This window comes from Pipistrellus hanaki (assembly GCF_964339955.1).
Source record: "Pipistrellus hanaki genome assembly, chromosome: 3".
Taxonomy (NCBI): domain Eukaryota; kingdom Metazoa; phylum Chordata; class Mammalia; order Chiroptera; family Vespertilionidae; genus Pipistrellus; species Pipistrellus hanaki.
This window is the reverse complement of record NC_140505.1, coordinates 80,233,477-80,377,655: the sequence shown is the minus strand read 5'-3', so window position 1 is coordinate 80,377,655 and position 144,179 is coordinate 80,233,477. Positions and strand designations below refer to the sequence as shown.

The 144,179-nt window shown below is 41.9% G+C and overlaps 2 protein-coding genes across 5 annotated transcripts in view; one reads left to right on the top strand and one right to left on the bottom strand.

The window, feature by feature from the left end:
• Positions 1 to 54,451, top strand: part of LOC311620680 (guanylate cyclase soluble subunit beta-2-like) — a 56,963-nt gene extending 2,512 nt beyond the window's left edge. Inside the window, exons 2-15 of the mRNA XM_084880222.1 lie at positions 5,133 to 5,227; positions 15,190 to 15,350; positions 17,665 to 17,764; positions 18,685 to 18,881; positions 19,829 to 19,940; positions 21,130 to 21,233; positions 22,684 to 22,900; positions 27,600 to 27,920; positions 30,798 to 30,946; positions 31,504 to 31,650; positions 38,100 to 38,254; positions 41,314 to 41,465; positions 44,058 to 44,162; positions 53,537 to 54,451. Coding sequence (XP_084736348.1) covers positions 5,161 to 5,227; positions 15,190 to 15,350; positions 17,665 to 17,764; positions 18,685 to 18,881; positions 19,829 to 19,940; positions 21,130 to 21,233; positions 22,684 to 22,900; positions 27,600 to 27,920; positions 30,798 to 30,946; positions 31,504 to 31,650; positions 38,100 to 38,254; positions 41,314 to 41,465; positions 44,058 to 44,162; positions 53,537 to 53,682 — 2,133 coding nt within the window. The 5' untranslated portion in view covers positions 5,133 to 5,160 and the 3' untranslated portion in view covers positions 53,683 to 54,451. The remainder of the gene's footprint in view (positions 1 to 5,132; positions 5,228 to 15,189; positions 15,351 to 17,664; positions 17,765 to 18,684; positions 18,882 to 19,828; positions 19,941 to 21,129; positions 21,234 to 22,683; positions 22,901 to 27,599; positions 27,921 to 30,797; positions 30,947 to 31,503; positions 31,651 to 38,099; positions 38,255 to 41,313; positions 41,466 to 44,057; positions 44,163 to 53,536) is intronic.
• Positions 54,452 to 75,600: 21,149 nt separating this feature from the next.
• On the bottom strand, positions 75,601 to 141,790 carry RNASEH2B (ribonuclease H2 subunit B). Of its 4 annotated transcripts, none has more exons than XM_084879476.1 (11): positions 141,512 to 141,751; positions 131,445 to 131,516; positions 126,995 to 127,102; positions 120,763 to 120,839; positions 115,062 to 115,176; positions 106,463 to 106,527; positions 104,509 to 104,614; positions 96,668 to 96,749; positions 94,936 to 94,978; positions 77,593 to 77,657; positions 75,601 to 75,655 (listed from the first exon to the last, which is right to left on the bottom strand). In XM_084879476.1, exons 1-11 carry the CDS (start codon positions 141,573 to 141,575, stop codon positions 75,625 to 75,627), a joined length of 828 nt encoding a protein of 275 aa, XP_084735602.1. In that variant the 5' UTR covers positions 141,576 to 141,751; the 3' UTR covers positions 75,601 to 75,624. The 4 variants fall into 4 exon arrangements, with proteins under 4 accessions (XP_084735602.1, XP_084735599.1, XP_084735601.1 ...); XM_084879473.1 differs by lacking the exons at positions 75,601 to 75,655; positions 77,593 to 77,657 and adding exons at positions 84,162 to 84,588; positions 87,513 to 87,593 and having other exon boundaries at positions 141,512 to 141,790; XM_084879475.1 differs by lacking the exons at positions 75,601 to 75,655; positions 77,593 to 77,657 and adding an exon at positions 84,162 to 84,588 and having other exon boundaries at positions 141,512 to 141,753.
• Between the last annotated feature and the right edge of the window lie 2,389 nt (positions 141,791 to 144,179).

Below are 144,179 nucleotides of genomic sequence, written 5' to 3'. Positions count from 1 at the left end.
TGCCAGAGGCCCGTGTCAGATGGGAAACTGGGCTCATTTGCTCTGTCACAAACCGGACAGGAGAAGGCCAGCTGCCAGAGTGTGCGGTCAGCCTTAGGAGAAGGAGGAAGGGAGAGGTGGTGAGTGCAGTCTGGCCATTGGGGGGGCATGGGCTGGGCACCAACTTGAGAAATAAAATACCTCTCAGAAGTCACTGGATATGGCTGCAAGGGCCTAGACCAGTGGTTGGCAAACTCATTAGTCAACAAAGCCAAATATCAACAGTATAACGATTGAAATTTCTTTTGAGAGCCAAATTTTTTTAAACTTAAATTTTTTCTAATGCCACTTCTTCAAAATAGACTCGCCCAGGCCGTGATATTTTTGTGGAAGAGCCACACTCAAAGGGCCAAAGAGCCGCATGTGGCTCGAGAGCCGCATTTTGCCGACCACAGGCCTAGAGAGTTGTAGCTGGCTTTAGCAGGGGTCCTGGAGCTTGGGGTTGAAGCCCAAATTCACTGCTTACAGTTTGTATTGATATCCCGAATGGCAAGCTGGGTTCTAAGTTCTTGTCCTACAAAGTTTGAAGAATAAAATTTGTAGACTAAAAGATTTAAGCAAAAGCTTAGAAGTTTATTGCAAGCATATACAAACTCCCCCTGGGGAAGGGGCCCCCAAATGGGCAAAACCTTTTCCAGTGAGTCTCTTTGTCAATGGGTTTATAAATGCTGGAAGCTTCTTTATGTGTTCATGCTACTTTCTAATTGGACCCTGCCTCATCTTATGTTCCTGTGTTTTGTCCTAATTGCTCAGTCTCCTCCTTCCCTGCTTAGCATTAGATTCAAAGTTTCAAAGCTCCCCCTGCTTCCCCCTCCTCTTGTAAAATGGACCTTCTAGTGGTTTGGAGCTGTCTTCATATGTCACATATAGATTCCTTCCCCATGGGCCCTTACCCTAACTATCTCTAACTCCTTTCAGGATGACCCTGGGAAAGTTACTTAAACACTCTGTGGCCGAGGCTTCATCATAAAATAATGAAAATAAAATGAATAAACTCATAGGAGTTGTTGCAAGAGTTAAATGAGATAATGCAAACTAGACACTTAAAATAATGTTTGGTCAGTGGTCAGCACTGAACAAATGAAGGCTGATGCTCACTATTGCCTGTTTCCCAGATGTTGGTCCTCAGATGGGATGGGGAGAAGTGGGAGGGCAGTAGTGTGTGCATCCCACTGGACTGGATTTGAGTCCTAGCTCTGCTGTTGGAACTGTGTGTTCTTGAGCTGGTTGCTTTGCCTCTCTGAAGCTGTTTTCTCATTTAAAAAAAGGGGAAATGATGCAAAAATATGCCTCATAGAGCTGTTAATGTAAAAAACATTCAAACCTTTAAAGAATTTTATTTGAGTTTATTTGAGGCAAACTGTTGACAATTGCTGGAAAGCAGAATCTCAATGTATTGAGATAATGCTTCAGAGAATGGTGGGTTTTCACCTGCTTTTATAAATTAGCATCAAAGGAGGAGGTACAGTGGGTTACATGAAATTCACTGGTGATAGATTAAGGAGGTAGGAGAAAGCAAAGCAGGGGCACCTCTGGGACTGGATAAAAAGTAGAATGACAGACACTTGCTTCTTTTACACAGGTGGGTGCAGGACAGTTAAGAGTTCAACAATTCACTTGATAACAATAACAGTGAGGGGGTTTGTGGTTTCACCCTGGTGCATTGGTTGTGCCATGAAGGGGTCCAGAAAAAGGGAAGTTACAAGTTACCCTGACATCCCAAAGGTATGTTATGGTAGAGAAAAAAACAACAACAATAGGCTCAGTTAGGTTCAAAGTTGATCTTTGTCAGAGAAGATATAAGCCTAGGACATGACTATCCTTCAAAAACTGCTTTTTAATTTAAAAAGTTTCAGTTTTGCCCTAGCTGTTTTGGCTCAGTGGATAGAGCGTTGGCCTGTGGACTGAAGGGTCCTAGGTTCGATTCTGGTCAAGGGCACATGCTTGGGTTTCAGGCTCGGTCCCCAGTGGGGGGTGCTCAGGAGGAAGCTGATCAACGATTCTCTCTCAACATTGATGCTGAAGGGAGTGAGGGCCCTTCCCATGGAGGGGGAGTTGTGGGAAGGTTGGGAGGAAGGAAATGACAAGGTCCATCCCAGGCACTTGAGGTAGAATGGATACGGGAGCTGGCTGGATGAAAGTCTTGGGGAGCTGGGGGAGCCCAGAGGAGGACTGCCTAGAATGCCCATTAGTGCTTCTAAATACCCGATGGTCACAACACCAGGCCAAGCCTTCAACTGTCAGGACCTCACCAACTAAACTTAGAGTCACACAGTGACACACAAGTATGTTGCATGAATTGCCTACCTACCAGAGGGGAGCTCTTGAAGGAACAATTGCCCATAACTTGGCATTGATTCATTTTCTTGGCCTGCAACTTGCTACAAAGTGCTATTTATTTTCCTGCGGATTTCATGGCGCACTCCAGACTCTTAGAAACCATTACATCAGTTTGGTAACGTTGAACAATGTAATAAGATCTATAATTTTTAATTTGCTGCTTTGTTAGATTAAATCTTAGAAGTGTTTTCCAGACCTGGGAGTCATCTGAGACCGTGGTTAAAGATATATCAATTTCCAGACACCAGCCCAGGGCCCAGGAACCTGTATGTTTATTTTGCTTCTCAAGTTATTCTGGAACAGGCATCTGGCATTAATTTCCTGCCCAGATATTTTGGATCTTACTAGTTGGAACTAACTAAAGGATAACATACATTTAATTGCTGATGAGTCCAGTTAAATATTGATTCGCTACACCTCCTAATTATGTGTATATATGACCACCTATGTGGTTGACATTTTTCATGTTACATGAAATGCTCTCCTCTTTGTGTGATCTGGAAACATCTAACTCTTTCTTTATTTCCCACATTAGTTGCTTTTTCCAACCCCTAATCTTTTCAAAATGTTTTCTGATGGTTATTTTTTTCTTCCCTCCTTATCACAGGCATGGCTATCTCATTAGAAAGATACCAATTGGTTTATTTTTTTTAAATCTTGGTGAACATATTGTTCCAAGAAACAGTTTGAATGACTGTATATGCAAGTGTGCAGACTCTGTGTGAAGTGTCATATGCAAGATCATGAAGATCAATAAATGTACAAGCCTGTGTAATTATAACAGTCTGGGCTTGTCTGGCATTCCAAAATTGTGCAACCTATATACAAACCAATGAAATATTTGACATTAAAGTATCATCAGTGCAGCTTACAGGGAAGAAGAGGCCACCGGCCCCAGGCAAGGATGAGTGTAGGCTCCCACCAGAGGCCCGGGGCGTGCCACAGAGCGTGTTACTGGAGATGAAACACCCTGGGTACTTCCGAGCACGTTGGGACATGTCAAGTTTAAACGTGGGTCTTGCCCGTTGTGTTTCTATTTTGCTCCTAGGCCCAGAAGGAGGGCGTGTGTTGTCACACAGGCCTGGAGGCCTTGGGGTGTGGGTGGAGGGTGATATCAACATGGCAAAAGCAACCCACGTGAGTGATGATGGTTAACTGCACCCCCATCTTCCCTGGGCCATATTCAGCTTCTCTGAACAGCTGCACCTGACGATGCCGAGAGACTCTCTGTACAGACTTGGACCAAAACAGGAATTCTTGCGGTGGAGGCAAACCCAGAGAGCTTCTGGTTCAGGGCTGTCCTCGTCATCCTTGCGGCTCCTCCTTGCCTATGTGTCTGTGCTCCTCACTTTCTCTGAGCTCTTTCATGTCCGTTAACTTATTTTATCTTCATCAATACTCCCATCAGAAATGTGGGACAGGTGTTATTTTTCCATTTTACAGTGAGGAAGATGAATTCCAGAAAGATAAAGGAGTTTTTAGCCCAGAAAAAAAAAAATTTAAGAATGCAAATAGTAGAGGGCTTAATATCTGGAGGTGGGTCTGCATTTCCCTGGAGGGCAGACTGGGGCCAATCAGTGAAACTTCAGTGGCAAATGCAGGCATTCTATGGGCTTTGGAGCACAGAGTCCAGATCTCTCTCTTGTCCACTGGGTGGTCCTGGTAAGATGCTTAAACTTCCTGAGCATCAGTTTCCTCAATAGTAAAAAAGACAATCAGAAATAATCTGTCATCCTCTTGGCCAAAGGAGATGCTCAACAAATAGAAGGTATTTTTAGGGCCCAAAAGTAGGTTTTAGTTCAACATAAAAAGGAACTTTCTGTCAAAGAGAATGGTTTGGAAATGGGATGTGCTGCCTTGCAGAGGCATGAACTTCTTGTCACTGGAAGCATTCAAGAGGCAACTGGAAGATCAGCAGCCAGAGGTAGTGCAGGGTGGAAACTGGACAATAAGGAAATTCTACAACTCTCCCATTTCTGAGATTCCGTAATGTCTTCTTCTGGCATGAACTCAAATGTTCGGTACTGTTTTCTAGTCCTCATTCTCTCGGCTGCCTCGGAGTCTATTTTTTCAGTCCAGAATGTTCTTCTTTGCTTACCTCTGTTAGTGTCAGTCAAACCTCCCTTTCTCTGGAAATCACTGCCTTCGCAGCCTCCTTCTCCTGAAATTAACTCAATTGCTATTTATAGTTTAATGGTTCATACAAAGACCAAGCCAAGTGTGCAAGATTTCTGACTACCAGGTTAAGCCTCTTTCACCAGGTTTGGCTAGCTGTTGCAAGACCAAAGTAACTTCTACTAACTAGACAAATACATGGTTAAAATAGGGAGATTCTCAAGCAGTGGCTCTGCCTGCTTCAGAGAACAAGGTTCCAAGACACTGAGTTCCAAGTTCACTACCATGCATTAGGCTCTTACATGTGCCAAGCACAGCACCACTTGCTGAATGTTCAAAGATAAAAACAAGTCCCAGTGCCCATGCTTAAGGAGCTCCACCTAGGGGGTAAGATCAAGAATCTTGACTTAAGTTGGTAAACACATTGCCTATTGTGGATATTTGAGAAGGGAGCTCTTGGCCAAATTGAGGTCCAGGGAAGGCTTCTTGGAGAAATTTATACCCAGTCACCCTACTGTCTTACATTCCTTATGATCAGGAGCGATCTTGCTATGTTATATCTTGCTGGGTCAGTAGATGTATTACTGGGACAAAGCTCCAGCTGCTGGGTTTTTATTGCACCATAACTTATCTTTCAGAGCTTCTGCTGCACTGCAAGATGCTTTCATGACGTACACAGTGTACGATGACATCGTCACCATTAATCTCATCCAAGAGGCCTGCAAGATTCTGGGTGAGTATGAAGTGGACCTGCTTTGGTTTCCTAGGTTGCTGTAAGAAAGTACAATCAGTTCTCATTATTTCAAGGGTTCTGTTCTATAAAGTCTTCAGAATACTGAATTAGCAAATATTCAACCATTGCTCTTGGAGGAATTGTAGAGCTAGGTTCCTGGGAACCTCTGCTCACAACATTTTCATCAACTGATAAATATATAACCCTGTTTTTTGTGTGTTTCTGTTTAAAGACCTCTTATTTAATATATACTGTTATTCATTAACATTGGACTCACTCACAGCCAACAGTACTGCAACTCAAGCCTGAATGAAGTTTATCTGCTCTCCATATTTTCTTTGTAATCGTACACTTCACAGCCTGCTCGCACTGAAGAACATTAGACAGCACTGCAGCACTATTCTTGGAGGCATTTGAAACAACAGAATCACCAACAAAAAGGCTATACATGCAGGAATGTAGCACTAAGTAGATTGTAAAAAAGGGTCACTTGTTTGAGAACTGAAATAGGAATGTAGTGAATCTCCTTGCTTGACCTTAGCTAGAAACATGTGTTGGGCAACTCAAATTTTTCTCATCCATGTATCTGTCCAAGAATGACTATGAAACCTCTGAGAGTACTGATTCTGGGGTTACAAATACATTTTATTATAGCAAGTAGATAAATTTGCAAATACAGAATCTGAAAATAATGAGGATTGACTGTACCACAAACCGGGTAGCTTAAAACAATGGAACTTTATTATCTCGTTGTTCAGGCCACTGGAAGTCCAAAATCAGGCTGCTGGCAGGGCTGTGCTACCTCTGCAGGCTCTAGGGAAGGGCCTTTCCTCCGCCAGGTCCTGCTGTGCTCAGGTGTTCCTGGTGCAGCACAACTCCAGCCTCTGCTTCCCTCTTCTCATGGCCGTCTTCTCCCTGGGGTTCGTGTTTGTATGCCCAAACTTTCCTCTTCTTCTAAAGACTGCAGTTATATTGGATTCTGGGCCCATGCTAATCAAGTATGACCTCTTCTTAATTTGATTACATCTACAAAGACCCAGTTTCCAAATAAGGGCACAGTCATAGGTTCTGGGTGGTCATGAGTTTTTGAGGGACACTATTTAACCCAATACAGGGCTCATATATTATCCTTTCCACTTGAACAGCCTGAGGTTTCTTATGGATAAAAATTGTGAATGTCCTGAATTTCATCATCTGCACCACCACCATCTTATTTGACCTTGATGTTGACTTGGACTTTGCAATGACTAGTCATGATTATCTCTGGGTGACAGGAGGAACAGTTGAGAATCTTGTTATGCCAACCCCACTCATGTTTATTCGGAAATGGACATGGTGTGCTTTGTAGGGGTGGAGGGCCCTTCTCCATCTGCTCACCCATGGAACAGCTCATCTGCCTCTACACTAAAATGCCACTGACAGGGCCATAATGGGAGGACTGTGTGTGGATGGCCCGATTTGCAACACATAATTTCTCCCAAGGATATGTTAGCAAAAGATGGCTTATTACACTAACCTGCTCCCTTTCTAGGCTCTGGGGGGAAGAGGAACAGGACAAAGAGAGAATTTAGCCCTGCCTCTTTCTAGTTTAATGACCCGAGAAAGTTATTTACTCAGTGAAAGTTTTTCATTGGTCTAATGAGAATAGTAAGGATAATATTTATTCTTCAGAGTTGTTTTGAGGATTAAATGAGGTAATGCATGTGAATATGTCAAATGTGACATCTGGCATATAATAAGCTGGGAAAAACATATTTTCTTCCTTCCCTTATTAATAATTTCCTAGGGCTGCCACAGCAAAGTAGCACAAGTTATGTTGCTTCAAACAAGAGAAATTTATTCTCTCACAGTTGTGAGGGCAGAAGTACAAAATCAAGGTATCATCAGCGTTGATTCCTTCTGGAGGCTCTGAGGGAGATGACTCTGCCAAGGATTCACCTGGCTTCAGGTGGCTGCTGTAGTCCTAGGTTACAGTTGCCCTACTCCCATCTCTGCTTCATCTTCATATCTCCCTCTTTTCTGTGTCTTCACATGGCTTTCTTCTAAGAACACATCATTGAATTGAGGGCCCACCATAGTCCACTGTGAGCTTATCTTCACTGAACTAGTTAGAACTGCAAAGACCCCAGTTCCAAAGAAGGAGACATTTGAAGGTTCCAGATGGACGCGGGTTTTGGGAGAACACTATTCAGCCTGTACACCCTCCTTTGCTCTATCCTTCCTTCTCACCAGCCCTCACCTGGACGGGGCCTGGTGAGGGAGGAGGGGAGGGTAGCCTTGCTGTCCTAGGCTCTAGGGATCTGCGTGCACAGAGCAGAGGAAGCCCCTACCACTCCCAGGCTCTTTGACAACATGCTACTATCAGTCCGGGTTGAAATTCTCTTGCCCATTCCTCACAGGCAGTGTGGCTTTGGGTCATAGGGAGATAGTCCTAGAGAAAGACACACGAGAGTTAACGCCATCTAGCTCTCCATCCCCCACCCGTGTGAGGACACAGTGAAGCCAGGAAGAGGGCTCTCACTGGAACCTGCCCTGCTGACCCCTTAATCTTGGACTTCAGCCTCCTGTGAGGAATGGTGAGGAAATAAATTTCTGTTCTTAAGCCACCAGTCTAGAGTTTTGTTATAGTAGCCTGAGCAGACTTGTATGGAAACTCTAAGTTTTTAGATCTCCAGAAAGAACTGCTACATACGTATGCCTAACAGCACGCCCAGGCCATTTCTGTGGCTGTGTGATGGCGAACACTGTGTGGCGTGTGCAGGACCTTCCGTGGAGAGATGCCATCACTCCTGCCCGACTGCATTCCCGGTTCCAAACCAGCCGGTGCATTTAGAGGCAGCGAGTTTGTAGACCAATGCTGGGCTGACCCGCATTACCTTCCTACCAAAACCAAAGTGTATCGCTATGATTTCTCTCTGTCTAGCTGAAAACCAGAAGGGGATTTTCTTCTTGATGTTTATCTCAATAACATGGGTTGGCCCATACCTGAAAGGGTACATAAGTATGGCAAGCGAGTGCATTTTTCAAATTAAAAGCTGGGATTCAAAATTAGGTAATTTTGTCATATATATATTTAAAACAGCTTCTCAGTTCACACCAGTTGGTGCCCTGCCTTCCAGGTGGGCTCCGGGAGGCCACTTGCCTACAGCCATTGCTGCGAGTTCTCCAGACGCCCCTGCACAGCTCTGTGCTTCCTAATTGGTACAGCTCAGGCTGGGACCAGACGGAGCTTGCGCACTGCGTAACGACTCGTTCTGTATGTGAATAAGTGCCCACGTAGTGTGTAAGTGGGTTATTAGCGATCTAGAGTGACAACACACAGCAGCCCTTTGGCACAGCGGTGTCAGCTTCCACCTCGCCCGCTAAGAAACCTACAGCAAAACGCGTTTCAACAGTCAGCTACCAGCAAAGGCCAACAAGCGTCTCTGCATCAACCTCTTTAAAAATAAGAGGAGCAACATAACCCTTACCCAGTCCTGAGGTCAGGCATTAGAATATTTGACCTTTCCTAGACCCTCTGAGGTAGAACAAGTAACCCAGGCCACAGGACCAACTGAAAAATTACTGTGGGAAAGGGGTTGGGGGGAGGGGAGGGAGGAAGAGGTCTCTAGAAATGGCTCTGGAGTCAGACAGACCTGCATGAGCCCCCTGGCTGTAAGGTCTCCTAGTAATGTCACATGGGCAATTCCCCATTGGTCAAACAGCAGTGACACCCACAGCACCTACCTCAGAGGGCGGTATCTGAAGCCAATAATGTGAGCAAACTGCCTAACACAGAGTGGGTGCTGTGTAGTCCCTCACCCTGTCCCCTCCCCACCCGCCCATGGACTCCTGTCCCTGTGCTCTGGTCCTTGGTAGGCTGACTCCTCTGTTCCCAAGTCTGCTGGGAAGCAGAGAGCTTAGCTCCCAGGCGTCGGTGGGACTCCTCCCGCCTGAGCCGCCTTGCTCATTCCCCAGGGCTTTCCTCTGGGCCTGACAGGCTTACTGCCACACCTGCCACCCACCGCTCCCAATGCGGAGCCTGTTTCCTCCTTGCAGCCTCTGGCATCAACATGGTTGCTCTTCTCCTTTCCTTAAACTCCTCTTTCTCCTACTCACAGAGATCTCCCCATTATTACCTCAGGCCTGGCTTCCGTGACCCCATTTGAGGAGGAGAGTATGCCAGATGAATGGCTTTCTTCAGATACTGAAGCTTATTCCCTCAGATACTAAAACTTTAAAAAAAAAAAAAAATTACTCACTTCCAATGGAAAACTTTCCAAAGTGCACAGCATACACTTTCCTGTCTTGTGGAAGAGCACGTGCTTTTCTGGATGCTTGAGCTGGGGCACCCTGAGGGATGCTGTTGTTGGATCTGGGTGATGGGAGGTGGGCAGAGGTCTTAGGAAGTCCAGTCCGAGCAGGTAACAGGACCCTATGCCCAGGAGGCCATGTGTGGGCAGCTGCGGCTCAGGGGCAGTCCGCTGCCTGCTCACCCTCATTCTGGGGTAGCAGTACCTTCTCCTCCTCCCTGGACAGCCCACCCTGCTGTTTCCAGTCCCTTGAGCTGTCACCCAACAAGAGTAAACACTTCCTGATGATACAGAAGAGCCAAGCCTGCTAAGTCAGAAAGTTCAAGTTTATACATCATTGTAATTGAAAAGCTTTTTAGAAGTTTCCTTACTTTTCCTGGAAGCCAAATGCATTTACTTGTGACAATTATTTTCTTGCCAACAAAGAAGCTTTTGTGTGTGAATACACACACAAACACTTTTTAATAGAATGTTTCACACGTATACAAAAGTAGAGAGAATTGTGTATTGAAGCCCACGTATCCTTCACCCCAAAATTAATATTTTTCCATCTTGTTTTATTTCTCTGCCCCCCCCCCCACATTATTTTCTGGTTTTGTTTTTTTTCTGGAATGAGCTCAAGTTTCCCTTAATTTTACTCATAAATATTTCAGCATGAGTTTCTAGTTAGATAAAGACATTTTAAAACATAATCATAATGCCCTGATTATATCTAACAGAATTCATGGTATTCCAGAGGCCCTCAGCCAGCTCTGTCTCAGCTGGCTGTACATAAATGTGGTCTCATGGTCTTACTGTATTCGATTTCCTAAGGCCTCTTTTGGACAATCAGCAAAAACGTTTCACTTTGACAGAATTTAAAACTCACAGAAGGTTTGCAAGAATAATCCTAAGAATTCCCATATAGTCTTCATCTATATTCCCCAAATGTTCGCATTTCACCATATTGGCTCTATCCTTCTCTCTCTATCTACACCTATAATATATATATTTTTTTCTGAATTGGCAGTATGATGTCTCTTCATGCCTAAAAATTCTCTTGCATAACTACAGTACAACCATCCAACTTGGTAAATAAACATTGATATAGTGCCATTATGTCATCACAGACTTTACTGAGATTTTCTCATTGTCCAGTGATGTTATTAGAGCAAAAGAAAACCTGGAGCATGTCAGTTGTCACATTCCTTCAGCCTTCTGCAGTCTGGGACAGCCTCGGAGTCTTTCTTTGTGTCTTATAATATTGATATTTTGGAAAGTTCTAGTCAATATTTTGTAGAATGCCCCTCAGTTCAGGATTACTTGACATTTCCTTCTGATTCAACTTAGGTTATGCTTTCTTGACAGAAAAACCACAGATATGATGTTTTGTCCTTTTCATTTCACATACCAGAGGCATTTTATGTTATTTTGCCCCATTATTGGCACTTAATGTGATAGTTTGGTTAGCATGGAAACTGCCAGGGTTCTCCACTGTAAAGTTACTCTTTTCCCCTTTGTAATTAGTATCTTGTGAAAAGATTCTTTCAGACTATGTAAATATCTTGTTGCTTCTCAAGCTCCTCCTTCCCTGGTTTTATTATTCATTGGTGATTTTTGTCTGAATCAATATGTCTGATGGTGTTCAAATGGGGATTTTCTAAGTATATCATTGCTTTTACATTTATTAGTTGAATTTCTACTATAAGGAAGTATTTCCAGTCTTCTTTGTTTATTTATTTGCATCGATGTGAACTCTTCATTCTTATTTTTTAAATAGGTTGAAATCCTTTACTTTACAGTATTGATTTAGATATTCAAGTTTTCCAATATTTAGCTAGTGGGAGCCCCTCTAAGCTGGTTCTTGGGCTTTTTAAACATCTTCTCATTATTATCTGGTCATTTTTTTAAAAAACTTTCTGGAATGACAAGATGTTATCTTTCCCTGCCCCAATCCTGAAATTTGACATTTCCCCAAGAAACCTTGAAAACACACACACAGACACACACACACACACACACACACACACACACAGACTCCTACCTTCCTTCTTTATCAATTATCTATCTATCTATCTATCTATCATCTATCTATCATCTACCTATCTATCATCTATCCATCCATTTATCTGTCTAAAACTAGATCAGTCTCTTGGTCTTACAAGGGAGATTTCCTAATCTACACCACACCAAGTGTCATTCTGGTTTTCTCTTTTTCATAATTAATTTTATTCTCACACAATGAAAAACCTGGTTCCCATTATCTAATACTTGATTATCAGAAAGTTATTTCAAAATTGCTAACCCACACCACATGAAAAGAAAGTCTGCTAACTGCAGTTAAATATTTAAAGTTCTTTTGTCTTTAGCATAAGGACAAAGCAGTCAAAATACTGTGTTCAAATGTTAGAGCATTGATTTCTTTCCTGCATAATTAGGTTATTCAAAACTGTTCTGTGGAAATATTGTTCTGTTAGTCTGTTTCTGTTCTTATTCCATCTTAGGGTTTTCCTTATTCCTATTGATCTTACTTATTTTCTCTAAGCATATGAGTCATTAACACAATATACTAACCGGAACGGTTCAACCGCTGTGCTCAGAATAATGTCAGTCCCCCACACAGTCCACACTTTTTCTAGCCTTTCCCTCTCATCCCCATCAATGCCTTGTAGCTAGCCAATCTCAGTAGTCCCTGGTTTATCCTTCTGGTGTTTCATTCTGTGCAAATAAGCAGATAGATGCATATTTCTTATTGCCCCTCATTTATTACACAAAAGATAGAACACTAAGCATGCAATAGATCCTCCTTTGCACTGTCAAATATATACAAGACACCTATGACTTGTGTTCCGTTCTCTTTTGCATTTTATTGCCATTTCCTGCATATCCCTGACGCCCGCTTTTGACAGTCCCGATTCTCAACAATTTTTAACAATTTGTCCCACGTCCTGCAGCATTTTAAAAAAGTCCTGCTTTTACTATTCATCGCTTTGAAAAATCGGAACTTTTTTAAAGCGCCGCGGGACGCGGGACAAATTGTCAAAAATCAGGGCTGTCCCGCCAAAAGCGGGACATCTGGTCACCTTACCTAGAACTCATGGAATCCTAAGTTCAGTGACGTAAAACTGTATAAACACATACAGGTGTGGTGTAAAAAGTGACTTCTGTCCTCTGCTAGACAAGCATTCTGCCCAAGAATCCCAGAAGCCCCAGGTCAGTGCCGATGGGAAACACCACCCCCAAACGCAAGGTCTTCGTTCAGAGACAGTCACTGTCTGCCACATGTCCTTTCCCATTAATGGAGCTAGGCACCCCGAAGCAAAATAACCAGGGTCTGAAACAAGCAGCCTCGTGGCTTTGTGTAGGTGTTCAGACTTAAAAGAAAGGTCAAACAGGCTCTCTCTACACTGGCCGCCGCTGGCACTTCCTACCACCTCGCTGGGCTTGCAGACGGCCCGTGCTCGGAGGGAGTCCCTGGGAGAAGGGCCTCTGGAGGCTGTGCTTTCCTGTAGGTGACAGCATGCACCTGCTCAGAGCCTCCAGGACACGCAGCGCAGCTGTTTTTCCTCAGCTTGGACACGTTAGACTTAGCAGGGAAGGAGGAAACAAGAAGAAACAGTTCCACATCTGCCCATTCACTTTTCAGGAATTCTCCTTTCAAGAACTCATAAGCATTGGAAAAGACTTGAATGGAATTAATTTCCATTTCCTTATTAACACAGGCCATTACCACCTCCCACCTACTGGCCTGGCCTTTATCTAGATCCAGAAGACTTGGCTAATACATTGTTGGGATATAGGTATAACTTCTTCTGACAAGACCAGACCAACTTCGTGGGGTTGAACCTGTTCAGACACAGAATGACTGTTTGCCCATTCATCTGGCTGTGGACAATGAACTACAGGGATTCTGTGCTCAGAATCTTTGGGAGGAAGTAGAGGCTGGAAAGACCTCCCCTGACCCCAGCCATCTCTGTAGGAATTGGTTGTGGATAGTTCAAGAGGCCCGGAAGCCCCTGGCTGGGAATTCCAGACCTGGTCACCGCATCCCAGGACCTTCTAGGGTTCAGCCAGGGAGCTGGTCAGGGTGAATGGCAGGTCTCCCGTCAACCTGAGCTTCTCAGACCTTCCCCAGTGCCCAGTACTCATCACTGTAAAGGGGAGCATGTTCTCCCTCAGGTGCGCAGGCCACCAGCACGGATGGATGCCTGTCTCCTGTGCCAATGGTGAAAACTCACTAGCAACGCCCACCTTAGGGGAGACCCCTTATTCCTCTGACTGCTGTTCAGAGGCTGTGGGATATGGTACAAAAAGAACAAATTTAGGGTTAGAGTCCCTGCAACTCTGTTGATTTGGGTCACTTCACAAAGACGACTCTCATCATCAACAGCCTCAGCTGTAAAGCAGGGGACCTGATAATAGAGGTTTCTTTCTCACAAGGTTTTGGCAAACATTTAGTAAAATAACAGGGATTAATATGTCTTTTAGAAATTTAAAAATGTTCTTAAAAAACACTGACTGCCTCTCCACAAAGCACACGATGGCAGATCGTGTATTCCAAACGTGCAGGCAGGGGCAGCAGCCCCAAGAACGCTCCAAACCCATCCCCAGGAGTTTATCAAGCACCGACGGTGTGTCAGCCAGAAAGGCTTAGAAAGAGGTAACTGCCCTTCCGAATTGTCATCCAGATGGGAAAGAAAGAAAAACGCAGCACTCAGGAGGAGAGAATTCGGTGTGACCTGGGATATTGAGAGAAATCTTTAATGAGTATGTGGTGTCCATTCTGCACCTTGAAGGGAGACCAGGTGTGGACAGGAAGAGAGAGAAAAGGGAAGTCATTACATGCATTTGGTATTATCTTTTGGGTAAATCAGGATACTATAAGTGTGTTGGTATTTTTAGTTGGAGTAATTATTTCTCAGAAGTAGCTTTTAAAAATATATACATACTTTATTGATTTTTTTTTACAGAGAGGAAGGGAGAAGGATAGAGTTAGAAACATCAATGAGAGAGAAACATTGATCAGCGGTCCCCTGCACACCTCCTACTGAGGATGTGCCCGCAACCAAGGTACATGACCTTGACTGGAATTGAAGCTGGGACCTTTCAGTCTACAGGCCGACGCTCTATCCACTGAGCCAAACCAGTTAGGGCCTCCAAAGTAGCTTTTTTTTTTTAAATTAAATTATTACCTGTGTACATATTTTAACATTGCCCCCCCCCCCCCATACATACCCTCCCTCTCCAGAGTTTTGTGTCCATTGGTTGTACTTATATGTAGCTTTTTATCCTGGTGAAAGGCCATTGTGTTTAATGATGTCTGGAGGTGGTAGAGAAATTGCAGAGGCCACACCCTGCCCAGCCAGCATGAACCTCACCTGGATTCAGCCATCACAAGGCTATGCAGCTCGCAGCCCCTCTGGCCTGCGGAGAAGTTTCTGCCATGGGGGCGTGGCAGAGATCCAAGGAGAGTTAGCAGGGACTCCTGTGAAATGAGCACATACCAGGTGCCAGGATGCACTGAGCTCCTCCAGACTTCGTGTTATCGTTGGCATTTTACTGAGGAGGAAAGTAAAGCCTTAGAGAGAAGTTCAGCAACCTATCACAGAGCCAGGAGTATAACTCTTTGGAAATAATGAGAACAAACACTTGCAGGTGCTTTTATTTTGGGGTCTCCTATGCATTCTTCAGGTGTCTCCATGGAAGCCGTTCTGAAACTCTTTGGAGAACACTTCTTTAAATTCTGTAAGAAGTCTGGCTATGACCGGATGTTACGGACACTGGGAGGAGATCTCACGGAGTTTATTGAAAACCTAGATGCCCTCCACAGCTACCTTGCACTCTCTTACCAGGTAAGGTGCTCTGCCACTGGTCTCGGTGGTCCTGAGAAGACGTGCCTATAGGCATTCTGGGTCATTCGGGGCCATCTCCCTGCCTCACCCCAGACCAGGCAGTTGCAAGGGGCTGCAGAATCCTTGGTACCTGGTGTCTGGGGACTGAGGAGTGTTCTTAGGAAAGGAATGGAAAATGTATGCCTGTTGGCTACTTTTATAAATCAGTCAGCCCTAAAAGAAGGGCAAGCTAGAGAGGCCAACTTTGTGGTGGAGGATGGCCTGTTCAATGGGGTTGGTGTGGGTTTGGAATTAAGTCTAGAAAACTGATCACAACGGGAACTAAGGCTGAGAAACAGCCAGACTTCAGTAGATTTGCAAAATCTCTCCTCAGGTTTCCTGGCCTTGATGGAGCTGATAAAAAGCTTCTGTAGCCAGATTCATTTATTCATGTATCAGAGGGGAAGACTTGACAGGGCCAAGAGCCAGAATCGGACACCATCCAATTCCGGTTAACCCATGGTTTGCCTGAGGTTTTAGCAAACCAATTTCCCTATTGGGGAGTGTCCTTCTGGAATTAAAGCCTTGGTTTTCTTGTTTGTAGAGATCATCAAAATTCAAACACTTAGACTCCCTTTTCTGTGTTAGAAAATAAAACGCTTTAGTGAAAACATGAAGCGACATTAATACATATCATAATAATAGTTCATTATTTTATATTAGTTTATATTTACTTTAGGGTCCTTTATAGTTTACCATTTTTGTATTTTAGTGCTTATCACCACCTTAAAGGTCTGCTGTGAGGATGGAATGAGATAATGTATGCTAAAATGTTTCATACTCATAGTGCACCCTTACAGATGTCAAAAGGGAAAAATATTATTTCCTCCAGTTCCCAGAGAGGGAATAAGAGGCTTAAAAACCATAATTGACTTCTACATACTAGGATGAGTAACTGGGTCTGTCCTATTGTTACAATGTGAACAACTCAAGAATGGAGACAGTGCCCAGGCAGTGTGGTTTAGTGGTTAAACATTGACCTATGAACCAGGAGGTCATGGTTCAATTCCTGGTCAGGGTATATGGTTGGTTGCAGCCTCAATCCCCAGTGGGGTGCATGCAGGAGGCAGCTGATCAATGATTCTGTCTCATCATAGACATTTTTGTCTTTCTCTCTCCCTTCCTCTCTGAAATAAATAAATATCCTATATAATAAAAGCCCAGCGATCGAACGGTCGTGAGGGGGAAATAGTTACAGGAGTTAGTCTATTTTAATTTAGTCCTTCTATACTCCTTTATTTTTCCCACTGTGCAGGGTTTAGATATAATTTTAAAATAACTTTTAATTTCCTGTTTTATCACATAATTTTATATGTGATGCTTCAAATCTTTTTTATATTCTGTCAATATACAAATATATATATGTATGTATATATATATATATATATATATGTATGTATGTATATACATACATATAAGCACATACTACTGCCATGTATATACTTTTGGAAAGATAAAATAATTATTTTGGGGGAAAACTTCTCATTTTAATTGGCAACTCTCCCAACACACACACACACACACACACACACACCTCCCCCACATCCACTCCACCATGGGAGAGAGCAAAGATCTCAGACAGAAAGCACCTCACTGTTTCTTCACTCAGACCAAAAGCTGTGAGCCAGGGTGCTGAGCTGCCGCTGATCAAGCAGGGACCTCTCTCCCCTGACAGAGTCCTCATCCTCATTTCCTGACATTGGTCTAGCATGACATGGTGCATTCTTGGGTGGCAATGCTTATTCCTGGAGAAAAATGATCTCTGCTGATGTATCCTTGATTTTACAAATGTGAAAATCTTCAGTACACAGGACATTATCCTTCCAGAACAAGAAATAAACTCTTCTCCACTTGCAAATTCCTCTGAGCCCCTGATCTTTCTGAAAGTGAAGATATATATCCACGGTAACATGGTAGTAAACCAAGCATGGCAACCCTCGGAGTGAGGGGAAAAGCAGGATGACAGGTGGAAAGGCTTTGTGAGGGTCAAACTCTTGTCCCACTATTAATTTAACTTTAGTTGCCCTGAGCCTCAGTTTTCTCCTCTTTAAAATGAAGGTCATACTAGCATATAGAGTTGGTTAGGGGGTTAACTATAATATAATTCCTGACTATAGGGGCCATGGTAAATTTTCTGTTTGTATGAGTGGGGGTGGGGGTGGAATATAGTTCTGTGTGCTGGAATGGATAAGTACTTTTGTCTCGCAAAGCCTGAAGAAGCATAATTTAAACAACTTGCATCCACTGGGAAAAAACATGCTGTGTTTTTAATTAGGAGATGAATGCACCATCGTTTCGCTTGGAGAAAGGAGCAGACCAGAAAATGCTTCTGCACTACTACTCTGACAGGAGAGGTCTGTGCCACATTGTGCCAGGTATGGGGACAGCTTACCCAGCCCCCAGCCAGGAGGTCTCCGTGGCTTTCCCCACAAATGCTCCAGAGGGCTCGGAGCCAGCAGTGGGCGGGAGGTTAAACTTCATCCCTTCGAGTGTCCGACTCTACCACCTTCACCATTACTCCCAAAGTTCTGAGTCTTTAAAATAAGCTTTCAAAGTGCCAAAGAAAGGAATAATTTCCACTTTTATTTCAACACTGAAAATTATGGTGGTTTTTACATAGTTGTGATAATTCTGCATATATTATTTTGTATCAACTTCTTTGTGTTCAGCATTATAGAAAAATCATCCTTTTCCCATGTTCATAGTTCATATGGTCTGCAAAAACACCATCTTCAGTGGCTGAATGATATTCAACATTGTAATTAGCCAGTCCCCTATTGTCGATATCTTAGTTGATACCATTGTTGTTATTGTAAGCAGTACTCTGATGAACATCTTCAGGCATGCTTTTACTTGTTTTATATAACCCTGGGTTAGATTCCCAGAGGAACACTTTAAAAACACGATCCTTAATACTTTTACAATGAATCTTGATTACATTATTTCCAGAGTTCATTTAATAAGTTAAATACTTTCCTAAAATAAACCAAGACAAAAAAAGATGCTTAACTAGAAATTAGAGTGGCAGGGGTATACTTGTATAGCCATGTATAGCTTTAGCCATGTATAGCTTAACTCTCTGTAAAGTTATTTTATTTTTTAATTTTATTAATATCTCATATGCTGCTTGTCTTGAGGCAGGGCATGGACTTGGTGAACTCTGAAATATTCATCAGAAGTTGTATAACTTGATTATTTTATTATTATTATTATTATTATTATTATTATTATTATTTTGCTGACACAACTGCCTTCTGCCATCCCTCACTAATAGGTGTTCTTCTGCTGGCTACAGGTATCATTGAGGCTGTGGCCAAAGACTTCTTCAACATTGATGTGTCCATGGATATCCTGGACATGAATGAGGAAGCAGAGAGGACAGGGAAGAAGGAGCACGTTGTGTTTCTGATTGTGCAGAAGCCTCACAGACAGATGAGAAGGGCAAAGCCAAATAGGTTACAAGATTGTCAGGACATCCAGAGAGACCAACAGGTACTGGGTTTGCTGTGTCCTCAGAAAGCATAGTTCCTCCTGGTGGGAGTGTCAACTGGACCTTCTACTAGTGGATTAAGCAGGGATTCTCATTCTTAGCTATTGGCATTCTGGACTAAATAATTCTTTGTTGTGATGGGCTCTCCTGTGTATTATAGGATGTTTAGCATCACCTCTGGTCTCAACCAATTAGATACTAGCAGCACCCTGTCCCCCCACCCCAATTGTGGCAATTAAAAATATCTCTAAGCATTTCCAAATGTCCCAGGTAGGTGTATGGAACAAAATCACTCCTAGTTGACAACCACTTGTTTAAGGTAACCTAAAGATATGTTTGGAAGTTTTCTGGGGTGTACCTTAGCTTGGAAAATTTTCACCTATAAAAATATCAATATAAAGGTTTTGAAATTTGACCCTGTGGCTTATTTTACAATCTATCCTAAAGTAAATTGACCTTTCAAGTCCTTGGTGCCCTGGGACCAGTTAGGGGTCTGAAGTGAGCTCATGATCCAGTGGTTGGCTGCCTCAGTTGTGACTTCTGTTTAGGCACTGCATATATTAGATGCACAGCTCTCCATCCACATGGCTTGTACAAATATCCAGACAAGCCTGTGGTTCCTGGAGCACACAGTGTTTATATCGTACAGCAATCCAAGCCCACCTCAAATCTGTTCACTGCAGAGTCTACAACCATGGGAAGAGAAGATGACCGTGTGAGATTTTCCTGCCTGCCCACTCTTATAGAAAGTTCTTGCTGCCTTTGAGAGAGAACCAGCTTGAGGATTAATTATATAAAAATGTTGGGGCTTACAAAGTCTTGGTAGGACTGACCTTGCAGCTCTTGCTGTTGCCGTGACCTCAATCATAGCACATAGGGCTTGTGCATCTCCAGTTCCATGACCAGTCATGTGACCAGATGCACATGCTTCTCTCCCTGTCATCTGCAGGCCCTCGAGGCAGCTTTCCTACGGATGAAGGAGAAATATTTGAGCATCTCTGTTTGCCCTGTGAGGAAATCTCGTTGGGAAGTTGTGAGAAGTATAGTCATGTTTGGAAAAGGTGAGTGGGCTACTCTCCCAACCTTGACTCCCAAGGGTGATTGCACAGAAAAGGGCAAAGTCCTCAATGATTGCCGTGTCACTGATTCTGCAGAAATTGGATTTGGCTGGTATGGTTTTTAAATTTAAAACGTCAGACTCTACCTTGCCTCCCTTTGATTTGTGCTGGGTGACATGGAGATACAGTCTCCCCTGTCACCAGGGAAAGCCACTGGAGAGAGAGTTGGGATCGGTCCTACTGGGTGACTGTGCTGAAGAGAAGGAAGAAGAGTACTGACATAGTGTCAAGAACAATGAATCGTCCATGGCTCCTCGGGCCTTCTGCACTGGCACGCATTTCTGGCCTCGAAGTCTGTGATGAATAAGCATGGCGTCCAGTAATGCAAAGGACACTGGGTCGAGAGGCAGTAGAGCAGATTTCTGGCTCTGCCTCTGGGGAGCTGTGTAACCTTGAACAAGGTCCTGCTTCTTCCATCTGAAAAGTGAAGGCCGTAGTCTCTCTGCTGGCTGGTCTCAGCATCGGCACCTAATGCCTGAGTCAGACTGAGGGCTCTGACCCGCCAGGAGAAGGGAGCGGGAGCGGGCGCTGCCTCACCACGGCCCCTGGACCATGATGACGTGCATCTGGGAGAAGGTCTGCGGGGCTCAAAGGGCTGCATTTTAAGTCCCTCAAGCCATGGCACGCTACTCACACACACAATTGACATCCTTTGTCTAGGACATTTTCATATCAAAAAGGCTCCATTTAGAATCTCTACCCTCTGCCAAATAGGGCTGTTGGTTAAATTTTAATGTGCCACCCAAAACTGTCAGTCTCAAAAGCTCCATGGCAAATGTCCCTGACGCTGGCCCAGGCACACACGCTCTGCTCTGTGAGCTCATTGTCTGGCTGTCACTGTTTCAATGCAGACTCTGTTTTCATGGCGAGGCGTAATTGGCCTAGAAACTCTTCAACGGCAGGCAGAAATTTGGCGGGGGCAGGGGCACTTCTCAACCTGGTAGCAAGTTTTCCGTTGGTTTTAATTTGGAAGAGGAATTGCCACGGCCATCTGGAGATGCGGAGGGAGCCGCGCAGGAGCGTGGGGACGGCACTTGCCTGGGAAACATGTAGGGCGCTGCCCTGAGCCCGCGCTGTGCCAGGCTGGGGGCGCCAGTAGTCTGTGAACAGGACTTTCTCTTTTTGCATCCAGGGCATCTCCGGAACACTTTTGAGCCGATTTATCCCGAGCAGCTCTGGATGGAAGTTAAGACGTTCTGCAGTGCTTTTCCTTTCCACGTCGTGTTTGATGAATCAGTAAGGGGCCCTTTCTCTCTGTGGCGTGGATTGGGGGCATTCTGGGCACCTGAGCATGTTGTAGAGTTATTACAGCTGGGAGTGACTTTCAGGTTCCTGAAGAGTGCCCAGGGCTTGGGAGACCAGGATTTGGCTTCAGAGGACCGTGGACATCCTTTTCATTGCAGCAGCCTCCAGAGACCAGAAGGCAGCATCTTCTCAGTAAATCTGGGAAGAAGCAGTGCCGAGAGGTCTGAGCTAGTGCGTGCATAAGGAGGTTTGCCACCAGGGAAAAGGGAAGTGACACTGAAACTCACAATCCCATTAAATAAGGGGACACTGTCCTTAGCAATGGCAGAGGAGTTCTAAATGTGACCACTCATCAACCTTCCGCCACCAGGGGTGTGCCATCCCACTGAGCTTTACTTTCTGCACCTTGAAGGTGGGAAGAGGCCAGTGCTAACTTATGCCACTGCTCTGTGGGTGTTGTGAGAATGACCACTAACAAGTAATGTTGGTCCACTTTCAATTTCCTCGGATAAAATATATGTCAACTAAATTGATTATGAACTCATTAAAAGGCCAATTGGGCAAAGTAAATTTGGCTCAAAGGATTAGTTAAAATGCTATCAGCCATTGTGACTTTCTCCGTTATTTATTTGAATGCTTAAATATGGTAAATCATCCCTTATGAGTGAATTTCTGGTTACAGAGTCTATGGCATTTACTCATTTGAGGATCATCTGAGCTTGCAAAAAATTTATCTAATTGAGGAAATCAAACACCCCATAAGAACTAACTAGGAAATTATAACACAATATACCTCAGTTTTCCCTAATGTCCCAAGGATATCATTATTGCTACTATTAATATTTTAAATTCTGATTTACTTTAAAAATCCATTTATTTTTAAGTTTTGGGAATAGAGTAACAGAAAATTTGATTATGCTAATTCATAAAGTGAGGTTGATGTCTGTAGCCTCCCAAAGTCCCCGTGGTTGTAAAGCTAAGGGTGCTTGGACAGCTGGTATAGCAGTGGGCACTTCATGTAAAGGGTTCTCACTTCACTCCTTCCTTCTGTGTGTTCCCTGGACCCAGCTTACATATCAGGTCCAATGCGATATAATTTTCTAGTTTCTTTATTAATTAATTCTAAATAGGAAGAGAGAGGGAAGTCTCACAGAGCTAGGAAAGCACTATTAGCCCAACTGAGAGTTTTAACTTCTGTTTCTTGTTAGTCAGAGATATGCTTTTGAGTACTTCAAAAATATTGTTTTTCTCTTTCAGAGATTAGCTGCGGATTTGAGTTTTAAAATAACATTTGTTACTCCCCTGGTGTCTGTCTCATTATTGACACCTCTCCCCCCACCAGTGAGTCACACATCACTGATCAGAAAGATATTTCCAAGGGAACGTCCATGGTGCAGGTTGCTTTCTGTTCCTTAGTCTGACATCTGTCCTCTGTGCATAGCTGAGGGTCAAGCAAATGGGAGTGAATATTCAGAAGTATGTCCCAGGACTTCAAACCCAGAAGATTCGATTAGATGAATACTTCTCCATCGTTCATCCTCAAGTTACCTTCAGCATTCCCAGCATCTGCAAATTTATCAACAGTCAGTTTGTCCTGAAGGCACGGAGAGAAATGATGCCTGAAGCATGGAAACGTCAACCCACGCTCAAACTCCGAGGTAGTAGCTCAGCCCTTCGCCCTTGCTCTCTGCTGCTTGGGAGACTGGTTAGAAATGAAAGAGGCAGAGCCTTCCAGTCTCCTCAAAAAAGCTGGATAAAAAGAGGGGCAGGGGTTGCATTCAAAACAGTTATTTTCCTTACATTTCTATTTGGCTTGATTTATAAGCAATATATTTTAATTCCTCAAGTAATTCTGGTTTAGACACAAATAGACTCTAATTATATATCATTCTATGATGCAAAAGATAGACATTAAATTAGTACCAGTAGTACCATGTGCATTATATGGCATGTTTTGTAAAATATTAAAATATATTTTATTTTATATAGAATAAAATTGTGGCCTCTGTTACCAAAATATTTAGAGTGCACATGGTACCATTGGTATTAACATAACATCTATATTTTGTATAATAACCTGATCATTTGACCTATAGTTAATAGGGCACACATTTTGCTTTCATTTTAGTTTCTTTGTGGTAATTTAACATAACATAAATATAGCAAATCAGACATTTAAAAAGCTACTACAAAGATGAAAGAAAGTATCAAATTCAATTCAAACTATAGTAAATAGAGATGCAAAAAACAAAAAAGTTATAAAATATAGCAACAATGACATAAAATATGGGGGGGGGAGGTAAAAATGTATCAACTTAAAATAAATTGCTATAGGTAAAGAATGGTACAGATAAACCTCATTGGAAGCCACAAACCAACAACTTAAAAAAGATATACAAGAATAAAAAAAGATATGAACAAAAAGACTCTATTGAAAACAAATAAACAGAACATAAAGGAAGAGATCAAGGCGGGGGTGGGGAGGATGGAGGAACAGAGGAGAAATATAAAAACAACCAAGACAATTAACAAAAAGTACATGCTTATCAATAATTACTTTAAATGTAAAGGGATTAAATGCTCCAATAAAATGGCATAGTTAAGGTGGCTGAATGGATTAAGAAACATGACCCATCATGTATTGCCTACAAGAGACTCACTTCAAATCAAAAGACACAGGCAGACTGAGCGTGAACAAATAGAAAAAGATATTCCATGCAAATAGAAACAAAAAGAAAGCCGAAGTAGCAATGCTTACATGGGACAAAATAGACTTTAAGACAAAAGTGGAATTGCTAGGTGTTAAGATAATTCAGTTTCTAATTTATTGAGGAATTGCCACATTATCTTCCAAAGCTGCTGTACTTTTTAAATTGTCATAAGGAGTGCACAAGAATCCCAATTACTCCGCATCCTCATGACTGCTTGTTATCTCCTGCTTTTTTGTTTTTTGTTCGTTTGTTTTTTATAATTGCTATTCTAATGGATTTTAACTGGTGTCTTATTATGGTTTTGATTTTCATTCCCCTAATGATTGAGCATATTTTAAAATATTTTTTAATTGATTTCACAGAGGAAGGGAGAAGAAGAGTGAGATAGAAACATCAATAATGAGAGAGAATCATTGATCAGCTGCCTCCTGCACACCCCATTCTGGGGATTGAGTCCACAACCTAGGCATGTGCCTTGACCAGGAATTGAACTGCGATCTCCTGGTTCATAGGCCAATGCTCAACCACTGAGCCACACCACCCAGGCTGATTGAGCATTTTTAATGTGCATATTGGCCATTTGTATATATTTTTTAGAGAAATATCTATTCAAAACCTTTGCTCATTTTTTAATTACTTTGTTTTTCTGTTGAGTTGTAGGAGTTCACTAAATGTTTTGGATATTAACCCCTTATCAGAAATATGATTTGCAAATATTCTCTTCTTTTCCTTGGGGTGGGGGCATTTCACTCTGTTGATTGAGTTTTTTGATGCTCAGAAGTCTTACATTTTTATGAAATCCAATTTATCTAGTTTTTTCTTTTATTGACTGTGCTTTTGGTGTCACATAGAAGAAATCATTGCCAAATCCAATGGCATTAGGTCTTCTTCTGTGCTTTCTCCTATGTTTTATAGTTTTACCTCTTACATTTACGTCTTTGATCTATTTGGAGTTAATTTTTATGTATGGTGTTTGAGGGGACACATTTTCAGCTGTCTTTTTATTAGACTTGTAATTAGGTGTTCCAGGTATAAACAGCCCAGATGTCTGGGAGGAAAATGATCTGCTCTGGGAATCCCAAGTGAGTAGTAGGGTACAGTGATGGAGAAGAGGCTGCAAGATGAGGACCTGAGCTCTGTTGTGCAGTTAGGAACGTTCTAAGTGTCTGTAGTGTCCGGATTTGAGGTTGAGGAAGATCACTCTAGAGGCGTGTGAAGGGTGGGCTGGAGAGGAGAGAAACGGAGCCCTGGAGGCCAGGTGGCGGCTGCCACTGGGGAGCAGGTGGGAAGCTTTGAGGCGCTGAGTGCACTCAGGCAGGGGCACGGGTGCTGATCAGGGATCAGAGGCACCACATAATTAAGGCAGAAACTGGGGACTGGATGTAGGAGTTGAAAACGTGTACTTAGGCTAATTACTAACTTCCTTGCTTGGGTAACTGGGTGATGAAGGTGATTAAGTGAGAAAAGATATGATGTAAGCTCCTTGAGAGCAGAAACTTTCATCAGTTTGAGTCACTGCTATATCCTCAATGTCTAAGACCACACACCTGGCTCATAGCAGGGACTAAGTGCATATGTTATGAAAGAATTAATAAAGAAAGAGAAGATTGGCAGAGGGGATAAAAGGTGAGTTCAGTGATATCTATGTATATAAATACTTAATAGGTATTTTAAAAATCACTGTTAATGGGAATATAAATTGTCACAATCTCTTTAAAGGGCAATTTAGCAGTATGTATCAAAGCCTTAAAATGAACATATTCTTTGTTTCAGGAATTTAATGTATAAAAATATATCCTTTAACATAATAGCCATAATTATACACAATGAGTTACTTTAAGCTTGCTCATTGAATGTTGTTTAGATTAGAAAACAAGATAGAATATAATCAATTCTAGCTTATTGCTTAAATACAATATAAGTCTAGCCAGCAAAAATGATGCATATCTACATTTAATAATATGGAAAAATATTTATTATATATTTTAAATGAAAAATGCAGATTACAAAAAGAATATGCCAAATAACTCTCATTTTAGGGGGCGGGGGGCTAAAAAACATATACTAAATAGAGAAGTATGCAACTATATAAAAAAAAAAAAAAAAGAAGAAGAAGTTCTTACCCTTAGAGACAGCATGGAGGGTATTATGCTAAACAAAATAAGAGAAAGAGAAGTATCACACAATCTCACTCATATGTGGAATCTAATGAACAATATAAACTGACAAACAGAATAAATGCAGAGACATAGAAGCATGGACCAGATTGATGAATCTCAGAGGAAAGTGGGGGAGGTGGGAATAGATTGACCAAAGAACTTACATGCATATATGCATAACCCATGGACACAGATACTAGCGTGGTGAAGGCCTGGGTGGGAGGTTGGAGGGGCGTGGACAGGTGAGAAGTAGAGAGGGTCAATGGGAGAAAAAACAAGGGGTATCTATAGTACTGTCAACAACAAGAATAAAAATTTAAAGAATAATGGTCCTAGCCTGTTTTGCTCAGTGGTTACAGCTTTGGCCCTTGGACTGAAGGGTCAAGGGCATGTACCTGGGTTGCAGGCTCGATCCCTGGCCCTGGTCAGGGTGCATGTGGGAGGGAATCAATCGATGTATCTCTCTGATATTGATGTTTCTCTCTGTGTCTTTATCCCTCCCCTCTACTCTCTAAAAATGAATGGGGAAAAGAGATCCTTGGATGAGGATTAACAAAAATAAAAAATAATATAATAATAAAAGTAAAAATAAAAACACAATAAAAGAAATATAAGCAGACATATACTGCAAAATATTAACAGTAATTATGTGGTGAAGTTATGAGCAAATTTTTTCTTCCACATTTTCCTTTTTTTGCAGTGAATGCATATTACTTTTATACTAAAATAATAAGCATATATATTTTTAAAGAAATGTGTGTATTGATTCTGAGAAGCAAGGTTTCCTCTGGAAATACACACTCAATGTCAGCATGGTGTAGGATGAAGTTGTGGAATGCTAAAAGAGAAGACTACCAAGACAGAACCCTGGCCCTAACCAGTTTGGCTCAGTTGATAGTGTCAGCCTGCAGACTGAAGGGTTTCAGGTTTGATTCCCATCAAGGGCATGTACCTTGATTGCGGACACATCCCCAGCAGGAGGTGTGCAGGAGGCAGCTGGTCGATGTTTCCCTCTCACCGATGTTTCTAACTCTCTATCCTTCTCCCTTCCTCTCTGTAAAAGCAAGCAAACAAACAAAAAACAAAAACCGATGAAATCTATATTTTTTAAAAATACAGAACCCTGGGGAACACCAACATTTAATGAATAAACAACAACAAATCTGAAGGAATAACTGAAAGAAGTAGGGGGATCTCAGGGAGAAAGCAGTGTCAGGGAGGATGGCCTGCTTCATGCAAGCAGCACGTTGGCTGAGGAAGGAGAGTGGGCAGCCTCCTGCAGGAGCAGATGTTTCGAGGCCGTGCAGAGAAAGGAGATGAAGACTTGGAGGCAGGAAGTATAGAAACTTTAACGAAATCTGGCTAAAATGGAAGGAGTGAGACTGCGCCCTGGCTAGAAAGGCTCACTGAGTGGTGATGGTCTGGGAGCCAGGTCCTCCCCTGTTGGTGACTGGCTTTCTTGTCACATGTCTCTCCGTGCTGCCCAGGCCAGATGATCTGGATGGAGTCCGTGCGGTGCATGATATACCTATGCTCCCCGAAGCTCCGCAGCCTGCAGGAGCTGGAGGAGCGCCAGATGCATCTCTCTGACCTCGCCCGCCACGACACCACCAGGGATCTCATCCTGCTGAACCAGCAGCGACTGGCTGAGATGGAGCTGTCCACCCAGTTGGAGCGGAAGAAGGAGGAGCTGCGGATCCTCTCTAAACACCTGGCCATAGAAAAGAAGAAAACAGAGACCTTGCTTTATGCCATGCTACCCGAACACGTGGCCAACCAGCTGAAGGAAGGCAAAAAGGTGGCTGCAGGTAAGGCCCTCCCTCCCTGCCATAGGACCTCTGAGCGTGAGGCAGTGTGCCTTTGTGGTTAAGGGCATAGGATCTGAAACCAGGCAGATCTGGATTTGAATTCTGGCTCCATCGCTTCTGAGCAACGTGATCTTGGGTTACATACCTTCCGTTTATCTCCTGTCTACTTTGAGAATAATAAAAATAATGCAGAAGTGAAATGGGGATTAAATAAAAATGCCTATCAGCTACACCAGCGTATATAATGTTCCCGGAAATTTAAAGCTTCATCCTAAGACTGGCCTTTGCCCAGGGGCCATGCACAGAGTTCTGCACCATGACTGGAAATTAGACACCTAAGCCTTAAACCAACGGGTGCCTCTCCGGGCCCTTCTGGGAGAGCAAGCTGTTTCTGGAAGGAAGGATCTTGTGTTCACTCCGAACGGTCCATTTGTAGTGGGCATGTGTTCCTTCTCCAGCATGCAAGGTGAGCTTTCTTAGTGCCAGGGTGCTATTCCAGGTCCTGGGGACACATAATAGTTTGCAGTTTTGTGGGCTTGAGAGAGAGACACAGAATAAATTGGTGGGGGAGGGCACAGGCATGGCCAAAGGGAAGGGCATGAAGATTTATTTAGGAGCAAGAATTGTGCCCGAATCTGTTAGACATTTTATGTTTGCTATTTCATTCAATTTTCTAAATATTTCTAGGAGGGAGGTGTTATTTATACTGTACAGCTGAGCTAATTTACATTCACCCTAGCTTCTGAGTAAACCAATAAGTTTCTTTAATTCAAAAATTCATGCTCTTTCTACCACATAAGGGGCTGTGGAGACAGATAACAGGGAAGTTAAGAATAAATAGGTGGTGTTGTGAAGACTTATATAAAGTGTGTGGCACTTGAGTTGGGCCATGAGGCTGAATATCAGCAAAAAGGAGGAGGCATTTGGGAGACTGAGATGGTAAGAGGAAAGGTAAGGTCACGTAAAAATAAATACTGCAGGCATTGTCCTTAGAACATGGGGCACCTGGCAAAGTGGCGCCTATGAGGCTGGCAGATAGGATGAGGCTTAGGTGACAGAGTGATGAATCTGGATTACCACGGGGCAGAAAATTGCTTTAGATGTAGAAATTCAATTAAGTATTTTTCTTACAATGGAAGTGAAATGACTAGCTTTATAAATGCTGGAACAATTCTGGTTACAGTGCAGAGAACACACGTGAGGGAGGCACCCTGAGAGCACCGAGAGCACGTCCCATAAAGGTGCAGTTCAGTGCTGAGAAAGGCTTGAATTGAGACAGCAGGAGTAGGAATCAGCAGGATTTCATAACTGATAAGATGGGGAAGGTGAGAGATAGGATTAGTGATGAGTGTAAGGGTTATAGTGCGGGAAGATGCGATACTTTATCGTTAGAACAGAGAGAAGAGGCTTGAGGGCAGCAGAGCCCAGCCAGGTGCAGAGCTGTTGAGTGTGAAATGCCCATGGGAGACTCTACAACAAGACCAACAGGCGGTCAGGAATTGTAGGGAGAGCTCAATGGAAGTTCTGGGACAAAGAGCTGGGAGTTATCCCAGGGGGGGTGGTAGTTCATCACAGACCTATGAATGGTGGAGAAGGTTACCTAGGGGGCATGAGGTGAAAATAGAAGACAGTGTGTACTGAACTTTAGGGGACACCTATTATGTAAAAAGGGGGGGAAACCAATGAAATATATTTTTAAAGGATATGAAGAATATTGAGAGAATGGTAGGCCAGAAACCACAGGGAATAGAAAGTTAGATGAATGGGAGAGTGTTACCATAGGAACAAATAATACAGAAGGCACCCAGCTCTGGTCAAAGAGATATCCATGTAGTTATTCGACACATATTTATTGAGCATCCACTATGTCCCAGGCCCTGTTCTAGGTGCTGGGGTTATAGAGGAGTTCAAAAAGGCCTCTCATCTGATGAAGCTTATCTTCCATTGGAGGAGATAGGCAACACCCTAATAAACAATCTATATAAAGCATCATGCCGTGTAAGTCTTATGGGGTGGAGGGCAGCATTCAGAGTAAGAGGACACAGCTCTAGGAACTGCTATTTTCGATGGGGCGTTCGGGAAAGTTCTCACTGAGGTGGTTCCATTCGAAATGGTAAGACAGAGCCCCGTGGGTATTTGAGGAAAGTGTGCCGGGCAGAGGAAACAGCAGGTGCAAGGGCTGAGCAGGAGGCTGTGCTGGAGAAACAACAAGCAGGCCACCGGGCTGGAGGGAGCTGGAGGGAGGGATGGAGACCTGAGGTCCGAGAGGTTGTGGGGAAGAGCAGGTCCCCTTTTCGGCCAGGGTAAGGATTTTGTGTTTGAATTTGAGTGTGTGGACGTCATGGAAAATTTGAGGCAGAGGAACCAGGGATCTGACTTAAACAGGTCATCTGGCTGCTCTATGTAATTAGCAAGCATGGCAAAGGAGCTGAAACAGCCAGATGAGCTAAGGACATGGTGAGGATGTGGGAGTGTCACCGCTGTGCTTCATGGTGACGTCTCTACCAGCCTGACCCTGGCCTCCTGTAGTTCAGGCTCTGCCCACCCAACCCAGCCCGTTTCTGACATCCCACAGCACTTGGCACATCTTATTGAGTATCTGTTTTCTCTTCTGTCTCCCTCTCTAGACTGGGAGCCTCTTAAAAGCAGGGTCTGTGTCTGCGTCACGTTATATGGTTTTCCCAGCAGGATGACGAGCTCATAGCGGGCACCCCATAAACGTCAGTCAGCTGGGTGAATGGTGAATGGTCAGTGGCATCTGGCTCCTTTTCCTCAAGGCATAGTCAGATTTGGTTCACAGGGGGCACTTGAATTTAGAATTCGTGAAATTATTATCCTATGCCATTGGCTATTACTAATACCCGGTTTCTGTCGCAGGAGAATTTAAAACCTGCACCATCCTCTTTAGCGATGTGGTGACGTTTACGAACATCTGTGCTGCCTGTGAACCTATCCAGATCGTGAACATGCTGAATTCCATGTACTCCAAGTTTGACAGGTTAACTAGCATCCACGACGTCTACAAAGTAAGTGTCCGTGTCCTGCAGGGCGGGCGTGTGTGCTCCCAGCAGGCAGGTCCTCAGTCACAGGCCTTTCTCTTTACTGGTCTGGTGTTTGATGTGGATGAGAGCAGGGTGAGAAGGAAGAGCTCAATGGGAACTGGAAGTATTTTATAAATTTTAGTTTCTTAGGAATCCCTCAGAATATCCGATATTAAGATGCTTGAGGGGTGAGGTGGGGGTGGGCACACTGTTTTCCCAGAGAGGAGTTCTCCTGCTCCTTAAATTCAGCATCAAACCCAACCCCAGATAATGCATATTGAATACACAGCATCGTTCACCTACTCCAGCAGCTCCTCTCCCCTGGGAACTGTTTCCACCAGAAGCAGAGAGGCCTTTTGGCTTCCTCTGGGTGGTTTTCTGTCATTTTTCTTCCACCTCCTTCTTCACACTCCTCATACCCCTAGCAAATAATTACCACCTTTGATATGGTCCTTCTACCAACATGTGAAAAACGACAGAAATGTCTAGTGATATGTGTGGAGCCTCCAGGAAAACCTCTGATACCCTCTTTCCCATCACAGGTGGAGACCATAGGAGATGCTTATATGGTGGTAGGCGGTGTGCCAGTGCCTGTTGGAAGCCATGCTCAAAGAGTGGCTAATTTTGCTCTGGGGATGAGAATTTCTGCGAAAGAAGTGATGAATCCTGTTACTGGAGAATCCATCCAGGTAGAGAGCACCTGGGTGGTTGCTTCTTCTTATTTGTCTGCTTAGATGCTTCCTGGTTATGTTACAGGAATTCCAGTGAATGGTTTCTCCCAGCTCTTCTCTTCTCTTGCATATGTTTCTAAGTAACAGAGATATTAGTCAGGATATTATTGTTCCAACTCCTCTCAAATTTCAGAGGAGGCTTTGGAACCCAGGATTTTCACATGATTCACTGCAAGTTTCTCTGTCCATGATTTAGGACAGTGCTAAGCACGCCTCCTCGTTTACTTTGTGGGCTTCCATCCATGTTGGAAGCCAGCTCATTTATAATTCCACTTTTGTGTTCACACATTTCAACAAGTGGTCAGGTTTACTAACTAGCCAACTTTTCCCGCTTAGAAAAGTTGTGAATCCAACTTGCTGTTTGACAGGTTCAGAACTCGGGCTGAGGCGTGAATCTGTCCCCAGCCAGCAGGCCAGACACCACGGTGCCGTAAGATATTCAGAACAGCTTTCCCTCCCCACGTGGCCATTAGTGAGGCATCTGCTCTCCTTTCTCGCAGGAAGCTGCTCCTGCAGCTAGTTTGCTCTATAAAAGTTGGGCAATTTAGGAAATGAAAAGTAAGTGTCCCCTTCTGTCTGCTCAGCAGATCCTAATTGGCCTGAGATGACTTAGAACAGTTTTTGCCTTTTAAAATTTAATCACTTCCCTGCTCTAATCAGTCAGATCTTCAAGTAGCCAACTAAAAAGGAATAAAACCAATTATAGGATGGAATAAACCCTTATGCAGGAGTCTCTGAAAATGTGTTCCACTCACCCTCACCACACTAATTTTGAAGCTAAGAAATGCTGCAGATACTGGTCCTTGTGTCCACTGTGGTCTTCTGAGTAAAAATTGGCTTTAGGTAATTACAAGAACATTATGTCCACAATACTGGGCCTGTTGTATGCACACAGATACACCCGTTAAATAAAACCCCCAATATAGGAAATAATAAATTAAGATGGGAGGTAATGAGGGAGTGGAGATAAGAGATGTGTTTAAAGGACTAATTGGAGTTATCAAAGAAAAAATAATTAATTGAAAATACACTGTTGTGTAAATAGTGTGTGTGTGTGTGTGTGTGTGTGTGTGTGAAAGAAGTATAGCAACAGAGGTATATATCATGCTTCAGCTGTAAGAATAAAATTAAACAGTAAATTACTGGAAACTCTCATGTAGATTTACTAAGGGGGGACAGAAAAAGGTATTATCATTTCTAAGGTAAGAATAGGGACATAATTAGGAGCATTTTAAAAAATATATATTTTATTGGTTTTTTACAGAGAGGAAGGGAGAGAGATAGAGAGCTAGAAACATCGATGAGAGAGAAACATTGACCAGCTGCCTCCTGCACACCCCCCACTGGGGATGTGCCCGCAACCAAGGTACATGCCCTTGACCAGAATCAAACCTGGGACCTTTCAGTCCGCAGACCGACACTCTATCCACTGAGCCAAACTGATTTCAGCAGGAGCATCTTTAAATATCCATCAGAACAGCATGCCATGTGGGTTTATTTAAGGCAGTAGGAAAAAGACTAGAAACATTTATTTTCTCTCATAATATAATTGTCCTGCATTTCTTTTTCTTTCTTTTTTTTTTTTTACAAGATAATGAAACAAAGACAATTTTATTCAAATTCTCAAAAACTTATACTCAATGTGCTATTTCTAAAATGTATGTCATCCTTTATGTAATGACTTATTATTTTATCTTTCCTTTATAGCTGTTGTTGTTTGTGGGGTGTTTTTTATTTTTTGGCTTTTCTTTATAGTCCTTCAGTAGAAGCCAGAGCCTTAAGTTGATCAGTTAGCATCTTCTGGCCTACTATTCTGACTAAGTATCTTCTCAATATTCATGGCCAACATCTGGCTTCTAAATGAAAGGCTTTTGGTCTTTTCAATCACTCACTGATAGGGTGAGACTGTACTGTTACCATAATCATGAATAATTTAGAATCAATCTTGGCATCCAGTTTTGCATTTCTAATCAAATTTACAATCCACCTTTAGCTTATTTTGTTGTCGTATTCAGTTTATTTCATACTTAATTTCTACAGTTTTAAAATTAGTACTCTTTGAAGTCTATCATTTAATTCATATAGCCTTTAATATACATTTGCTGAGGTCATACGATGCACGAGACAGTATTACTAGGTGCTTTGAAGGATTCAGAGAAATATATAACAGGCTCCTTTTCCTAGAGGAATTTATAATCATAATTCAGGAGAGGATCTATAATGAAAACAAAACGAAAAGTAAATCTGGTTAAGATGTAGAATGCTGCAAGAGACTTCTATTTCCATACTAGAACTTAAAAAACAAAAAGCAAAGAAATATAAATGAGCTAAATTCTAGAAAATGTCAAGCCCTTTCAAGGAGAAGACACCCATAATTACACTAAACACTAGTAGAGCAGCAGAAGTGATCCACCAGAATCGAGGTTAAGGAGATTTTAGTGAACATGTTATGGCCACACTGAGGCTGAAATGGCAGGTTAGAATCTCCCAAATCTTGTCTTTGATATGTCCTGGCCACAGAGGCTATACCCATCTACCACCTCTTCTCCATAGGCCTTCACCAAGTACATAGGTTAGTCAGCCAAAGGCAAGGGATAAGGCAGGACAGTGGGAGAGATCTCAGTTCCTGAGGTATATAGGGCCTTCCCCAAATGCAAGGCAGTGGCCTATGGAGGGATGGTGCTAGAGTAGAAGAACTAAGAGAAATCCCTCTGAGGTACTCTTGTAGTTCACCAAGTATATTACAATGACCCTTTGAAGTCTGGAGGCAGAGAGAAATCTCCTCAGATAGGGAGAGCCATGGTAGGACTGATGAGGTTCTCAAAACTTTGCTGGTGTTCAGATCCCCAGCTCTGCTGAGTGAAAGCCTTATCCAGACTTTGTAACATTTGAAATCAGTGCTCTATAGAAACCAGCAATATATCTGGAAAAAGCCAAGACCCCACTCAGATACAGATAAACTCATTTAGCCTCCACTTTAGCAGTCTAACGACGAATGAGTGTAAACTTTTCTGGTGGGTAAATATTACCTACCTCAGTCTCTAATGTACTTTCACACACAATATGGGACATATAATTAAATAATTTAAAATATGAGATGCAAGAAAACACAAGAAAATGGTAATGTAGTATATAGCCAAGACAGGAAATAGTTAATAGAAGCAGGTCTGTAGATGGCTTAGATATTGAAATTATTAAACGATTCTTGAAAATAACTATGATAAATATTGTGAAGGATCTACTGGAAAGGGGGAAGAAGTTTGAATCGATTGGAAACACACACATATACTCTCTCTATTATCTCTCTATTTATTCTCTATCAACCTATCTATTAATCAGTCTACCTATCTGGCCCATGGAAATAAAAACCATTATATCAGAAATCAGAAATAAATAATTCATTTTATGGAGTTAAAAGAGACTAGACAAAGTAGAGGAAAGTATCAAATATTTTTAAAACAAAGCAAGGAATCATCCAAACTGAAAAACAAGAAATTATCCAAATTGAAACACAAAGAAGAAAATGGTAAAAAAAAAAAAAAAAAAAAAAAAAAAAAAAAAAAAAGGCAATATGAAATGGATCACCATATATGGAACAGGAGTCCTAGAAGGAAAATAGAATGAATGAGAATGGCTCAGAAAAAAATATTTGAAGAAACAATGGTTAAAATTTTTCAATATTTATGAAAGATATCACCTCACATTTCTAATAGCTTAGCAAACTAAAACTGGATCAATACAATACATATAATATTTTGTCAAATATATCAAAAGTCCTACCAGTGCATTAAGGCAAAAACTGGAGAGAAGTAGAATGATCAATATTCACAGCCCAAATAATAGTGCATCTAATAAATCTTAACAAGCTATAATAAGTTACTATCTAAATAGTAAGTCTACCAGGGTCTCACTATGAAAGGACTATACACAAAAAAAATAATTGAAATTTTATATTCTAAGAAGAAAAAGTTAGAACATTAAATAAAACTAACTATTTATATCTAGTCTTAAATCTTAGAAAAGAATAAAATTGAAAGACTTAGAATACAAATCTCAAGATTAATTCTAACACTAGAGTAATAGTGACAGGGTAGAATTGGCAGAAAGATTAAAAAATAAGTCATTGGAGCAGTATAGAGTGCCTAGCAGTATAAAGTATACATATTTAAGGTCCATTAATTTTTGACCAAGGCATCAAATCAATTCAGTGTGGGAAGGAACCCTTCTTGAGAAATGTTTCTGTTACAATTTAATATATACATAAAGAGAAAAATGTACATCAAACCTCCCTCAGTATATATACACAAATTAATTTAATATGTATCACAGACCTAACATAAATTCTAGAACTATAAAGCTTCTTTGAAGCAAATATAGGAGAATAGCTTCGTGTCTTTGGGGTAAGCATTTATTTCTTAAATAGGATACAAAAAGCTCTAACAGTAAAATAAATAAATAAATAAATAAATAAATAAAGATAAACTTTAATGCTCTGGGCCAATTGTGTCCCTCATGAAATTTATATATCTACATGTAACCATGTACATAGGGTTATTCAGCCAAAGGCTAGGGTTAAGGAAGGAAGAAGAAAGAAATGTTCACAGATCATTATTTGGAGGCAGGGCCTTTAAAGGGGTGATTACGTTGAGATGAGGAGTTAGGGGGCACTTTAATCCAGCCATACTGGAGTCTTGATAGGAAGAGAAAGTTTAGATACATGAACAGATACCAGGGATACATGCACACAGGGAGAAGACTGTGCAAGGATACACTAAGCAGTGGCCACCTGCCAGCCAAGGAGAAAGGCTGCAGAGAAGCCAAACCTGCTGACATCTTGATCTTGTACTTCCAGTCTCTAGAACTGTGAGAAAGTAAATTTCTGTTGTTCAAGCCACTCCGTTTGTGGTATTTGGTTATGGCAGCCCTAGTGGACCAATATATTCTTAGAATTTTTACATTTCTGCATATTAAATAAATTGAATATACAAAATCACGAAATGGAACAAATATAATATATATATATATATAATATATATATATATATATATATATATATAGAGAGAGAGAGAGAGAGAGAGAGAGAATTTCAATATATTAACAATAAAAAATAAACAACTCAATTTTTTAAATGAAAAAAAATATTGAAAAGGCTTTTCACAAAAGATATATGAATGGACAATGTAAACATATATAAAAATGTGTTTAGCAGCATTAGCCATCAGGGAAATGCAAATTAAAATCACAATGAGATGTCATTTCACACCCACTGCAAGACCAAATGGTGGTGATACTGAGGACAACTGGAAGTGTCACAGTGCTGATAGGAATGTAGAATGCTTTCAACTTTTGAGTGTTTGGGGGCAAAGCTTCTTTCTCTTTTCTTTCTTTTTCCTTTGGGAACATTAAATATACATCTATCTTGTGACCCAGAAATTCTACTTCTGGGTATTTACCTGAGAAAAATGAAAATGTATGTCCATAAAAGGATCAGTACAAGAATATCCCTAATAGCTTCAAACTGGAAATAACCTAATGTTTATGTTTGGGAATAGGAGACTGAATAAATAAATTGTGATATATTCTTACATTAGAATAGTATTGAGCAAAAAAGGAATAAATAACTGGTACATACAATAGTATGAAGAAGCTCAAAGACATTATACTGCATAAATGAAGCCTGATTCAAAATAGGATATCCTATATAATAAAACCCTAATATGCTAAGTATCCAGGCGACTAGTTGATGGTTCAACTAATCAAAGGGCAATATGCTAACAATATGCTAAGGCTGCTCAATCGCTTGCTATGACATGCACTAACCACTAGGGGGCAGATGCTTCAACCGGTAGGTCAGCTTGCTGCTGGGGTCTGGCCAATTGGGACTGAATGAGATGGGCCAGACATGTCCTGGAGCCTTCCCACAGTCCCTCCCAGCTGGCCAACCTCCCACATCCCTCCCTGGCCCCAATTGTGCACCAGTAGGGTCCCTCGGCCTGGCCTGTACCCTCTCGCAATCTGGAACCCCTCAGGGGATATTGAAGAGCTGGATTCAGCCCGATCCCACAGGCCAGGCTGAGGGACCCCACTGGTGCATGAATCCGTGCACCCAGTCTCTAGTACTATATAATACCATTTATGTGAAGTTGTAGAACAGGCAAATTAATCTATGGTCAATGAAATAAGAAGGTAATTGCCTCTACAGAAAGGATAGAACTGAACTGTAAGGGGCCCAACATATTTATGAAGTCTATATTAGCTAATCTATAATTTATTTTGATGGTGGCTATAGGATATATGCATTTCTTGAAACACTTAAGATCTTTTATTTTATGTAAATTATTCCAGAGTTTAAAAATAAGAGCAAGAACATTTGATGGTCTCTTTTCAGTGAGGTTCTCTCTTTACAGATCAGAGTAGGGATTCATACTGGACCGGTCTTAGCAGGTGTTGTGGGGGACAAGATGCCACGGTACTGCTTGTTTGGTGACACTGTGAACACAGCTTCAAGGATGGAAAGTCATGGGCTTCCTGACAAAGTGCACCTCAGCCCCACAGCCTACAGGTAACCCTCACTTACTCATGCTTTCCTCTGTCCCTTCTCCTTCCAGAACTTACAGAGGCCTAGCAGCCAGGAGATGGGGAGTGGAGGAAACCTGTGCTTTCTCTTCCACGCCACACTAGCTTACAGAAGACATTGTGTCAGACAATAGACATTGTTGAGCCTCTACTATAAGATAGCTTTGCTCTCAAGGAACCTAAAGTCTAGATGTATATTTAATATTACAAAAAAATAGCCCAGAGACCAAATCCAGCCTGCCACTTTATGTTTATTTTTGTAAATAAAGTATTACTAGAACACAGCTATGCTCTTATTTACATACTGTCTATGGCTGTTTTCATGTTACAACAGTAGAGTTGAGTAATTGTGAAAGACTGTATAGCCCACAAAGCCAAAAATATTTACTATCTGTTTATTTGTTTAAAATGTATCTTATTGATTTCAGAGAGAGGAAGGGAGAGGAGAGTTAGACACATCAATGATGAGAGAGAATCATCTATTATCTGCCTCCTGCATGCCCTTACTGGGGATGGAGCCAGCAACCACGGCATGTGCCCTGAGTGGGAATTGAATGATGACCAGAATTGAATGGTGATTCATGGGTTGATACTCAACCACTGAGACATATGAGCTGGGCTGCTACCTGTTCTTTTACAAAAAAAATGTTTGCTGACCCTCAGTCTAGTGGAAGAAGAAAGAAATATTCACAGATCGTTATTTTAAAAGTGTGATAAATGATAAAGATATACATAAAAAGATACTTATGGTTTTTTGAGAACTTACAAGAGGTCACATTCTGTCCCAAGTTTTTTGTTTTTGTTTTTTACATATGTTAGTTCATTTATTGTTATAACAATTCTATGAACATATACTATTATTATTCTTATCTACAGATGAAAAAAAAAAATCAGGCACTAAAAGGTTAGTAACTAGTTGCCTCAGGTCACAGGTAGGCTGGGAAGGAGTAGAGCCTGGATACAACCCAGGGGATCAGCCGGGAGGGAATTACAGTGAGTGCCATGGGGCAAGGGTGCCTAACCCATTAAAGAAATTCTTTGTGGAGGAAGATATTCCTGAGTGGAATCTTAAGCAAGGAGTTTCAGAGTCAGATTTAGCTCAAATTGGGGTATTGGGAGTGAAAAATAAGCAGGATAAACACTGAGGTAGAATCAGTACAGAGATTTATAAACAATTTAGCTTATTGAGGGGCTGGGGCTTACACAGTAGGTGAGGAAGAGCCCTTAAGGAAGGTGAGAGCACAGACAGTGGCAAGGCCAGGGTCCTATTTGAGCTCTCTCTCCACTCACCAGCAAGTAGCACAGATATGAGCATTAAGAAATGGGAAAGAGAAGACCTGTTAGGGTTTAATTTGAATCAGACATTGGCAGTGGGAATTTAGGGGAAGGTAAAATTAGCCAAACTTAGTAATTACTACAAATGAGAATGAGAAAGAGAAGAGGGAGATGCCTCTTATGTCTCCCAGGTCTCCACCTTGGGTGGCTAGGGCCTGAATCTCACCGTCTGAAACAGGGCACGTGAGAGAGTCCGGTCATCGCGGCAGATGGAGAGTTTGGGTGTGGGTGTGTTGAATTCAAAGGGATTGTGGGATATCTTAGGTAAAGGTGCAATGAAATGGATGAATAAAATTTGACGTGGAGTTGTTGGTTGGGGGTCCAGACTTGGAGTAAGCAACACATGGGTGGTAAGTAAGCCGTGAGAGGTGGTAAGATCACCTGGGGAAGGATGCAGTGAGGAAAGAACAGTGGCAGGGGGAGAAAGAGGAGCCTGAGTGTGAGGTGGAAGAAACAGAAAAGAGCCAGGCATGGAAGTTCAGGGTGAGAAGTTCCCTTGTGGATATTTTTAGGGGGCAGAAATTGAACAAACATGACAAATCTAGTAAAAGGGCTGAAAAATATTCACCAGAGGTTTTGGGGAGCATTTTCAGAGGTTGTGGTAGAATTGTGGGGATAGACTCTGGATTATGGGTGGAAGGATAAAAAGAAGAGAAGATTTTTATGGGGATTGAAGCAGGAGAGAATCAAGTGAGAGAAAAAAAATTGTTTCTATTTAGGATGAAAAAAATCTTAGCATGCTTATAGGCTGAGAGGAGGGTGCAGATGGAGAGGGAGCTGAAGATGAGGGGAAAGTTGGCTGATGGGGCCTGGACCTGAGGGGGTGGTAAGGAAGCATGAATGAGGTGCCCTTGAACAAGACTCCTCATCCTCTGAGATTGGGGGAAAGGACGGATGTGGTCAATGAGATGAGACTACAGTGCTTAAAATTTCATAGATGAATCAGGTCACAAATTAGGAGGTACAGTCAACTGCTTAAGAGTGAGGAGAGAAGGTGCCAAACAAAGGAACTTGAGGAGCATGGTGAATGTCCGAAACCTCCATGAAACTGGTCCGGGACAAGGGGAGGGTGATGAGTGCTGAGACCTGGCTGAGGCAGCTGACCATGAATTGGAAACTTTCTAGTTCGCACTGCTCTGTGGTTCTTCTCCAACATCTCTCAGTGGCCAGATAATAAACATTTTATAGTTTTTCCATAACTATGTCTCTTTCCATGGCCCCCTTTTTATCCTTTTCCTGGGTTCCTTGGCAGTCAGAAATCAAGGAGTAACTTGAGTAGTTTGGATGAGCATGATGACACCTGGGGTGTATTGGGGACTTTGAGAAGATGGAGAGAAGTGGCCTGATCTCCTAGGAGCCCCTTGTTTCAGAGCCATGCAGAGATGGTGCACACACAGGCATTGGGGTGTGATTGTAGAGGTGTGAGGGCTGCGGGTATGAGCCGTGTGCTAGAGGGAGGGAGGTGGTGATCAGGTCACAGCGTTTTGGTGGGACCCTTATATTCTCCCTCTCCTTTCTGCACCGGTTCAGATGTCTAAACTCATGCCTTCCTCCTCTCCCCTCCCCACTGATGTCTCAGAGTCCCACTCCCCCATGTGTGCCCTGAGCCTCAGGCTTCTCCTCTCTCGTTATCCATCCTATTGTAGCCAACTCTCCCGTTATGGAACTGTGATCTTTGAAACCTGGTGCATTTATTTTCCCTCTGTGCAGAGCCCTGGAAAACCAAGGGTTTGAAATAGTTGAGAGAGGTGAAATCCAAGTGAAAGGAAAAGGGAAAATGACCACATACTTCCTGATCCAGAACTTGAATGCCTCAGAGGATGAGATCATGGGGAAATCTCAAACTCTGCTTGATCACAAAGGTAAGCCAAGAAGAGAAGCCTCATTATGAGTGTGAATGTTTTCCCCACTGACCATGTGAGACATGCTTAGTGTGGCCCTTCGGTTTGCAGGGTCAGCGCGGGTATCATCCCTCACCACAACCACACTGTCACCTTCCATTCAGTAACAGCTCCCGAGAATCATGCAGCCATGTTGCCCTGAACGCTCTTCTCTTGCATCCTGGATGTTATGCTATTCCTTGAGCCAAGCTGGTGGGCAGTCTAAGGGTCGCTCACACATTTGTTTTCAAGATTCTTCCTTGTCCTAGAAATGAGCTTTTCCCATGAGCCTCTCCTGTGGCTGGAGAGGGTTCCAGAGTCTCCCTCTGCTCCTCAGCCTCAGGGGCTCCGGAAAGGCTTTCCTCACACACTGGAACCTGTCACCTTCTCATTTTCTGCTGGCTTCCAAACTGGGAAGAAGGACAAAATCACCCAGCTCCAGGAATGACAAAGTGAGTTTAGGTTAAAACCACCTAGTGCTTAGCTGAACCAGAGATCATTGTTTGGCTCATTGTGCTAAAAAAAAAAAAAAAAAAAAAAAAAAAAAAAAGGCAGCATATGGAATTCAGCAAGAAGGTCTCCTTCAGCTGCAAGGTGGATCTCATCCACCCGAGGCGGTCAGGACCCCTTAACAAGGATCCAGGTAAATGCTGGGAAATGCTGACAGGAAGGGAAACCCAGCAGCAGGAGACAGACCATCATGGACTGCTGAACCAAACTGGAGAACAACATGGATTTGTTTGGGCAGAAACTAATCTTTAGCTGCTCCAGGGTCCTGCAAAAAAAGTTTCTAAATCCAGTGGTTACTCATTTACATAGTTAATATATGCAGGATGTGTCTTTGGGACATGAACTATGGCTACTATTCTTATAATTGGGGTAATACCAACAAACAGATGAGTATTTGAAGAAATTTTAAGATTGTTTTCATGGTGCTTTTATTCTAATGCCAGCTCACTCCAGTGTCCCTGTGAGCTGCTATTGGTTTTGGCCACATTTTACTGGTGGAAACACTGAGATAGAAAGATCTAAACTAAAAACTAGAAGTAGCTGGTGAATAAAAGGCAGGAGCCACCCTGACTGTTATTTGGTCACCTATTCCTAGGCTTTGAGTGCCTTGCCCACCAAACTCATCTTCTTCCTCCCCAGCTATCCTCCCCACAGTACAAAGGGTTGCTAGAGGGGGATAAACAACCATTTTGTCTATTTTTTCTTTGTTATCAGAAACAGACAAAGTAAAGGGGGTGCGGGGTTTTGCCCCCTCCCAGTGAGAGAGAAGGCAGAGCTGAAGGCTTTAGCACCAGGCCCTGGAGGAACCTTGCTCAGAAGGCATGCCTCCCTCAAACCTGATACTACTTTCTCCCATTCCCACTGCAGGAGTTCCTAAACTTTCCAGTTTGAAAAACAGGATTCTAGGTCTGGGTCAGTAGAATCTAACCTGCTTTCAGTTCTGAACTGGAAAAAACAAAGAAAAGAAAAATAACCAAGTAGAAAACTTGTAATGGTGCCTGAACTGAAGATCTCAGTATGGACCCTGAGAAGCGGGGGCTGGGGGGTGGGGGGGTGCAGAGAGGGAGAGGTAGCTCTCTCAGAAGCACACAGTGTCTCTGTGCAAACTGGGAAGTAGGTAGCTCCCAGGCACGGCTTATAATAGAGTCACCCCTTCCTCTGGGCTGACACCAACCCCCACCCCCCACCCCCCAGCCTGATCCCCTTGGCCAGGTATCTCCAAAGAGAAATGGCACAACCCAGAGTGGAAATCTCGGCCTTTCTTTTTGTGCATTTCCCTCGCCCTTTCCTCATCATCCTAGGATTTCTGCGGGCAGCCTCAGCCTCCTGTCTCTCTGTGGCTGCCCTCCTGCCCCCCCTGGAGCGCAGCATGGGAGGTTCCAGCAGGAGCTAGAAGGCCAGGGCACCCTGGCCCACACTGCTTCCTAAATGTCTCAGAAGCTCCAGAATGTGAGCCCACTAACCAGCGGGGGCAGAGCGTCTCAAAGCCAGTGACAGAGGAGGGGACACAGAAACTCTAAGATGCGCTTCCCTTTCAGAGGAGCTGCCACAGCACACACGCGCTGGGCTTTTCAGTGGTTCAGGGAGGCGTGGGAGGGAGACCGACAGGGTGAACTGGAGGAGATTTGGATGCGCACCCGCTGAGGGGTAGGAGGTGACCGCAGCAGTGCCGTGACAGGTGCCTCACAGTGCCCGGCCTGAGCCCTCATGGGTGAACGCCCCTCTCACCCCTGTGCACCTGACAGGGCGATACCCGAGGTGACAGGAACAAGAAAGGTGGTGTCCAGGAGAGCTCTTCCTCCGACCTTTTTCCTTTTCCCCTTTTGCTCTCAAAAGCGGGGGATTTGCTCCTTCTTCTCCCAGGTAATGGTGAACGTGTTAACTGTACTGAGTGTCCTGCAGCCTCCCCAGCGGTGATGTTTCCCAGCGGGAACCCCTGTCCGACCAGCCCTTCACGGGGGGCACCGGAGCGAATCCCAGGGGCTGCTCAGGTCAGAGGCACCGCTATCGGAGGCTGCTTGCACGTGTGTTCTCACTTTTCCTTCTCCTGGTGCTTTTTGGCAGAAGCTAGTGCTCAAGAAAGTCAAGACAGCAAAGCTGTTGCCGTGACAAGGGCCATGAGGTACGCAGACAGCCGGCAGCTGCTCCCCCCGAGAGATGCAGCCCACGGTGAGTGTGTGGGTGAGCGCGTGAGAGCAGCGCAAAGCCCCAGTGCCGTGCTGCGTGCGGAGGGGGCTGCGGGTTCAGAGTGCGGCTCCTGGGAGACAGGAAAGAGCCAGCGGCACAGGCACAGCTTCTGTGGAGTTTGGGGTCCTGGCCAGAAGCCTTTGAACTAGCTGCTTACTGTATTTTGAATAAGTTTTTGTATGCTTTCCCAACCCACTCACCTCCCCACCCCAACTGTCCCAGGGAGGCCCCTCTGAGGATCTCTAATGCTCAGAGAAACGAATAGTATCCAGGTCCCCACTAGATGAGTTACTCTGCACACTGCCCCCACTGCAGCCTCCTAAGGAGAAGTGTGGGCGACTCCCATGCCCTTGCCACCGTGTGGTGCCTCACAGAGAACTCGGATCCCTGGCACTGCCACAGAGAGTTGGCCCCGTGACCCCCTTCTCCACTTGGAGGTGGGAGGGAGGGGTGGTTTCTCTCAATTCATGCTGCTCATAGCTGCCCTGGTGAGCCATTCGGCTCCCTCGGGAGCGGTGCTCGGGCACAGCTTGGTTTTGAGGGTGGATCCCAGGAAATGAAGGGCCAGGCAGGGCCTGCGGAATGAGTCCCTGTAGCAGCAGCACCCACTACACCTCTCCTTTCTGGGTTGTGCAGCCCCTGCCACCCTCTCTTTCTGGAAACCCCACCCTAAACAACCCAAATGGCATGAAGCTTTGAGACAAGGCAGCAGTGTATATCTGTTACAGAGTACAGCGTCCCAGGGATTTTTCAAAAACCATCAGAAGTCAACTGACAAAGTTTCTTAAGACAATGGTATAATTCATGTGAAGAGTTAGAACAGTTTAATAATTCATATAAAGAGTTAGCTATTGTTATTTTTATTAGACAATTAGAGACCTGATGAACGAAGATTCATGCAAGAATGGGCCTTCCTTCCCTTGGCTGCTGGCACCGCCTTCACCAGGCCCGAGCCGAATTTCTGCCTTCCCACACTGCCCAGAGGCCTGGAGAGGCTGGGGCGGTGTGGAATGCCAGCATTGTCACCATGGTAATGATGCAAGCATCCAGCCCCACCTCTGGCCCCTCAGAGCTGTGTATGCAAATTAACTGGCCATCTTTGTTGGGTTAATTTGCATACCCACTCCTGATTGGCTGGTGGGTGTCTCAAAGGTATGGTCAATTTGCATCTTACTCTTTTATTAGTGTAGATGTCTCTTAGATTGAGTGTCACTTGAGCCACTGGCATTGGGCATTGCCCAGATGCCTGAAGACTTCTCTCTAGTTTGATCCATGTGGAAGGTTGAAGGAATGATCAGCACGCTTCTGTTCAATTCTGATGAGAGGAGACCAAGCACAGCTTTCCTCCTTTTGGCCTGGAGTCAGGTGGAATCTTGGATTCTATGAAGCAAGTAGACTTTCTGCTCTTACCCAGAGGCACTTCCTACAGTTGCATGCTTCTGAGAGTGCTCAACCCCCCAGTAGCCGTCAGTGCTATTAAAATTAGTATAGTATAAAATTACTATAAGTATAAAATTATAAAATTAAGTATAAAATTAGTATACTTTTTTAAGTATAAAATTAGTCCCATGGCTATTCTTATAACACAGGTAAGAAACTAGAAGTTCAGAAACTATATAACAGCCCACAACGTGTAAGTGGGAGAAATAAGACTTGATCTTCAGGCTTGTTTGTCCTGGGCAGACCAAGTCCATGTAAGCCCCCTGAAAATGAAAACGATTTCATTTTCCCCAAACGGGAGGCTGCTGCACGTGGACTGCCTGGCTTCACGTGGCCCAGCCCTGCTTCTCTCAGATCCTCTGGGCCCCATTTGAACAGACTTCTGATTATTGGGTGTGGCTGGCAGATGCATGAATATGAAATAGCTGACACACTGTAGGGACTGATATAAAGTGCAACATGTGCCAGCGGCTTGGAGAAATGAGAACCATGCCAGTGGGCCATTTAGCTATCCAAACCGAGACCTACCGAGTCAGAATTGCTTTTGACAACTTACCCAGGTAATCTGAGTTTGAATTTAACACGACACAGGCTTCTTCCTCATCTCTAACGGTTGGCAGCAGACATAGAGTTTAGCCTTGAAGGTTTTGTGCCACCTGCTCTCACACCCTTTCACCGAGGGTTAAGTCCCAGTTCTCATGGGGTCTGGGCTGTATCTGAGAATGTCATGCTGAGCTAGGAAGCAGGTGAAGGCTGCCAGGGTCACTGCAGAAGCTCCCACTCTCCCCTGCAGCCTCAGGGCCATCCCGCTGGGCCCCCGCGTGGCTGTCATTATGGGGACTAGTTTCCACCAGCGGCCCAAACCTGTCAGGACCCCAAAATTAAACGGCTGTTAGATCTTGCTACCTCAGAGATCTGCCTGTTTCCCAGGCACTAGGCAGTCAGGACAACATTCCAGGTTCAACTCCGTGATTATGCCTGCCATGAACCTCACAGGTTATGTCACCTGGCTGACAAACATATGACCGCTCTCCAGGGGCATTTCCATCTGACGTGGCTCCCTGGGGTGGGAAGCGGGCTCCGCCTGGCCTTGCTCCCCTGTGAGGACTCCTGCTCCTGAAAAATGTCTCAGGGTCTTGGCAGCACACGCAGCTGAGGAGGTGGCAGGAGCGCACCACCTGGACCCTCTCAGGGCCAGCTGAGTTGGGATGCTCACCCCTTCCTTCAGCTTTCTCCAAAGGGGGAGCCCATCCAGCTGGGGCAATAGGAAAAGCTCCAGTGGGACCAGGCCTGCAGGCTGCACCCAGGGCCTCATTTGCACTTCAATAACACGCCTTCCTTTCACTGCACCTTGTGTTTCAGTGTTAGATTGTCTCAATGGAGAGACTCCCCAATGCAAGTAAAGGGGAGTATTGAGCCAGAGTGAAATCAGTGTGTTGACTTGGATATTTAAGCAACCACCTTTCAGCAGTGACTAAAAAATTGGCCTTCCAGCTGTCCCTGCTGGCAGGCTCTACCGGCATCTGCCAGACCCCTGTTAGTGTCTTTTTCAAAGTTCTGCTTCCCCTTGTCTCCTAACTGATTTTCCCGAGGATTATAGTAAAGGTTTCCAGGCTAACCTTCGTAGAGCACTTAGGCGAGCTGCCCTGGCCCCTCTCTGTTAGCGACCCCTCCTTACAAATCATAGGCCCAGGGTGTCCACTCGCTGGGCTCACGGCAGGCTAAGTCAGCTTGGAGGACTTCTCCACCAACCTCTAATTGTTCCTCTGGCGGACGTTAGAGGGGAGGGTCCCTCTCCTGACTGAAGTTAGGGGTTAGATTCTGCCGCTGGGCCAGAGGGGGGGTGCCGATTCCTCCAAATTTGACTCCATTTTCTCTACAGGAAGAACAAGACTCGATTGTAGTCCCCTGACGGATGATTCTTGGATGCGTTTGTGGTCACTTATTGCCAGGTCCTTGCCCCTCACTTTGCAGGGTCTTGACAACACAAGCGCTTTCCCAGACGTGTCCGCTGACCTGGGTCCAGCTGGCGTGGAGCCAGGTTAAGGAGCCGGGGCCCCTAGTCTCAGCGTCTCAACAGCCTTTCTGGGGCCTTCATGAGTGTAGCTGTTAACTCCTCCTGACCTTTTCTGCATGGGGCTGATGAATGGCATAGCTGTTTGTAACCTCAGTCTCCCTAGGAGTCGAGCTGTTAACACAGCGATGTTCTATAGATGCTTTATTTCTCTCCTTCTGAGGGCTGAGGTCATAGACTAGGGCTGGGCCCCCAGTCCCAGCTTTTCAACAGCCAGCTTTCTGGGGTAACTCTGAGGACTGGGTGAGATATTACATATCATCCGAAAACTGTAAAGTGCAGAAGACATGTCAGGAATGACAGCTGCTTAATCGCTTAGGGACCCTATTGTTGAGAATTCATTTACTTAATAAATCCATGAGTCTTGGCACAAAGCTGTAAGAATTACTTACAGGGGTTTAAAATAATAAGAATGAGCCCTGCCTGAGTGGCTCAGTCGGTTAAGTGTCATCCTGTACACTAAAATGTAGTTAGATTTCTGGTCAGGGCCATACCTAGGTTGCAGGTTTGATATGGGCTCATATGGGAAGCTCTCTTTTTCTCCCTCCCCCTACCTCTAAAAATTAATTTAAAAATACCCTTGGGTGAGGATTAAAAAAATAAGAATGATCTGCTGCTAAAGGGGCCTTAGATCAGCAGCAGAAGGCGATGCACATGGAAGTCAGGACTTCAGCCTAGTGCAAGGCGCTATAGGGCCACCTTCCAGCACAGGTGACACTGTAGACCCTGAGGCCATGAAAACCCTTTAGGAGAAGGTGCAGGTGGCGGCAAGAACAAGGAGGTGGCCTCTCTGATCTCTAGAGAATGCAGGGGCTTCTGGATTCTGGAGAACTGGGCCTCCAGGGTGTAGCCTCCTTTGCCTGTGGTAGACACAGGAGGCCAGGGGGTGGGTGCTTCTAGAATGGCAACCCCTCCTGAAAGCTGGGGAATCCACTGCACCCTTTTTATTACTAGGATAAAATTCTCCTGCTGGGGGAGTTTTCCTCCAAAAATATCACTTCCAGCATTCATGGCTCCTTTCTCAGCTCACACCTCTGTGTGGTCAACTTGGCCCTTTCCCCAGAGCAGGTGGGTTTATTGTAAAATGAACCCAGACAGAACCAAGTGAAAGGATAGAAGATGCTCAGCACACATGGAGAGCAAACAGAATAAAGCCCGGGAGGGGGCCAGGCTGAGAGGTACAGAGGGACAGGATGCCCAACCACAGGCCTCGTGCTGGGAAGTAGCGGGAGGGGTGAAACGTAGACAATGGAGACAACTCAACTGAAGGTCTGACTTCAGGCTCAAGCTAACTCCCCACCCAATATGATGGAGAGTCATATTGAAACCAAAAGGTGGTTTCCCATATCTTACTCTCTCTAGGAATTTAGAAAAAGGTACAGAATTCACAAGAAGTTATTTTAATTGCCAATGTAAGAATCCCTTATTTTAACCCCAAATCATATACTTTATGACCCACAAAGCCCTGCCTGTAATAATGGGCAATGACCCAAATTCCACCCACATTCCTAAAAAATAATAGCATTTCCTGAAACTTCACATTGCTATTGCTCCTGCACCCCAAGTTCCTATAGGAGAACATGACTCATGTGATGCTTGTTTTCCATAGAGAAATAGATTTCTTCTGCAACCATTCTTTTAATTTAATCAATTTTATTTTATATTGAAACTAGGAGCCTGTTTCAGGAAGATTCCTGCAAGAAGCCGCCAAGGCCTGCCCTGCCCCGCCCACTCCGCCCAAGCTTTCCCTCTGGCAGCCACCTTGCTTTCAGCTTTTCCTCCCTCTTCCTTCTAAGCTGTCTTCAGTCTTCACTTCTCCCTCCCTCCATGTATGCAAATTATCCGCCATCTTTGTTGGGTTAATTTGCACACTCACTCTGATGGGCTGTGGGTGTAGTGAAGGTACAGTCAATTAACATTTTTCTCTTCTATCAGTGTAGATGGGTTTCTGTAGTGCTTTTAATTCTTTCCTAGGCTGTATTAGTTTGTTCAACAAAAGATGGCTTATTTGTTCATTCATTTATATTATAGAAGGAATATTTAAATATAGGTTTTTTAAGCCAGAAAGTACAGGTAAACCAAAAGAAGACAGAAAAAGCATCAGTAATTCCATCAGAAAGATTGCTATCAAAATTTTGGTGCCTATCTTCCCAGACTTGTGTGTGTGACAATGCATGTGTATGTGTACACATATATATTTTTTCTTACAAAATTGGGATTGTCACACGTACCGTGTTTTGTAACTTGGCAGGTCATGACTTTCTTTTGAACATATATACATATTTCAAAACAGAGGAGAGACATTTTTAAAAGACACATGTGCTTCACATGGTACATTCATTTCCCCTGTGACTTGTGCTGTAACATATCAAAAGCCACAGTGACATCATAACAACTGGAAACCCAATTATCTTTCATTTCTGCACATATACCACCTACCTGCAATGACCCTGCTATCCCGTGAGTCCTGCTGTTTCCACTGAATTTTCAGAGAATGGTTACTCTTGTTCACTTTAGCTTTGGTTTTTAGATTATTCCAAGTGTCTAGATATCAGTAATCTATGGGTGATGTACATTTCAATTCTCAATGAATCATAAAACTTAACTAACCAGAAGGCAACATTTCCCAATGTGCACAATGAGCATTTAGAATAGGAAAGCGATGGCACTGACAGGCAATCTCAGAGGGTGGTGACCAATGTGTATACATATATACTTTTTTCTTACAATGGTCTTGTGGGAACAACTGATGATGTATGAGAATTCATTTCAAGTAATCAAGGAAATTCTTCCACATCTGGATTGTTAAATTAGATTGGGGTTAAAATGTCAAATATATATGGATAGAAATTTCAAGAGAGTCTTGCAAATCTGGGCTGACCAAGTCTGCTGTGAATTGTCAGGTGGCATCGACTCGCATTAATGGTGTTGTACTTGGTCTGTCCAGCTTTCACCATGTCATCTCAGTTCTCTTCCCAACACAAACCTAGCACGTCATCTTTTTCTCCATGTTGACCAGAACCTTTTCCTCAAGGAGTAAAAAGGAAAGAGGAAAATTAGTTTAATAGAAGTGTAAGAAAAATAGGAGTAGAAATGGAGAAGAAGGACCCCAGATAAGGTACAAATAAAAAAATGAAAAATGGCCAGGTTAGATGAGAGAAAAATATGCTGTGCAAGTGAGAAAAATAAACCAGGAATGGAAAGCTAAGTGGAAAATTTTTGAGAAGATAAATTAGAAGGGAAAAAGAAACAAAACAGAAAGTGTTGAATATAGGGGAGACTAAGAGATATGAAAAATGTTATTTTCCAGTGTTGAGTTTACTTCTAGAATTCTTTGTGAGAGGTTAAGCCAGAAAATAGATTATCCATCTTGGTTACAAAGAAATCCTGGTGCTGTCTGGCAGTGGGTACACATTGTAATCAGACCCTGAGTGTTGATAGGTGAAGGCAAAGTTTTCTTTGCTGTATTTCCTCCTTTTTTTCTTAAGAACTCCAACCCCTTCTGGTTGTTTTTATTTTCATTTGGGTAGCCCTCAACATTTGGTAAAATTACCAAGACACAAAACAAATTCTATGATTATAGTATTATTTTGTGGATTTTTTCCCCCTCATATGTCCTTTTAACATTTCTTGTGAGTTAAGTGGGAGATAGATGTATTATTTGGTCTCCTTTTATATCTAGAGAAACTGAGGCATAGAGAGATGTTGGATGGAGTACTGATGAACATTTATAGACCTGGAGGCAGACAGCTATATCTTCTTAATTACAGAAAATTACAAATCTATCTGCAATGAACTCCTTTTTTCTTTATTTACAATGATAACAAAACAAAACTGATCTCAAACTTTTCAAACATTCTGTCCTTATCATTTATCCTGCCAGTTTCCATGTTCGAAGTTTTAATTCCTTTTAAAATTATAGAATTGTTTACATCTCAAAGAAAAACAGTACTATAATAAACCCTGTAATTTCAAGTGAAAGGACTAAAGAGTGCTTGAAGTAATAAAACTAGCAGGCAATTAACAAAAAACAAAAATAAAACCCCGCACCTGAGAAATTAGCAATTTTCAAAGACATTGCTGAACATGATTTTGTCTTTGGATGACAGAGGTGCGGGGAGGGTATGGGTAGTGAATGTGTAGCTAAGGAAATCGCCACTTGGCCAGCTGTCTTTTGGTCATATCCTATAAAAATGGCCCACTTGAACCTTGACTCCCTATCAGATTAGCCCCAATGTATGCATGAGCTAAATATTCCATAGGAATCATTTCCTGGAGTTGCACCAGTGACGTGGTTCTAGGTGTCCCAGGAGCTCCCCTTCTTTTCTAGAAGGTCCGTTCCCAAATTTTCACCTCATCCTGGGCCTGAGACTGGAGAGAGACTGGGAAGGGGTCCAGTGGCCCAACCCTTTCTAAACGTATATCATCACTTATGTTCATTAGTGCCGAGTACATCAGCACTGAGCTTTGTCTCAGTCCAATTGTGATGGAAACTACCCCTTGCTTTTTTATCTTAAGACAACGTTAATCACCGACCCAGGCTCAGGAAGATGTCTGAGGTGCCCACAGGCCCTATTGGTGAAATAAGTTGTTCATTCCTTCATTTTGGAACAGAGGCTAAAGATAGAGGCCCCTCCTGCATTTCCTGACTTTTAGGACACTAGAGCCTCAAACACAACATGTGAGCCTCTCTGAACTTGAATGTCTCTGGAACAATGATTAGTTTTTAAAAAAAAAATAAGAAAGAAAGAGAAAGAAAGAAAGAAAGAAAGGAAGGAAGGAAGGAAGGAAGGAAGGAAGGAAGGAAGGAAGGAAGGAAGGAAGGAAGGGAGGAAGGAAGGAAGAAAAAGAAGGAAAGAAAGAAAGAAAGAAAGAAAGAAAGAAAGAAAGAAAGAAAGAAAGAAAGAAAGAAAGAAAAAGAATGCTACATGACTTTAAAATCTTAGGTGCTGACCTTTCCGAATGAAACCGCAGGGAGAGCAGGAGGTGGAGACAGTGTCTTCCAGCCGGGCTGGTTTCACTCCTTCTCTGCGTCCTCTCCCTCCCTCCCCGCCGTGGCTCACAGAGCCAGGGGCTTTTCCTGCTTTCTCCCGGCCGCCTGTCCATACTGAGAATTAAGAATAGGCATCTTGGAGTCTGTACTCTATGTGGGGCACTTTGTTAATCACTTTATATACATCATCTAATTTAAATCCCAGTGACCCTGGGAGGCAGGTGTAATTATTATTTCCCCACTTTTCAGATGAGGACAAATGAGGCCCAGAGCTGGTGAAAGGGGCAGTGGCCCTGCTGGGTATGAGTGTTTGCTGCTGTGCTGTTGATGCGCAGACCTCTTCAGGGGTGGGCACCTCCAGTTTGAGGGCGGTATAAGGCTCGCAAAAATTTAGTCTGGCCCTGCCAAGGCAATAGAATAGTTAGTTAAATGTTTGGCCAAATACAGCAGGGTAATTTTTAAGTTGATTATTTTGTATGGCCTGGGAATGATGGTATAAATATCCAAATGGCCCTTGGCAAAAAAAAAAAAAAAAAAAAAAGGTTCCCCACCCCTGTGGACAGTCGCAGAGCAGCAAGTCTGAATGCTTCGTGTGTTCTTATGTGAGTTATGGACAGGGAAAGATTTGGTATGTGACCAACAGGATGTCACAGTGTGGAATGAGAAAAAATAATGTGGTGACACAGCTGAGGTCCGGGTGACCTTTCGGCCTGGGCTGTGAGGATGAGCTCCGCCCAGCAGGTGGGAAAGAAGGCCCGTCGCGCCCACACTGTGTGCTCGCGGCCTGGCTTAGGCAGACGCCCCTGCTGCAAAACCGACTGATTCACTCACCCATCTGTCTTGTTTCAGGTTCGGAGGAATGGAAGCCTGAAGGGAATCCAGTGTCTGGACAGGACTCTGTGGAGGCAGCTGACAGAGACCAGTCTTCAGATCAGACCAAGATACATCCCTTTGTTAATGACACTCTGCCCTCCGGTTTCTGTGCTCTGTTGTAACTTAGTTTCCCCTTACTCAGTTTTATGGTAACTAAGTAACTTCTTTTCATTCCTCAGCTCAAAACTTCTTAAGCTGCATCTCTTCTTCACTGTCCCTTTGAGAATAGAAGTCTACAAATGAAACACAATCATGACAAGTTTGGAAAAATGTGATTTTATAGTCTCCGTTCACAGCCAATCATTACACTTTGAGACTTTGGGTCTTGATTGTTCTCATAGGCCTCAAGTTTGGCTGTGGGGCTGTTTCTGTGTTCTTCCAACAGGAATGAATGCCTTTGCTCCCATCACCGTAGCTCCACTGAATCTCTGCCTCTGAGCAAGAGCCCCAGTGGCCACTTCAGAGGACACCCTGACCTTGGGCCTTGGAGCTCATTCCATGCAATGCCTTGTTTTAAATGATGATGGGATTGGGGGGAGGGTAAGAAGGAGACCCAGACCCCCGGTTTATGAATCACTCACAACACAGCCTGAATGTGAAAGGCACTCAGCCAGGAAATAATTTTCATTCCCAGCCTTGGAAGTTGCATGAAGCAATAGAGCAAAAACTGCATTCCCCAGAGAAAACCCGAAAGTAAAATGGAAGAGAAAATGTGAAAATCACAGGAAGGGCAGAGTTAGGAAAGAGAGGGAATCAAGGCAGAGCGCAGCCAGATGCCCAGGGCCCTTGGCAGGCTTCCTTGTTGGCACAGACCATGGCAGGCGTGGGGTCACCTGCATGGAGAGGTTGGAACTGTTCTCTGAGGTGTGCGGCGTGAGGAGAGGGCTGCAGTGCGGTGATCGATGGACTATGCAGCTGTACTGAGTGTCTGTGAAAAATACATGCATGTATATATATTTGTTCGTACGTAATAAAGACAATTTAAGGTACACACATTTTGTGATTCATGCTTGCTAGGACCTGAATAACTAGGAGTTGAATAACTTGATTCATTCTTCTAGATAGCACCTGTGTCTTGTCTCTAGAAATAGGCAGGTGTGGTCCATAGTTGCATAGAGCTACAGTCTCCAGATTACACTGAGCGCAAAGTGCTGGGTGAAGAGCTACGGTTCTTGTCCAAACTGCGCTCCTGATGGCTTGGTATCTAAGTTTCAGCAGCTGTAAAATGGGTAGTGGCAGCTGCCCCACCTACCCCACGGGTGGTTCTTTTGTTTGTTTTCTGTTTTTTGTCTCTGTGTGTGTTTGTGTGTGGGGGGGTGTTGTGTGTGTGTGTGTGTGTGTGTGTGTGTGTGTGTGTAGTCATTAAAATACAAGAGCCCAAAGATGAATGTGATACAATAATAGTAACAACTAACATTTACTGACCATTCACCACATGCTGGGCACCAGCCTTGCACACAGGTCACACGTTATTTCTGTTCCTGGCAACAGCCTGGCAATAAGACAGTTCTTCCAGATACTCGACAGATGAGGAAACAGAAACGTGGGGAAAGTTGGTGGCCTGAGACCACGCACTGGTACTGGAGAATAGCTTTGGCAGGACACGTGCTGTTTATGTTATCACAACATCAAAAACGGCAGGAGAGCCTGAAGGTGTGGACCCTGGAGCCAGGTGGAGCCAGGTTTGAACCCTGGCTCTACCATCTACCAGATGTGTGAGTTTGGAAAAGTTTATTAACATCTCTGCGCCTCAATGTCCCCTTTTTTAAAATGGGAATGGCCAGGGGTCCTGCCTCATAGTGGTGTCATAAGGATTAAATAAAATATATACAAAGTACTTACAAGAGTTGCCCACACTTAGTAAGCATCTTTAAATGTTTTCATTTTTTATTTTTTATTTTTTTGCACGTTCACTGCACCATTTTATTTACTTGACATCACATTGTATACGCTGGTTTAAACATGATTAACACAGTAGCACTTACAACCTATTAAAGGAAAGTAATATAAAGGAGCTGATTAGAGTGAGTTTATCTGCAGTGGGAGTCTTATTGGTGTTTTTCCAATTTAAAAAATCCCAATGATTTTGTTTAGTCAATATGAGAGTTTTAAAAATATCATTACTCAAGTCCCTTTGCAAGCAAAATAGCAATTTGATATGTTATGCAGCTTTACTTTTGTGGAGAGTAAATAAAAAATTTTTTTTTTTTATTCTCTTAGCAGTTTCCAGTCCTGTACATAGTTTTGCTATATCTGGAAAAGACGTGTTTATGTTTTATGTGACCATCAAAGGTGGCAATAAATACCATCTGAACTGTGCAGCTGTATAGTTTTTTTTGTTTGTTTTTTAAATCAATCTTTATTGTTCATATTATTACAAAAGTTCCTCATTTTTTCCCCCTCCACCAGGTTCCCACCCTACCCTCCGCCCCCTTCCCCTCCCCCATTGTCCTCATCCATAGGTGCACAGTTTATGTTCAGTCTCTTCTGGCATCCACCACTCCCCTTTTCCCTGAGAATTGTCAGTCCACTCCCCTCCCGTATCTCTGATTCTATTATAATCAACAGTTAATATTGTTCATCAGGTTTTTTAATTTCCTTGTTTTTTTTTAATTAATAAACTTTTATATTTTTAAGAATAAATTTTAAAATCTAATAATTTTAAACCTTGTTTTTTCTGCCCTGGGAACTGAGAAGCAAACTTGTTTACATGTAAACTTGCCTTTAGGCTATCAAAAGGCGTAGCCATTCAAATGTAAATGAACACATTGTTTAAAGATAGCTGCTGGCTAGAATTGGATTACCTGTTCTGGGTGGGAAGGGCTTGTCCTCCCCTTTCTCCATTAAAATTAAGGTGTTAGCTTTAAAACCTCTCTTTGGCAAGAGACCTTAAACTTTCAGAACTTTAAATTTTTCAGATAGCAAATCAATTAGCATTTTCTCAAATCAGTAGTACCTCCACATTCCCAAGAATATACTTCAAACAAAAGACGCATCCAAATAGATCAACCAACCTCATTCAGACCCCACACAAGGCCCTCACAAATCAACACCCCAGCGCTACAACAACTCAACACATCCAGATCTAAGCCTTCATCACTTGATTCAGCAGATCCTCAAGTTCCCCCAAAAGTTTCCAGCCATGTCTGAGGGGCAGCTCTGGGACATGGGCAGGCGAGGAGCGAGCTGTTCCAGGCCCGGTTGCTCCGGGTCTGGCCCCTGCTGCTTTGGGCCTGGCTGCTGCTGCCCTGGGCCTGGCTGCTCCCAACCTGGCTGCTTCGGGCCTGGCCGCCCTGGGCCTGGCCGCCGCCGCCACCCCAGGCCTGGCTGCCACTGCCCCAGGCCTGGCTGCTCCTGGCCTGGCTGCTGCTGCTCCAACATTCTGTCCTTTTTTTTTTTTTTTTTTTTTTTTTAACGCATTTATGTTGCAGTGTTGGCTGATGAGTTGAGTTCTGTCTTAATCTTCGATTTTTCAAGATCTTCTTTGTATTCTTTCTTAAGTAATTTTACTATCTTTTTGCTATAACTTGACTTTTTCACATTGAAAACTTCTTCAGTTTCTTCCTCCTCGTCCTGGAAGCTCAGCAGGCTGGCCTGTGGTGCCCCTTTGTTCTCCGCAGCCTCCTGCGCGGCTTCAGCCTGTTGCCGGGGTCGGCACTGCCCAGGAAGCAGCCCCCGGCCTCAGCTCCGTGGCCTGCGATCAGCGGTCGAGGGCCCAGCGGCACCTCCCTCCCCCCCCCCACCCCGGGGGGGGGGGGGGGCCTGTAGCCCGGCTTCTTGCCGGCGCCTGGCGGTGGCTCCCATTCCTCATCGCACTCTTCTCAGTCTGGAGCTTTTGTCTCCTTCTCGCCAGGGCAATCTAGCATCAGAGTCAACAGTCAGTCCTCTGCGCGCAATGTGCGCGACTCCGGGGTCTCTGCCTTTTGCAGCTCCCCTGGGGACTCCGCCTCACAGCCCAGGCTCCCTCTGTTTGAGCCTGGATCCCCAGGCTCTGGCCTAGAACTGGGGTTCAGTGCTGTCAGGTCCGGTTTGGGGTTCAGCACAGTCGGAGCTTTTATCTCCTTCCCGCTAAGAAACGCCAGCCAGGCACTCAGCTTCCCGCTCCTCTCCGGCTCTGTCCTCTCCGCATGCGCAGCATGTCTCCATACCTTAGGCTTTTTCAGCTCCTCTGATTTTTCTTCTGGTTTTGTCTTTCCTTCTTGTTGTAGAATTTTCAGTCAGTTGACTTCCTGTAGCTCTGGGCAATGTCCATTTTATATTTTAGTTGTATTTTATTGAAACTGTTGTGTGCGGCTGCGGTTAGGTGTTTACCTGTGCAGCCATCTTGGATCTTCCAGTTTTCATTTTTTAAAATGTTGCTATCAAGTGGCCTCCCTGCTAAAGTAGGGACAAGAAAAGATGATTATTACTTACTTTCCCCGAACGCTTTCCTTCCAAGTCCTTCAGCTCAGTTATGAGCAAGAACCCAACCCAGGACCATGAGCTCCGTAAGGTTGGTAGCTTTGCCCCTGAGATGAAGAGCAGAGCAGTTGTTTGGTGAAGCCGCAGCTTTTTGTTTGGTTTTTGGAAAGAGAAGAGCAGGAACCTGAGGCCTCGGCTCCCAGCTGGCAGCTGCAGGGAGCCTGCCAGACCTTGTGAAGGCACTGGTTGAAAATGTTTATTATGATTGAAATAGTCATTTCTCATAGTAAACGCATGGCTATCCCTGCACTGGGTGTCCCCTGGAGCCTGCTATTCACTCTGGACCAAACACTGTAGAGACCAACTTCAGTGCCGGGGCACCCGGCCGGGCTGCGGTGTGCTGTGTGCTCCCGGGGGAGCGTCCTCTCTCGGAGGCACCTCTCGGGGTGGAGCCCTGGGGAGCCCCTGCGTGTGTGAGCATCCCTGAGCGCGCAGAGTAGCTCTCAGGGCGTCTGCCCCTCTGCAGCCTCTGCAAGTGCTCCGACTCCAGCCTCTGCTGTCTGCTGGGTGTCCATCAGCCGGGCCTCTGGCTGTCTGTCCAGAGAACAGACTGTGTATGAGCAGTGAAAGCCTTGCTCAGCCGGGAAGGCAGGATGACTCCAGGCTGAGCCCTGTCCAGCCTTAGGACCTTCCAGGGGAGGCGTCTCCCTCTGAAAACCTGTTAATTCATTTTACCCGGAACCCTGTCTGGCTCCAAACCCCTCAGCTCCCTCCACCCCGGGGCATACCCCAGGGGCAGGGCAGACTCTGATCCAAGCAGATGGCCGGGCTGGCTTCTGACCTGGCCCAGCAGGCCAGGTTATTTCCGACTCACAGGCCTCCAGCCCATGAAGAGAGATGGAGATTTTCATTAGCGAGAACTTAAACATTGTCCACCGTCCTTCCCCAAGGGGGTCCGGAACTTCATCCCATGGTGCCTTCCACTGGTGCTGCCCCACCTCTCATCCTCTCACACACCCAGCCTCTGGAGGTGGCGTTCATGGCCCACAGCAGAGGGTAAGGATCTGTCAGGGGCCCTTTGCCTCCCCTTTCTCCTTCCTTTGTGGACATCCGAGTCCTGTTTCCCAATGTTTGGGCCTGGCCAGGGGCTGCATCTCATCCCTCCGCTGGGCTATGACTGGCTCATTCTTTGTAACAACCCAACCCCCTCCCCGCCCCCCCCCTCCCCGCCCCGCCCCGCCCCTCCTTTTCCACTTTTTCTTTTTCTCCAACCTTCCTTCAGCTCGAGTTGTGTGTGAGAGAAAGAAGGCAACTCGTGTGTGAGCCTGGCTGAGGAATGAGATCACTGCTCTCCCTGCTCCGCAGGCTGGCTGTCTGCGGCCGGGGTGACTGGGAGAGCGCGGCCGCTCCGTTTCCACAGACAGCCATCTGGTGCCACCAGACTCGCGCGGACGCTAATCTGTCCATTTCCTTCACGTTATTCTTTTTTTGTTGGAGGTGGCGTTCCCAAGGACCTCTTTCCTGCAGCTGTACGTTCAGGCCCAGTCCGTGTGAGGGTGCGGGCGCCTTTGGCATCACGCCCCCCGCCCCCTTGTAGGTGTCAGCGCGTCATTGTTACCATCGGTGAGGCTATGTGGTTGTGATGTCAGGGCTGCACTTTCAAATGGAAATCAGGCAATTATGCTGCACATGGGGAAGTGTGACAGATGCAGAGGTTTTACACCACTGGTCCCGTCGCGGGGACAAAGGCAGCCAGTGCTCCCGGGGGATGGTTAAATAAATAAAATATGTTTTAAGAGCACAGAGAAATCCAGGAATAATTAACTGCATCATGAGAGTTCATAGGTCCTGTGGCTGTTTAACTTCAGAATGTGATAATGACATGTCAATGGATGGCTTGACTCATCTTTATAAAGGCAGCGTTAGAAAGCTGATTTCAATGTGCATTCAGACAGAGGCAGCTGCTGCTCTCCGCATCTGCTTTCCAGTTTCCAAATGCAAAGCTTTTCAACTTGTTTCCCTTCCACCACAGTGGGGTTGGGGGTGGGGGGAAGGGCTCCAGTTGGCTTAAGGGGAAGAGGAGCTGATAGCAGCCTGATGTCTACCTCACGGAGCAGCTTCCTGTCAACATTTAGTGCGGATTCATAGGCGCTTACACAGAAAAACATGGTAACAGGATCATGGCCACCAGGTTAGCACTTGAGTACTTGCTATGGGCCTAGCCCCAGCCAAGTGCTTTAGTTCTGTGAGTGTGAGGTAGGCATGCTGTTCCCCATGCTTTATAGACAGGGCACTGGCACCAGCGGAGGTGGGAGAGCTGGGCTTCAGATCTCACCTTGTTGGTCTTTGGTCTTGGCTCACAGCCACTGAATGGCTCCCTCTCCAACGTTTCAACCGAGAATAGAAAGAAAGATACACACTCACTCACGCACCCTTCACAGCACCCTATGTCAGACACATCCAGTTGGAGCGAATTACTAAATAGGAGAGACTTCAATAAAACTTAAAACTTAAGTTTTCCCCTAAAATGCCCTACTGTTTAAACAAATGGTTAATTTGGAGCCTGAAACACAAGGTAAGATTCAACACTTAATGTGTCCAAAACTGGACTTACATGAACTTACATTACACTTACAAAGAATGAAGTGCTCCCAAATCCTGGCCGTGTTTCTTGTCTGTAACAGAGGAAGCAACTCAGATCAAGCTCAGGTCCATGGCTTTGAACTTCAGCAGTCCCTGAATTTGTTTATATGTCGCTGCCGTAGACTAACTATAGCTGATGCCAATTAGAGCAGAGATAGACAGAGAAGATATTTTATCTCTCAGAAAAAGTACTTTTACAGACTGATTCATTTGCCTCTCAGCATAACCATTATGGCTTGTTGCAGTTTAGGTTCTTACAAGGGTATTTCTTGGATCACATGATCTCAGACATCTAGAGGAAATAATGAACAACACAAACAGACCCAGAGAAAGAGAAGCAGCTATCAGACTCTCAAACCTCAGAGGGAAAGTAGGGGAGGGTGGGGGTAAGGGGAGGAGATCAACCAAAGGACTTGTGTGCATACATATGGGCCTGGCCAGTGGCCATGGACAATGAGGGTTGCTGGGGGGGGGGGGGGGGGGCATATCTAGGGTGGGCTTTGGGATGGGAATGGGGGAATAAGGACAATTATGTGAGACCATAATAATAATAATAATAATAATAATAATAAAGCACTTTTAAACTAAGCATATGACAAACTAAATATTGGGTCGGCAGCTAAGTAATTGCGGAATTTTAAAGAAAATCAAAGACAATTTTTTCATGGAACTAAATAACTTTATTCTTTAATGTATTGCCCATTTTGATCAATGACCTTTTGCCATCTTTCAGGCAGCATTATAATCCCACGTTCAAAAAACTTCTGTTTTTTATTAGCAAAAAACTGAATCAGGTACAATTTGACATCATCATCATTATTGAAATTTTTACCATTCAAGGAGTTTTGTAAAGATCGAAACAAAAAGTAATCAGATGGTGCAAGGTCAGGACTATATGGTGGATGTGGCAAAACATCCCAACCAAGCTCCATTAATTTTTGCCGAGTGACCAAAGATGTGTGTGGCCTTGCATTGTCATGATGGAATACAACACCTTTTCTATTTGTCAATTCGGGCCACTTTTCTTCAACTGCATTGTTTAATTTTGTTAGTTGTTCAATGTAGACATCAGAATTGATCGTTCGGTTGGGTGGTAAGAGTTCAAAGTAGACAATTCCTTTGTAATCCCACCAAACTGATAACAAAACCTTCTTTTGATGAATCTCAGCTTTTGATGTTGTTTGAGTTGGTTCACCTGGCCTGCTCCACGATCTTTTCTGCTTGATATTGTTGTAAACAACCCATTTTTCATCGCCAGTTATCAGTCGTTTTAAAAATGGATCATTTTCATTACGTTTCTTTAGCAAATCGCAGCTGCTAATGCGTTGCGTTAACTGTGATTCTTTCAGTTCGTGAGGAACCCATGTATCGAGTTTTTGAACATAGCCAATTTGTTTTAAGTGATTTTCAATGCATGTATGTGATACATGAAGCTTCTCTGCAATCTCACGTGTTGTACTGTGACAGTCCGAATTGATTATTGCTTTGATTAGGGCGTCATCAACTTCAACTGGACGACCAGAGCGTCTTTCATCTTTGAGTGAAAAATCACCAGAACGAAATTTGGCAAACCAATTTTGACACTGCCGTTCTTTTAAGGCTTCGTCACCATAAACAGCACATAACTTTTTATGAGCTTGCGATGCGTTTTTCCCTTGCGGAAATAAAAAAGCAAAATATGACGAAAATGTTCCTTTTGATTTTCCATTTTTCAACGAACGCCAAACAAAAACTACAAAACAGATCAAAAAACTTTTTTTACTGATTAACAGCTGAATAGCCAACTATCAAATACAAAATGTGTTTTACATTTGTACTACGTCTGCAAACCTAAAAATTCAACTGAAGCCATATGTGTGTGAAACCCGCAATTACTTAGTTGCCGACCCAATAAAACTGGTTTACATAGGAATGATTTCTCAGAACAATATGTTCCCTTTGAAAGCCCACGTGGCCCACTGTAGTTAAAATGCATCAATCAAATAAAACTGGAAGTTTCAAGAGACAAAATGTCTACTAATTTGCTACTAAAAAACATAGATTACACAACAGCAGCCTCTGATCATGACTTGTTTTACCTTATGCAAGGTTAGAAAAACACTTAGACCATTAACTTTATCTTAGGTTAGGAAGAAATTAAATTTCTGCTTATGGAAAATTAGTTTTTCTGGTTTCATCTTTAAGGAACACATTTGTTTGAAAATATTAGAATAATAAGCTCACATTGCAGAAATAGTATCATTAAAGCATACTCTTCACTAATATCTAAATTAAAAAAGGTTGAAAACACTAGTGATGAGCACCAAAGAGACCAAAGTCACAAGTCACTCAAGAATGGATCACTCAGGAGCTCAACAAATTAATCAGAGCATCATCCCATGGGCGGGGCCAGCCAGACCCAATCACCCGTTAGCACAGCAAGGCCTTGTTCCACATAAACCAACGACTGATGCTCTAAGAGGAAAACATCAGAGTGGAAAAAAAAGTGAAGACCAACTAAAAATAAAAATTTTAAAAATTAAGAGCTGCAATGGAGGTTAACAACCTCAAAATATGTGTCATGGCTAATATCAGTCATTTAGTTAATGTTCATGATCAGTTATTAGCATATATCTTTCCCACTACAAATTTTAATTTCATTATAAATTCTTTACCCATCAAAAATTATTTCAAACTAAGCATTTGACAAAAAATAATCAACTAACAGAGACATTCTAACACTTTCCCATATTTAAGAAGTGCCATTTTGTAAGTTCAAGATGCCCCAATTTGTAGAGAAAATTTACTAACTAAACCTGGTGTCCATGATTAATGAGCATCAGAAACACACACACACACACACACACACACACACACACACACACATTTGTTATTCCAGTTTCCCAAATATAGAAAGTCTTTTGGGCCATTAAATCATCTTATTATAGAAAAAAATTTAAAAACCCTCTGATTAAAGAAAAATTAGGTTTGCTTTTTCCTTCTCTTTTTCAATACATTTACTTGAAAATATTATTGTAATAGTCTTGTGATTGTGACTGGAAAAATTAGAATTCATTCTGACCTAGCTCTTTCAAAAAATAATGTGTGTGTATTTAATATTAACAAGCTTTCAAGTAACACATGTATTGTGACTGTGTATGCATATCACCAAAATACTTAAGAAAAGTAAAGCAAATTGCTGTCCAACAAGTGAACAGATAAATCAGTAGCGATGCAACAGTGCAGAAAAGCTTTCCGTTAGTCATTACAATGCAAACCTCTCAAACTTCCTTACATTTGATCATAGACAGTGTGAACTTGGAAAAACCATGCGGTTTATTAGAAGAAAGAAAATGAGATTGTGGGCAGACTAAATAAAAAACATAGATCTTCTTTAGGAGCTGGAATTATGGCTGACTTTATTTTCTTTTCTTCATGTGTTTCTGAGTTTTCCAGTAGTATGCAATGGGTCTCCAGCAGGATGCTTAAACGAGTGGGCACTGGAGCCAAGCCACCAGATTGAGAGCCTGGCTCTGCGGCTCATTGGCTCATGCAAATCATTTTCCACCTTGAATTCTCAATTTTCTCTCCACAGAATGGAAACCATTCTAATGCCTAGTTCACAAAGTTGTGAAGTAGATTAGAGACAATACTCACAATACTCACAAAGTATGTAGTGCTGCTGAAACTGGTTTGGCCCAGTGGATAGAGTGTTGGCTTGCATACTGAAAGGTCAGAGGTTCATTCCAGTCAAGGGCATGTACCTTGGTTGTGGGCACATCCCCAGTGTGGGGTGTGCAGGAGGCAGCTGGTCAATGTTTCTCTCTCATCAATGTTTCTAACTCTCTCTCTTCCTCTCTGTAAAAAAATCAATAAAATATATATATTTTTAAAAAAGTATGTAGTGCTTTGCACATATAACTGCAATAAATGTTAACTACTTAAGGAAAATCCTTACACAGCCCATGTCTGTACTTGTTCTTACAGTAACAGAAAAAGTAGAAATCCTAAGTCTTATTGATAAAGTCAATATAATTTTCATATGCCATATTGCTGGATCGATCACCTGATGTAAACAAGCACCCTCCAGTTCCTTCTCTGCCACACTTACCTGTGTTGTTGTTGTTGTTTTTTGTGGGTTTTTTTTTTTTTATAACACTCACTGCAACCTGAAATTAGTTTATTTGTTTATATTCTGTAATCAGTCACTATGGTTGATTTTAAACTATGAATGGTTTAACAAATGGCTTGCAAAACTCCTGAATATGTAACAATTGGCTCTCATGAGCCAGCATACCACCAGCTAATCTACTCTGACAATTTCTACATTTTAAATGGAAGTTTGGGTTTGACAATTAAGGAAAATAGCCATCTACCCCCTACCCTCAAGCCAGCACAAATAGGACAATTAATTTGTAGGCAGTATCATCAGTGGAGGCTGTTAGCTGTAATTAACCTAACCAAATAGACCATTTTCTGGGTTGATTTTTATTACAGTGGTGGTAAAATGCTAGATTCCTTGGAAACTGATGAATCTGCAAAAACAGGATCCATTATTACTTTCCCAAATAGCTCCAGCACCCCAAGGAAATGAGCAAGATTGAGCATTTTGGGAATTAAGATCCAACTATTTTCTCTTTCAATTCATTTTGAAAATCAAAATAATTTTAAAAGGCATACATTAATATGTCTCTCCCCTACGTCTGAACCTATCCACCCATGCTCTCATTATTGATAATCATTTGTTAGATTTCTTGTGTACATTCTTTATGAAAATAGAAGCAAACACACTTAGGTATTTTTATGCCCCAGTCCTGTTTTTCACAAAAGGTATTGTTCACATTGTTCCATACTTAGCTTTTTTCACTTAACAATAAAACTTGTTTTTCATAACAATCTCATTTTTTTATTTTTTTATTTTTTTTACAACTGGGTATATTTTCATTATGCAGCACGTTAAAGATGGCCCCAAATTCTTTGCTCCTCTTCCATTGAGAGGTAGATTCTAGTTCCTTCCCCTTGAGTATGTGCTCAGTGACCAGCAGAGAATAGTGCCAGGGAGGCTATGTCAGTAGGTCAGGCATGAAGAGGCTGGCTACTTGCACTTCCTGCCACTTAGGACACTCCTGGGGCAAGGAGGATGGATTCTTGGAGCAAAGTCTGACTCCCCTGAGACCACCGTGCTGTGAGGAAGTCCAAGCGGGCCATGTAGAGAGACTTTGGGCAGAGAGATGCTTGGCCAGCCCCCAGCTATTTCAGCCATGTTGGCCTTTGCACCAGGAATGGCAATGAAGACAAAGGAGGTTTCAGATGATTCTAGCAAGCCAACATCTGACTGCAATTCCATGAGAATTCCTAAGTGAGAACCACCAAGTTAACCCACAATACTCTGAGAGAGCATAACCCACTGCTGTTCTAACCACTATATTTTGAGGTCACTTGTTACATAGAAATTGATAACCTGAATACATTATAAAGACACACAGTTAGTTTAATTAGCCCTTTATAGATAAGCATTCAAGTTGTTTCCAATCTTACATTATTTCAACCAATGATTTAATGAATAGTCTTGAGTATACATTGTTTTGCACAGTTGCAGGTATATACATTTCCAGTACCATGTTAGTCAAAATAAAAATGCACTTGAATTTTGATGTATTTCCATTCATTTAGTGTCAATTTTCTTGCTTATTTTTCTATTGGCTTATTCTTTTACTTCTCAGTTTCTAGAAAATTAGTTCTTTGTTACATGAAGTACAAATATTTTTTCCCCAGTTATCTTGTCTTTGGATTTTGTTTATGTTGATTTTTTTCATGAAGAATTCTATTTTTAAGACTCTTCTATATTTTCTTCATTGCGTCTACCCTTTAATATTTAATCTTTGATTTATTTAGAATTTGTCCTGATGAATGCATCTAACTTTTTTTTTCTAAATTGCTATTTAATTGTCTTTAAATCATTTATTTAGTTAATCTATATTTTTATACTGATTTCAAATGCTACTTTTATCACATACTTTTAGTATGCTTATGAGTTTATGTGTATTTCTACTGATTATCTATCTTAATTTTTGTACTTTAAAAATATATTTTAACATGTGAGATGGCTAGTGTATGCTTGTTATTCTTTTTTTTTTTTTTTAAATATATATATTTTATTAATTTTTTACAGAGAGGAAGGGAGAGGGATAGAGAGCCAGAAACATCGATGAGAGAGAATCATCGATCAGCTGCCTCTTGTACACCCCCTACTGGGGATATGCCCGCAACCAAGGTACATGCCCTTGACCGAAATCGAACCCGGGACCTTTCAGTCCACAGGCCGATGCTCTATCCACTGAGCCAAACGAGTTTCAGCTATGCTTGTTATTCTTGTTTTAAAGTCTTCTGAATATTTTTCCTAATTTTCTCATATGAATTTTAGAATCAACTTGTTGAGTTACAAGAATATCCTGGTAGTGCATTAATTGAAAGTACACACAAGGAGATTTAACATCATTATGATATTCCCTCCCTTTATCCAAAACTATGGTATGCTTTTGCATTAAGACTGCTTTTTTTTTTTTTTTTTTTAATTCTCACCTGAGATATTTTTTTTATTGATTTTAGAGAGAGTGAGAGAGAGTGAGAATAAAACAAACACTGATGTGAAAAAATGTGCGAGAGAAACATTGATTGGCAGCCTCCCACATGTACCCTGACTGGGGATCAAACCCACAACCTGGGTGTACTGACCAGGAATCAAACCCATGACCCTTTGGTGCAGGGGTCTTCAAACTACGGCCCGCGGGCCACATGCAGCCCCCAGGGGAGTCTGATCCTGCCCGCCAGGTTTTTTGGGCAGTGAGCGTAGCCAAGGTGTTACAGTAGGAATTAGTAGTTCATATAGTCCGGCCCTCCAGATCTCTGAGGGACCGTGATCTGGCCCCCACTTTAAAAAGTTTGAGGACCCCTGCTTTGGTGCATGAGATGACACTGCTTCTAGCTAGCCACACCAGCCAGGGCTGTTTAAGACTGCTTTTTGTCTTTCAGGATCAATTTAAGCATTTCTCATATACCAATAAATCTGGAATAATTACTAAGCTTATTCTTGGTTATTCTAGCTGTTTGTTTTGTTATTATAAGTGTAAAAATATCTTTTCATTTTTTATTTCTTCTAATTATTTGTTTAAATGTATAAAAGCTTTTGAAAATTATATATTGATTTAATATTAAGCCACCTTACTGAATTCTTATTTTATAATCTTTCAGATGATTCTCGGGTTATTCAAGTATAGAAATAGGTAATTTGCAAATAATGATGATTTTGTTTCTTTTCAATTTTTGCATGTCCAATTTCTCTCTTTCCTATTTATACATTTATATTTTATCCCTGACTTAGTAGAAATGCTATTGGAATTTCTCCTTTAAACATAATGTTGATTTTCAATTAGAATTATGTTAGGAAAGTAAACATCTATTGCTTTTTCATTACATTTTTTTAAAGATCAAAAATAAAAGTTGCATTTTACTAAGCATTTTTAAGCATCTAAAAAGATAAATACATATTTTTTGTAGCCATTAGTATGGTGAATTCATATAGACTTCCTAACATTGAATCACCTTTGCCTTGAATAAATCTCACATTGTTACATTTTACAATATTATTCTTTTATTGAGTTGCTTGAGTCTATTTTATATTTATTTTAATGTTTATTTTATTATTTTATTTGTTTTGATTTAAATTCTTTATTGTTTATAGTATTACATAAGTCTGCTTTTCCCCCATTGACCTCTCCCTGGCCACCCCCACCCCTCAGCACATCCCCCCGCCCCACACCATCTGTGATCATTGGTATTTTATATTTAGTTTTGTATTTTTGAATCAGTACTTTTAAAGTAACTTTGGTTTTTTAATAGGGTTTTCCATCAAAATTATACTCTTTTTGAGTCTTTCCTGTTTAATAAATCTTTCTTACATCCATTTCATTTTGCTTGGTCTTCTCATTTTGATCCTCTAAGCTCCTTCCTGTGCTTTTATTATGGTCTATTTCCCTTCCAATTCCTCCTGTTCCTTTGATGTTTTATATTTTCTCCCAATTCTACCCTGAATCTCGCCAGCTCACACATTGTCTCTCATCTCACTATCACTGCCAATGGCCCCTTTGCTTTGTGCCCAGGCTTCATCCAGGTAACTGAGTCATTAAATATTTTACATTTGTAGTAAAATACTTTTTGCTATTTCCACCTGCTATTTGGCAACATTTAATCTACCATTCAATTTTCCTAATCTTTTTCTTGTTTTATTTCTTGAATCTTTCAAATGGCTTGGGTTGGTTCTTTTTGATGTCTCACCTTTGAGACAAGTAAGTTTGTCTTGGACCAAATATTTACCGGTCCACATCCCAGACCAGTAGGAATCCTTTCTATGGGTCAGGGTTTTAGGTCCATTTTGCCCAGCCAGTAAAGAAAGGCAGCTATGAGCTTTTTTAAAACCCATCTTTTTTTTCTTTTTTTTTTTTTTTTTTCCTGTTGCTTACCAACAGGGCAATCCCTACAAGTGTGTGATTTTTTTAAACTCCACTTTTCACAACTAAATTAGGTTGAAGAGATTCCTGCTTCCCTATTTGTATGTTGTTCCTTCTGTAGAAGCATGAGGCTTAGATTCTGTTCCTCATCCCTTCTCTCTCCTTTAGAAACATGTTTTCCTGACTCATTCTGATTTCTGCAACCATGTGCTCACCTCTCCTCTCCCTCCTCCTGTATGCGCCTTGCTTTCCGGAGCCCTGCCATCTGCTTTGTTCTTTGTGGTTTTAACTCCCTCCTAGTTTACTGAAAATGAACATCTTGTTTTCATTTCTTGTTTTCCTTTGCTTTCCACAACTTCCAAGATTTCCCCCCTTCCTCTTCAAATAAAGGAAGTACATGGGCTCCCGTATTTCATATTTTAATGTGAACAGTCTAAAGGATTGAAGTAGCTAATGCTGGAAATATTTTAAAGAAAACTAGTATGGGGCTCACTCTCCAGAGCATATATTTTGAAGCTTCCAAGTGAATTTAGGTTCTCAAGGTCTTTTCTTAGCTTGTCCTTTGGGAAAGTTATCTTATCTCTCTGGACCTCATTTTTCCAAAGAGGGGAAAGGATCCCTAAAGCCTTAAGGCAGGGTGGTAACTCCAAGAAATAAATCACTGGGGTGGAATTTAGCTCATAGATACTTGGGTGGGGAAGACGTAAGAAGTGGAAAGAGGAGAATTAACCTGTAGAGAATTACCTTGTAGCTGGCCCTGTGGTAGGAACTTTACATACGTTAGAATACCTGAAAGACAGGTGTTGTGGGCTCCATTTCAGCCATGGAAAATGAGGTCCCAGGAGGCTGGATAACTCACTGAACAGCACCGTCAGGATGGGAGTCCTGGCCTTCCTAGTTTGGGAGCCCGTGTTCTTTCCCAGAGCACCTCTCCTGGGTGCCCAATGCCAGGGCTGTGTAACACTTCCGATTCCCATGGCCCATACTCCCCTGCCCTCCTTACCTCCTGGCAATAATTAAAAAACAGGCTTTAAAAATGTTTATTTTTCAATGACAGTTTACATTCAATATTATGCTGTATTAGTTTCTAGTGTACAGCACAGTGGTTAGCAACCATATGCTTACAAAGTGACCCTCCTCCCCAGATATTTCAAGCGCCCTCTGGCACCATAGGTAGTTATTACAATATTGACTGTTATTGACTTAGGCTCTAATCATGAAGGCAACCAAAATAATTGCATGCTCTCTGCTATTAGTCTCCTGATGACCAAATCCAGGCCCGGTAAAGTAGGTAACCATTTTCTGCCTGTTTGGGCTAGTGTTCTGGGAACTACACTCTAAGCAACAGGATATTCATTCACTAAAACTTAGATACAATAATTTTAGGCAAATCATCCATTTAAAAAATAGACCAAATGGGTATCTTTAAAGATCCAAAGTATCTTTTACCCAGATCATTTCTTAAAAACAAGACAAAACCTATAAAAACACATGGGGGTTTTGTTCACATAAAAAATAAACAAACAAACAAAATTAAACTTCGGTTGGTGTGGCTTGGTGAGTTGGGTGTTGTTCCATGCACAGAGAGGTTGCTAGTTCAATTGCTGGTCAAGACACATGCCTGAATTTTGGGCTCAATCCTTGGTGGGGGGCATGCAAGAGGCAGCCAATCAATGTTTCACTCTCTCATCAATGTTTCTCTCTCTCCCTCTTCCTCTCTCTCTCAAAATCAGTTTTAAAAATCTTTTAAAAAATAAGATACTGTCTTTTGACCATTTTCCATTGTTCACCAATGAAATCAATACAGATAACCTTTCATATGTGTTGAAAGAAAAAAAAAGGTAAATAATTCAGTTCCTAAAATAAGATTTGCTTAGAAATTATTTTACTTTCTGAATTTCCTTGGCATTATAGATGAGTCAGCAGAGCAAACTAGGAGCTCAGTTCCTGTAGCCATAACCCCCACCACTCTTTTTAAAAGTCTCCAGTCTTTGTGTTGAAAAGCATTCACTGGGAAGATAAACGAGCAGCAAAATGATTGGTGTCCACTTAGTGATTAATTACCCTGGTTGGCTTGTTAACAATGACAAACTGAGATGATGGCTTTGAAAGCTGTCGCCTGTCTTCACACCTGGATAAAGGTCTCCTGACTTTGTTCCTTCTGCCTGGGCCTGCCAACCACAGGGCCCCGGACAGGTCAAGTCCTTGCAGGCCTGTTTAGTCAGCTTCTGTGGAGTCAGTCTCCTTGGAGCTGAGGTTCTCATCACAGTTTATCCTGGAATTCTACTGCAACCTTTAGGCCACAGCGCCAGGCAGAGAAAAAGTACAATTATATATTATATCCTAAAGAGATTCTTCAGTCTCCTCCTGAGTTCTACTCCCTTCTGGGTCTGAGGAGGGCAGATGGGGTGCACGGGAAATGCATGCGCTGGCAACTCCCTTCACCCCCTTGGGTCACACCTGTCTAAACCCCAGTCACCCCAGCTCAGGCCAATCTTCTCCATGCAGCCCGCCCTTCTATACTAGGCAAACCTCTCTCTCTCTCTCTCTCTCTCTCTCTCTCTCTCTCTCTCTCTCTCTCTCTCTCTCTCTCTCTCTCTCTCTCTCTCTCTCTCTCTCTTTCCTCTTCTGTTTGAGAACTAAACATTTCCATCCATGTCAAAGCCTAACTCCTCTGCCTTGCTTTCAAGACCCAGATAACCTTACCTCACCCAATTATTAGCCACTGCTCCCAGACTCCCTGAGCAGCATGCAGGTGCTACAGAGGAGATAGATCACAGCTTTGCCAATTAACAGCTGATGCATCTCAGCATCTCAGAGTCCTGTCTTCCCTAGAGAAAGAGTTAAAATGGAAACGGGTGTGCTCATATTTACTGGAGGAGGAAGCATCCCTAAGACAGTAGTTAACTTACGCATCTTCATCACTGCTGATGAGCTCTTACCAAATATTCAAAATAAAATTAATGAACTTCATCTTATATATGGGAAGATAACCGAGCAGCAAAATGATTAGTGTCCATTGTGAAGTATATATTGGTGGTGGGAGAGGGGTGGGGCTGAATGGGGGTGTAGACTGCTAGTCATCGTTAAAAACAACATTCTCAAGAATGACTTTGTTCTGCAGCACAGGGATGTTCTTACCTTTCAGAAATTGGCCTGCTTGTCCCAGCTGCCCCCTTCTTATACTGCTCAGATAAATGGTGCTATTTCCTACTCTTATTAGTGTGCCTGCCTACTAGCTGTGAGCCAGGAAACCAGAGGAAGCCTATGAAATATGATGGCCAAAGGCGGGGATTGGCTGGTGCCGGAGGGATGGCGGGTGGGGTGTCGGCAGGGGCTGCACTATGAAGTCCCTGTGCCCAGACTAATTATATCAGAAACTCTGGGGCTGAGGCCTAGCATCACAAGAGTGTGGTGAAGGCCTAGTGAGAGGGAGCTGAGGAGAGGGGGCCAATGGGGGGAAAAGGGGAAATCTGTAATACTTGCAACAATATTTAAAAACACACACAACCTTCCAGGTGATCCCAAAGGGCACTCAAAGCTCTGAACACTGGGTGCCACTATACATGGGACTGGCCAACACTGCAAGGTGGTGGTGGGGAGGGAGGGGGTGGGCAGGAAGCCAGGGCAGCCTCCTGTGGGACAGAGTGAAGGTGTTGCTGTCTCTCCACTCCTCCCCCAGCCCAGATACAGATTCATTTTTGTGAAAAAAATTCTGATAGATTTTTTGACTTTTTATTATCGATATATATATATTTTTTAATTCTGCCTTTATCAGAAGTATGTACATTCTTTTTTTGGGTCATTAGGATGTAGTTGATAAATGATACTATTTCTTAGTTCTGTTGAGAATTTCCACAGGACATATTTAGTCTTAGTCCTCAGGTCATTTTCATTTTTATTTCAACAGATAGGCAATGAATCACTTCTTAAAGGCCAAATACTGTACAAGGTTTTGGGGATATGATGGTGCATTGAGGGTCCCCAAGACCACTCCCACGCTTGAATGTCTTCTATAAGGAGTCTGGGAGTCGGCACAGCTAAGATTTACTACAGTGGGGTATGTAGTGAGGATACACAGACAAATCATAAGAGAAAAAGACACCAGTGGGGTCTGGAGAAACCACGCGCAACCTTCCTTACGCCCTCTCCCTCCTGGGAGGGTCGCAGAGTGCACCTCAACGGCGATATGCATGTAGTGTGTAGTGTTTCTTCCCGGGGCCCAATAGAGATTCCAGCCTGACGTTTTCCCTGGGGCCTGGTCACACTGGCACCCTCTGCCTAGCACGTTACAAATGTCCAGATCCCAAAGGGAAAGCAGGTGTTCAGCATAAACCGCACTGTTTGTATAAGCAGGTTAGGCACAGTGGGCCACCCTGATCACATCCGTGCAAAGAGCTGTTTACCAGCCAAGTTCTCAGGGCCACTGGCCAACCTTGCAAGCAGGCAACGACAGCCCCCAGCCCCACTGTTAGGTCCTCTGCGTGAATGGCAAGCTGACATGGTCTCTGCCTTCTGGAAGCTCTGCTCCGTGACACTGAGGAGAGGAGTGGACTTCCATCCATCACTCTCCCTGCAGACAGAGACACTCCCTGTGACGGTCTCAGGAAGGGAGGTGCAGCGTGCCAGGACAGCTCACACAGGAGGGTCGGCCCTGGCCGTGAATTTCAGGGGGTTTCCCTAAGGCTTCCAGATGGTGAACCAGGGGAGATGAGAGGTGAGGGAAGAGCAGGGCGTAGGGAACCAGCGAGGGGCTTGATGAACAGCAGTCTCACAGCCATAAGCCAGTCAGAGAAAGACAAGTATCACATGATCTCACTCCTATGTGGAAGCTAATGAACAAAATAAACTGAATCTCAGCCGACAGGTTTCACGGGAAGGCAGGAGAGGGACAGTGGGAAGAGATCAACTAAAGAACTTGTATGCATATATGCACAACCCATCCACACACTCAGTAGGATGGTGAATGTCTGGGGTGAAGGGTGGGGGTGGGCTAGAAGTCAATGTGGGGAAAAAGGAGACTTATGTAATACTTTCAACAATAAAGATTAAAAAAAAAAAAAAAAAGGCACGTGTGAGAAACTGTCACAGCCAAGAGGAGCCTAAGGAGACATGAGGATTAAGTGTAATATATCCTGAATGTGATGCTGGGGAAAATGACACTGGGTAAAAACAAAGGAAATCTGAATAAAGTACAGACTTTAGTTAATTTTAATGTATTAGTATTGGTTCATTAATGTTAACAAAAGTACCACACTAATGAAAGATGTTAATAATAGGGGAAACTGGTTACAGAGTATATGGGAAATTGTGTTCCCAATTTTTCTGTATAGCTAGAACTATTATAAAATAAAAAGGCTTAGCACTAACCGGTTTGGCTCAGTGGATAGAGAGTAGGCCTGCGGACTGAAAGGTCCCGGGTTCGATTCCGGTCAATGGCATGTACCTTGGTTGCTGGCACATCCCCAGTAGGGGGTGTGCAGGAGGCAGCTGATCTATGTTTCTCTCTCATCGATGTTTCTAACTCTATCCCTTTCCCTTCCTCTTTGTAAAAAAAAAAAAAAAAAAAATCAATAATATCTATATTAATAAAAGGGTAATATGCTAATTAGACCAGGAGACCTTCCAGATATCCTTCCAGACAAAGCCATGGTGGTGGGGCTGAGACAGAGTGGTTAGGGGCAGTTGGGGGTGAACAGGCTGGCAGGCAGAGTGGCTAGGGGCAATCAGGCAGGCAGGCAAGTGAGCAGTTAGGAGCAGTGGTCCTGGATTGCGAGAGGGATGTCTGACTGCCAGTTTAGGCCTGATCTCTGTGGATCGGGCCTAAATCGGCAGTCAGATATCCCTTGAGGGGTCCCAGATTGGAAAAGGTACAGGCCAGGCTGAGGGACACTCCCTCCCTACCCCCTGTGCGAATTTTGTGCACTGGGCCACTAGTATATAAATTAAATTAAATAAAAAATAAAAAGGCTGATTATTTAAAATAAAAGTAAATAAAGGCCATGTAGCCAGAGTAGGCAGGATGCAACAAGGACCTAAAAAGTCCTTGGCACAGAGATCGTGGCATGGCACAGAGATCGTGGGGAGGAGGCTTCAGCAGACAGGTTTCACGGGAAGCTGGGTGTGTGTGCGTGTGCGTGTGCGTGTGTGTGTGTGTGTGTGTGTGTGTGCGTGCGCGCGCACGTGTGTGTGCGTGTGCACAGCGATTCAGTTATTGTTGTAAAGTTGAACAATTTGGTCACTATCTGCTAGAAGAAAAAACAACAGCAGCAAAGGCTGCATAGTAACAAATGTGAAACCTTATTTCCTGCTCTCTCCTTTCAGTCCTGCTTTTTGTCTCACCTGAGTTTTATAGACAGGAATAGTACTTCTCAGGTATGGTGGTGAAATACCCCAGAGTATTTGCAATGATCTCTAAGGCTCCTAGTAAATCTTCAAAGCAAAATTAATTCACTTCACCGTCTATACTCATGTCAAACACACACAATTTAAAGCAAAACACATCTTTTTGACCAGGAAAGGGAAGTCAAGGAATCAATAGCAGAGGTCTGGAATCTTTAAGTGTCTGAGGATAAAAGAACAATTATTTGATTACTGATAGTACTTGGTCAGCATCCACTTGAATACCAAGCACAGAACAGTAAAACAGATTCTTCCTCCAAGAAATTTACTAAATGAGACGTAAGACTTTTTTAAATTATAATTTTGAGAAAAACTAATGACATAAATGAACTATTTTCCTGTATTAACATAATAGTAGTACGTATTTATCATGGAAGAGTCCTAACATCAGAGAGAGGCCGGCAGAGGGCTGACACCGTTGATAAATGGAGCCTGCAGAAGATGCAGGACTGTCCCAGCAAGCCGTCTCACCCGGGGGAGCCTCACACATGTGGGAGCATGGTGCCACCCCGAGGTTTCCCAGAGGTGAGTCCTCCTGGAGGAGGGAGATGAGGGACAGCTATCGCACTAGCAGCTCTCCTGCTTGAGATGTGGTCCAGTTTGTTTACGGACTCACCATGTACTGAGCAGGAAAACTCCAGTGTTGGTAGTTGCTGTGGGCCTAAATATACAGAGACCTGCAAGGGCAGTGTTTGGGACTGGGCCAGGTGAAGACGCAGCCAAACTTTAACTCCACATCTGTATATAGAACCATGTGTCAGGCTTTTGATTACCCAAATGGCCTAGATTTGAAACAGGTAATTTCTGGGAAGCACGTGCTCTTGAAAGCCTGTAATATATCTCGAATTCCACAAATGACTTCCTAGAATTGGGTTTTTGGAGAGAATTCACTTATCAACTACAGAAGCACAGAATGTTAAAAGTTGCTCCAGATTAAAAAATTGTATGTGTGAAAGGAGGTGTGTACAAAAACTACAGAGTACTTTCCAGAACCAGGTTCTACCACTTGATGGTGTTAGATAATCAGAAACAAAAATTATTTCCTGACAAGAGGTTTGGGATCACCTCTTACACTTGCTTGGGATCACCGGTGTGGCTTCTACTCCATTCCTCTTGCATGTCAAGTGGATGAGCCAGCTCAAACCCCTAAACATTTTTGCACAACCTCCACCCCCACTACCGGGTAACACATGTTCACTATGTGTCAGAACTCCCCACACGAAATTACTTTTTGGCATCTACCTCCAACTTTCCCCCATATCTTATGCCCTCATTCTAAAAGGTAATAATACACATACTGGATAAATCTTTTAGAAATGAAGCAATGTTTATAACTCTAGCAGATAATAAAATGCACATGTTCAGGTATTGTTATGAATTAGAAGCAGCCATTAAAAAAAAAATAAGGATAGAAAATCAGTCAATCAAAGCTTTTAGCATAGAATCTAGCACTTACAATCACCATGTATGCATGGTCACACATGGTCACCACACATCCACCACATGCTTGCCTAAGCCCAAGAAAGCAGAACAGACCAAGGTGGTCAGGCTTAAGAAATGACCTGAATTTCACAATGAGCTTTCTTCTCCCGATATTTTGAAGTCTGAAGCGCTCTACTGTAACAATCCACACCTTTATAGGACAGGTCTGGGCGGAGGGGTGATGTGCCTTAAATTTTGCAGATTACAGACAGGCTCATACTCTGGGAGTGCCACTGGCCACCTCACCATGCAGTTGATCAAAGAAATAGAGCATGTGTGGTTATGTCTTTAATGTACATGTTTGGCACCTGGTGATTTTCTAGGCAGTGCAGAAGTAAAAGCCGTAGCCCTTTGAGAGAGTCTTTAAATTACATGAGAAGCCGAAACCGGTTTGGCTCAGTGGATAGAGCGTCGGCCTGTGGACTGAAGGGTCCCGGGTTCGATTCCGGTCAAGGGCATGTACCTTGATTGCGGGCACATCCCCAGTAGGGGGTGTGCAAGAGGCAGCTGATCGATGATTCTCTCTCATCGATGTTTCTAACTCTCTATCCCTCTCTCTTCCTCTCTGTAAAAAATCAATAAAATATATTTAAAAAAATAAAAAAAATAAAAAATTACATGAGAAGCGGCCGAGTCTTGAGTGGACTTGCTGTCACTTGTTTCTTTTGTCTTTGTGCTGCCACCTATAGAGAAAAGGAAAACATGTTGTATCCTGAAGAAGGAGTCCCCTGAAGTCCCAGGCACCATCTGCACCTCCTAGAACAGAAAAGCGATGCTGGCTGGTTTAGGCTCCTGAGAGAGGACCTCAGGTGAGGGAGGGGTTTTGGTGGAGGCCTCCTTGGCGACTTTCTACAGCTCCGGGGAGTGGGTTGGTAAGAAACACATTTTATTTCCAGTGTTTAAAGGAGGGAAATACAAAATAATGTTAAGGTTGCCCCAAACTTATGGAGCAAATACTATCATTTTAGAAAATACATGAAACACACAAAAACAATATTCTAACAAATAATTCTTAAACCATTGTTCTCTTTCCCTTTTGTTTTCTTTTTAAAAAGTGGATCCTTTTTTGTTATTATTTTTAAATAGTAGGAAGCCTTATGGAGACTTCCAATGTTTAAAAAGTATAAATATAGACTTGCTGAAGTAGTAGTCCCTACTATCCTCTGAAGAATGCCACCGAACAAGGTTAATCACTATAAGCTGGTTTCTCACTGAGTACAAAGTCAAGCATACTTTACTTTGAGGCTAAAAATTACCAGGGGGAAAAAGTTGATGGAAATCAGATTTCCATGCCACAGCGGAGATAAGATGTGAGAGGTTAGACCTTTCTGACCACCCACATCCCCAGGGCCATGTCCACTTCCCGGCCCAGCCTTTCCCACAGCCCAGGCCTCCCCAACACGTCCATCTGTCTGCTCTCTAGAACAGAAACTTCCTGAAGGCAAATACATTGCCTGCCATGTTGGCAGCTATGTTCCTGTGCCTAGAACATTTGGCACATAGCAGGCGTTCTTAAAGCAACTAATGGATCTAAGCTTATTCTTTGGCTTCTTTTTTCTTTTGAAAGAACTAATAACATGACTTTAATTTTCACATATTCTGATTAAAACAAGAGTAAGATAACAATTCATTTAGTGTCTGTGAAGAAGCTGACTCCTCTGTAAATCACATTTGGTTTTTATCCCTTCTCAAACAGGCTGGATTAACGTGAGGCCATCAAAATACATGTATTAACGAAAGCACAGTAAATGCAAAGAAGCTGACAGCTGAGTTAAATATTTGACATGTGAATGCACCGGCTAAGTAGAAGCTTTACTAAAATTCAGGCTCACCACTGCTGAGGATAAAGTGACCTGCAGAATTCATTATGAGTAGAGCAAGAAGATAAAGCAGAAGAAATCAGAGTTTTCTTTCTTTAATAAAATTCACAATTAAATTAGTCTACTGAAGAGTAAAAGACCACAGAGCCACATAATCAATGGCATGGATGAGAATTCTGAGGAGGCAAAAAGGAGAGGGGCCTGGGCCTGAGGGGAGTGGGCAGCACAGCACTGTCACTGCCGATGTGTGCAGCCTCGCTTTGACCATCTCTAAAACAGAAAACCCCTTCGTGGTCGCCTTAGCGGGTTGTTGTAAAGATTAATCTAGCTGCTGATGTGGGACAGTGGCAAACACTGTAAAGTACTATTAAACGTAAGGTAGGAAACCTTGTTGTAAGCCTAAGGGCCCCGAGGACTATATAAGTCCCTGTATAAAAAGTGTATAAATCTAATCATTTCTCCCCATTATTCAGACAAAGTCAAACCCTTTAGGCATCTTCCAAGGACACCAAGGAAACAGCCCTGCACTCTGCCTTCCTAGACAGGAGCTCTCTGCCTCCATGGAGAGGTTCCATGCAGTTTACTCTGGAAACGGCCACATTTTTATTAATCCTGGAGAAAGAGCTGTTTGGGAGAAAATATGTGATACATGGCGCTAGTAAAGCAAGATCCACTTTAAGAACAGAGAAAGTCAACCCTCACCTAGGTGAAGAGGCTATCTTTCAAATCTGGCGAGGTGTGGCTTCCCAGGATGTAGCCCACGTTAGAGCGAAGGGGAATTTGGTGCAGAGAGTCTGGGAGTCTGAGGTTCTGAATTTAACTTCTGGCTCAGTTCTCTAGTAGCTGTGTGACTTCAGGCAAACAAGCTGACTTTACATTTTCAACTGAAATAATTCAACTGCAAAATAAACCAAGTGTGTCATATGGTTTCTGGAAGTATTAAACACAAGGTCATGTGGAAAATGCTTAAAAATTGCAAAGCATTTTGTCAGTCTTTATTACTTTCAATAATTGTACTTCTTTGCATTTCTTTCCACTGCAAAGTAATATAATCTATGGGAAATAAAGAAAAGAAATACATACCCTGAAAAACACAACAGCCGGTATGGGCATGTTGGTGTATTTCCTTCCAGAGAAACATGAGATAACCCATATAGAGTTAGAGGGGGACCAGGTACACAGCAAGCACCGATGGATACTACAATAACTCTAAAATCATTTCCTCACAGGTACAAAGGAGATGATGCTCCCCCAAGTAGAGACTCGGGGAAGGACATAAACAACTCAATGGTCAGGTCTCATCTCACACAGATGACTGCTGGCCAGCAATGCTGGTGACTTGTTCATGGGGATCACGGAATTAAGGTGGGCCTGGGACTACTGCCAGGTATAATCCAACTTATTTAAATTGGCCATTAAAAGATATACATTATATATATATATATATATATATATATATATATATATATATATATATTTAATATATTTTATTAATTTTTTACAGAGAGGAAGGAAGAGAGATAGAGAGCTAGAAATGTCGATGAGAGAGAAACATCGACCAGCTGCCTCCTGCACACCCCCTGCCGGGGATGTGCCCGCAGCCAAGGTACATGCCCTTGACCGGAATTGAACCCAAGACCTTTCAGTCCGCAGACCGACACCCTACCGCTGAGCCAAACTGGTTTCGGCTATATATATATATATATATATATATATATATATATATATATGTATATATTATTCATTTTTTTACAGAGAGGAAGGGAGAATAGAGAGTTAGAAACATCGATGAGAGAGAAACATCGATCAGCTGCCTCCTGCACATCTCCTACTGGGAACGTGCCCACAACCAAGGTACATGCCCTTGAACAGAATCAACCTGGGACCTTTCAGTCCTCAGGCCGATGCTCTATCCACTGAGCCAAATCAGTCGGGGCTAAATTGGCCTTTTTACACCAGTTACTTCTTTTTTTCTTCCCTCCCTCTTTCCTTCCCATTCATGTTAATCCTCACCCGATGATTTTTTTTTTTTTTTTAGAAATTGATTTGAGAGAGAGAGAGAGAGAAACATCAATGTTAGAAACATAGATTGGCTGCTTTGCACACAAACCCTGACTGGGAATTGAACCCGCAATACAGGTATGTGCTCTGACTTAGAAATCAAACCCGAAACTTTTTGATGTATGGGGCATACAATATAGACAGCATTGTACATTTAGTATGTAAACAGGTATATTTTAGTTTCTCATTCCAAATTGCCTTTGTGCTTTGCTAAGGCCCCAAGTAAGAGAAATATGATACCAGGAATGGACTGCAGCGCACTAAATATAAACCCTGATCAACAAAACATAATTCCACTTAACATCCACATTAAACCTGATGGAGGAGCATGTCCTTGGGAGTGTGGAAGTATAAATCTTTGAAGATGAAAGAGCCTGAGCCAAAGTACAAGGAAAATTTAAATTGAAGATAAACCAGACTGAAAAAAGAATGTTGGTAATCTGAGATTAATTTCAGAAATATACAGTTTGATGAAAAGGATGAGGGCTCGTGTGTGTACAGTAGTTTTATAACTTATAGTTTTTGAAGGTTTCCCCTTCAAAATAAAAAATATATAATGTAAGAGAAGCAAAGGGCCAAAGGATTTGAATAAGTAGAAGAATCCTTATGTTTGGTATGATAAAGTCTAAAAAGGCTCTAGTTTGAAATTCTGTAAAGAGTTTGAAAACATGGGTATACACTGAGTGGCCAGATTATTATGATCTGTGAACACATGAATTTGTGAATGGGTAGGATCCGGTCAGCCTGTCCAGGTGGAGTAGACATTGGTGGTTGGCCAGCCTGCCTGCTGGTCGAAATCCTGGTCAAAGAGACAATTTGAATATTAGCCTTTTATTATATAGGATATGTACTGAATGGCCAGATTATTATGCATTTAGAGATCATAATAATCTGGCCACTTGGTGAATATGTGCCTGTGTATGTGTGCATACACACACACACACACACACACACACACACACACACACCACTTGGTGTATATGTGCCTGTGTATGTGTGCATACACATACACACACACACACACACATATATTTAGATATATACAGATATATACATATATACACACACATATATATACATATACATATACATACATACATACATACATATATATATATATATATATATATATATATATATATATATATATATATGTACTAGAGGCCCAGCGCATGATTAAATCATGCACATGTACAGCCCCCTAGGCCTAGTCTGCCATGAGGGCCATGGCCGCTCCCCCTCAATGCCTCGCATGATCTGTGGATGCTGCCTCCACCCTGCGACGCTCTGCGGACACTCCACAGACACTGCCAGCACCCTGTGACCCTATGTCAACACTGCCAGAGCCCCAGGGGGAGGTAAGGGTTGAGGGGAGGACCAGTGACCGGTCATTGTGGTGTTACGGCCATTGGCCTTTTATAATATAGATGTTTGTACATATAAATGTTGGGTGTCACTATCCTGACTTTATGGCACACTGCCCTACAACTATAGCTGTTTTGAGAATTAAATAAGTTATTATATGTAAAGTGCTCATAATAGTGCCAAACACATAAATGCTAATTAGTGTCAGTATTATTGTTGATATTATGAAATCATCACATGAAAAATGGGAAATTAGCATAGTTTCAAAGTATCTAAAAAAACTGAGGGGTATTTACAAAATAACTGGCCTGTATTTTCAAAATTCCAAGGTTACTGAAAGATAAAGAAAGACTGAGACTCTGAGACATTAGAAAAAAGAGAAGCCATGACAAATAAATGCAATATAGGTTAATGGATTAAATTATGCAACAGAAAAAGATTAGTATAAAAACAAGCAAAACTCAAATAAGGTGGTAAATTAATTAATATTGTATTATAAATTTCCTGGCTTTGGTAGTTGTACTATGCTTATGTAATGTGTTAATGTTAGAGGAAGCTAGATGAAGGGTATATATAAACTCTATGTTGTTTTTGCAACTTTTCTATAAGTCTGAAAATATTTCAAAATAAAAAAATAAATAGACCCAGAAATGAGAGAGATGATGAAACTACCAAGTAAGGACATTTAAGCAGCTATTATAGTTATAATGAAGTATATAAAAGAAAATGAGTATAATGAGAAAAGAAATTGAAAGACATAAAGAAGAACCAAAGGGAAAGATAGACTACAATAGAGTTGTAGTAGGGGACTTTAATACCTCACTAACACCAGGGTGCAAATACTATAAACAAAAAGTAACCAGAGAGAGTTCAAGCCTAAATGACTCACTAGATCAGATGTAATTAATTGACATCTTCAGAACATTCCACCCCAAAGTCACAGAATATACGTTTTTCTCAAGTGCACACAGGTCATTTTCAAAGATAGACCACTGGTGCTCAGTGCCGCCTTTCATGTGGACAATGAGGGTCCCCAGTCTGCTTGGGGGACCAGGTGCACAGCCATCCTGAGTTGGAGAGACGAACTTCCAAGTGCTCTCACCCAGAATCAAAGTTAGGCGGCACAGATGCCCTGAGTGTGCCTGGGGTCTGGTCACGGGAGTGTGCACTGCAGGAAATAAAATCTGTGTCTGTGCACCCAGGCTCAAACCCAGTGCAGCCTCCCTGTGTGGGTGAGGGGTCTGTTCATGGGAGTGCGATCTGCGGGAAACAAGCTCCCCAAGTCTGCATGCCCAGGCTCAAATTCAGCCTCCCTGTGTGGGCAGGAGGCCTGCCTACACGGAGAGGGTGGTGCCACAGCGGGCCAGCAGGGCGGGGGATGGGCTCTGGACTCAAAGGAATCCACACCTGGAGTCCTGGTGTCCCTGGGTCTACAGTGTGGTCACAGGTCTTTTACCCGAGTAGCTATAGGGTTCCGGTTTGCGTCTGAGACCAGACTGGGTGGTGGCAAAGCTAGGTTCCTAGTCTCAAGCAGCTCTGTTCTTCAAGGTGGTGTGGCTTCTGTGCCTGTGGTGTCCTCCTTGGATTGTTTGTGGTGACAGCGGGGTTTTGCCGTCCAAGACTGCCCAGCTTGGCAGCCCCTGGGAGACCTGCAGGATCTGACTCTCTCTCCACACACTCCTCTATCGCTCCCGCACTCTCTCATACACGCTCCTTCCCTACCTTCTTGCCAGTCACCATCCTACTTTTTTCTATTTTCTACAAAGAACATGTTTTCATCATAAAACAGAAAATGCCATTAAACAAAGCCAAAAACTAAAGGCTTTTAAAAAGTAGGTTTTCAGATATCTTTGCTATCTGATTTCTCTCAGTATACTGAAAGCCATATTGCTATGGCTACCATTTGGCAAAGTTGTATAAAATAACAGGCACACACTCAGATATTGTCACATGTCAGTTTATTGAGAAAATTGAGAGCCTAGAGGTTGACTCTAGTCACTTGATTACTTTTCAGTATGTCAAAGAAGACTCCAAAGTCCAAATCCATTTAGTTACACAATTACTTTCCCATATTTTGTTCAGGAACATAAAATTCAAATACAAAGAAATGTTCAAGTGAATCTAAAAACTGCTCTTTTTTTTTATTTCAAAGGATGGTGATTTAGGGTCAGGAAGTACAGCGACATGGGAGAAGGACAAAAGTGGAACATGTAAAAGATAAAACATTTTTGCTGGATTTCATTTTCAGTTTCAAATCTTTTCAACTTTTCTTTTTATTTTTTGCACCAAAAAAGGAATCAATACTTTTCATTCCAGACTTGTCAACTTTAGCCAACGCCTTTTGAGCTGCAGTCATTTTGCTATTTTTCTGTTCACAAAAATAAGAGAAAAATTGTTTCAAATGCAACATTTATAAATCACACATGCAAATCAAACCTCACCATGCATGGCTCAAGATTCATTAAGGGAGGTAAGTAAGCATTTGCTGACATGCTTCATAAGGGAGTGCTAATTTTAAAAAGTTCTGATTTCAATTCAGAATTCAAACCTAAGAGATAAAATGTTAAAAAAAAAAAAAAAGAAAAAAAAAAAAAGAAAAAAGAAAAAAAAGAAAAGGCGGGAGACAAACTGCTGCCTTTCCTGAAGTTTTACTATCGGGGAATAATTCTGGAGGGTGCATTAAGTGCAATAACACAAACAATGGAACTGACACAGGCAGCAATTGCCAGAGAAGGAATTACAGCCTTGTATTACTACATGATGAATAATTCACACCAATTTACCATCTGATTTTATTCAGAGGCTCTAGGGAAAACAAGAACATATATGGTAATAGAAGGAGACTTGTTTTGGGGTGAAGGAGATATTAACCAATGTCACCCCAATAAATTCAATAAAAAATAAATTTAAGAATATGTTACCATATTCAAAAGATTTTAAGAAAATTAATTTTTTTTAATTTAAGAAAATGTTACCATATTCAAAAAATAGCTGGCCTATTTTCCCCTCTAATAACAAAATTCTTTTAAAAAAGCTGATTCTAAATATCTCTGCTATGTAAATTGCTCTCTTTTCCTTGTCACTGGTTTTTTTTTTTGTTTTGTTTTTTTAGTTTTGTTTTCTTTTTGTGACATGTCTAGCAGAAGGTAAATAGCAGCCGATTTTATTTTGACGCATCACTTGTTCAACAGAAGCATAAATAATAGGAATCAGCAAAGAAAAAAAAAAAATCAGCTGCCTTTCTGGGAACTGTGAGACAAAGTTATTGCCAAAGTATCTTTTAGGACACAATACATGATCCCTGAACTTTTGCTTCTTACATTCTGTCACTTATAATTCAGTAGGGTTAGTGTCAGTCTCTGAGATAAGTCACCCCTTGCATTTAACTGACATCCTGTTATCTCACTGGTGCTATGCCCTAGAGCAGCAGTCAACAACCTTTAGGACCTCATGGACCACCCATCGGTTGGCCACTGCTGCCCTAGGAGATACAATGGGCAGTTAAAAGTGTGGGGCAGAAATACTTCTCACAGAGAATCTCAAAAATACCCCTGCTTACAGAAACCATGGAGATCACCAGGTATTTAGCCATATCTTAAATTAGATTATCCCTTGATATCACAAGCTCAGATAAATTATATATACAGAATAAAATTTATTTAAAAACTTTATATTATAAGGGGAGAAAAATATGAAAATCTAAGTGGAAGTTAACTCGATTTTGGGATAGGCAAGGTCTTTCTAAGCATAAAAATAATGAGAAAAATCATAAAGAGTAATTTCTATATTCAATCCTGAGAAAAACTTAAAAACTTTAAAAATGAAAAGGCTGAACACAAATTTGAAAATTCTTGTACCTTCCTTATATGTTATGAAAAGTATGAATAGAACAGGCTCAATTTAGAACAGGCTCTTACAAATGAACAAGGAAAACATTACTATCCTAATATAAAAACAGGCCTAAATGCAAATGGCCAATAAGCATTGAAAAATACAACTAACTTTATAGTTCAAAAAAGGTAGCCTAGCCGAAGCCGGTTTGGCTCAGTGGTAGAGCGTCGGTCTGAGGACTGAAAGGTCCGAGGTTCGATTCCGGTCAGGGGCATGTACCTTGGTTGCGGGCACATCCCCGGTAGGGGGTGTGCAAGAGGCAGCTGATCGATGATTCTCTCTCATCGATGTTTCTGGCTCTCTATCTCTCTCCCTTCCTCTCTGTTAAAAATCAATAAAATATATTAAAAAAAAAATGTAGCCTAACTATACAGGCAAACATTTTTAAGAATAAAAATAATACTCAGTGTTGTCAAGAATGGAAGATGAATACTCATCAGGAATAATGGTTAGGAGTACAAATTTCTACTACATTTTTGGAAAGCATTTTATTTATATCTATACTAATAAAAGGGTAATATGTTAATTAGACCGGGTTGACCAAAAATCTTTCAGTCATCTGGTCCTCCTTCTGGACAAAGCCACGGTGGCAGGGGCTGAGGCAGAGGTGGTTAAAGGCAATCAGGCTGGTAGGGGAGCAGTTAGGGATGATCAGGCTGGCAGGAGACAGTGGTTAGGGACATCCTCCCCTGCCAGCAAAAGAGGGGTTAGGGGCAAGCAGGCAGAGTTAGAAACATCGATGAGAGAGCAACATCGATGAGAGAGAAACATTGACCAGCTGCCTCCTGCACCGCCCTACTGGGAAACAGCCACCACCACAGACTATAGGAAACCATGTTAAATTCACTCAAAGTTGCCGAAACGGGTTTGGTTAAGTGCATAGAGCGACAGCCTGCCGACTGAAAGGTCCCAGGTTTGATTCTGGTCAAGGGCATGTACCTTGGTTCCGGGCACATCCCCAATAGGGGGTGTGCAAGAGGCAGCTGATCAATGTTTCTCTCTCATTGATGTTTCTGGCTCTCTATCCCTCTCCCTTCCTCTCTGTAAAAAATCAATATTTTAAAGAAAATAAAAAATTATAAAATCAGCCCTAGCCAGTTTGGCTTAGTGGATAGAATGTTGACCTGTGGACTGAAGGGTCTTGGGTTTGATTCCAGTCAAGGGCATGTATGTTGTTTCTGGTCAGGGCATGTGCCTGAGGCAACCAATCAATGTACCTCTCACATGATATTTCTCTCTGTCTCTCCCCATCCCTTTCACTCTCTAAAAAAAAATCAATGGAAGATATCCTCGAGTGAGGATTGACAAAAAACAGAAGAATTGTAAAATCACAATAGCATACAATTATGCAGCATCACTCACTGAGTCCAAGTGTATGCCACTATGTCTGGACACACATACCTTTTCAGTCTTCATATCTTTGGTATTAAACTTAGTGTAATCTTCTTTTGCTTCTACGGGCTCATCTGATAACTTTACCTTCTGCAAATGTTAGAGTAGTGAAATGGTGTAAAATGCCACCTTAACACATCAATCAATTTAAAAAGAACCAATGTGGAATTTGGTCCCACACTAAGGCCAAATTAAGCAACTGACCCTGCAAATGGCTTTTTTCTTTAACAAGCTCCTTTACATTTTGCTGATTATCTAGAGAACTAAGCCACACAGCCCTTCTGAGGAACAGTCTTGATAATGGGGGATATAAGTAAGAAAGTCCTAGTCCCAGTCTCTAGGGTATTAATCACATATTTTACATATACTAGGGACAGAGACTGCTGACTTCCAGGAAAGTTTAAGGGGGTGAATGAAGGCACAAAAGCAAAGACTAGAATTTTCTTTAAGGTGGTCAGCTAGAAACTACACTTCATTCACCTCCTGGGCTGGTGTAATGTCCATTTAGAAACAGCACTTATTATCATCTTTATATAGTTTCATGTTGTTACCTCCTTTCAATTCAATAATCTCATTTTATCACGTAAGAACAATTTCACAAAGCAAGCAGTCAGAGGAAGAAGGAAGCACAGAGATGTTAAACAAAAATCTTAAGGCCACTGAGCAGAGGACATAGGGTGAGATTTCAATTTCTGTACAAGTGCTTTTTCCATTAGGCACAATGCAACTAAGTTGACATTTACTTTGTGTTTTCCCCTTTCACATGTGCATTTTGTACCAATGAGTGTGAGAATCTTGTCAAGAGCTAAACTTAGCCTTAATGTTCACATTCTAGAGGAATCATGCCACATTTATTATGTAAAGGGCACATAAGCAGGGCTGATAAGTCTTCAGCATAGAGTATTGATTACACAGAGATCCCAACTCAGAATTTTACAGATCTTCAGGTATAGGGGGAATAAATGGTGAAGAAAAAAATAATCCTATCTACCGTATTTTTCGGACCATAAGACGCACTTTTTTTCCCCCAGAAGCGGGGGGAAAAAGTCCCTGCGTCTTATGGTCCAAATATAGCCTACACATATACTGTAAAAAAAAAGTTTTTTTACTTGCCCAGCTCTGTGTGGTCTCTGTGTGCTTGCCCGGCTCTAAAATGGTTCTAAATGCTGCTGTTTACTTTACAGGGTTGATTACATGTGTTTATGACTGTGATGTTGGGTTTTAATGCACATAAAATATTTTAGGACACTATTTGTTTCAGAATCTTTTTTTCTTCATTTCCCTTCTCTAAAAACTGGTGCGTCTTATGGTCCGGTGCGTCTTATGGTCCGAAAAATACGGCAATAAAAGAGTAATATGCAAATTAACCATCACTCCGATATATCCACAAGCCATGCCCACCAGCCAATCAGGAGCAAATATGCAAATAAACCCAACCAAGATGGCTACGGTCACAGAGAGCAGGAGGGATGCTTGGGTTTTCCCAGCGATGGAGGAAGCCAAGCTTCCTGCCTGCCCTTGCAGGCCTAGGCCTCCACTCAAAGCTACAAAGTTTCAATGACAGAAGATACATAAATCCAAACAGAAATGGCTGCCACCACGGAACAAGCAGAAGGCTTGGCTCTGCTCCAGGCTACAAAGTTTCAATTGTGGAAGATAGATAAACCCCAGATACCAGGACCTCCACTTGGGTCGTCAAGGGGTGTGGCTGGCCTGCAAACCACTATAGGCCCCTAGCCCAGTCTGCCCCACACCCCAAGGGAACCTTTACCCTAATCTGGGACATCCTTCAGGGCAAACCAGCCAGCCCCCACCAGTGCACCAGGCCTCTCTCCTATGTAATAAAAGAGTAACATGCAGATAGACCATCACTCCAATACACAAGGCGGCTGCCCCTATGTGGTCAAAGATCCTACCCCCATGTAGACACAAGATGGCCAGCAGGGGAGGGTAGTTGGGAGGGACCAGACTTGCAAGGGAGTGCAGTTGGGGGCAATCAAGCCTACAGGGGAGGGCAGTTAAGGGTGACCAAGCTGGCAGAGGAGGAAAGTTGGGGTGACCAGGCCTGCATGGAAGGGAGTTAGGAGGGAACCAGGCCTGCAGAGGAGAGCAGTTGGGGAACCAGGCCTGCAGGGGAAGGCAGTTAGGGACAAACAGGCTGGCAGGGAAGTGGTTAGGGGGTGACCAGGCTGGCAAGCAGAAGCGGTTAGGGGCAATCAGGAAGGCAGGCAGGCAAGCAGTTGGGAGCCAGCCATCTTGGATTGTGAGAGGGATGTCCGACTACCCTCTAAACGGGCAGTTGGACATCCCTCGAGGGGTCCCAGATTGGAGAGAGTGCAGGCTGGGCTGACAGACCTCCCCACCCCCGTGCATGAATTCCATGCACCGGGCCTGTAGTAATAAAATAAAGAAAAGAAAAAAATTTTTTGAAGATCTTCAAGCTCTTTGTAGACACCAGGTTGACAAGACCCAATATGGATCCACCCTAGGAAATACATATTTATTCCCAGCATCACTCTTCGCACCCCAGCTTTTGCTAAACACAGAACTGGGAGGGCATTAAAAGATGCCACAACCCATATATATCAGGGGATAAAACAACATCCTTGAAATTCTTCACTGGAACTAACAGAGGGGCATCTGGGAATATGTCACATAATGGGGAAAAGCTCTTGACCACAACCTCTAGGAAATGAATCTTCAAAAGAAAAAAACTTTTCTTCAAAAGAAAAAGTTTATCATGTATGAACTATGTACCAGCAAAGTGAATGTAAGTGATCAAGCAACATTCTTAAGAATACATGTTTCTACTAAAATTAAGACGTGTTTAGGTGATGCACATTTTATCTTCAACTGGGAGAGTAGAATGCATAGGTGATGATGAAGGCTATAATAGTTTCACAATGAAAAAAATTTAAGATTCTGAGGATGTTTGCTTTTCTCCTATGGCAAAATGTTCTAATACGGGTGATGTCATAAACATATGGGCTTACTTGCTTTTCACTGATAATTCAAATAAAAATGGCAAGACATTTAGATGACAGATATTTCCTTATAAATATTAAAAATATAAAAAGATAACTGACTTGTTTAGGTGCTTTATCAGCTCTCTATCATACAAGACACCAGTTGTAAGTACTTACGACAAAGAAAATGGTGATAGTCTCTGCACATAGCTAGGTTTCATGTTATTCCCAGCACATTGTTGAATATATTGAAAAACCAAACAAATCCATAATTGTTGTACTGACTTATTTTTGTTGTCGTTGTTATTTAAAAGACTGGATGGAGTTGAGTGGTTGCAACAGAGATCATTTGCTTCATGAAGCCTAAAATACTAACTGGCCTCTAGATTTCGGGATTGTTTCAGAAAAAAAAAAAAGTGACTCAGAAAGATGTATACACGTTGGTAACAAACTGTCTGACTAAATGGGTACAGCTCTGGGAGAAAAGAGCAAAGGGCAGAGGACCACCAGAATTAATGCTAGGATGGGTTGGTCTTATCATTCTTACAAATGATTTGCAAGAAGAAACAGGAACATCTCCAAATCCACTGATTGCCTTAGGCTCTGCTAGCTGACAGTGTTAATTAAAAAAAATGGGAGAGGATGGGGGCTGGAAGCTAAGGTTCAACAGAGGCACACATATGATAGTAAGAAAGTAATGCAAAACATGGCTCCATGCTATCGATTACACCACAGATACAAAGATATCTATGAGCCATTAGAATGTATTTTCTGAAAACAATATACTAAATTACCATAAAAAAAATAAAAATCAATAAAATCCTGGACAGGAAAGCTAGCAGAAGACATTGTCCTATGCTTGTTTCAAATGTGGTTCTTCACCCAGTGCAGTCTGCACTGTGCACACGGGAGCCCCAGGAAGACACAATAGAGGAGGAGACCTCGAAAAGCAGCTAAAATAACTCAGGAGGCCAGGCTGAAATTTAAGAGAAGCAGGATGCCAAGACCTAAATTGAGGCTTTGTAAAATACTGTCCACGGGCCAAATCCAGCTGGCCACCTGCTTTCATTAGTGACGTTTTCTGGAACACAGCGCACTGGTTCACCATGAATTGTATGTGGCTGTCTTTGCACCTTTAACAGCGGAGTGGCGTAGCTGTGACAGAGATCACCTGCTTCATGAAGCCTAAAATACTAACTAAATACAGACTTAGACTTTACTGGATAAGTTTGCTGACTCCTCGCCAAAATCATAAATGAAGAAATTACAAACAGCTTTCATTTTGGAAATTAAAACAAGAAAACATAAAACTGGATCTAAGAAGAGTAAACTTATGAAACATATCACCCTAGACAGAATCAAAGGCTAAAAGCTTCAAGAATAGGTTCAGAGCCATTCATAAATAATCTCTTAGTTACCAAAAAAGATGGATATTTCCGGGAAAGATATATTCTTAGTTTTGGAGAAAAAGAAATAAGAAAGACACCAACACACCTGTCCTCTCAGTTAGACAATTATGTCAATGACCCCTAGCACCATTTTCAGACAGTGACCACTGGACTGAAGTGTGGTTTGACTTCTGTCCAATGCTATTCCCCCAGAGAGTGAAAGATAAACCTCCTTTGATAATCGGCTGAAAATGGCCCACAACTCCCACTGATGTACTGTAAATTTTCCATCCTTTCTAAAAATCAAAGTAATAAATGTTTTTATAGCTACTACTACCTCCAAACAGGACATGATACAAAAAAGTCCTGAGAATGTTGGCAACTTGAAGGCAGGGAAAAAGGAAAGTTGTTCAACATCCACAGTATGTCACTTTACGGCATTTGCTATTTTGCTGGCAAGAGAACGGCCCCAGTGACAGACTGGCATGTGTGTCTACTGCCCTGTCTCAGAGGTCAGGCCGGACTGGATGCCACAGTGTGCCACCCAGTGTGGTGTGTGACTGACTTCTCTACTCTCCAATCCGGAGACAAACACAGCTGCGGCCCACAGTGCAGAGGAGCTAGGGGTGGCAGTTTGAGAACATCTGAAAAAGGGAAAGGCTTTCCACTAACAGATAAATATTATACATAAACTGGAGGCTTGGTGCACAAAATTCGTGCATGGAGGGGGAGGTCCCCTCAGCCCAGCCTGCACCCTCTCCACCGGGACCCCGTGGGGGATGTCTGACTGCCATAATCCTGGACCGCTGGCTCCTAATTGCTCACCTGCCTGTCTACCTGGTCACCCCTAACTGCCCCCCCTGCCAACCTGATCACCCCTCAATGCCTCTGTGTGCTGGCCTGATCACCCCTAACTGCCCCCCACTGTGGGCTAGGTCACTCGCAACTGCCCCCTTCCTGCCAGTCTGGTACTCCTAACTGCCCCACCCCCTGCCAGCCTGGTCGGCCCCAACTACCCCTCTCTGCCAGCCTGGTTGACCCTAACTGCCCCCCCTGCCAGCCTAATTGCCCTAAACTGCCCCTCCCCCTGCTGGCCTGGTTGCCCCCAACTGCACCACCCCTACTAACCTGGTCACCCCTCATGATCCCCTGCAGGCCTGGTCACCCCATGCAGCCTTCATGTTCAGTCATTTGTTTGTCCCTCACTAACCCCCTGTGGCCTGGTTGCCCCACGCAGCCTGCTTATTCAGTCATTTCATCGTTCCTCAAGCCGGCCCCCAGTGGCTGGGTAGCTGACATCCGAGGCTTGCCTGTGCTTTGGGCTGGCCTTGGGTGGATGGGGGACTGAGAGGACTGGGGACTCCAGAGTCAGGTGTGCAGAGCAGCTGGACCCGCCTGAGGGTGGGCCTTGCTGTGCCACGCACCTGTTGCCTCGGCAGGGCAGAGGGGACTGGGGCTGCCATCTTGTGGCTGTGGGTGCCACCATCTTTGAGGGCATGGCAGTCAATTAGTATATTCCTTCCTTATTGGCTGTGGGCTCTGCCATCTTTGCAATGGCATGAGGGTCAATTAGCATATTCCCTCTTTATTAGATAGGACATCTACTATATTTTTATATAGGTATCTGGCTAACCAACTCTTATTTGAGTTTTGACAGTACGTTATTATTCAGGTAAAATCTATAAAAAAAAAAAAATTTTTTTTGGCGAGCCTAGTACAATCTTTATTCCGCTTAACATCACTCCATGAAAGATAGATTTAGAATGCTTTAAAATACCAGGTGTACCTGTTAATAATGTGGATTTTTTTCAATAGATGGAGTTACACATATGTTGATATATATGTGATTTGATATGTATGCTATTTTGTTGTATTGGCAGGAAGCTTCAAAACTTAATATGTCAAATTTGCTGAAGGTGTGAACATCACAGATGTTTTTACAATTAAAAATGTTGAATTTCATGCCAAAAAAAGAGCATTTGCAGGAAGTTTTAATTTATTATTTTATTTTGAAGAAAAGTGCTGCTGAAAGTTATCATATATAATACTTTGGGAAGCTAATGGTGAACATGCTCCTTCTCAAAATACTTGTGAATGCTGGTTTAAATGCTTTAAAAGTGATGATTTTGATGTGAAGACTAAGAATGTCCAGGTCAACAGAAAAAGTTTGAAGACTAGCAATTACAAGCATTAATGGATGAAGATGGGTCTGCAAACAATTTCCAATTGTTTACAAGCAATGGGAAAGATTTTAAAGGAAGGAAAATGGGTCCCACATCAACTGAACAAAAGGCAAATGGAAAACCGAAAAGTCATCAGTAAAATGTCGCTTCAAGGGCACGAAATAAAGTATTTTTTGCATAGAATTGTGACTGGTGATGAAAAGTGGATTTATTTTGAGAATCCCAAATGCACAAAATAATGGGTTGATCCAGGTCAACCATCAATATTGACTGCAAGGCCAAAATGCTTGGGAAAGAAGACAATGCTCTGCGTTTGGTGGGATCAGGAAGGTGTGATGTATTATGAGCTGTGAAACCGATCACTACTGACAAAATAATCAATTTGAACCAAGCTTAGATCGTGAAATGACCAGAATGTGCCAGAAGACACGGCAAAGTAATTTTGCTTCATGATGATGCACTATCACACACTTCAAAACCAGTTAAAGACACTTAAAAGATCTTGCCCAGGAAGTATTAACCCACCCACTGTATTCACCAGACCTTGCTCCTTCAGATTACCACTTGTTCTGATCGATGGCACACACACTTTCTGAGCAGCACTTCAAAACGTATGAAGAAGTGGAAAATTGGGTCTCTGAATGGTTTGCTTCAAAACAAGAAAAGTTCTATTGGGACGGGATCTATAAATTACCTGAAAGATGTGTAGCTAGTGATGGACATTACTTTGAATAAAGCACTTTTGATGTTTCTCTTGAAATTATCATGTTTTCTTTGATTACAAATTCTGCACTATTAACCGGTAAGCCTGGTAAACTACAGCAAAGTAAATGTATGTGGTAAAAGTAAAACATTTTTCCAAGTTCTCCAAGATATCTTAGTCATAGCTTCTTACCTTTGATGGAGGTTTTGGCAGCGAAGCTGAATATTCTGGAAGCCTACAGAGTGAAAAATAAGATTTCTAGTCTTGGTTTTTCATAGATAAGCAAACAGAAAAGCTGGGCCTATTTAAGATTCAGTAAGTCTTCTTTCTTCTGACAGCTTCACCTCTATATACTTTAATGTACAATCAATGCAGTGTAAAGAATGAAATTTATCTAAATGAATAAATCTTTGCCCTAGCTGGTTTGGCCCAGTGAATAGAGCATTGGCCTGCAGACTGGAAGGTCCCGGGTTCGATTCCAGTATCACGGTTGCAGGCTCCTCCCTGGCCCAGGCCCTGGTCAAGGCACATACAGGAGGCAATCAATGTGTTTCTCTCACATCAATATTTTTCTCTTTCTTTCCCTCTCTCTCCCACTCTATCTAAAAACCAATGGAAAAATATCCTTGGGTGAAGATTAAAAAATAATAATAATAATAATAATAATAATAATAATAAATAAATTACAAAACTTAAATCAATCAATAAATCTTCATTTCACAGATTCCTTGTATTGGAATTGTCTGAACTAAAAAATAAAATTAGAACTCACTTGTTGAAATCAAATTGCTTTTCTTTCGCCTCCATAAATTTGCATTTTTGGCATTGTAGTATTTCTTTTTCATAAATAATGAATCTAGCACATATTTAAAAGTTAAAATTATATTAACCGTTGACAAAAAGCCATACAAAATTTGCCTTTTTTCCACCAGAGAGAAGTTTAATTGACATATATTTCTCCCTAAATCTTAACTTAAAAATTTTAGTTGAAAGAAAGGAATGTGAAATATAATGGAGTACAAAAACATAAGGAATATAACTAGATAAGGAGCGACTAAGTAAAATAGGGAAATATTAAACAGAAGAATATGGTTATCGACTTAAAGCAGGCTTTCAACACATTTAACCACCACAAAAAAACAACTTCTGCTAGTTGTTTTTTTAAAATAGGACAATTTAAATTTAAATTTGCTAAAAACAGCAACTATATCTATTAAAAAGTCACTTATCTTCATATATGGGAGGAAAATGTAATTAATTATAGGAATGAGAAAGTACATTAACTCATCACACACATGAAATCTGAAAAACAATTACCTAAACCTAGGGAAAAAAACATGTTTTTTAAAGGTAAAGTCTTATATTATAAAGGAACATAAATGAAGTCATTCATAAACCCTTCTGTCCTTAAAGACACAAGACTCTATTTTTTCCTTTTCTGGATTCCAAGTACTGGGTATAATAAAGTTACTCAGTGAACATCTTATTTTTTAGTTCAGACAATTCCAATTTCAACATCTAATGAAAATGGTACAAATCTTTAATGTAACTTTCAAAAATATTCTACACACCACCTATTTTCTTTGCCACTTTTATTTCTATTAAAATGATCAAAAGAACCACACTTATTAAGTCTAAGAAGGAATAAAATTGTAACATAGTTCACTGTCTAAAATCACACCAACCCATAATTCCAATTCTGACACATGTTTTCCCAATTAGTATCCACTAAATCAATTCATTTTAATCAAGGAATGTCCATTAAAAATCAACTCCAAACCAGAGAGTTTATGACATAATTCTATGACAAAATTATCTCTTATCAGAAACAGTGATATGATAAACCATAAAGAAATAATATTTCTGGAACACCAAGAAGTGAAAAGGTACTTCTTAATTATGATTGAAGATGAACAATACTCACTTTAAATATTTAGATAGGTCATCACTTAATTCTTTAGTGATGTAATCAGATATCAGGCCATGGGCATAACGAATATAGTCCTCTGAAAGAAACAGAAGCATAAAAAAAAATTATAGTAATAATTATGAAAGATTTAAAGCCAAATTGATCAGAGTTCAAATTCTTACTCTTTCTGGCCTTAAAAACTCAAGCTTCTCACCTGTTTCCTTATATGTAAAATGGGGATGTCAGAGTAGTGAGGTGATATGATGGATGAATATATAAGATATCCAAGATATGATCATGTAATATAAGTACAACACAGTAGATGTCCACTAAATTACAGATAAAACCCAAATTCTGGGTTGTTTTCATAGTTGAGGCCCTTGAATACAAATAAAGTTTAAAAATAAGCTATAACAATATGATTTTGTTGCCCAACTGCCCTCCCCTGCAGGCCTGGTCCCCCCAAATTGCCCTACTCTGACAACCATCTTGTAGCGGTCATCTTGTGTCCACATGGGGGCGGCCATCTTTGAGCACATGGGGGTGGCTATCTTGTGTGCTAGGAGTGATGGTCAATTTGCATACTATTTCTTTATTATACACTGAGCCAGACCCGGTTTGGCTCAGTGGATAGAGCGTTGGCCTGCGGACTGAAAGGTCCCAGGTTCAATTCCGGTCAAAGGGCATGTACATTGGTTGTGGGCACATCCCCAGTAGGGGGTGTGCAAGAGGCAGCTGATCGATGATTCTCTCTCATCTATGTTTCGAACTCTCTATCCCTCTCTCTTCCTCTCTGTAAAAATCAATAAAATATATTAAAAAAAATATTATACACTGAGTGGTCAGGTTATTATGATCTCTGAATGCATAATAATCTGGCCACTCAGAGTGTGTGTGTGTGTGTGTGTGTGTGTGTGGGGTATGTATGTGTGGGTATGTGTGTATATATATTAGAGGCTCAGTACATGAATTTGTGCATGGGTAGGGTCTGGCCAGCCTGGCCAGGGGGAGGGGACATGGACGGTTGGCTGGCCTGCCTGCTGGTCAAACTACTGGTCAAGGGGACAATTTGCATATTAGCCTTTTATTATATAGGCTATACACTGAGTGGCCAGATTATTATGCGTTCAGAGATAATAATAATCTGGCCGCTCAGTGTAAAGAATATTCTTCCAACCTAATAAAATGCAAAAGACAAACAAACAAACAAAAACTAAACTCAGCAGATTGATTTTAAAGCATTTGGATCCTTGGCACTGAGTGTTAATTAAATGCAGTTACATAAGACAATAAAATCTGTTTTAAAGCCTTGTTCCTTAATTTAGTATTTTATACGAGGTATAATAAAATTTAACCATAAGATGGAATAATCACATTGGGATATAAACTATCAATATCCAGGTTTATTGCTAAGACATTTATTAGCTTCTTTTTTTCTTTCTCTTCTACCTTCAAGTTAAGGTAACAATTTGCCTCAGTATTTGTTAGAAAGTGTCTGCTTCTTGAATCACCTGATCTCAAAAAGTCTTCAGTAAGATATTTTTACTGCTAAGGTAGAAATGGAACACTTCTCAAAATGTGCTCATGATTCTGAGCTAGCAATTATTCAATGAGTCATGAATGGACAAAGCAATTTTAAAAATGTCATCATATCCTTTGTTTGCTTCTTCTGGTAGCACATTAAGCTAAAGATCTTGAAAAAGGAACTAGCACAAAGAGTGGCTGGGAGACTAAATTGCAATATATTCTTATACTTACTAGTAGAGATTAATAAAAACACTGTACTGGGAGCAGACGACCTGGCCTCCTAGCAAAGATGGTGACCTGGAATAGCCGTCCACTTCTGAGACTACAAATTCTCATTTTGTATTTATTTATTTTTTTTAATCTTTATTGTTGAAAGTATTACATATGTTCCCTTACTCTCCCATTGACCCCCTCCACCAAACCCACCCCAGGCCCTCACCACCCCACTGTCTGTATCCATGGGTTATGCATATATGCATACAAGGTCTTTGGGTGATTACCTCCTACACACCCACCCTCCCTGCCTTCTCTCTGAGATTCCATATTCATGCTTCCATGCCTCTAGATCCACTCAGTTCATCAGTTTACTTTGTTAAGATTTCATATATAAATAAGATCATCTAATACTTCCCTTTCTCTGACTATTTTCACTTAGCATGATGCTCTCCAGGTCCTTCCATGCGATCTTAAAGGGTAAGCAATTCTTTTTTAATGTTACATAGTATTCCATGTTATAAATGTACCACAGTTTTTTATCTAATCATCTACTGATGAGCATTGGGCTGTCTCCAGAGCTTAGCTATTGTAAATTGTGCTGCTATGAATGTACAGGTGCACTCATTCTTTCTGAATGGTGTTTCTGATTTCTTAGGATATATTCATAGAAGTGGGATCACTGGATCAAATGGCAGTTTCATATTTAAGTTTTTGAGGAAACTCCATACAGTTTTTCATAAGGGCTGCACCAGTCTGCATTCCCACCAGCAGTGTACCAGGATTTCCTTTTTTTCACATCCTTGCCAGCACTTGTCATTTGTTGATGGTAGTCATTCTGACAGGTGTGAGGTGATACCTCATTGTCATTTTAATTTACATCTCTCTGATAATCAGTGAACTTTGAACATGCCTATTGGCCATCTGTATGTCCCCTTTTGAAAAATGTCTATTTAGGTCTTTTGCCCATTTTTTAATTGAATTGTTTGTCTTCCTTCTGTTAAGTTGCATGTCTTCCTTATTTATTTTGGATATTAACCCTTTATCAGACGTATCATTGCCAAATACATTCTCCCATACAGTGGGCTCCCTTTTCATTTTGTTGATTGCCAGAAGCCAATTCCAGCATGCCAGCAGCCTTGAATCATCTGGGATGGCTGAGGACATCTCCCCCAAACCTAAATAGGACAACTGCTTGCTGCCAGACAGCTCAGAGCATTTTATTGCCTCCTGATGGCCGAACACTGAACAGCTGTAGGCTATTCCCCAAACTGACAATGCTTCTGTATCCTTTGAAATCTTACCCTTTGAAGTGTATTATGTCCACCTTGCCTTAGGATAGTGGTCAGCAAACTGCGGCTCTTGAGCCACATGCCACGGTTTGCCATTCTGTTGACTAATGAGTTTGCTGACCACTGCCATAGGACAAATTGTGTTAATAAATAGCAAGAGGTCCTTAGACAAGAGGTAGCTTCAGTTTCTTTAGCTGAAGATCTTCTGACACCCAATACCTTTCAAAATTATCTTTCGTCATTGGAATCCTTGAATCTACACATCAGCCCCTTTCTCTGATAAGGCTGGGACAAGAACCTCGGCAGTTGATTTCTTTTGCTGTGCAGAAACTTTTTATTTTGATGTAGTCCCTTTTGTTTATTTTCTCCTTAGTTTCCTTTGCTCTAAGAACAGTGGTTCCCAATGTGGGGCACACCCCCCACAGGGGGCAATTTAATTTTTAAGGGCGGCAATTCGAGAATGAGTTATTAACAGTGAATTTTTTGCATTTCTTATGTTCTAGGGGCCTCATATACAGTATATGAATGCATATTGTGTCATATTTATGCATTTCAGTTCTATATTATATGCTTTGAAACTTTATTTGCTATTTTTTCATATCACTTCATATTGTTATTATTTTTTAAACAATTTCTAGGTGATATCTTCATCAGTACTTCAACTGTCCTTTTGTTCTTTTAGTTTTCTCTTTCCTGGACATGTTCTCTGGAAGCTTGTTTAGACCAAGTTTATGGCCTTTTAGGCTTCCTCCACCACATGAAGAGAAATAATAAGAATTATATATCACAAAGGGGCATCAGGATTTTAGAGATGCTTAGGTAGGGCATGGCCAAAAGAAGGTTGGGAATCACTGCCCTAGGAGATGTATTCATAAATGTATTGCTACAAGAGATGTCTGAGATTTTGCTGCCTATGGTTTCTTCTAGGATTTTTATGGTTTCCTGATTTACATTGAAGTTCTTTATCCATTTTGAGTTTATGGTGGAAGTTGGTGGTCTAGTTCCTTTTTTCCTTTTTTTTTTTTTTGCATTTACCTAATTTTCCCAACACCATTTATTAAAGAGTTTGTCTTTCCTCCATTGTATACTCTTATCTCCTTTGTCAAATATTAATTGAGCATGATGACCTGGGTTGATTTCTGGGATCTCTGTTCTGTTCCATTTATCTATATGCCTATTCTTGTGCTAGTACCAGGCAGTTTTGATTATGGTGGCTGTGTAGTATAACTTGATATCTGGTATTGTGATTCCTCCAACTTTGTTCTTCTCTTTTTTTTTTTTTTTTTTTTAAATATTTTATTGATTTTTTTACAGAGAGGAAGAGAGAGGGATAGAGAGTTAGAAACATCTATGAGAGAGAATCATCGATCAGCTGCCTCTTGTACACCTCCTACTGGGGATGTGCTCGCAACCAAGGTACATGCCCTTCACCGGAATCGAACCCGGGACCTTTCAGTCTGCAGGCCGACGCTCTATCCACTGAGCCAAACCGGTTGTGGCTGTTCTTCTTTTTCAAGACTGCTATAGCTACGGGGATCTCTTTTGGTTTTATATAAATTTTTGGAGTATCTGTTCCAGATCTGTGAAATATGCCATTAGTATTTTAATAGGAATTGCATTGAATCTGTAGATTGCCTTTGGTAGTATGGACATTTTAATGATGTTGATTCTACCAATCCAATGAACACAGTATACTACTCAACTTGTTTATATCTTCTTTTATCTCTTTTTAATGTCCTGTAGTTTTCCGAGAACAAGTCTTTTACATCTTTGGTTAAGTTTATTCTATAGTATCTTAATTTTTTTTGTGGCAATGGTAAATGGGATTTTTGTTTGTTTCTCTTTCTGATAATTTATTATTGATGTATAAAAAAGTCATCAATTTTTGGGTATTGATTTTGTATCTTTCTACATTACCACATTAATTTATTAAATCTAGTATTTTTTTGTGTGGATTCTTTAGAGTTTTCTATGTACAATATCATATCATCTGTGAATAATGAGAATTTTGCTTCTTCCTTTCCAATTTGGATGTCTTTTATTTCTTCTTCTTGTCTGATTGCTGTGGCTAGTACTTCCAGTACTATGTTGAATAAGAGTGTTAAAAGCAGACATTCCTGTCTTGTTCCTATTCTTAGGGGAAATGGTTTTAGTTTTTTGCCCACTGAGTATGATGCTTGCTATAAATTTGTCATATATGGCCTTTATCATGTTGAAATATGCTCCCTTTATTCCCACTTTGCTGAGAGTTTTTATAAAAAATGGTGTTGGATTTTGTCAAATGTTTTTCTGCATTTATTGATATGATCATGTGATTTTTGTCTTTCAATTTGTTTATGTGATGTGTCATGTTTATTGATTTGTGAATATAGTACCAGCCTTGCATCCTTGGAATAAATCACACTTGGTCACAGTTATGATCTTTTTAATATATTGCTAGATCTGACTTACTAATATATTGTTGATATCTCTATTCATTTATGTTTTCTTCTGGAGAATTCTTTGATTCTTTCATTTGGGGGTTGTTTCTTTGTCTCCTCATTACTGCTGCCTGTTAGGGTTACAGTGTTTCCCAAACTTTTGACACATGTGTATCCCTTCTATAATTTTCGTAAGCTGAGTACCCCTCGTACTCATGAGAATGTAGAATTAGGTGCAGCTAAGCACGGTGCAGTGCATATCCCCACCAAACTCCAGTGCAATGCGTACCTGGGGGTACGCGTACCATACTTTGGGAAACACTGATGTATTAGATAGATCTGCTACGCCTCTCAATCTCTAGTGCAGAATAGTGTCAAATGCTATTTCTGACTAATTAGATCAGGCCAAGACTCAAAGACTCCAGAGACCGCCTCGCCTACAGACTTATAGGATTTTATCTTGAATAGCCCTCAGGCAATTGTCCACAGGTGTGGTGAAAGTTTTTTCAACAGGGCAGGGCAATTGCTTCTGCCTGGAGGCTAACTGCTATTTTTAGTCTTTTAATGGGCCTCAGATACTCTGGTGTTTTCCAATAGAGTGGATCAACCATCTTCCCCCATAGGTAAAACCGCTTAGATTACAATTGTCTTCATGAGAAAGATGACCTCCGCAATGCGAGGGAATGAGTCCGCACAGGAAACCAGGGTGTCGGCCTTTTGGTTTCTAATCCCAGAACCACTGACCCTGGCTTCTCACACAGCTCAAGTCCACTATGTCCTCCCTCTGCCAAAGTACCAGGTGAGTAGCTCCAGAGGAAATTTTGTGTGTTGGCTCTTTAAGAATATGCTTGCATTTCTATCCATCTCTCCCTAGTAGACAGCGACCCCACTGCTTTTCATAGCCAGGTGTTATGTGGGTATCATTCTCAGTTCTGGTGCTCTCTGCTGAAAGGCTCAGCTTGAGGATTAGACCCTAGAGTTCTCAGTGGCAACCTGGACAGCTGAGATATCTCATGTGGAAGCCCAGGACTTCATTGTGAGTGCAGAGCCAGCCCTTTTGCGCCTCCATCCCTCCTATCAGTCTCTATATGGTCTCCACTTTCTATGCTTGGTTTTCAAGGTTCTCTCCAGTGAGTCTTCAGTTGATTATTTCTGTATTTTAGTATTTCTATATTTTAGTTGTAATTCCACTTTGGTCCTGGGAGCATGTCCATACAACATCCACTCACTCCACCAACATTTTTAATCATTCAATTTTTCATTTTTTAAACTGATATCTGCCTAAATAACCTCTAATATTGCTTCTCATACTAAAATATATATATATATATATATATATATATATATATATACACACACATACACACACACACACACACACACACATACATACTATGGTTTTATCCATTTATCTGTCCACCTATCTGTTAAAACCTTTCCTTTTGTTGAAACCAACCAAAGAACCTGATGGCAGCTGGTATAGTGAGGGTACTATCCACCACTCCCAGAATGGCTGGAGCCAGCTATCATCTGTCTGTGCAAAGTGTTCAAGGCATATTTCTGCAAATCAAAGACTGCCTCAATTATAATAAATCACAAACAGAGCACTGTTCCTAATTTTTAATTTTTAATGACTAAAGTCAGGTGTTTCACAATTGTATACCCAGAATAGAACTCTGAGCTGAAGGTTAAAGTCAGAATAATTTCTGCCCTGCCATTTGAGAATGTTAATTGCATTATATAGCTGTTTTTATTCAATAAGTAAGGTAAATTACAGTAGAAAAAGCAAAATAATGCACTTTAATAACCCCAAAGAATAAAAAATTGCTAAATGAATTAATTTTTACCTAAAATTGAAGTACTGAGACCTAATGTAGGACAAATGCTTCTTTAGAGAAAGATGCAAACAGATGAAGCTCATTAGACAGCCTGTACCACACAAATAATAAACAAGAAGCTTGAGTATGGGCTTAGGACTAAACCAGCTCCTTAGTAGCTTAGTTTCACCATTTTACCAGCAATGCAACTTTGGACAGAGCCTCAAGAATGAGACTTATTGGAGTCAGGTGAGATAATGTGTGTACACTGGCAACTTAGCAAAAAGGCTTGGCATATAATACACTCTCAGTAAATGAAAGGCAGATCTGTTAGAGTTGTTATTATTAGTGCAAAATAAACATTTGCTGAATGAATGATTTAAAAGTATCCATTAGTGACAGACGTGACCTATGGCAGAAACATTACGTGGTTCTGAAATAAAATGCACACCTGTCACAAGATGAGAAGACATGGTAAGAATGTAAAGCTTCTGAAACATTAAGATTTTAAAATCATAAGGTAGGCATTTATAACATCAGCATCATACTTAAGATAAGAATACTTTCTGATGAGTCTATTTACTTACCTTCCCTGTCACTGGAAATCTGGTGACCGGAGAAAAATGCAGCTGATTGTACCCGGGCACCAACATTTATGCTATTGTTTTTTAATGCTGCCACAGTCTGATTAACCTATTAAATAACCAAAAGGGGAATATTAGGGTATTTTGAACTAACGCCAGAAATCTACAACTTTCCAGATAAGTCTTCAATTCATTTAAGATCCAGGAAGAAATATTTCTTCAGGAGATATAAGAAGGTGAGAGACAGCTGCATGTTTGGAGAAGGGTTGAGCAGCAGCCATAGCATTTCAGGATGATCTCTAGATACTTCTTAGGGCTACACAATAGAGAGCACTGACTCTGGAACCAGGCTGCTTGCTTGGTTTTGCTCTGTGACCATGGGCTAATTACTTAACCTTTCAGTAAAATGGGGATTAAAACAGTATCTACCTCATAGGACTGTTATAAAGATTAAATGAGTTAATATACAGGATGGGGCAAAAGTACATTTATAGTTGTTCGTATGGGAAAAAATACAACTTAATAGGTAATAATACAAGAATAAACTCTGTTTCACATACTCAAAACTGCAAACTTACTTTTGCCACACCCTGAATGTAAAGGCCCTTACATCAGAACCTGGCATAAAGTTTATATATAATAATTTTCTAAACAAAGTAAATAATTAAATTTCCCAAATCCTAGGAATTTAAGAAAGGAAACATAATAAATATAAATTTCACTTTGCTATTCATGTCATTATTATTTGTTAAGAGCAAAACTAAATGTCAAGATTCTGTTCAGTACACTCATTCTTTACTAATACCATGTTTCCCCGAAAATAAGACATCCTCCGAAAATATGACCTAGCGCATGGAAAGATAAGACATCCCCTGAAAATAAGACCTAGGGCAACTTTGGGAGAAAAAATTAATATAAGACACTGTCTTATTTTCGGGGAAACAGGGTAGTAGACTATTACTAAGGTGAATGAAAAGTGAAACATAGAGGCACCTTTACATTTTTTTCACTACGCTGTACAGTAGGAGCCTAATTAATTTTACTTTTATAGGTTCGTTTCCATGCTCCCAGGCTCCTAATATGCCCAGTAACATATGACACACAAACGGGTTTTTCACAAGATGGAAGGCAATAAAAGAGAATCTTAGGAATCAGTACTGTAACTACTGGTATCACTGACTTGCAATACTCTCAGCAACAGATATCCTTTGGTAAGATTCTTAAGCAATGTCAAAGTACACTGCATCCTTAGACTAATGGGATTCAAAGTATTTTTTGTATTGTTGTCTTTTTAGCCACAACCCACAGTAAGAAATACACAGCAACCCAATACTGAAACACATATATAAATGTTTCATAGAGCCATACTTAATACCTGCACTTACTTTATTAAATTTTAACACATCCTATCTATCCTATTCCATTCCAATACTGATTGTGACTTACTCAATCAATATGAAAATACTACCAGATCTTATATGCAGTCGGTCTACTTCTTAGGATCACTAAGAATACAGGGTGCCTGGAAGATGACTCCTCTCCAGCATCCAGATACAGTGCGGGACACATGTCCTCTAAGCCTGAATCCAGTCGGCCTCAGGCCCCTGTCTGGCTGCTGTGAGCAACACCACCTCTGAGACAACTGTAGGACCAACCGCAGCAAATGCACCTCAGGCCTGGTATAGTCTAGCATGGAAGATTCAAATCTATACCAACAAAGAGCAAGAACGTCTTTCATTCAGTGGTGAAGATCATGGGAAAATGGGGATGCAGGTCAAAACAACAACAAAAAAAACCACCTAGCAAACTCCAGAGACATGAGTTAGGGAGGATGAAAAGTGAAAGATTTATTAGTTGGAAATACAAGATAGTCTTTGGTTTACGACTTACCACATTCTCTAGTTTTAAAAAGGTGCACTGAATTATTTCTGCCATAGGCACTAGAGAAGTACTATACCTTTTTTTCCAGCCACTTTAATGTCTTCTCTTTGCTGTACTTGTAATATTTCTTTTTGCCTATTTCTGGATTAAATTAAAAGAAAGAAAAAAAAGAAGACTGAGCATAGTACATTAAAGAGAAATAAAATGCATAAGGTTATATCACATACAACAGGAGTGGGGAATGTCTGGCCCCAGGGCCATATAAGGCCTGCAAAATAATTTGGTCTGGACCTGTCAAGGCATTAGGGGTTAATTAAATGTTTGACCAAACATAGCAGGGTAATTTTTAAGTTGATAATTTTGTATGGCCCACAAATTATGTTATAAATATACAAATGGCCCTTGACAGAAAAAAGGTTCCCTACTCCTGATGTTCAAGATAATTTTAAAATATTTTATATTAGTGTATATTCTTGAAAAACGCAATTTGCAAACCTGTGAGTGTACTTGAGACATTAAAAAAAATTCCAAAATAGCCCTGGCCAGGTGGCTCTGTTGGTTGGAGTGTCTTCCAATACACAGAAGGTTGTGGGTTTGATTCCCATTCAGTGCACATACCTAGGTTGCTGGTTAAGTCTCAGTCGGGGTAAGTGTGGTAGGCAACTTATTGATGTTTCTCTCTCATATCCATATTTCTTTCCCCTGACCATCTCTAAAAATCAATAAGCATATCCTTAGGTGAGGATAAAAAATAAAAAAAAATCCAGAACAGAATTTGGTTGGAAGTATCCAACCATTAAAGGAGTGGGAATTTAAACAAATCAGATTATACACACAAATCTGTAGAAAAGATAATTTTTTAAACAGAAAATTAGCAAGTGAAGAAAACTTCATTTCTCTGCATAAATTTAAGCTCACTTCAAAGTTTTCAATAAAAGACTACTTTTCTAAAATAAAAACAAAAATCCCATAAAAGAAAATTGAAACTAAATGCAGATGCCTATGAATATTCCTTTATCAAATATACATTAACTACTCAGTACTGTCATGATGGGATTAGTGAAGAAAAAAAGAAAAGACAGCTCTTTCTTTTACTGTATTCCAGTATAACCATTGCCATTTCGAGGGAATTTAGATTTATGATATGTTCAACCTAGCCCTGTTATATAAGGGATAAAAGTTCATGTCTTATAATTTATACTTCCTGTCCTCACAATCTACCTAGCATTACCTACCATGTCACTGAACTACTGTTTCCTGGGTAACTCTTCATTCATGGGAAGTCTTGGTTTCTGTGCAGTCAGTGCAGGGGCACTTCCACTCCCACTTCCTGCCCCCAGGAATTATCCTGTGACCACTGGATAAGGGCAGATGCAAACACCAGCTTATGGCTCTGTCACAGCCATCCTAGATTACATAGAATGACGTTTTCTCTTTCTCTCCTCTGTAATAGTGGGAAATGGAAACTACCCTATTTTTCCGTGTATAAGACACCCCCATGTATAAGGAGCCCTCAAATTTTCCAACCCAAAATTAAGAAATCAATATTTTAAACATTTTGCTGGTTTTCCTCTTAAGGCCTTCTTCTTTTTTGGCATCTTAAGTTGTTGTTCTTCCTGTTTTCTCCACTGTCTGATCATACACTCAGTGGGAGGAGGTCCAAATTGTCTCTCTGCAGCTCTATTTCCAGGCTCTTTTGCATAGTGATTACATTCAGTTTGAATTTTGCAGAGTAAGACAATCATTTACCAGTATTTATCTTTTTATTTTTGACATCTTTATGGGCGTTCCCTGTTGCATCTGTGCACTCTCCACCTCCACCTCCAATTATGGCATTAGTTGATGTCAGTAACAATAAGGCTCGTGATTGGAGGAAGCCTGTTTGACTTGTCAGTTTGCCTTTGTAGCTGGGATATATGAGGCACTTCGTATATTCCAGTGTGGCTCCCTCCTCAGCTGACTTGCATGTGTAAGTCACCCCTTGATTTTCAGTCTAGTGATTTTAGAAAAAAATAGCATCTTATACACAAAAAAATATGGTACAGGGGTCACTTTACTACAGTCTGTTAATTGCTTGAGTTCCACTAAATGGTTTGCATGGGGAAGGGGCTGGCAGGTCCATGGCCCTAGGACAAATACATTTTCTCCCCATTTCAGCCTGTGGTTGTCAACATTGTGGGCACTAGAAAGCAGGATAGAGTGGGAAGCCAGATCTATGCTCCTCTCTCCTCAGGACCTGTCACTAAATAACAAAAAGGAGGCACTGTTGCAAATGGTATCCTCTCAGAAATTTGAGAATTTCAAGATGCAAGATCTGCTGTTCCTGGAGCGAGGACTGCCTGGGCAAATAGCCTGTTGTAGAACCAAAGTAGAGGAGACTGGACCCATCTTCTCTGGAGACAATGTCCCACCCACATATTAGGACATTAGGGCAGTGGTTTGCAACCCATAGGTTGAGAACTGCTCGCAGGGTTGCCTAGGACCATCGGAAAACATAGATATTTACATTACGATTCATAACAGAAGCAAAATTACAGTTATGAAGTAGCAACGAAAATAATTTTATGGTAGGGATCACCACAACCATAAAATTAAAGGGTCGCGGCATTAGAAAGGTTGAAAATCACTGCATTAGGGGAATTCTAAGAGCAATGCTGCAATCACTCAAAAAATGTACACTGTTCATTGGACTTTAAAAGTGCTGTTCATTGCCTAAACAAATAATCACTAAAGAAGCTCAGGTCGCTCTTAAGAAATCCTAATTTGGCTACTCACTTCGTTCTTATCTCTATCTCCACATTCCCTGAAAGAATGTTCTACAATCTGCCCATTTCCTCCCTCCCTTCCACTCCCTGTGCCCCTTGCAGGCTATTCTTTCCCTCTTGAAAATGCTCTTTCAGAAGAGGAGTCAGTCTCTGAACCATATTTCCTGGGTTCCCATACTCACAGAGCACAATTCACCTTGGGAAGTCACTTAATAAATGGGATGATCCATACAAATCCGATTGCACAACACCAGGCACATGACAAATACGTAATATTAGTTAAGAACAAATGAGAACTGGCAACCTGTTCATGATAATAGTATCTGAAACTAATGTACATTCAGGACTGTTCTACATTCTTTTTTCTTTAAAAAAATATTTTTATTAATTTTTAGAGAGAAGGGAAGGGAAAGAGATACACTGGAGTGAGAGAGTGAAACATCACTTGGCTGCCTCCTGCATGGCCACTCCCGGTGGGGCAGGGGTTGAGCCCACAACCCTGACATGTACCCTGACCAGAAATCGAACCAGCAACCTTTCCGTACAAGAGATGACGCCCGACCAACTGAGCTACAACGGCAAGGGCTGTGCTACCTTCATTATACACAGTTTTTCCACTGAATGCTCGAATGAATGGCTAGTTCAAAGGCTTATTTGTCTGGGCGTGAGTGAAGTTCAATAAATTGTTCAGAGTCACTGAGCTAGTAAGCAGGAGCATCAGGATTCCTTTTCAAGCTGGCTGCAAGCTGTGGGTCTGATGCTCATTTTACCAAAATCAATTAGCTCCTCATTCAACTGCCTCAGTACTTGTAACCCTGTTATTTGCTGGTAAAAAACCTCTCCACCAAGCTTCTATAAAACCTTTCTCTCAGTTTTTCTATATCTCTGATGACTTTTCCTCGGATTCTTTCCTAGCTCTCCTTCCTCCTCCTCTGAGACCAATTGTACCTTTCTCCTGGGTGACTTAATCCAGTCTCAACAACACTAAACAAACCCAACCAGGAAGCCCGCAGTCCTGAGCTGGTGTCCTGAGCGCCTAAAGCCAAACCGAGCACCTTCCTCACAAACAGCCCTCCTGGACACTCAGCCTCGGATCTCAGAGCCAGTACTCACTCCTGTCTTCCTCCCCACATCCCATCACTAGACTCCACAAGAGAAGGGAAGGAGCAACATCACCTTGTAGAGGACAATGGGGAAGGAAAAAGCAAACAAGGAAAAAACTGTCAGAAATCAGCAGGTTTAGCTTCTTGTGCTGGATCAGTAATTACTTCATTAAAAAAAAATTATCTTGCCCTAACAGGTTTGGCTCAGTGGATAGAGCGTCAGCCTGTGGACTAAAGGGTCCCAGGTTCGATTCCAGTCAAGGAAGGGCATGTACCTTGGTTGTGGGCACATCCCCAGTGGGAGTGTGTAGGAGGCAGCTGATCGATGTTTCTAACTCTCTATCCCTCTTCCTTCCTCTCTGTAAAAAAATCAATAAAATATATTTTAAAAAATAGGATCATGAATGTTTCAGCTGTTGATTTTTATGTTACAAGATCTATATATTGCACAGTGTGCCCACCACTCAAAGTCAAATAATCTTTTGTCAATATGCTTACCTTTAAAATTCACAAATTTTTATAAGCAATGTTTAAAATACTCATGAAGGCCACAGATTACCCATGTCCTAAATTTCATACTTAAGAGAGTTAGTGATTAGATAGTATGCACATATGCTGGGAAGGTTTCTTTCCCTCATGTGTCTGGTAACTATAAAACTGGTTTCAAAATATCTCGAAAGATTGGGCTTACAAAATAAAGAGAGCATAAAAGTGAGTTCACTATTATAATAAATAAAATGTCCAGCAATTGGATAATCTGTTCACAAACTTGAATTTTCCTGATGGATTGTAGAACAAACTGCCTAGAGCACATTTTTAGATCTATTTTCTCAATGTTTCCTACAATTGAAACTCATATGGTCTCTTTTTTCCCCTAACTCCTGGGGATAGAAACTTGGCAACTGCACTCGGGACATTTTAATCAGGTAAGTTTTCCTGACTTCCTGTTAATCACACTGGACAGCACAGTGTTGCTTTTGCTTGCAGTATGAAACAGAGTGTTACACTCAAGACGAAGTTCATAACCCTTTGTAGTCCTTTCCCCTGTCATCTCTCCATGACTGTGAGCTCCTTTGGCAAGAAACGTGCTGAGCCTCAGAGCTAGCAAACAGAAACATATAATTTCCTTCACTAATAAAACTGGCAGTGCTAACTAAGGTCACTGCCATCATCATTCAGGATACAAACAACTGTGGCAGGGTATATTTGGCAAGGAGAAGGCAAGGGAGGAAGGTTTTCATAAAACTAGAAGATGTAACAAGATCTTTAATGACATAATCTTTTAAGACAGCATCTGGAGTCCAATATCAAAATAGATGGCAGGGTAATTTGAGTATTTGAGCTTTTACGCTATTTGCTCAGTGCCTGTGGAGAGGATGAAAGTTAAAAAATAGCAGCTTTCTTCTTTATCTTTGCTCCTTATCATGGATATTACCTGACCACTCTTGAGCAGTCTTCTTTGTTTCTTATTTAAAAACTAGACGCCTGCCGAAGCTGGTTTGGCTCAGTGGTAGAGCGTCGGTCTGCAGACTGAAGGGTCCTAGGTTCGATTCCGGTCAAGGGCATGTACTTTGGTTGCGGACACATCCCCAGTAGGGGGTGTGCGAGAGGCAGCTGGCCGATGTTTCTCTCTCATCGACGTAACTAGCTCTCTATCTCTCTCCCTTCCTCTCTGTTAAAAAAATCAATAAAATATATATTTTTAAAAAAGCAAAAAAAAAAAACTAGACGCCTGGTGCATGAAATTTGTGCATGGGGGAGGAGGTGTCCCTCAGCCAGGCCTGCAATGACACAAGCACTCCGTGTCCAGAGTGGCCAGAGGCCCTCTGTGGCCAGGTGTGGAATGCTTGCCTCATCACTTTGGCGACAAGGCCAGCATTCTCACCGCCTTCCCGGCCACTCCGTGCCCACTGACAGGAGGCTCTCTGTGGCCGGGGTAGATAGCTTACCTTGTTGCTGTAGGAACAAAGCAAGCATGCCACCAGGCCACTCACACTGCCTGCTCTCAGCCACTCCTCCCCGCGCCCCCCCCGGGACTGGGGGGTTCCAGCAGGGCTGAGAGGACTGGGCACTGCCATCTTTGTGGCAGAATGACTGTCAATTTGCATATTCCCTCTTTATTAGATAGGATCCCAGCAATAAAATGCAAAGAATGGAACCAACAACTTATAAATGGACAATCACCCCAAATCAAATAAGCAGCCAGCACCCAAGGCAATCACTACAATAGGATAACACAGTGCCTTGAGTACAGAAAGCTCATTGCTAGGATTAGTAAAAATGCCTTTTCTTACTCGATTAAAGTTTTGTCTGTCCCTCTCTTATAGCCTCACAAAGGGAAATTAAGAGGTCATATAAGATTTTTAAAAGTTTCTATTTTTACATATGACAATACCTAAGCATTCAAACAGAGTATTGTGGAAGCGTTAACATAGTTGTAAGAAGAAAGGTTTGGAAATAGAAATAAAGAATTTACTAGCAGGTAAGTTCCCCAAAGATAAAGGTGAAAGAATTTATTCACTTATATATTTTAAGCTCCTACCGTAGTCCCTGCCATAGGATAAGCTTTCAGAGAGTATTTGTTAAATGATTGAATGATAAATAAATGAAAGAAAAAATGCTATTTTCACACACAAATTAACCTAATCTGGACAATCTGCTGTGATTTTGCCTTTCTGAGTTTGTAAAGAAGTTGATTATCTGATGCCAAATAAGTGCATATAAAGAGATACCTTTATTTATTTATTTATTTATTTATTTATTTATTTATTTATTTTTAAACTATATTATTTTATTGATTTTTTTACAGAGAGAAAGAGAGAGGGATAGAGAGTTAGAAACATCGATGAGAGAGAATCATCAACCAACTGCCTCCTGCACATCCCCTACTGGGGATATGCCCGCAACCAAGGTATATGTCCTTGACCAGAATCAAACCCGGGACCTTTCAGTCCACAGGCCGACGCTCTATCCACTGAGCCAAACCGGTTTCGGCAAAAAATAAAGTAAAAAGGGAAAGAGTTACTGTCATACAGACAGAAAGATATGAATTCAAATCTCAATTCTATCACTTCAAGTTCTAGGATTTTCAACTGTGTTAACAAAATTAAAATGAATTATAATTATTCCTCATTGCTTTAGCTTTCAGAAATGAGCTACACATTTGTCACCAGAAAAAGACTGCTCTCTCCTGCCAAACTCAGCATCAGGGAATGTGTTTAATGGATTGCTTTGATAAAGCCTTGGCACCACACATCCCTCAGATACAAAATGGAGTGTTAGGTCTGGCCAAGTGTGAACTTAGTAGACCCCTCAAATGTTAAATGCAATCAATGAGGTTCTCCCCTTTCCCACTGTAAGCTTACATTTCTGGGAATCACCACTTTCTTGGTCCCAGAACTGTCATAGTTGGCCAAACTATCTGTAACCCCAAACAACCACAACTTATCAGCCTGTTGTTATAGTCCCTGTATGGTTTCCATATTAACCCTGAAATTACTTGGGGCACTGATGCTAAATTTGTATAGTACTCCTAACTGTTCAAATCATTCACACACTCTGCCTCACTTTTTCCTTTCAAATTCCAGAGAATAATACCTAAAATTCATCTCTTTTTACCCCCAGCCTGCTCCTCCCACCCATGTTTCCTGGCTCCAGGATGCTGCTCCTATACAGCCTGCTGGTCAGGAGACAAAAGCAGAAGCCATCCTTGCCTTCTCCTTCTCCTCGATTACTATCCAATCACCAGATGAGTTGGTTCTACTTTCAAATCGGTGATTATTTCTAGTTCCATTTCGTAAGGTCAGGCCACAGTCATCCTTTGCTTGGATCACTGCAATGGCCTCTGTGAATCTGGCCTCAGCTTCTCCAATATACTCCACTCTATCGTACTTTTTGCTTAAATTTTTGCTGACACTCCATTAGGTAAAGTCCAGATAAATATAATGCCCTTCACCATTGGAAGGAACCCTTGCCCAATATTCCACCCCATTTCTTCCTTACTAAATCCGTGCCTGGCATCCTATATTTTGGACGCACTGAACTCCTTGGGATTTCTTGAATGTGACACGTTTTCCATACACCCATGCCTCTTTTTTGATGCTATTCTGACGTTATCCTTCAGGATGCCACTTATAGGTCATTCCCTCTAAGGAGAGAAACGCAATACTCAATGACCTGCATTCCCACCCAACCCAGGCCAGGTTATAAACCTGTCCTGTAGAACCCCAGAAACCCGAGGTCACTTCCATTAGTCCCCATTGTTTGCCTTGCTCATCGTTTGCTCCTATCAAACTGAAAGCTAAATGAGAGAAAGAATGATGTCTTATTTATAAGTACGTATTGCCAGAACTAGCACCAGTGCTCAATGTATGTTTCTTAGTAGATGCTCAATAAATACTTCTTGAATCAATAAAAGTATAGGTTTTATGTAATTTTACAAATGAGAAATATGAGTAAGAAAGCAGTTCAAGTCACAGACTAATTCAAAGAACTGAATTAGCCCAAGTCTTGCAAATCCTGGCCCTGTAAGAGACAAGCCACCACATTTCGCTGGTCAGAAGGTTAAAGACTGAACAATCCAAAGCACCAGAGGATTGGAATTGACAACTGGGAGCAAAATCTGAATGACAGTTTCCCCTATGACCCACACAGCCTAAGCATTACCCTCAGCGGCCTTCAGGCAGCTCCATTCTCAGATAGGTGCCCGCCCTTCCAGTAGCCATCAGCCTGATTTCATAGTTGGCCAAACTGTCTGTGACCCCAAACAACCGCAACTTATCAGCTTGTTGTGGTCCCTGATGACTACCTTTTTCCTCTGTCACATGTTGAAGTAACTTCTCAAGTTCAGGAAGTTTCAGCAACAAGATGCAATTCGGAAACACATCATCCACCACAACTTGATCTAGAGGCTGAAACTTGCCCTGAAAAAAAAGACTTTAGTCAGTAAGAATGCAAGCACACCAGTCAATAAATCCACACATTAAAAAAAAAGATATATTACCCCATAGCTGGACTTTTAAACCAAGTTCAAAGTCACGTGTTCACCTAGCAGGGGTCCTCAAACTTTTTAAAGTGGGGGCCAGATCACGGTCCCTCAGAGAGCTGGAGGGCCGGACTATATGAACTACTAATTCCTACTGTAACACCTCGGCTGCGCTCACTGCCCAAAAAACCTGGAGGGCCGGATCAGACTCCTCTGCGGGCTGCATGTGGCCCGCGGGCCGTAGTTTGAAGACCCCTGAAGGAATCCCTAAACTGGGACAGGCTCCAGAACTGGCTCTCAGCTCCCCTTTAGGAGGCCCTTGAAAGAGTTTCACCTCATGAGTACAAAAACTGGATAAAACCGGGCAGCAAAGTTCTGAAAAAGTACTGGAGGTTATGGAAACTTGCAAAGATGGTAGATTACCGGGGGCTGGTCCAACCCATTTAATTTGAAGAAGAGCCAGCTGATGTTACAGGAGTCCTGCCCATAACCAGAAATAAGCCTGCATCGAGCCCAGCGCGTACATCTCCTCTCCCCTCCTCCATCTCCAGTGTTTTAAACAAAAAAAAGAAACAGCAAAAGTGAATCTACTCCGTCAGAGCTGTCTGACAATGATTCCAAATTTAGGCCATAATGAAAGAAGAGATAGGGGGGTGAATGTAAGGACTTGCAGACACATTAAATCAGGCTCAGCTTGATAAATATACGTGGCCTGGTAGCCAAGTGCAGGACACAGAAATCCAGATCATCCTTCACCTCAGTCAGGTTTAGTTTTTCTTACCTTTACTGACCTGCAGAGAAGTCTGAGTTATTAGTTCCCTGACTCAGGGATATCAGACTTTGTAAAGGTGTATGGTTTTGCTCATGTCTCACTTCTAGTTCACTCTACTTTTCTGTGTTAATGACAGTTCCACATGAAGACAGAAAACCTGTGTCTGATCAGTTTTCTTTCTGTAAATACAGAGTTCTTTGTTTGAAGGGTAAAAGCTTCTCATTCATTCAGTAGCATGTATGATAGCCTGTAATTCTGTCAGTTAGGTTAACAAGTGGCAAGAAGTGCCTCAATTTAAATATTCTCTTTTTCCCTCAGATAGTAAAAATAATTCACAGATTTCCTAAGTCTTACTGTCTTTAGATTTCTACCTTAATTTCTATTCTTCTATGATCAACATTTTAAATCTTTTACTACCTTAAAACAACATTCTATATATATATATTATGGACTACTACACAGTCATAATATAATATAATTTCAAAATTAATGTTTCACTTCTTTTTCTTTACCGTCTATATTATAAAAGGCCAGTGGCCGTAACGCCATAACAACCAAATGACCTGTCACCGGGAGGTGCATGGAGCACCTCTTAGTCGCCTTCCTCCTCCCCCGACCCATGAGCTGCTCGCAGTAATGCGGGGGGCTCGCAGCTCACACAGCACAGTGGGACTCGAGGCTCACATGGCACAGAGGGGTTTGTGAAGGGCTGGTGGGGCTCGCAGAAAGGCTTACACAGTGTGGCAGGGCTCACGCGGTGGTTCAAGACGGTGAGCTATTTGCACACGGTGGGTCTGGGTCTCTAGTCTATGTATATAAAAGCCTAACTAACCATTACAACCAGTCAACTGAACAACTGGTTGCTATGATGTGCACTGACCATCAGGGGGCAGACAATCAACACAGAAGTTGGTCAGTACACTCCCACAGCCAACCTACTTCCCATGGTCCCTCCCCGCCACCGGCCGGCCAGCCCCAATCAGCCCTGATTGGATTGGGTGAGATGGTCCCGATAGACCCCAATGGCCAACCAGGCTGAGGGACCCCACCCATGCACAAATTTGTGCACCGGGCCTCTAGTATATACATAGAAAGGAAATGTAATAAGCAACTTGCTTTGAATACAGTTAATAATAGTTGGGGTAGCTAGAATAAAAAATATATTTCTTCTGATGCTAAAATGAATCTTATGATTAAAAAAGAATAAGTCAATAAGTGTATATCAATATTTTTTTTAACTAAATAGGAAAAGATCATGTCTAAAATGTAGTGAAGGAAATACCTAAACACCTACCTCATTGGCTACTTTAAAAGGCATTTTTAGTATTTGAGAAAAGAAAGTTAGTTTACAATGAAAGCCATAAGCATTTAAACTATATGCAAACATTAAGAGTAAAAAAAACAATACAGAGATTCTTCTAAGCAATTTAAATAATACTTATTCCTTAAAATTGTTAAAAGGCTTTTAAACTGAGGGTTGGTAAAACCTGGGGAGTCCCCAGTATCCTTTCAGGGGACACACAAGCTCAAAGCTATTTTCATAATATTGCTATCATACTCTCTAAGTTTCCACTGTGTTGACATTTGCACTGAAGATTCCAATGCAAAGGTGGTTAAAACTGCTGGCTCCTCAGCATCCATTGGTTAGGGTGGTGAGAACAAATTATCCTTGTAACCACTGAATTCTTCACCGCCATGCACAAGTAGTTAAAAACTGGCCAGTTTCACTTAAGGACATGCTTGATAAAAAAATAATAGCTTTTATTTAAATCTTGACTCAAGTGCAAATCTTTTAAATACTTGCTATGATGAAAGTAAAGTTTCGCTAAAGTGCTAAGGCAGCCAGTGAAGGTGCAGGACTGCTGCAAGTTGAATTAGCTGCTTTTTTCGCAGATTAACAAAAACAACAAAACCCGCTACAAACTATGATGATTCACATTTGGATATTTGGTAGAACATAAATGAAGTGAACCTGTCACTTCAAGGGAAAGACTGACAGTACTTATAGCCAATGATAAGATGTTAACTTTCAAGCGAAAATTAGAATTGTAGAAAATTTGTATCAGCCATTATGACAGCTTCCCAATATCTAAGTTTTCTGGTAAGATCAGTGATGCTATCAACAAAGTTTTACGTGTGTGTGTGTATATGTGTGCGTGTGGGTAATGAGATGTGTCAACATTTGAAAAATCAGCATACTTCAGTGAAACAATATTTTCCAAAGTAACACATGAGTAAAAAATCCATTTTTAGTGCAAGACAGACCAGTAGATTTTCATGTAACAGAGCATGGAGAGTTCATTGACAAGGTTTCAGATTCCACACTGCAACTGACTTTTAAGAAGCTGTGCCTTGTTGATTTTAGAAGAGTGTCAAAGAAGAACATCCACAATTATCTGGAAAGGCTATTATACTATTTCTCCCTTTTCAGACTATGTATCTTTAAAAGGTTGCATATTCTTCATATACTTCCACCAAAAGAATGTAACAGAATGCAGAAGCAGATATGAGAATCCAGTTGTCTTCTATTAAGCCACACATCAAAGAAACTCAAAAATGTAAAATAATGCCATACTTATCACTTAATTTTATTGAAGCTGAAATTGTTTCATTGAAAATGTGTTATTTATGTTAACATGTACTGGGCTTGTTATTTTTACTTAAAAAAATAAATTAACAATATATTTTAAATTGCTGTTTTAATTTCTAATTAATTAATATTGACAGATAAAACCCACAGGAACAAAAAGCTCTTTGGATCCTTAATAATTTTCAGGAGTGTAAAGGTATCGTAGGTTGAAATGTTTCAGAACTCTATGGCTGAAATTATTATATTAACTAGAGGCCCACTTTATGAAATTCATGCATGGGGGGCGGAAGGTGTCCCTCAGCCCAGCCTGCACCTCTCCAATCTGGGACCTTTCTATCAGGATTGGGCCTAAACGGGCAGTCGGACATCCCTCTCACAATCCAGGACTGCTAGCTCCCAACTGCTCATCTGCCTGCCTTCTTGATTGCCCCTAACCACTTCTGCCTGCCAGCCTGATCACTCCCTAACCACTCCCCTGCTAGCCTGATTAATGCCTAACTGCTCCCCTGCCAGCCTGTTTGCCCCTAACTGCCCTCCCCTGCATGCCACACACACCCCCCCCCCCCCCCCCCGCAACTGCTCTCCTCTGCAGGCCTGGGTCCCCCCAAACTGTCCTTCCCTGAAGGCCCAGTCGCACCCAACTTCCATCCTCTGCCGGCCGGTCACCCTTAATTGCCCTCCCCTGCTGGCCTGATTGCCCCCAACTGCCCTCTCTTGCAGGTCTGGTCCCTCCTAACTGCCCTTCCCTGCTGGCCGTCTTTATGGTGACCATCTTGTGTCCACATTTGGGGCAGTCATCTTTGACCACATTGAGGCAGCCATCTTGTGTGTTGGAGTGACGGTCAATTTGCATATTATTCCTTTATTATATAGAACTAGATAGGATAGAGGCCTGGTGCATGGGTGGGGGCCAGCTGGTTTGCCCTAAAGGATTTTCTGGATCAGGGTGAGGTTTCCCTTGGGGTGTGGGATGGCCTGGGCGAGGAGCCTGTGGTGGCTTGCAGGCCAGCCACGCCCCCCGGCAACCCAAGAGGAGGCTCTGATATCTGTGATTTATTTATCTTCTATAATTGAAACTTTGTAGCCTTGATTGGAGCAAAGCTTCCTGCTCACTCCGTGGCCACAGCCATTTTTGTTGGGATTCATTTATCTTCTATAACTGAAACTTCGCAGCCTGGAGTGGAGTCCTGAGCAGGTGGAAAGCTTAGCTTCCTCCATCTCTGGAGAAAAGCCAAGCCTCCTGCTCTCTCCAGCTCCATGGCTGCAGCCATTTTTGTTAGGATTTATTTATCTTCTATAATTGAAACTTTGTAACCTAGAGTGGAGGCCTGGGCCGGCCAGGCTAGGCAGAAAGCTTGGCTTCCTCCATCTCTGGGGGTAACTCAAGCCTCCTGCTCTCTCCAGCTCTGTGGCTGCCATCATTTTAGTTGGGATTTATTAATCTTCTATCATTGAAACTTTGTAGCGTTGAATGGAGGCCTGGGTCTTCAAGGGCAGGCAGAAAGTTTGGCTTCGTCGATTGCCGGGGAAACCCAAGCCACCTTCCTGCTCTCCATGGCCGCAGCCATCTTGGTTGGGTTTTTTTGCTCCTGATTGGCTTGTGGGCGTGGCTTGTGGGTATAGCAGAGGTACGATCAATTTCCATATTACTCTTTTATTAGATAGGATAAACTCTGTCATAAGGTAAATTGTAAGGTCAATCTGGAATTCCTTAATTCTCAACTAGAGTTTCCCCATTAATGAGGTTTTTTACTAGGCATGCCCCAGTTTACCTAATTCACAGTCTCTCACAAATAAGAAAATGAAAAAAGCTATTATCTTCTTTCTTCTCTTAAGACTTGAGATCAATTTCTTAACATTTTTACTGTTTAAAAACTATTGAGTACTTAATAAAATCTTCCATTACTAGGTTGTGCCAAACAAGTAAGGTATATGGACAGCATTAGAGGATCAGGAAGTGCTCAGAAATCCCAGGTAAACAAGTCCAAGATTAAGGTGTGATTCTCAGGTCTCACTAATCCTTACCAGCACAAGTGATACACGTGTTCTATATCAACCTATCTAAATCTGAATTTGGATCATTAAAAGGAGAGAGAGGAGATCAGGAAAAAAAAATCTATTCTGTTTCCTCGCTGTTATTTTTCTCAAAGTGGGAAACTTACCTCTTTATCAGCCTTTATGAGGTAGTGGAGGAGCAGAAATAGAGGGTCCATGGGAGTGACAAAATGGAGAAGACCTCCTATAGATTAAAAGGAGAACAAAGGAAATTAATGTCTGAAATGACAATTTAGTCATTTCCCCTTAATCCCAAAGTGGAAATGATTCATTGAAAACTATATGTGAAATTCCACATATAGAAGCTCTTCTTACACAGGCCCAAGGTTGTATGAGTCTTTCAAAAGGCAGAATGTGGTCCATAAGATTTTACTCTAAAGACCTTCAAATTTCTGTGTGTAGATGAGACTCAAGACACTGAAATCAACCTTTAACATTCCATTTCTCTTTCAAAATATTTTTTAACAGGTCTTCCCCACTGCCCCCAAAAAAGCAAAGGTTGGGGAAATATGAGTAGAATCTGAACCATACAAATAGAGGAAATCTATACAAGTCTATTTGTAAAGCTGCAGTAAAATGCAATTTCCTGTGCTTCTGAGGATAAAGCCATGGAAAGCAATATTCTCTCTGTACAGAGCTCCTTCTCTGGTCTGTGGGCTCACTGCTCTGCATTGTTAATGACTCAGCTCAGAAGGTTGTAACTCCCCCTCAGACACTACCCCATCCCTTTACCCCCAAAGAAAAAGGTAAGAGGATAGAAGCTTAACAAGATTGCACACAAGAAATTGGAAACTCCACAGTAAGATTAATGGTGCTCTCCAAGCTGAAAGGAAAAAGGCAAATCACACAAACTAGCATAATTACTTCTTGCTTGTCTTTCTTCTATCCCCAGCTCCTCTTCCACAGAAATGAATCAGAAGAGGAATTGCATCAAATGGAACAATAAACAATTCATTATCTTCATATTTATAATTTTGATTTTAGGAAACACATATTTACTTCTATTCTTTAACAGAGCAATCTAACTATTCAGTCAAGAAATTCTAACCCTCAATTACATATATGAATCCATTTCATAGTAAGAAAAAAATTTAAGTAATTTCATATTATAATATTAGTTGACTATTTTTTTTAAAGTAAAAGTTTATAAAAACAACATATCAGGTTCTCTAAGTTCATTTTATGAGCAGGTTTCTAGGTCTAAAACAACATTCTGGTGACCACTCTTTAAAACAGCTCTTTAAGGTTAAATTTGTAAAGAATACAATAATGAAAAAAGCAGGTCCTTTTGCTATGAACCTAAAACTACTAAACAAACAAACAGGTAACAACTCAGTCTAGGGGAGATGAGCAATATTTTCCAATTTCACCTAGATAGTTCTGTGTCTATCTAGCTAGACCCAACTGTCCATGAAGCTCACAGAGTAAACCCAAAAAGACCAACACCAAGGCACATTATAATGATATTGGCGAATACCAATGAGTAAATAAGAATCTTAAAAGCATCCAAAGAGAGACAAAAAGTTATATACAAAGGATTCCCCATTAGACCAGCAACTGATTTCTAAACAGAAACACATCAGAACAGAAGGGAATAGAATAAAATACACAAAGTCATGCAAAGGAAGGGACTGAATCCATGAATACTGTACCCAGCAAGGCTATCAATCAAAATTGAGGGAGAAATCATAAGCTTCGCAGACAAAAAGAACTAAGGGAGTTTATTACCACAAAACCAACAATGCAAGAAATGCTAAAGGGTCTACTGTAAAAAGAAGAAATAGGAAGCTAAGAAGGAATACATAGGGTAGAGAATAAAAATGGAGACAAGTACCTCTCAATAATAACTTTAAATGTAAATGGTTTAAATGCCCCCAATCAAAAGATGTAGGGTGGCTGACTGGATAAGAAAACATAAAGGGATGGAAAAGGTTTTTCAGGCAATGGAAATGAAAAGAAAGCTAGGGTAGCAATACTTATATCTGACAAATTAGATCTCAAAGTGAAGGCCATAACAAAAGAGAAAAAAAAAAAAAGGCCACTTTATAATGCTAAAGTGAGCAATTCAACAAGAAGATATAACTCTGGTAAAGATGTATACATCCAACACAGGAGCACCCCAATACATAAAAAAAACTTCCAGAGGATATCAAGGAAGAGATAGACAGCAATACAGTCAAAGTAGGGGACTTTAATACTGCACTAACACTTCTGGACAAATCCTCGATACAAAAAAATCAGCAAATAAACATCAGTCCTAAATGACTCATAAGATCAAATGTAATTGACATTTTCAGAACATTTCACCCCAAAGACACAGAATATACATTCTTCTCAAGTGCACATGGGTCATTTTCAAAGATAGACCATATATTGGGACACAGGCAAATACTCTTCAAATTTAAGAACAGAAATTATTTCAAGCACCTTCTCAGATCACAATGGTATAAAACTAAAAATCAACTACAATAAAAACAATAAAACATAAAACACATGGAGGCTAAATACCAGGCTATTAAACAATCACTGGGTTATCAAAGAAATCAAAGAAGAAATAAAAAGCATCATGGCAACAAATTACAATGAAAACACAACAATCCAAAATCTATGGGACACAGTGAAAACAGTCTTGAGATGGAAGTTCATAGCTCTACAGGCCTACCTCAAAACACAAGAAAAAAATGGTAATAAATTATCTATCCCTACAACTCAAAGGGTTAGAGAGAGAACAACAAGAAAAGCCCAGTATAAGAAGGAATGAAATAATAAAGATCAGAGTGGAAATAAATGGCATAAAGACAAAAAAAAAAACACACAAACAAACAAAAAAAAAAACAATACAAAAGATCAACAAAACCAAGAACTGTTTCTTTGAAAGGATATACAAGATTGATGAAACTCTAGCCAGGCTCACCAAGAAGCCAAGAGAGAGGACCCAAATAAACAAAATCAGAAATCAAAGAGGTGAAGTAACAACCAATCCCACCAAAATAGAAACTATTATGAAAAAATACAATGAACAACTCTATTGCAACAAAATGGACAACTTAGATGAAATGGATATATTCTTAGAAAAATACAAACTCCCAAAACTCAACCAAGAAGAATAAAAAAAACCTGGATAGGCCAATAACTATCGAAGAAATTAAAACAGCGATCAAAAATCTTCCAGCAAACAAAGCCCTGGTCCAGACGGTTTTACAGGAGCATTTTACCAAGCATTCAAAGAAGTACTAAAACCTATCATCCTTAGACTATTCCAAAAAATTAAAAAGGAAGGCACACTTCCAAGCTCTTTCCATGAAGCCAGCATTATCCTAATCCCAAGACCAGATAAAGATACCACAAAAAAAGATACAGGCCAATATCTTTGAAAATAGATGCTAAAATCCTCAACAAAATTTTAGCAAATCAGATTCAGCAATACATTAGAAAGATCATACACCATGACCAAGTGGCATTTATTCCAGGGATGCAAGGATGGGACAATATTCTCAAATTAATAAATGTGATACATCACATAAAGAAAGTGAGACAAATATCACATAATCATATCAATTGATGCAGAAAAACCATTTGACAAAACCCAATACGCTGTTTTGAAAAGAATTCTCAGCAAAGTGGGAATACAGGGATTATACCTCAAGATAATAAAAGCCCTATATGGCAAACCTACAGCGAATATCATATTTCATGAGCAAAAACTAAGCTCATTTCCCTTAAAGAAGAGGAACAAAGACAAGGATGCCTACTTTCACCACTCCCATTCGACACAGTACTAGAAGTACTTAACATAGCGATCACACAAGAACAAAAGGCATCCAAATTAGAAAAGAAGTAAAACTGTCCTTATTAACAAATGACATGATATTATACAGAGAAAACCCCAAAGACTCCATCAAAAAAACTACTAGACCTAATAAATTAATTTGACAATGTAGCAGGATACAAAGTTAACACCCAGAAATCTATGGCCTTTTTATATGCCAATAATGAACTCATAGTAATAGAAATGAAAAATGAAAAAAAAAAATCCCATTTACCATTTCATCAAAAAATTAAGATACCTAGGAATACACTTAACTAAGGACCTAAAAGACCTGTACTCAGAAAACTATAGGACATTGGAAAAAGAGATAGAGGAAGACATAAACAAATGGAAGAACATACCATGTTTATGGATTGATAGAATCAACAGCATTAAAATGTCCATACTACCTAAACCAATCTATAGATTGAATGCTATACCCATTAAAATACCAATGCCATATTACACTGACCTAGAACAAACTCTCCAAAAATTCACCTGGAATTAAAAAAGTCCCCGAATAGCCATAGCTATCCCGAGAAAGAGAAACAAAGTTGGAGGGATCCCAATATGAGAAATAAAGCTATATTAACAAGCCACAGTTCTCAAAACTGCCTGATACTGGTACAAAAACAGACATAGACCAATGGAACAGAATAGAGAATCCAGACATTTACCCAAATCATTATACTCAACTAATATTTGACAAAGGATGGAAAAGTATACAATTGAGTCAAAACAGTATCTTTAATAAATGGTGCTGGGAAATTTGGTCAGATACATGCAAAAAAATGAAACTAGATCACCAACTTACACCATACACAAAAACAAACTCAAAATGGCTAAAGGCCTTGAATGTAAGACAGGAAATCATAAAAATCCTACAAGACTCCAAACACAGCAAAATTGCAGACATATGTCGTAACAATATCTTTAGAAACACAGATCCTAGTTCAAGAGAGACTAAGGAGAAAATAAACAAATGGGACTACATCAAAATAAAAAGCTTCTGCACAGCAAAAGAAACCATCAACAAAACAACAAGAAAGCCCACTGCATGGGAGAACATATTTGACAATGTTATCTCCAATAAGGGTTTAATTTCCAACATTTACAGGGAACTTATACAACTTAATAAAAGGAAGAAAAACAATCAAAAAATGGGCAAAGGACCTAAATAGACACTTTTCATTAGAGGACATTCAGAAAGCCAAGAGACATATGAAAACATGCTCAAGGTCACTAATCATCCTAGAGATGCAAATCAAAACAACCATGAGGTACCACCTCACACCTGACAGAATGGCTATCAACAACAAATCAACCGACAACAAGTGCTGGAGAGGATGCGGAGAAAAAGGAACCCTCGTGCACTGCTGGTGGGAATGCAGACTGGTACAGCCATTATGGAAAACAGCATGGCGTTTACTCAAATATTTAAAAATGGAACTAATCAGATTCAGCAATACATTAGAAAGATCATACACCATGACCAAGTGTATACACCATTTGACCCAGCAATACCACTTCTAGGAATATATCCCAAGAAAACAGAAACACCCCTATGTTCATAGCAGAACAATTTACAAAAGCTAAGATTTGTAAACAGCCTAAATACCCATCAGCAGAATAGTGGATTAGAAAACTGTGGTACATATACACAATGGAATACTACACTGCTATAAAAAATAAGGAATTCTTACCATTTGCAGCAGCATGGATGGAACTGGAGAGCATTATGCTCAGTGAAATAAGCCAGTCAAGTGAAAAAAAAAAAAATACCACATGATCTCACTCGTTTATGGGTAATAAAGAACATTATAACCTGATGAACAAAAAGATAGATACAGAGGCAGAGAAGCATCAAACAGACTGTCAAATTACAGCAGGAAGGCTGGGGAAGGTTGGGGCGGTGGAGGTAAGAGATCAACTGAATTACTTGTATGCATGCAGATAAGCATAACCAATGGATGCAAGACTCTGGGGGCTGGGGTGAGGGCATATGCCGGGTCATAGGGGAGGCCAGGGGAAGGTCAGTGGGGGGAAAAAGGATACATATGTACTACTATTCTTAATATTTTAAACAATAAGATAAAGTTAAAAAAATATATATATTTTTTAAAAAAACAACTTTGTTAGATTCTATTCTATTTTAGAAACTATATCAGTATCCATTTTCAAGAAAATAAGATGTTAAAAATTTGAAAAGCCACAAATGTGGCTGAGAAGAGCAAAGAGTTTCTGGTCAAGATAATGTGAACTCCATCGTACAAAGGTCACCTATCTTCTGAAAAGATGTCTGTGTTTAAATTCGTTGGGTCAAAATTCCTACCACTTAAATACATAGGTATTGAAATAACTTGCTCAAATTATCTTTCCTTTCTCCTTGATTAAACCCTGCTCTGGTGCCAAGGAAGAAAACAACCACTGACCAGCCTCCAAACCAGGAGGACAGACTTGTTCGCCTGTGAAGAATGGAAAAGCTAAAGTATATTGTTTAGTTAATGGAAATATATACACTAGTCACTTACCTGATTGAACTGATTGATTTATAAACCAAGAATGGTGTTTTTCCTTGAAAACTTTTATTTCAAACAGTTTTTGTAGACACATATCGAATAAGTAAAGGGCTCCTTCCCCTGTTAAGACAAATGTTTTTTATTTCCATGTTTTCACACACACACACACACACACACACACACACACAAAAAAAAAAAAAAAAAAAAAAATCAAGACTATGCAATTGTTCTGAGAAATGTTCCCAATATAAACATACATAGACATATATTCTATACAAACTGTCTCCAAGGAAAGCTTACACTATTATATACAAACTAGTGGCCCAGTGCAAGAAATTCATGCACATTAAAAGGGGATTAGTTAGAGGAAATATTTTAATATTGCTATTTGCCCTTTATCTATAATAGAAGTGTCAGAGATGAAAGAAAACTAGTAAAATGTATATGAAAATCTTCCTCCTGTTAGACTCTGGGGCGCACCTCAAAATCACGCTATACCCAGATTCAGCCAGCCCCACACCATTGAGTGAGATCCAGACCTGGCCAGTCTCACCCTTGTCAAGCCCCGCCGGGCAGGGAGCACAATCTCAGGTCCCCCATCAAACCCTGTCTGGTAGGGGGTGCAGCCTGAGGTTCCCTGTCAAGGCCCACTGGGTAAGGGGCGCAGACTCAGGTCCCCTGTTCTAGCCAAGCACTATGCAGCTTTAGGTCCCTGCTGATTTCTCGTTAAGGCTCCTTAGGGGAACTCGGCCTCTACTGTAGGCGCTGATATCATTTTGATGGCGTGATGGTCAATTTACATATTCCCTCTTTATTAAATAGCATGCTTGTTTTCTAGCCTTATTATCCTCATTGAACTTAAACAAATCCTATATAATAAAAGGCTAATATGCATATTGACTGGCAAAACAAATCCTATATAATAAAAGGCTAATACGCAAATTGACTGAATGGCAGAACGACCAGTTGCTATGCTGCATACTAACCACCAGGGGGCAGACACTCAACACAGGAACTGCCCCCTGGGCTCACTGTTGGCGAGAGCAACAACACTAAGGATGTCCAACTGATGGTTTAGGCCCGCCCCTATCTCAGCTGGCTGACGGACATCCCCGAGGGCTCCTCCTGGACTCTGAGAGGGCACAGGCCAGGCTGAGGGACACCCCTCCCCCGAAAGCACAAATTTCGTGAACCAGGCCTCTAGTAAATAATAAAAGGCAAATTATTTATCTTAAACTGTTACACAGTCTCTTACTGAATCTTCCATCAGACCAGGAAGAAAAACCCATTCTCAAACTACCCAAATCTAAATGGTTCAAGCACATGAACTGAACTGACACATTGGTCCCAGACTCCAGGGCAGCATGTGTCTTATCACACACAGGGACCAAGAGAGGGACTGAGCCTGCCGACCCTGAAGGCCAGCTCTAAGTGAGAAAAGCAAAGGCCCTTTAATTCATGAATTTTTTTTCTAAACACAAAAAAATCAAGGACTTTGAATCTATCTCTGTCACATGCTGGGCCTGTGCCCTTGGTTAAATGATGTAAACCCTCCTGCACCACTGTTTCCATATCGGTTAAATGAGAGCAACAGTGAACCTACCTCACAGGGTTTTTTATGAGGATTGAAAAGGTAATACATGCAAAGTTCTTAAAACAGTACAGTACTTAGCACAGAATAAATGCTCAACAAGTCTTAGCCTTTACTTTTTCCCTAGTCAATGCAGCAAATACAAACATTTGTTCAAATGTCTGTTGTCTATGGACATTTATACAACAAAAGAAATTTTACAAGAAACCTGACATTTCTGAACCTTTACTTTTATTAAATGCTTTAGAACTTTGCTACTATCTAAAACATCCCTTGAAAAAAAGATTTCTCATCTCAACTTATGCATAGAGGACAAATTATATTCAATTTCATTTTGAGAAGAAAAGAAAACTGGAGGAAGCCAGAAATTTTTTTCTTGTTGCTTCTACCTTATACTTTTCCCAACAACAATAACAATAGCAAAGTACTACCCACTGGTTTTCCCTTTCTTTTACTTTTGTATTCAGTACTAGAGGCCCAGTGCACAAAATTCATGCATGAAGATGGGTTCCTCAGCCCCACCTGCACCTTCTGCAATCTGGGGCATCCCTCTCACAATCCGGGACAACTGGCTTCTAACCACTTGCCTACCTACCTGCCTGATTGCCCCTAACCCCTTTGCTTGCCTTCCTGATCACCCCTAACTGCCTTTGCCTGCCTGTCTGATCGCCCCTAACTGCCCTTCCCTGCCAGTCTGATCTCGCCCCTAACTGCCCTCCCCTGCAAGCCTGATCTTGCCTCCAAGTGCCCTCCCCTGCCAGCCTGATTGCCCCTGACTGCTTCTGCCTTGGCACCCACCACCATAGCTTTGTCTGGAAGGAAGTCGGACGTCTGGAAGACGGACAGTCGACCCAGTCTAATGAGCATATTACTACCCTTTTATTGGTATAGATAGATTATAGAGGATAGGATTGCTTAAATGGGAGGTAAAGCCTTTTTCAGCAGGAGGAGATGCTCTTGGCAGACAAAAACATAATTCCTATATCTGGACTGATAAGCCAGCTATATGCACTATACTGCCAAACCAGTCATTAAAAAAATTGAATTACTTTCTTACTCCTTACACCAAACAGCTGTTGCCCTTAAAACCCCTCCTCAGTCCCCACCTTAGGTTCTGCCTTTGCAGTTCACCCAGATTTGGTTCTGATTGGTCAGTTTCTATGCTAGTCAACGTCAAAAGCTTCACCTCCTAGGCAGCCATTGGCTCCTCGCTAGTCACCCAGATTTGGTTCTGATTGGTAGGTTTCTATGCCAGTCAGCATCTCCAGGCCTATCTCCGGGCCTAATCATAGAGGCAGGGCTGATCAGCAGCTGCCCCAGGCTGCTGGCCAGCGGGCTGAACTGCTGACCTCTGAGAGAGAGATAGAGACTTGGTTGCTGGCAAGGCTGAGAGAAATAAGCAAAGTATGATCACCTGCTTCTTTCTCCAGCCTCGCCAGCAAGTACTGGTATTGCTGATCAGCCCCGCCTCTTTCTCCCTCTCTGAGAAGTGAGCAGTTCAGCCTGCTCACCTGCTGCATGCGCAGCCTGGTATTTGGTCCAGGCTGCTGGTGAGAGGACTGAACTGTTGACTCTGGGAGAGAGAGATAGGCTTGGCTGCTGGTGAGGCCCGGAGAGAGGAGTAGGGTCTGATCACCCTGCCTCTCTCTCCGGGCCTTGCCAGCAGCCGCTGCCACTGCTGATAGCACCACTTTCTCTCTCTCTCTCTCTCTCTCTCTCTCTCTCTCTCTCTCTCTCTCTCTCTCTCTCTCTCTCTCTCTCTCCTCCCCCTCTTGACTCCCCCAACCCCCAGCGGCTTGAACATAGCAGTTCAGCCTGCTCGCCTGCTATGTGAGCAGCCTGGCTTTCAGTCAAGCCTCTGGTCGTTGTGGATGTTACGACCCTGGCTTTTTATAATATAGATCAGTGTTTCCCAAAGTGTGGTACGAGTACCCTCAGGGGTACGGGAAGAGTTTGGTGGGGGTACGCGTTGCACTGGAGTTTGGTGGGGATATGCACTGCACCGTGCTTAGCTGCGCCTAATTCTACGTTCTCATGAGTACGAGGGATACTCAGCGTTACAAAAATTATAGAAGGGGTACACATATCAATATGTTAAAAGTTTGGGAAACACTGGTATAGATTATAGTAACTAGGAGAATCCTTTGATTTACTATCAGGCATCTACTCAAACATTATAAAATTAACAATAACTTTTTAATGTAAATCTTATATAAAAATTCCATATAGAGATAAATAACATGGTCAATTTTACTGCATATCTATTATATAGTTTAATATTTTTGCCTAAATATTTTAAGATAAAATAGAAAATACACTGACTATAGTTAAAATAAAATTGTTTCTGATAAAATATGTATCCCTATAATACACAATGGTTTTGCTACCAAAAAACCAACCCTTGACAGGAAAAAAAAAAAAAATACTATTTTCTGGTCAGAACCAAATAAAGAATGTACAGCTAAAACTGAAACACTCATAATCTAAGCCTTTTTTTAACCCCTATATATTTTACTGAATAGGAGGCTAACTACTCTAAGAAAAGCTGGCTTAGGTAAGCCAAAGAAAATTAACCTGTTTTCAGAAAGAAATCAAATATGTTACTATGTTTTGCCATCATTTCTGATAAACAGGTCTATGGATTAAAATTATAAGGATAAATAAAAAATGTTTAGGTCCAGTGAATCATCTAGAGAAGACTGATAATGTCAATAGCTTACTTTGGTCACCAGGTAATGCCATTTTACATTAAAAAGCTATTCAGTTATAATAGAACCAAATACAAAGGCAAATAAGTACATACATTTTTTAGCCACAATGTAAAAAAAAATTCAAGTTACTATTAATGCAGGGAAGGGAAAGGGAGCTTACCTGAACATGGGTTAACCAATTTTACAAACATAAGCCCACTTTTCATCTTCTTGGAGGCATCTTTTAAATATTCTGAAAAGAAATGGTGAATCTGTAAAATTAAGATATTTGCTTTTTGTTCTTCTAATGTACTTCACCCTGATTTTGTTTCTTCTATTTATATGATTTTTCTTTCTATTATTTATAACTCAATTCTATTGCTTAGGAGCAATTACTTATTTATATTTAGTAATACTGCCTTATCTTCCTTTTAAGTATTGTCCTCTCAGCAGCTGATATGTTAAACAATTGCCACTGATTTTTTTGGCAAAGGCCCTAGGGACAGGGCTTTTTCTGCAGAGCAAATTCTGAGCTCCAAGGAGGGCCAAATGATAGCACTGTCCTGTGAATGGGGCTTTTCTAGTGAGCTGTGAGACGGGTCAAACAGGGACATGATCTGAGAATGGGACTTTTCTTGAAGAGTTCCAAGCAAGGCTGCCCCATCCAGTGGTTGCAAGGCAGCTGGTTTTTACAAGTAATACCATGTTTTCAAAGCTGCTGGTTTTCAAGGCCACTGCAGACCTGAGTAAGTTCAAGTTATATGCCACAAATCCTGTTTAATGAGATTCAGCAGTTTTTCTTGAATAAATGTTCCTATTATTGGAGGAAGCAATATCAAGAGTCTGAAAAAGTTGATTTTGGCCATCTTTGTCAATGTTTTCATTACTTTTATGAATTTAACCCTACCAGATTTTGAATGCTTAGTATAAAAAAGAACTCAAGATTGCTATAATACTTCTGATACACTTCTTGGTCTATACCTGGCCTTAGACACACAAAATTACCTATGACTATAAATTAAAGGCTCTATGAAAGAGCTTTTAATTTTCATTTAAATTTGGGAAATCCTGGGTCATCCCTCCAGACTTGGAAGCTCCATCTTTTTTCTAACTTTAACCTGCATTAATTAGGAAAGAAAAAAATCTGCTTTTAGAATAATGAGAGAGAATGGAAGTGTAGAAAGAAGGGGCCTCCTTTGAGCTGATGCCTGTTTCTTTGATATCAGCATAGGAAGTACACAAGATCTAGAACCAGACAGATGCACAATCTAATCCCTGCTTTCCTCCTTACTCAGCAGATTCCAACCTTTCCGTGCCTCAGTCGTTTCATTTATAAAATGGACATAACAATAATTATTGTATAGGCTTTTGTTAGGCCCACTTCCAGAAATATTAATTTCAGTCTATGCCTCCTCTTCCTAAGATGTTCGCACTGCCACATGGCCTGAGTCATTTTCCTGACTTTGAAGCTCTCAACTTTCTCAAACATGACAAGAGGCAAACCAAGAAAGCTAGAGAAAGGCATAAACTAGAATAAAAATTCCCAAGTAATTGGTTCATCTAAGAATATCTTTTTATTCTGAAGCTTTGAAGAAAAAATAAAAACTGACCTTAACCAAGACCATAGATGATAAAATCTCCATTCTTCCAGGGCTGTCCCTATCAATAGATCAACAGCCTTGTTTCTAGGAATGCCCTATACTGGGGTAGGGAACGTCTGAGGGACAGTTAAGGCCCACAAAATCATTTGGTCTGCCCCTACCAAGGCATTAAGGGTAAGTTAATTAGATGTTTGACAATATGCAGCAGGCTAATTTTTAAGCTGATCATTCTGTATGGCCCATGAATGATGTTATAAATATCCAAACGGTCCTTGGCAGAAAAAAGGTTTCCCTCCCCTGCCCTATACAGTCAGAAAATGAGCTGATGAAAAACTTCAGGTTTGCAGCCAACTGAGAGCCACAAAGACCAGCAATATATAGAGATGTCACGAAGGCCTTGAAATATCTGGGAAGCAGGAAAATTCTGAACAGGTAGAAAGGACGGGCCTGCCTGGAATGTCAATAACAACCGAGGCTGGCTCCGGGAAAGGTGTGCCCAGTCCCTGGTCATTAAACAGAGGGAACCCTAACCCTAATCTAATCTTCCCTCCTCTCCAACAGTGGCAACTACACCTTCCATTCTGCAGAGTGGTCTTTGGCACATAGGAGCTCAGGAGGACACAGAAGAGCCAACAGCCTATGCCACTAATTCCTATTGATGTTGGACAGATTGTTTGACTTCTGTGAGTCTTGTAGAATGGTGACAATAAAGTCTGCCTTGATTACTTCCCAAGGTCAAATACAATAACTTACACCCAAGCGCATTGTAAGAGTATAAGAGCTAGAGGATGGGCTTCCTAAAACTTACATAAACCCTGGCTAAATGAGTATGAATTACAACCAAAATAAAATTCTCCCTACAAATAAATCTCTTCCATAACTGTATGTCACCCAAAGAAATCACCAATAACTGAGAAACTCAGAATGCTGGATGGAAACAGGCCTGGTCGTTAAGTGGCTCAAGCTTTTGACCAGAGCTCAGTCACACCGGTAACTAACGGAGGGCAGGGCTGTCTGCTGTGCTGTCTACTCCCACTCTTCCAGGAAAGCACTCTCTACTCTTGCATAGGTCTTCTGCCCGCTCTCCCACCTTGTGCTTGCAGTGGAGTTTGCTCCTCCCTGGATACAGGTAATGGGGTACAGGGTGCAGAAGGCTGTTTTAAAAAGGTTAAAACTAGATTAAAAGAAGAGGGGCAGCTTCTCCCAGCAGACAGCAGGAGATTTGAAGTGTGGGTGCAGTGTGCAACCAGATTCCCACTAAACAGAGGGAGTTCGTGTTAATGCTCAGAGAGGCAAAACCCTGGGCCTGGTGCTGCAACACCTGAGTTCCAGATGTCTCTCCAACACCCACCCCCCAAACCCTGCCCCAACACACAGCTGGCTCTTCAAGGAATATGTTGATCCCACTGTGGAACTCCTAACAAAGTGTTAAGTCAGGTTTTGTAACACAATCAGGACTCACTGGCCACATATTAGAGAAACACTATTCAGACTCATGGTGAATTCAAACTGGCATCGTATTTATTCCAAGGGCTGTCTGCAGGAAGCCATGGTTGTCCTAAATAAATTTAACCTCAAATGCCTTTCAAAACACTCTAGCTTGCCATGTGTCCACTATGGCTCTGTGAATTTATCTTTCCCTGTTTTGCATCTATTTGTATTTTCAGTCTCAACCCACTCTTAAAAATAACCCATACTAAATATGTAGTCTACTCTGTGAAGGCAATGCTTATGTGGTATATTTGTTACAATATAAATAAATTCATAATATGCCTTTTGAATGCAAAAAGTATGACCTACAAATCTTTCTCAATTTTGTTAATATTGGCTATGTGAGTTTCTATCTTTCCTAAAATTAAGAAAAAAATATCTCAGTCCTTTACCTCTCCATTAAACCAACTTAAATGTATTTCTCTAATTCCATGATTAGATACAGCAAATAAAACTATATAACACTCTGGTAAAACCCCAATACCCCTGAGAATTTTAGTGAGTGTTATAGTAAATAAGTAGAAAGAGTAAATAGTGAAACGGAGGCAGAAATACAAATATCCAAAAAGAAAAATTAAGAACATGTAATTCCTTCTGTGATACATTTCATACAACATAAAAAGATTAGAAAAATATATTTCCAAATTGTTATTTCTAGGTGGTAAAATGATGGACAAATTCTTTCATAAATATGTGTGTGTGTGTGTGTGTGTATGTGTATGTGTGTGTGTATATATATATATATATAGCATTACTAAAATTTCTTTACTGAGTATTGCTATTCTAATAAAAATTTAATAAAAATATATGGGAGAAAATGTGTAAATGAAGAGATAACTAGTCAAAACTGAGCAACTGATCGTGGCAGAGCTTCACCAAACGTTGCTGGGACTTGAGGCCCCTGCAGGGAAATCAGCTCTGGCCAGAGACACCTCAGCCGGCCTGGGTCCTCCTTGTTTCAGAGGCAGATAACAGAACAGGCATCAGGTCTGACCCTTTTACCAGGTAGAATGGGCTACTTTAGCAGACAGAAACCTAGAAAAGAAAGTCACTTTTAAAGGTATTTTAAAATCAAATATAGAGGATCTCGGAACAAAAAGGCTGAGAGTCCTAAGGAGCATGCTCTAGTTTCAGAGGCACTGAGCAATTTGGGGCTCTGAAGCTTAAGGCTCCACCACTAAGAAGCTAAAATGGCTACTCAGGGAGAATAGACCTGGATTTTCCCCAACCACTGGCATGTATTGGGCATTCAATACATATTTATACAAAAGTGAATTGAGTAATCAGGAGGAAGTGTGTATAGGTGACGGCAGAGGTACCATGAACTTGCACACTAACAGAAAAGGCCAAGAGGGCAGGCTTCCTGGAAGAGGTGACATTTGCATTTGCTTACCAGTAAAGAATAAACAGGCATTTGGCAGGTAGAGAACACAAAGAGAGTTGGCAGGTAGGGGTCCAAGCAGACACAAAGTCAAGGATATTAAAAGACAAAGAAGTTGGGTTGGGGCAAATGGATTATCTTCACAGGAACTAAAGATGAAGCAAGCCTTTGAGAAAGAGTAGAATTTGGATAGAGGTGAAAGAAGAAAAAGGACAGTGTAAGCAAAGAACACTGCAGGAAGAAATTAAGTGTGAGGCATTTATTCTTTCAATAAATGTTTATTAAATGCCTACTCTGTCCCAGACCCCAGGCTAAGAACTTGGGGCACAAAAAAAGAGCTTCTGTGAAACTCAAACCAACAGCTAGCAAACCCATGAGACTGGTACTGTTCTCCCCAATGTAGAGATGAGGAAATTGAGGCTTGACACTGAGAACATAATTTCTCCAAGAACATAAGCTAGTCAATAGCAAAATCTAGTTTTAGGTGTGTGTTTTTATAGTCAGGCTTTAAAGAACACTGGTGAGTTGTTTGTTTCTTAGGAAAATCCATGTAGCTCCCATTCTGCTTTTCAAATGAAAAATTGTGAACGTTGCTTACTTTGCTTTTATGATTTCTCTTCTGCCCTGGAGGATAAACATGCGGGACTCACAAGTTCTTATAAAACGTACTTGGAGTTGATCCGAAGGTTGTGGGTTATTGTTAAGCTGATTAACATAAAACGTACTTGGTCATTGGAACAATTTCTAGCAGGGCAAGATCAGGCTCCGGAAACAGCCTAATTACACCAGCTGGCAAACACTTAAGGCCATCCACTCCAGAACGTGCTCAAATACAAGGGGAGCAGATCCAGTGGCCATATGAGAGAGGTCAGTCTGGTTCCCACCAAAAAACTTTTCATAAAGGCAAAGCCAGGCTCAGTATTTGTGCGGAAAATATCACATATGCTCCATGCTAGAAAACTCAGAGACTCCCACTGCTGAAGGCCTACAGACCACTATTCAGTAAATGTCATATTTTCCCAGAAGCTGAGCTTATTCAGAGGTTGTCTAAAATCAGCACTTGTACTGGCCAGATCTCCCCACGCCTCCCTATCTCCTCTTCCCACCTCCCCCCAAGGCGAGCCAAACTAAGTGCAGGTTCCTCTGTGAATAAGCTCTTCTGAAAGCAAGGAAACTTTCAGCCCACAAGGTGTATTTCTAAACACAAACAGACATACCTGCAAACAGTTTGACAAAGAACAAAAAACCTGCTTAAATATTCTTTCTGAGACTAACCATGTGCACTTAAGGAGGGAAAATGCGTTTTTAGTGTTTTGTTTGTTTGAGGGTCACTGAAAAGTCATTTAGATATATAGTAATTATTCTTTCAACACATATTTTTACTTTTTATCAAACAAGAGGTTTGGGGGGCTTATTACAAAGCTATATGTCCTAGCTGGGTTGATCGGTGGTTAGAACATCGGCCTGAAGACTGAAGAGTCAAGGGTTCGTTTCCCAGTCAAGGGCATGATGCAAATTCAATCCCCGATGGGAGCACATGAGGGAGACTACCAATGCACGTGTCTCGTTCATATCTGTGTTCTCTCCTCTCTCTCTCTCTCCCCTTTTCCCTCCTTTCCACTCTCTCTAAAAATCAATGGAAAAATATCCTTGGGTGAGGATTTTAAAAAAAACACCACAAACTATAAGACTCTAATCAGTAATAGCACTGAAATGAATTTTCTCCATCTTTAAACAGAAAAATGTTTTTTTTTTTCTTTTAAAGTTTATTTCTCTTTAAGTTTTAAATTAAGAACATAGTTCTAAGGTTTCATTCACACAATGCTTTCAAACCTATCTTTGCATTCCTCTGGAGAGGCCTGTCATTGTTTGTGATTGTTGTGGTGCCTCACATGACAGACTCCTTGCTACACTTGGAGTGTCTAAGGTAGGCGAGCAAGCTGGGAATTCTCATCTACACCCCACCTGCCCCCTCTCCCCTCCCCGCCCCCAAAAAACAAAAAACTGGCATTACTTATGATGGCTGTGAGGAAATAAATAATATTACTCTTCCCAGAATGCTTTTTAACACGTATATGCAGGAAATGCAGTAAAGGGGAATTACTTTATTGTAAAACTTGTCTGTGGTTGAAGTCCAGTTTAATCAGAGGGCTGGTTAAAGGATCTTTTCAGCTGAAGTAGACCCGAATGAGTTTCTTAACTGGTCCTGACATCATTTCTGTCCTTGCTTTACCCCCTCACATTAGGGCTTCTCAATGCTTTAACATTTCCTTGGAGATGGCTAAGTAACAGGGTTCAGACACATTAACATCAACACAGTCTTCTATCCCACACTTAGTGATCTGCTCCCAGCTGGCCTTCCACACTAGAATCCACTCAAACTTAATAGAACTGACAAGCGTACAAAACTTGGACTCAAGAGAAATATTTAAAATATTTGCTATATTCCAAAAAGTAGAACTCATAGTAACTGAAATAGCAAATACGTACACTAGTTTGAGAAATGTTTAAGACCATCCTAAACTACAAGAAATGCTTACTCTGCTGAAAAGGAAGGCAATTCAGTCTTCACCAGCCTATGAAAATCAAGACTCCAAGTCTGATTACCTCCCAAGTATCCCTCCTAAGTTCCAGCTTTTTTTTTCTTTCTTTTTTTCTTTTTTGCTGGTGGGGGAGGGAGGAAAGAATAATCTACTTCTTCAGGAAAATGAGAGGCAAAGATACCTAAATAGTACTTCTACATTTACCCTCAACATGTAACACAATACTATGGTAGGCAACTCGATAAATCACGTGTCAAACACAAGGCCCGCGGGCCAAATCCAGCCCGCCAGGCCTTGCAATGTGGCCCGCACCGCGCTGTCATCACTGCACTCCGCTGTCAGTTTATGACATTGTCAGTTTATGACTGTTCAGTAAACCATTCGGCCCGCAATTTAGGCTGGATTTTAGATTTTGGCCCCTTCTCTGATTGAGTTCGACACCCCTACGATAAATGAAGTAAATTAAGTGTTGGGGGGAAAGAGGCATCTCAGTTTTGGTGCCTGTACATTTGTCTCGTGGATAGATCTCTAAAGTTCTGTTGGTCTGATGATTAATTTGCTCACTTTTCAGTATGTAGAATAAATGCTTCAAATTCTTCTGCCAGAAGTTTTCTAAAACTTAGTACAGACTGTTTCCATCAAATACTTTTGAAAATTTTCATACAGTCTTCGTTTCTTTTATGAAGGGCCCAACTTTACTGTAGCTATGGCTCTCACTCAGACAAGGGTACAGCCTCCTCCTTTCAAATGCATAAGTTACTGGAGCTGATTTCCTAACCAATACTAGTACATGGCATACCCTGTGCTTACATGCACTGCCCTGACCATGCACATTCTGGCCCACTCTAACGAGAGAAACCTCAAGATGGCCATTCCTCTCCCCCAGTCCAGCACTCCAGGGCTGGTCGCACTGCCCAGCAGCACCCCGTGGGATCCTGTTAGACATGCACACTGTCAGGCCATTCCAGACCCACTGAATCAGGAGCTCTGGAGGTGGGTCAGCTCACCTGTGAGACATCCTCCCGTTTGAGCAGCACTGTGGCACTGCAGTCATTACAAGCACCAGTGTCCATGCCCTCAGAGCCTGCAGGTGGCACTACAGGCCGGCTAGAAGAATTACATCGGCAGGAAGCTGAGCTGTGTTACAAAACCTGCTGGTCTGACAGTTCCTTCTATCAGTTCCTGAACAATTGCCTCCGCCTCCTCCAGTGAGTTTAGTTTTGAACAGGAACAGGACTGAAATCATTCTCACAGCCCCAGCAGTAGACATACTAATTTTTCTGAAGGTCTTGTGTTTAATATAATGAAGATACAAACAGACTTTAAGAATGAATGTCAATACTGATTAAACAGAAAATAAGAAACTTAAATTATCCTCAGCCATTGTGTGTCTCTGAATAAAAATAATGCATTTGATTTGAAACATCTCATTGAATTGATGTAACAAAAGTGAGAAGAGCTCTAACCAGTTTGGCTCAGTGGATAGAGCACTGGCCTGTGGACTCAAGGGTCCCGGGTTCGATTCCGGTCCAGGGCTATGTACCTTGATTGTGGGCACATCCCGAGTGGGAGGTGTGCAGGAGGCAGCTGATCGGCGTTTCTCTCTCATCAATGTTTCTAACTCTCCCTCTCCCTTCCTCTCTGTAAAAAATCAATAAAATATATATATTTTTTAAAAAGTGAGAAGAGGAGGATTTTTCCAACGTAAAGCAGTGTACGTATAGGTAGCCCTTCATTAGACTCTGTCAAAACCTGAGTTTTGCATTAACTGCTTTACTGCACAAGAATCTCTATGAGGATGTGGAGCAACAGGAATTCTGACACACCGCTGGTCGTAATGTAAGTAGTACAACCACTTTGGAAAACTGTTCAGCAGCAGCCACCAAAACTGAACATACAGATACCTAGGACAAGCGATTCTACTCCCAGGTCTTGCACCCTACAGAAACAAATTCCTCTCTATCCCCGAAGTGTAATTCACAATAGTTACCCACTGGAAATCCAAACGTCCATCCACAGTAGAGGAGATAAATATTATGGATATTTATGCAATAAAATATACACAGAAATGAAAACACAAATCAACCAACAAACTGCTACACCCAGTATGGATGAATCTTCCAGGCATCATGCTGAGTGAAAGCAGCCAGACACAGAGGAGCGCACGCTGACCTGAGCAGGTGACATGAACCTCTGGTGACAGAGGTCAGCAGAGAGGTTCCTGGGGTATCTACCAGCAGACACGGGGAGCTCACTGAACAAGTTCTACATCATGACCTGGAGGACGGTTACAGGGTTACATATGCAAACCTCATTGAGTTGCACACTTAAATAGGTAGGTTTTACTGTATGCTATGCCTCTTTATAAAGGTTTAAAAGGTTAGACGCACAAAAATACTTACAAACTGACATGTGACACTTTTTTCAATATCCACCATAAAACCTACATGACTGGACAACTATATCGTCATTAGCAATTACTTTAAAGCATTTGCTGAGCTAAAACTCAACGTATTTTCCTTATTTTCTATGTTAGGCCATCATATCAATATAGTCTAAAAAGCGCCAAACTTTTCTGGCTTTCACTCCCTAGTCCCAACCTCCTTTTATTCCGCCATTTAACGGGGCCCATCACCTGCGGAAACTGACGGCCCTCCCCAGCCCCTGCGGGCCCGGTGGCCGGTGGTCAGGGCGGGTGAGGTGGGCTGGCTCCTGCCTGCACCCCCCCGGGAACCTCTCCACCCCGGCCTGGCCCCTCCCCACCGGCTTCTCTCCTCTCACCGTCCCGGTCAGTCCGGACCGGCCGCCCAGACCCTGGCTGCCGGCCCGGGGGAGCCCAGCCGTGGGGCCCGCTGCCCGGGGGCACCAGCTCACACCCCGAGGGCAGAACACCCCCCCGCCCCCCGGCGGGAGCGCAGCAAACCCCGGCAGCGGCCCCGCGCCGCTCCCCGCAGGCCCACGCGCCCGCCCCCTGAGGCCCACGGACCCCCCCAGAATGAGGACCGGGCGGGGGGGGAGGGGGGTCCGGTTGGCGCTTCCGGCTCTGGTTTGAAAACCGAGCGGGCGGTGCTGGCTGTGCTGTGGTGTTCCGGGAGACGATCGGGTCTGCACGCGGCCCGGAGACGGGGCGCGCACCGTGGGTCCCGCGGGGGCGGCGGGACGGGGGGAGCCGCGGCGGCCGCTCCGCTCCGGCCGGGCTGGAGGCCTGGCTGCCCCGGAGGCGGCCGGTTACCTGGAAGCAGGAACACGTGCTCGCGGGCGCGGCCGCCGTCCCCGCGCTCCCCGCGGCGCGCCATGAGCCGGCTCCTCCCGCGCGGCCAGGGGCGGCGGGAATGGCGGGAGGGGCTGGTTCCGGGGGCGCGGCGCACAGGCCTGGCGGCCCCGGAGGCGGCCGGGGGGCGAGTTTGGTTTCGTTTCCGGACCGGCCGCCGTCACCGTAACTTTTCAAACTCGGCGCCGGCGGAGGCGGCCCGAGCCCCGCGGCCGCGCCCTCCCGGCCCCGCCCGGTAGGTGCCCAGTTCCGGCGCCGGCGGCCGCTCCGGGACGGGACGCGGGAGCGCGCGGGGCCGCCGCGGTCCGGGCCCAGGGGCCCTCCCAGCTGGTAGCGCGGCCGGAGGACCCCACCGCGCGGGAGCGGACCGGGGCCCCGCGCCCTGACGCCCGCCACCCCGGGGCTGGAACTCTGGCCGGGAGAAATTGTGGGGAGCAAGTTCCTGTCAGGGACAACAGCAGCCACCTCGGAATCCTCTGTGCTCTTGGTTGTCAGTGTGCCTGGATCATCTTGCATTCTGCATAGGAATTCATGTCAAAAGAGTGTGTGCTTCAAATCGGCTGAGTCCTCATCACTCAAAAGAGGTTTCACGATGTGAGGCTCACAGTGTGAACTTGTTATTTTGGGCGGCTTTGTAATGAGTTAAAAATTAAGACATTTTAAAAAGCAATGTTTAAAAAGTCATGATCATGAAATTGGGGAACTTAAGCTTTTTAAAAAAGTTTAATTGGAAAGGTAACTTAAGCTTTTTAAAAAAGTTTAATTGGAAATTGGGGAACTTAAGCTTTTTAAAAAAGTTTAATTGGAAAGGTAAGTGAATGGAAAATTGCTGGAAGAATAGACAAGAAGTTGTAAACAGTAATTGCCCCGGGCGGTGGGTTTAGGGATCTGGGGTAGGAGGGAGACATACGTTCCCTTAACATATGAGAGAAATTGCTATTACCCCTTTTAAAACCATGACAATATAACAATAAATACATTCTAGAATACAGTAGAAGATGGCCAGTACTGTGGAGGAAAGAAATACAACAGGGAAATAGGGTTTGTGACTATGAGAACAGTTGCAATTTAAATAAAGCAGTCAGGGTGGGCTCAATAGTAAGTTAACATCTGCGCATAGCTGAAAGGAAGGTCAGGAGTCAAGTGGGTGTCCCCCTCGTGGGAAGGGGTCCAGGCACAGGAAACAGCCAGTGCAAAGGCTCTGCAGCTTGGCACCTTCAAGGACAGCAATGAGGCTGTGTGGTCCAATGTAGGAGATGAGGTTGCAGCAGTGAGGACCTTGCATGCCATTGATGGGAGTAAAATAGGATTCCCCCTGAGGACTGAGTAAGGAATGCTAAGAGAGTGTAATAATGTGTAATAAAAGGACTTTGATCAAAATGTGGCCAAAAGAAAAAGTAGATCAACTAAGAGTAGTTGCATCTAAACACCTAAAAGAAGCCCAGTATTGCATAAAATATTTTCACTGTAATCCACAGCAAGAAATACATTTTATAGCATGACCCAGCAGTCACACAAAAGACATGCTGATAACATTGACTAAATTTATTTCACAGCCTAGTAGTAGGTTGTGATCTGCAGCTGAAATAACATTGTTATCAGTAATGTGATCATTTTGGTTATATTCTAACATTTGGATATCATAATCAAGACCATTATCAACTCTGAGCATGTTTTGGCTGAACACCACATAGGGCCTAATGACTTTAAACAGGGACCCACCATTAGTCCATTAATCAAAATCCTATGCATATACAAGATATCCTGCTTTTATGACAGCTGTCATGATATAAAAATATTGTGTGGGTTGGGTCACTATTAGGAAATTTAAAACGTATGAAATCTGTGTATATCATTTTTGACAGGCAGCCAATATTTATGGTAGTTAGCTAAAGAAATTTTATGTCAAATAAGCAATTGTTTTATGTTTTCATTAAGGCATAGACATGACCCTAATTAGTAAATTTGCTAATAGATTTTTGCTCATTATCTCCAGACAAATCATTAGATATATTTGTTTTTAGAGAACAGTGCAGATTTTAGAACTATATCTTAAAATGTTTTTGAGAGTTTCTCAAAAGGTTTAAGGATAACTTGATTTTATCTTATATAATAAATAGGTAATATGCAAAAATTGATTGTCACGTCCTCACAAGATGGCTGCCTACAACCAGGCCAACAGGGGATTAGTGAAGGGTGACTAAACAACTTAACTAGCAAGCTTCATGGGGTGACCAGGCCAATGGGGGGGGGGGGGGGGGCGTGATGGGCAACCAGGCTGGCAGGGGGGAGCAGTTAGGGACGACCAGGTTGACAGAGGGGGACAGTTGGAGGTGACCAGGTCGGCAGGGGATCAGTTGGGGCAACCAGGCCAGAAGGGGGGAAGTTGGGGATGATTAGGCTGGCAAGGGGGGAAGTGAGGGGTGACCAGGCTGGCAGAGGGAGGAGTTGGGGATGACCAGGCCAGTGGGGGTGGGGGGGATAAGAGGCAACCAGGCCGGTGGGGGGGAGGGCAGTTAAGGGTGACCAAGCTGGCAGGGGGACAGTTGGGGTCAACTAGGCTGGAAGGGGGGGGTGGCAGTAAGAGGTGATCAGGCAGGCAAGCAGGCAGGTGAGCAGTTAGAAGCCA

What these genes read in the sequence shown, in the direction of transcription:
- RNASEH2B (XM_084879473.1), bottom strand. Translation starts at nt 141,575, where the DNA reads ATGGCGCGCCGCGGGGAGCGCGGGGACGGCGGCCGCGCCCGCGAGCAC. An exon ending in TCATAAAGGCTGATAAAGAG is followed by an intron (nt 115,177 to 120,762) that starts GTAAGTTTCCCA and finishes CTTTTTTTTCAG; the next exon opens with GGCAAGTTTCAGCCTCTAGA. An exon ending in ACATGTGACAGAGGAAAAAG is followed by an intron (nt 106,528 to 115,061) that starts GTAGTCATCAGG and finishes AATTTAATCCAG; the next exon opens with AAATAGGCAAAAAGAAATAT.